Here is a 144,179-nt window from a genome sequence, read left to right on the forward strand (position 1 = left end):
CCATAGGGTAGATCGGTAGATTTATTGTGGTGTAAACTATTTTATTTTTATTTATTGTGACACTTACATCCCACCTTTCCTCCAAGGAGCTCAATGAGGCATTTATGGTTTACCCTCAAAACAACCCTGTCAGGTAGGCTAGACTGAGACAGTGACTGGCTTAAGATCTAAAAAGCTTGTTTCTCTCAAAATATGCATTTTTAAAGAGCTGAAACACTGGGGAAGTGTGGCATCTGGTGAAATGTGCAGATCAGGTTAGTTTGATTGATCAGAATTCACAAAGACTGAGTGTTGTAACGTTAACAAGTGTCGTAGGGTGGTGCTGTACTTGAGCAAAGGTCACACTGAGACTACAACTGTATATCCATTTACCTGAGAACAAGCCCCAATGGACTCAATGGGACTTCATTCTGAGCAGATTTCAGTCACCTTAAAATAAAATTAATTGTATATTGTTATGTATGTAACATTTAGATATGCAACATTTACCTACCTACCTATATTCTCTACAATTATTATGTTAGTGTGCATGTTTTAATTTTTTTTTTAAAAAAGAGCCTCCTGAAAATGGGATTTTTGAATATTAAAAATGGAGTATTCTTTCATGCAGTTAGACTTCCAAAGCCCAGGGAAGAGATATAGCTAACAACTGAGATTACCAAATTATCCTGTGTTTATTTATATTGCCTCAGCAGATAAAAGCTGTAAGAATACTAGATGCTGTGGGGCCTCAGCATTTCTTTTGCCAGGATTTTCAGTTTGAGGCTTCCAAACATATACTTTAATCCAAATTAGTAGGAGCTTCAGAAAAGCACTTTGGCAAGGTCGCAGCTGGAAGGTTTTTTGTCATTGATTTTGCCAAATGTAAGAAAAACAGGCGTTAAAAAGGAGGCAGAAGAAACTCTTGGCACTGGCATTCCTTTTACTTTTTAATATAATTTAAAAATCAGGTTTAATTATGAAACATTCCATAATTTTGCTCACTCCATAATTTTCATGCATTGGTGAAGAGGGTGTTAAGAAAGCTTCTCTCTTTTTAGAATTAGGAATAGCTATCTTTGTATTGTGTAATAGCAATTCATAAATCCAACGTCTTTCACACACCTTTTCATTTTTGAAAGGTTGTTCCCTGTACAAAACTTGTATAGTTAACTTAATTTTCCACCCTTACTGTGTCAAACCTGGAATTCAATTTGATGGGCAGACATGTACTTTCATGTGGAACCACTCACTGGTAAAACTGTAGGGCAATCCAAATGCATTACTTAGCATTACCTGCAAGCAATCTCAGTTAATAGCAGGTACTGATGAAAATTTCTGAGATTCAGCACAATTAACAAAGTAGGCCTTCGCTTCCTATACAGTACTGTGTAAGATTCCCTTCCTCCACCAGCGGTTAGTGTCAGATCCTCTTGAGGTGGTTTTGGGCCCATCTCAAGCTACGTAATGCAGTTCCCAGACTTTACATCAGTGGAATGAGCTTTTTACCATTCTATTCCAGTCACATCAAATGAGCAAAATCACATAAGGAAACAAGCAAAGTTGCCACTACACTTAGGACCACACTCCACAGTTTGACCCAAACTCTTTCTGTCATTATAGACCTGTCATAACCTGGATCAGGAGTCAGCAACCTTTTTCAGCCTTGGGCTGGTCCACGGTCCCTCAGACCATGTGGTGGGCCAGACTATATTTTTTTGGGGGGAGGGGGGAATTCCTGTGCCCTACAAATAACCCAGAGATGCATTTTAAATAAAAGCACACATTCTACTCATGTAAAAACACCAGGCAGGCCCCACAAATAACCCAGAGATGCATTTTAAATAAAAGGACACATACTGATGGAAAAACACGCTGATTCCTGGACCACCCATGGGCTGGATTGAGAAGCAATTGGGCTGCATCTGGCCCACGGACCTTAGGTTGCCTACCCCTGACCTGGATCATTTCCCCAACTCTTCATTTTCATGGGTGGCCCCCTATGTCATGCAATTGTCTCCCCACAGAGGTGTGCCTCACATCTTCCTTATGTACGTTCTATGGTGTGCTGAAGAACCTCTTTACCCTCACTTTTGGCATGTGTGTGTAGGTAAAAAAGGTAAAAGGTAAAGGATCCCTGGATGGTTAGGTCCAGTCAAAGGCAACTATGGGGTTGTGGTGCTTATCTTGCTTTCAGGCCGAGAGAGCCAGCATTTGTCTACAGACAGCTTTCTGGGTCATGTGGCCAGCATGACTAAACTGCTTCTGGTGCAACAGAACCCCATGATGGAAACCAGAGTGCACAGAAATGCCATTTACCTTCCCTCCACAGCGGTACCTATTTATCTACTTGCACTGGCATGCTTTCAAACTACTAGGTTGGCAATAGACCCAGGTGTGTCTCAGAAGAGATGGCAAGCAAAGCATTTGGACTTGCAGCATACCTTCGCTCTCTGTGGCCATGTCAATAGCAGCACACTGCAGCTTTGATTAGATAAACTGCCCCTTTAGCAGTTAGGAAGGACACTCCCTATATTGTCTTACACTCCCTTGTCCATGTCAAAACAGGATTTTCAGTGGGAAACTTAAAGCTCCATTTGCCCTGGTTAGCTATGGCAAAATAGAACTTCTTGAACCAAGGCACCATTAACAGGACACACAAAATGATGGTGGGACTACACAGCACCATGCTTTGTGGACTTTTCAGAACCCCCACACCCACCTAAAGCTCCATCTTGGAAAAGTCAGAGTCCAGTGAACACAACGAGGACTCTTGGAAGAGTGGCCTCGTCAATCTAAAAATGCTAGTTCTTCATCCCTAGTGGCTAGTGATGAGGAAGGGATTGACGTCTCAAAGCAACTACAAAGTAATGGTTTTACCAGATAAGATTTTTTTAAAAGCTTGGCAGAAATTGGACATACCTTGCTCTCTTGATAAGAGGGCAAAAAACCTTACTGATATTTGTCATTCTCTGCAACAAGAGGGCCAAATCTCTTTTCTTTCCTTGCATACCGCAGCAATAAAAGAGCAGTAAGAAAAGAGAAAAAAAAGTGGTCCAAAAACAATATTTTTAAAACTCTGGAAAAATCTTCAAAGCACCCCAAAGAACTGTCAAAGACAATGATTTCAGAGCAGGCTTCTGAACAGAGCGTCTCCGCCAGGGGTAAGAGGCTGGAATTTAACACAGGCTGGAGTCAGTTTGGCTAGGAGGCTGCTGCAAATGACCAGTTTCTGGCAAGGGAAAGCATCTATCCATCTCTCATGGAGGCAAGAGGTCACAGAGAACTTGCAAGGATATGAATAAGAGAGGCCCTGATTCAGGCACTTTATTTTTGAGCAAAATAAATATACCGTTGCCCAAGGCAATGCTTTCTCAGCAGTGGCACTGCTGTTTTGGAAAAGCCTCTCAAGGGAGCCCACCTTATTGCTTTGTTTTAAGAGTGCCACTAAAACCTTATTGCAGTAATTTCAGCAAACAGGTTAAGGTCCTTTTCTCTGTAGTGCTAATGTCTTCTCTCTCTCTCCATCACTGCTGATGGCTGCCTTCATATATGCTTACTGTATGGAGGATCTTATTTTGGTTACACCAACACCATGCCTTTAAAGCACATGGCTTTCCCTGCCCCAAAGACTCCTGGGAAATGTAGTTGCTAAGGGTGATGGGATTGTAACTGTCATGGGGGAAGCTATGATTTTAGAAGTGGGATAAATGTGACTTGTATCTATCATGTCCTGTTTGAGATAAGCAAACAATCAACTAAAAGGAGGCAGAGCCTACCTTCCATTTCTCTCATGCCAACCTGTTCTTCCTTCCCTGAAAAGCCCGCCACACTCCACTAGGAGACAAACATATCGTTCATTCCATTGTCCACCTTACCTCAAAAAATCCCAAGTTAAAATATTAATTTAATTGCCAAAATACTTACTTATTCTTTGATATCAGTGCTATGCCTTGGGGGTTACTCCGCAACAGTGGAAATGAATCTTCTGCCTAGGATCCCTAGTACTGATTATATTATGTTAATTTATCCTTTCCTCAAGTCAGAAATTAAGGTTATAACTGCCCGTGGCCATGAAAACCGCATTACAACTGCCCCTAAACGAACATAGCTGAGGGGATGGTAGCTTTTCCAGTTGCCAGACAAAAGGTGGTGATGATTAAGTTTTGCATAAGCAAGTTACTACTGGAAATGGATTTTCAAACTGTGATGACATAAAAGGTACAGCTAGCACCTAGTGAGACATGGAAAATGGTTAGAAACAAGAGTAAATATTTACAATGCAGGCTGGAGCCAATTCAGCTAGGAGACATAAACTCTTATACAAGTAACTAGTTTCTGGCAGGCAGAGGAGAATCTGTCCATCTGTAATGAATGATACAGAGAACAAATATCCATGTTCTATGTATTGTGCACGATTTCTTGTCTTACAGCCAAAACTGTAAAAAAATAAAAAATAAAAAGGTCCAGAGAGTCATAGGTACCCAGCATTGATATAATACTGTAAAAGCTCGGATGAAGAGTGGTATATAAATTTAAAGTGAAATAATAATGTGTGGCTTAAATTTTCATCATTGCCAGAAATTATTCTTATCTGATCACATCACTGCTGCCTGAAAATCTTATTCCATGTTTGGCAACTAAGGGCAACTAGCTTGCACTAAGGTTAGATTGAGTGTTGAATACAGAAAAAGTCATAAACACAATGTTTAATGCTTTCCAGACACCATAAATTGTGAGTATCAGATAATTTTCACTGAAAAGCAAAATCTTCTTGCCGTTGTGTTGACCATCATGATGCTGAATTAAGCCAGCGAACTCACATGAATGTGCACTGACCTATATAGTAATAAACTTGCATGGGGTCCTGCAATACATAGAACAATACAGAATTGTTATGAGCCACTAAATTTAAATGACAGTGATGTAAAGGAAACTGGAAATAATGTATTTTTCCAATATCCCATGGGGAGATAAGCACAAAAAGCAGAACACAGGTTTCATGGTTTTCAAAAGTTAGATGTTGTTATGGATTCCTTATTCCAGATTTGAGGAACTATTAGTAAGCATCCACTGGCCGCATTTATACTTACTAATTTATCAGCTTCCAATTCCAAATGCAAAAGTAGACAGATGAGCTTCAGATGTATAATGGATTGAAAAGGTTTAATAGCCTTCTGGATCCTAGACCTGAGTGTGGGGAGGGAGCAGGTTTATGGTCCCAGAAATGTTGGTAAGAAATGATAAACTGCTGCTGTATGCAACTCAATTTTTAAAATGCACAATTCTTACTGACTTTATTGCATATCAAATACAAAAAAGAAAACAAATGAAATCAATCGTCCTAATAATAAAAAAATCTTAATCATTGTATTATGTCTATTTAAGACTTCCAGATGTTCACAGTTTAAGAAGCCAAACAATACTATTAGTTTTTTCTAGAGGTAATGGGTTAAAAAAAATTGTGATAAAAAATGTAGTCAATTATCATTTGAACTTTAAGTACAAAAATAAATTAAATAAGGGTCAAAAAACCTTGTGCAATAATCTGGTATAAACAAAGTTAATGAAAAAGAACTGTTCTTAACTTGTGGTTTTTGCTTTGAGTTTTTAAAAAATTCAAAACAGTATTTGTTCTCTGAAGTATCCATATAATGTTGAGGTCCAGATGTGCGTTTTTTGCTTTTAGTCATATATATAATTATTTTTGGCTGTCTTTTTCTTCCTTGGCAATCCTCTTTGTCACTCCACTGAAATATTTCTCACGAAAGCTATTGTGACTTTTGTATGGCAGGTACTGGCTGTCCAATATGTGAGAATCACGGTCTTCATCCTGGTGTTAAAATACATTGTTTAGACATACAGTATATATTGCATCAGTGCGACTCAACAATTTTCTTCAGAATTTATTTACAAGATCTCAAAGGAAATATTAAAAACAAGCTTGTAGCTTGGTCCTAGGAACTGCCGTAATGGCAAATAATAATTTTGGATGGAATGTATGCCATTATATTATCAGGACTGTCACAAATTTTGCAAGTCTCCACCCCATGCTGTAGTCAAATGCACCTGTAGTTGGATCAGGCACAAAATCTGTTGTTGTAAAGGCACAATGACAGCTTTGCCATGTATTTTCTGTGAATCAGTGGGATACTTTTGTCATCAGATATGGGAATCATCAACATCATAAAACGTTTCACATATATTATCTCAGCAATCCTTGCAAAAATCATGTAGGTAGGTCATTATTATATGCCATATATTGCAGGTGATGTAATAATGGTCACCTAAAGCCACCTAATGAGTTCACAGCATAGACTAGATTCAAATCCAGCCCAGCCGGTCAGTTTTTTAAGGTTTGAAACTTATTCCACTCCCATCCTCCTTGATTGGTCTAGCTATATGACTTCTTCCTGCAACATGTCTGGGTCTTCCAACTGAAGTCTGTTCATCATGGCAAATTAAGCCTCAGGTCCCTTTAAGCCCACCAGTTTACTTCCTTGACCAAAAAAGTAGGAAGGTTATTTGTTTATGTGCAGTTTGGAAAGACTGCAGTGATCCACCACTCATCTTGTTCAGTGGCATTACTTTACCTTTAGAAAGCTTAAGTGCCACGTTATGTTCCAGTCTTTCGACTTTATCAGTAGGCAAGGGCTTCCAACATACATAAAAAGGTAAAGGGACCCCTGACCATTAGGTCCAGTTGTGACCGACTCTGGGGTTGCAGCACTCATCTTGCTTTATTGGCTGAGGGAGCCAGCGTCTAAGCATGACTAAGCTGCTTCTGGTGAACCAGAGCAGCGCACGGAAACGCCGTTTACCTTCCCGCCAGAGCGGTACCTATTTATCTACTTGCACTTTGACGTGCTTTCGAACTGCTAGGTTGGCAGGAGCAGGGACTGAGCAACGGGAGCTCACCCCGTCGCGGGGATTCGAACCGCCGACCTTCTGATCGGCAAGCCCTAGGATCTGTGGTTTAACCCACAGCGCCACCCGTGTCCCTTCCAACATACATACTCTTGAATAAATCAGTTGACAGCTCTTGAGCATGGTAGATTTCCAGTCCTTTCGTCAACGTCTGGAGAACACCACACAGACTACCCTGGTTTACTAAAACAAGCCAACTTCAAACCTTGCCTTATTAACCTGGCGTATTTCAATGAACTATAAAGATTAACGACAATTCATTGCTGTTTCCAAATGTAGCCATTAATTGTAGACCTGGTCGAAAAACGTTGCTGGAGTTTGATGAAACATACCCCAGAACAAGTTATAATCTGCATAAACAGAACTGCTTTGTTTACTTATTGCCTTTATATTCCAACTCTTCTCCAAGGAGCTCATGTTTTTAGTGTACATGGTTCTTCCCCAACCTCATTGAATCCCCACAACAACCTTGAGAGGTAGGTTAGGCTGAGAGGCAGGAGCAGGCTCAAGGTCTGCCACTCAGTGGACTGGGGATTTGAACCCTGGTCTCTGAGGTCCTAGTACAACAGTCTCACCAACACTGTAGCTTTATGTCTATGCACTAAAACTTAACATACATGGGTTTTATACTCAAGGGCTACAGCGGACTGGGGAGTTAATAGGGAAAGCCCAGTAGTGTTTGCCACTTCATCCTTTGCTTTTTAGCAAACTCAAAAATTAAAACAAAATGCCTTGAAAAGAGCAGTTTAGAACCTAGCTTTGTTATTTAAAAAAACAACCCTGCTGCTTTAAAAAAAGATGAAGAATTTGGCAATGATTTCTATTTATTTAATTTCACCAGAATTTCGGATACATACATGTACCTCTAAGAGATGTACTGTTGCAGTTACACAGGTTTATTTGCTCAAAGCAATGCAAAGTGGGTTTTTTTAAAAAGAAAGACTGAATAGTGAAATACAAATCTATTAAAAAAAAACAGAAGGAAAAAAACAATACAAAAAGCCAGTTTTCCACCATGTATCTCTGTTTTCATATTTTCCCCAGTATGTATATTCAAATGCAAGTGCTTAGAATAGGTTATTGATGTGAAAAATAAAGGTTCTTATTTAAATAAATATTTACAATGTGCTAGTCAGGTGTGTATGCACATTGCATTCATTCCTGAGTTACAGTGGTAATAAATCAGTTTTATTCCTTTAAATTTTTAAATGTTTCCTTCTTTAATTATTCCTGAGCTTAAACTACAGACAAACCCAAATTTCACTTAAGGGAATAAAATTTGCAAACGCTCACATCTCTCCAGGCACTACATCCCACATGCTTCTGAGTCTGATTTCTGAAACAACTCATATGTTGAGAGAGGTTAGAGTCAGCAGAAAAAAGATTATGTGGGTAAATCCTTGAGAGAATGCAGAGTGTAAAGGAAACTCAACCTGCCAGTCAAACATTCTCAAGGGAAGATTATTATGTGTTTGCTGCCCTAATAGCAGGCTCTCTTGTGCTGAGCTGTGCTGAGATCTCAGAATTTCATCAATCAACACAGATACAATTTTCAAGTGAAATAAGGAGCCAGTCTGCTTTTTAAAACAATCTCTTTCAAAACTATTTACAGCCCAAGATGAAACTAGCTGGTGTAGTGGTGTAATACCTCCTCAGCAACCTTAGCATAGCGTTCACCAAGCACTACACTAGGACAAAGTCACAGGGAGCCAGCTCAGTTCAGAAGTGTATAATCGGGATAGGTATGTGTGCATAAATATATGGAAACTGTTTCCGTGGTATCATAGTTGTCATATAAACAGTAAGTTAAGACAGCAATACTCAAGCTTATGCTCAGAGTGCTAAGAGTTTGTCTGCTGAGTTCAGTGCAATTGCTGACCATGGGAAGGCGAGGAATATTAATCTCTGCACTATGTTCAGCAAGGACTTGGAATGTTCCATAAAACGAAGCAAAGGCAGAAGTTATTCCACTAACAGTATAGGCAAATAGTAAGGTAAAGGGACCCCTGACGGTTAGGTCCAGTCGCGGACGACTTGGGGGTTGCGGCGCTCATCTCGCTTTACTGACTAAGCCGCTTCTGGCGAACCAGAGCAGCGCATGGAAACACCGTTTACCTTCCCGCCAGAGCAGTACCTATTTATCTACTTGCACTTTGATGTGCTTTCGAACTGCTAAGTTGGCAGGAGCAGGGACCAAGCAACGGGAGCTCACCCCGTCGCGGGGATTCAAACCGCCGACCTTCTGATCAGCAAGTCCTAGGCTCTGTGGTTTAACCCACAGCGCCACACACATCCCTTGTATAGGTAAATAGTTTACTGCTAAATATGTCATGTTTTGGACATTATCAAACTGTGCATTTGTTGCAATATTTTCCCTTCCAAATACAGCTTCTCGTGATGTAGCAGACGACCATCTAAAATGAGAAAGTTTTGGAGTGTGACTTTTAGGATTCTGTTCTTGTTGTCCCTAACATGCATTTCCACATATAAAAACCAGGTATTTCCATGTATAAAAGTTGGATAAAGAAAGCAAAAAAAGATAATGCATGGTTTTATCTTTCCATTTTAAAGAAAATATCATCACCACATCTGCAAAGGAACATGCATACATCTGAGAGTGCACAAATCTCTTAATAAAATCCCTTAATAAACTGCATTAGAAATTGATGTGCTGGTATGCCCTTGTAGATGAAGGTAGGAACTGACAGTCAACTATCAAATAAAATCCCAGTCACAAACAGAACACAGCAAGGATGCATTTTTACTTGATATCTGAGCAGTGTGGTACTGTATTTAGAGGGAGGCCACTTATTTCCAGAAAAAGTTGCAAACAGCTGACGCTCATATAATTCATGTTCTGTTAAATGTGCTTAAGGCCGACAACACTGGACATATAGGAAACTTTTCTTGAAGTATTACTATGGGTTTGTGTAATTTAATAGTGGTGTAGAAGTTGGCATATCTCTTCACAGGGTGTGAATCAGATATGAGACTACAAGGCAATTCTATTCTGATCATTATTGTTAAAGTTTAGAAGGAATGCCAGCCGTGAGAAATTAATGCATTTACTGACTAAACGGGTAAGACGTGTTCAGAACTGCAAAATCAATTGCAATAGCTCTGGAAAAAGCATTCAAATTTTAACAGATCTAGAAAAGGATGTGCAAGTGAAATTTCTGGTTAGGGTTTTCCATCTGTATTTTATGAACACAGCCGTAGGAAGTGTCTATTTGTTCATTATGTTCATTTGTATTTTATTTCTCTTTTAGTATGCATGAATTTATTCTTTGGGTTATAATGATCCATATGAAACTAAATGGCTGTAAGATCTTTTTTCCCCCCCTCCTAGGGAAATTGAATAATGGCTTGTTGCTAAAAATGTATTAAATATTGATCTAAATCTAAAGAATCTTTTTGTCAATGGGGCCCAATGTATTTGGGGTGTGGACCAATCACTGGGTGTCTAGCAGCAGAGGGAGGAGATGTGGCGTCTGGGGCATGCAAATACCCCTGGCATGGACCAGGGAGCGGATGCATCCTCTTTTGGGGGCTGCTGTCAGAGGAAGAATCTACCTCTGAGGATTCCTACTGATAAACTTATATTTTTCTCCATTTGTGTTTACTGAGATCTTAATTATTTTTTTATCCTGATAAATTTTTGGTCGCTTTTTAAGTGGTCTATTATTATTTATTTTAAAAGGGAACTTCAAAGCTGATAATCAGACCATTCACCCTATCTTCATGCTGCATTTAGACGACCCCAAAATGTAATAAAAGTTGTTGAGGGCAGAACAGAGGCTCCAAGGAATATAGGGCTAAAACCCAGACAAAATGCAGGAGTATTCTCCTAACTGAACTTTAAAATCCAGCTAGGAATGTACTGGAAGCTGTTGTTCACCTTTGACTACTAAATGCTTGAAAACTGCACTCCTTTTAGAAGACGACAATATTTTTTTCCCTATGCTGCATTGCAAAGTAATGCTCAGATATGTGTTTTTTTCCCTTTTAAACTGGGCTTGCTGTCTTCAAGGTGAGGGGCACAGAAAAATACATAGCATGAGCAGTTATGCATACTGACTAAACAGCAGGTCCTATTTGGGAACTTAGAGCCAAGTAACACACATGGTTTTCTGCATATGATAATGACAATGATTGATTACCTACCCTTACCCTAAGGTTCCAGGGCGGGTTACGACAATGAAAACACAATGTTAAAAACAGCGTCCATAGAATAAGGTGTTTCACTCTCTTCTACACCCCTAGCAGGTATTTACAAAAATATTTCTATACAGAAGTTTTACCGATTTCAGTGGGGCTTGCAACTACATCTTGCAACATAGTGTAATAGAAACAGCAAAATTAACCGTTATCGTTACTTCAGTTCTAACCAGGCAGCATCTCAAAACTGAAATAATGAAAATGGAACAAGAAATTCCCCTGCCTCAGTATTAACAAGTTTACTTAACGCACACATACAAGTAAGACAAGTGTCCTTCAATCACCGCCACCCATGTACATCAGCGCAACAAGTGCTTTGGCTTCCTGTTTTGACATTTATGACTCTTTTACAAACCTTCTAAAACCAACTTATAAAAGCGCTTTACGGCACACTGAGTCTGGTACGGTGAATTCCCTCCGTTTCTACAGTAGAAAAACCTGTTCCGAATCTGACAACTGCTATTTTGCGAGAAAGCCATCAAAACAATTACCTCAAAATCTTTCACTTTTTCCATGGTTATCAGGTGTCTCGACGTGTGGCTGGAAAGCGTCTGTTCACAGTTGCTAATAAGTTTCAGGCATGGGTGTCGGGGTATAATCTCTTCTGTATATCTGGAAGAAATAAACAGTCAAAGGGCTACAAGAGCTTAGGAACTGTAATAAGTGAATCTGAAACAGAACAGCCAGAGGGCTGATTCAAACTGAGTTAAACTGTACACTTCCACATGGTTCACGGCCTTATTAAATTTCCCAGAAACAATGTATGCTAATTGCTTTCAGAATCCACAGCCACATGTGTAGCACAAAGAGAGAACAAAACAAAAGACAGGATGCAGGTGAAAGTTTGGCTGCAAACAGGAAAAGGACGTTTCATGTGGGTTTCTCTTGCGCTTCAGCACCCAAACCATTTAAAGAGATTATGAAAAGATGTCTGCCAGCAAGCATTCCAATAAGAACTGTCCTTTATACAATGCTTAGCTGCTTTTCAGCTCTACATCCAGCAAATATACTACTGCCATCCTGAGCTCTTTGGAGGAAAGGCAGGATACAAATTAGATAAAAGGCAGACTGCTCGGTTGGTAAATTCCTTACCAAACTACCCCCACCCCCAAAAAATGACCACCAGAAATTATTTCAGATGCAATTAAATCTAGCCACACCCAAATTCCTTAGCAGTCACCAATATATCCTCAATTCAAGAGCAATCAGTACACTAATATGCAGTACAAATGTTTGTCACTTGTTCTGATACTAGTTAGTATATGGTGCAGCAGTAAAACCGCTAGCACCTTTGCAAAGCTAAGCAGGGTCCAGAATGGTTTAAAATTGGATGGGGGACCATGTGTTGAGATTTCTGCATTTGCAGGGGGTTGGACTAGATGACCCTTGGGGTCCCTTCCAATGTAACAATTCTATAATTCCATGTAATCAACAGAGTTAATTGAGAACGACCCCATTCTTACTGCTTCCCAACCACTGTCTAGGACACCCTCCAGATGTTGGATCGTAACTCCATGATAACTGGTCATGCTGGCTGGAGCTAATGGGAGATAAATGCTACATGCTAAACTAGCTTATGCATTTACCATATATTATTTTTAGATATGGTACCCTGCAGACACTGTTTATTTGTTTGTTTGTTTGATGTCTTTAAATCCCACCTTTCTCCCACATTGGGACTCAAGGAGGCTCATGACATGTTTAAAACATTCTTATAAAATCCAACGTAATGAAAAAAACTAGTTAAAAACAATAGTCAAAATAAAAACAAAATGTCTCTAAAGCCAGCATTAAGATAGCAATTGCCCTGATATCAATTCAGTGGCCAATATCATCTGCACCTGGTTTTCAAAGGGCTGTCAGAATAGGAAGGTCTTAGCCTGCCAGTGGAAAGATAACAAGGAGCGAGGCAAGCTCACCTCTCTTGGGAAGGAATTCCACAGTATGGGAGCAGCCACAGAAAAGGCCCTAGGCTCTCTCTCATGTCACCGATAACCGGGCCTCTGATGCTGATGAGACCGAGAGAAGGTGCTCACCTAAGGATAAGTCTGCCCCAGGTTTCCCCTAGACCATGCCCATTCTTAAAGTCTGCAGACGTTACCATGTAACATATAAAAGACATTCAGTGTATCTGAATATATACATACTCTGGTTTATACACAGGAAGCCAGTAGACCAATCTTCCTCCAAGTACCAAGTATTCAGCTGCAAATTTTAACAGGTCGAAAAGGATGTCACTCAGATGATAATTGGAAGAAATTGAGATGTGATTTTCTGCGCTGGGTAAAATTTTGGAAAAGTAACTAATTGGTAGCAGCTTCATTGTTGTTTTGTATTATTTAAACACAGCATGCCGATTTCACAATAAGGACAGGACCTAGGGTACAGCATCCATCACAGGTTTGTCAGGTCTCTCTCCCAATTTTGCTAAGGTTAAAAAAAACACATTGAAATATGACCTAGATTTATGCTGGCCACAGAAAGCAGTTCTGGAGGGGAAAACAAAATATAGTGAAAGCAGGGATTATCAGAGTTGAAGCCTGACAAATTCCCACAGGTTCCAAGTATGAGTCAAAAGGCAACATAAATTGTATGTGTGGGTGGTTGCATGGTAGAAAGCGAAGAGGCAGTGCATATTAAAATAAGGCTGTGTTGAGAAATGACAATACAATACCACTTCGTTTCAATTTCAGGAAAACTGCCTTTCTGTCCAAGTTTTAATGCAACGCACCATCACAGTAGGATGCAGATTATAATGTGAAATATAGAACTGGGCCATAGCAAACCCTGATATGGCAGCAGGCAGCAGGCACTGTCCTCATAACTTACTGAATGCTGTATTAGTTTAGTTAATTAATTACATTTATCGCTTCACACAGCCTGAAGGAGTCATAAAGCAACATACAAAAATAATGAAATATAGTTGTACCTTGAGAGTCGAATGGAATCCGTTCCGGAAGTCCGTTCAACTTCCAAAACGTTCGCAAACCAAATCGCAGCTTCTGATTGGCTGCAGCAAGCTCTAGCAGCCAATCAGAAGCTGTGGAAGCCCCATTTGACGTTCAACTTCCAAAAATAGTTCACAAACCGGAACAGTCACTTCTGGGTTTGTGACGTTCGGGAGCCAAAACATTCGGGAACTAAGCCATTTGAAAACCAAGGTACGACTGTACAAGAATATAACGATATATCCATCACAACAATACACAGACTAAAATATTTGGGATTGCAGGCACTAAAAGGGTTGTTAGCTGCTATCCCAAGTCCGAAAAGCTACTACGTCATAGTGGCGAGGCATGGGGTTAGGGTTCAGAAGGAAATCTCCACTGACATTACTGAACAACTTTCCCCACCAGTTTTCTACCTGCTACTGTGTAACTGCATCAAGATGCACACTAGGTGCCAGACTCCAATGTCGAAATCAGAATGAAAGAGGCTCCCCATTTTCCATATGGGAAACATGTAGTAGTCAGATTCCTAATCCCTGTGTTTTAAAAACTCAAGAGACACACTGACAGAGTGGTTGCTACGTACATACAAGCAACGTGATTAAAAACAGCCCTGTCGGATTTGTCGCTGGTTTGGCAGAAGGCTGGGATGTTTAGCAAAATGCAAAAATGCTTCTGAAGCCACAGCTGTTTTTCTATGCAGACACCTGCATTCTCAACCCACCGTTTACCTACCCTCTTTCTGCCATCTTTGCCATTTCCTTCTGCGAACCGGTTCTTCTGGTGGCTTCTCGTATGCCGTATGGAGCTGCACAGATCAAGAATGTACGACACGTATCCATCAGTACAACCTGTTCAGAAACTCCAGCTGGGGCTGAAGGCAACAGTGAGCATTCAAGACAAAGCCTGATCCCTGGAGCCTGAAACTATGCAAACTATAGAGGTTTCAGATTCATTTCAGCCCAATTCAAGACACTTTTTCAAAGCCCTCCATGCCTCCTCCCACACATGAATAGGCGCATCCACTCAGGAATAGGCGCATCTCCACATCTTGAAGCCATCAGAGACACAGCTAATGGTGATGGGAGAGAGGCAGCTTTCTTTATAATAGCATGGAAGTCTGTCGCAGAAAAATCTGCTTGGCTTCTAGATAGACAGGGCACCAACACCACCCTGTAGCCTTTTTATTTCTTTCCAATTTTTTCAGCAGACTATGTTTTTATCTCACTGTTGGTACTTGGTTTCTTCCTTTGTTTTTCAGACTGTTGTATGTGATATGTTGCTTGCCATTCATATTTCATCATTGTGTTTGAGCTTCAGGCAGCTCAAATGATCTGGCAAACTAAGATACAAATAAAATAATTATCATAATTGATTCACCCTTAAAGCACAGGGTCTCATTAGATGTACATAAATTTGATGTTATTTCTTTCTTTTAGTAAATCTTAGTAAGTTGTGCTTATTAAGAAATTATAAAATTTATTACAGTATTAGATTGCTTTTACATCAAATGAATTATAACACTTCAGCAACTGTAGACAATGCCTCTTAAACTTACACTTGATGCAATGATTAAAATGTGTATTTTTAACAGATCACACTTCCTACTGTTGGAAAACCATCCATGCATTTTCTAAGTTATTAGTATGTTTCTCTCCATCCATAGCTAGTGCACTGTTTTATTAAGAAAATAAATGCCTTGTATGTGGAAACTGTAAAATTTAGAAACTTGGTACATATTTTCTTAGTAATAAGCTTCAGATATTATATATTCCATGTTCAGATATAACTGCATGGTGTCAAAGTGCTAGTTGAACATTATTCACAGTCTTAAAAGCTGCTTAAGACTTTTCAAAGACACTTGGGGGAATATTTTCGTAGTCACTAATTAGATAGGGGTGTTTAATTCACACTGACTTGCAATTAACATTATGGAGTTAATTTCCAGTTCTGCATCTGAAGAACATTTCTCTGATTCCCAAATCTTGCCAACACCTACAAGCATTGCCTTGTAAAGGCTGTGTATTCAAAAGGAGATTGAAGAGTGAATTCTCCTGTTTTATAAGAAATGGCATATCTTTTTCACGAACAGCTTCAACAACCAATACATAGTGAGAGATGGTTATGTTTTGTTTTCCTAAGCTTCCAGTTTATGAATAGGCATGAAAGAACATTTCAATTCTTTAACAAATTACTGGCAAGCTAATGTATAGCCAAACTAGAAACCAAGAATTTTCAGTATGGAAACACTCCAGTAAGCAACTGTCTATTAAGATCACTGCCACATTCAAAATGGCTTCAAAGTGCTAATCTCAGAAACAAAAAAGAGAAAAATTGAGTGTTTCCCCAAAAAAGATACAACTCCTAATAATATACACATGTATATTATTGTAAAGAAATGTAAAGAAATTTACTTTTACATACAAATTTATTCAGTGGATACTTGCAGGTGGTCAAACTACAGACCACAATCTTTTTTTACAATGCGAACTTGAAAGCTGCCAGCTTCAATATACAGGGTCCAGATGTCAGCATGAGATTTGCATTTAAGGCTACACAGAAGCATGTTTATATCCATTATGAGGTTAAGATGCAATCAGGTAAAACTGAAATATGCTTACTCTCAGGGAAAAAAGCTATTTTAGCACTACTAGTCCCGAGTTACTGGGAACTGCTCCTGCAAGACTTCTTTCTTCATAAAATAAAAGATGCATGAAGTGAGGGGCAATTGGCTCCCTAACTCCTTGCAAACAAGTCAGCAAATTTCATTCAGTCTGGATGTCATTGCTCTAGCATTCTCTTTGGAAGAGAGTATGACAAGCTTGCAGATGTTTCCATTATCACTACAGACTGCATTTATGAATCATACATATTTTAGTCTGTGCATTAACTTACGGTCTGTAATTACTGCATCAAACTTCACCCCCTTCCTCCATATGGCTTTTGATGCATCAGAAACTAATACGTCAAGGTAGTGCTTCTCCAAACCGTACTGACGGAGGTTCGCTCTGATGTTTTCGTCAGGTCCTCTCCACTTCTGGTTCTTCCTGCTAGCTTTGCCTGGGAGCAGTGGGGAGTAAATAACGCCAACTCAATTTCATGCCATATTGGATTCAAATGATTATCCTGTGGCCTTCGATTCCTGCCGCAATTTATTTCAGTTCCGCTCACATAAGGTATCTCTGGCAAACATTTCCAATTTTAAATCTATAACAAGCACAGCTACTGAACACATCCCGCATCATCCATAATAAGTACAAGAAAAGTTATTCTAATAGTGTAAGAAAATGACGTAAATGTCATGGGCATAGTTTGGATGCCATTTAACCCTTAGAGCTGCAGCTGTATTTATCAGGTGGCTTTGTAACTTCAAAAAAGGTAAAGGTAAAGGACCCCTGGATGGTTAAGTCCAGTCAAAGGCGAATATGGAGGTGCGGCGCTCATCTCACTTTCAGGCTGAGGGAGCTGGCGTTTTTCCACAGACAGCTTTCTGGGTCATGTGGCCAGCATGACTAAACCACTTCTGGTGCAACAGAACACTGTGACAGAAACCTGAGCACATGGAAATGCCGTTTACCTTCCAACCACAGCGGTATCTATTTATCAACTTGCACTGGTGTGCTTTCGAACTGCTAGGTAGGCAGTATTTTAGTGTTTTGTTGGAAGCTGCCTAGAGTGGCTGGGGGGACCCACCCAGATGGGCGGGCTATAAGTAATAAATTATTATTATTATTATTATTATTATTATTATTACTCTTGTGAAAAGTGCTACTCAAAATCAAAGCATTTTAGGAAAAACCTTAGTAGGGTTTTTGACAGTTACCTTTAATTTCGTATTGGGTTTGGGTGTAGGTAGTTACCTGACATAAACGTGAATCAAAAGCAAACCCTAAGAAAACTTGCACTCTCATTTGCATCATCCACTGCAGTTCCATAAAAAAAAATCCTTTCTGCAGTCAACTTGCCTGTTGCCCATGATCCACTATGCCCAGGAGTGCATAGGTATAGAGAGTAGGTTTAAGTGAATGTGCCCGTCTCTGACCAAGCTTGAACAGGAAGATCTCTGATTCTTTTCCAAGATCAAGTAGTTGCTAAACTTGTGTAATAAACCAAATAATTACATTTTCACTGTTAAGAACTGAAAGCAACATACCCAGCCCATGTACGGTGTTATAATCTATATCTGTCCCACATACGTACGCTCCAAAGTGTGCTGAAGCGATAAGAAGTCCACCTGCAAAACAAAGAAAAAACCACTTGGTGCTGACGATGCAACTATTTGAGATCATAACAGCAAAAGGTATTTGATACATGTATATCACATTGCAGAAATACAGCAGAGAAGCAAATAGATGTGTGCCAAAACAAATAACGCCCCTCAATGCCACATGCTGCCTGGCATACACAACTGTTTTACACACATATTATTTAAGAAGGGTGTGAAGCATTGCCAGCAATAAGGACAAAGGCAAGAGCATATTTCTGAATCTAAATTAAATCTCATACTTGATATCAGCCCCAAACTTGATACAACACCATTTGCCTTTAATCCCTTGAACATCTTATGTCTTCTGCCAGAAAGCCTTCTCTTCTCATATTATTGCAACTGCTTTTAAACTCCCTTTATGCCCATTGCTACTTGTGGTTTATCTTGTCTTGAGAATATATATATATGTATGTATGTGTATATATATATATATATATATACACACACACACACACACACATATAATTCACATTAAGGTATTTCACAGAGCAGCCTCTAAACGAACAATATAAATGGGATAAACTCGCCCCCTACTGGTATATCAGAAAAAAGGTCACCAAAGGAAGAAAATATGTTTTCTATCAAGCTTACAGAATGTGAAGGAGTATTTCCTACCTATAAACCTGGAAACATGGTTGCAGTGTTTATTCCTATATGTGCTACCGATTATTAGCCTGAACACTCCCAGTCTCCAGAGAAAGCTCTGTTGAACATTCACTCTCTGTTCCTTGACTTCCAATGCACCACTTCTTAGAACTGAAGTAGATGTATTAAGAGTAGCACTCCCTGAGCAGGCAAGTGAGAATAACAAAGGGCTCTATTGTTCTTTCAACATCAGAGATTGCTCACATGAACTGTTACAGGATAAAGACAGATCACAAATGGCCAAGCAGTAATATGGAACCAGTGTTGTCATGGATGAGGTATACTTAAGAAAAACAAATTCTTCTAACATGTTAAGAGAAAAGATAGAACCCAGGGAGATAACTTAACATATACAAATTTGACAGGCAACTTTACACAAGGTGCGGGCTGTATACACATTACAGTAATTTTTTTTCCATTAGAGGAGAGAAAAAATTACCTGTTCCCACAAATGGATCAAAAACAACATCATTTGGTTTCACTCTCCCATGGTTTGCCATAAGAAAAGCCAAGCAGGCGTCCATGCTTGTGTTCCCAATAAAATGTCTCCTTTTTACACTGTATGACTCAATAAGGTCCCTTTGTCCATCGGCAATCTGTGGCAAGGTGGAGAGAGAAAGGAACCATTAACTTTGGTTACCAATAACTACTCAAAATACTCAGAACTGTACTGGTACCTTGGTTTCCAAAAGCAAACACACATGCTATGCCGGCTCATAACACTGACTGACTAGCACTCTAATACGCTTTCTTGTCCAAAACTAAACTTAAAAAAAAAAACAAATCAAAAAGCCCTAGAATCCTAGAGTTCAGCCAATAGGTCTAAATTTTACAAAGCATGCTAGGCATCACTTAACCTGGGGCAGGTGGGCTGTGACCCTCCAGATGTTGCTGGATTCCACCTCCCATCAACCCCAGCCAGTATGGCCACACTATGTCTTAACTGATGAGATGTAAGTAATCTCAGCTGAAGCAAGTTTAAGAACGTAAGAACTGACTATCTGAATTAGGCCGAAGTCACATAGTTCAACTTTCTTTGCTAGACAGCTGATTAAGGTTGGATGTCTGCCCATCACGGCTATTTAGTGTCGTAAATGAAAAATGTGTGTCAGAAATATTAATATGTCATCAAAGATGCTGATGAGGGACACGGGTGGCGCTGTGGGTTAAAGCCTCAGCGCCTAGGGCTTGCCGATCGAAAGGTCGGCGGTTCGAATCCCCGCGGCGGGGTGCACTCCCGTTGCTCGGTCCCAGCGCCTGCCAACCTAGCAGTTCGAAAGCACTCCCAGGTGCAAGTAGATAAATAGGGACCGCTTACTAGCGGGAAGGTAAACGGCGTTTCCGTGTGCGGCTCTGGCTCGCCAGATGCAGCTTGTCACGCTGGCCACGTGACCCGGAAGTGTCTTCGGACAGCGCTGGCCCCCGGCCTCTTTGAGTGAGATGGGCGCACAACCCTAGAGTCTGTCAAGACTGGCCCGTACGGGCAGGGGTACCTTTACCTTTAAAGATGCTGATAACTGGGATGGCAAGATTTCAGGCAGGATCTCTTCGGATTCCGCCCCCCCCCCCCAAACCCTAAGATCCACCGACAGGAACTGGGTACAAAATAATTATGAAAGCCTAGGAATTTGTTTTGTGTTACCTGAACTGAGCTTGCAGTCCTTCCACACAAAAATATACTCCTAATTAAGCCTGTCCTCTAATCAGCTTTATTTTGGTAGTATAATTTGGAGTGGGGGTTGGGGGGAAGGGAAAGACTCATTTTGTTGCTGCCATGGTTAAAACAATTGGGAGTTAGAAATCCTTGCTGAGCTACTTCAAATCATTCAGATCTTTGAGTAAGTCCCAGTCTGACTTTGCCTACCACCTACTTATGGTATTAAAAAGATCCATGATCAAAATATGAAGAAATCATGCCCCACTATCAACTTATTCTCAGCTATCATTTCTCTTTCATGCTGTAACAATTCTTTAATTATTAATAAAATGACTCTACTCACCCATCTCCCAAAATATAAATCAAGGGGCTGTTCTGGGATATTGTTTGGATCCATTCCATAATCTTCCAGAAGCCAAAATATATGATCTGGTTTCTTTAAATTTACTTTTCCTTCAAATGGTAAAAATTCTAAGGACTGTATTAAGCAGGGGGAGAGGGAGGGGGAGAAACACATAAATATAAGTAACTATTACTGAAACATAAAATGAGTACTGGCTTACTAAACCCAAATAATTACTAAAAGTATTCAGATTATAGTTTTAAATATGTATATGGTGCCTTTCCAACAAGTTACCAAAGAAGGTGTGAAAATCAAAAACACTATCACTCATTATTAAGGAAGAGCACAAATATAAGAAATGATTTCAAGAAATTGCAGTCTACTTACATCTATCTTCTGAATTTTCTCTTCTTGTGTTAGTGTTTTGTTAAAAGTGTGAACCGTTATTTTGTAAGTTAGATTGGACTGTAAAAATGGGGCCTAAAACAAAGCAAAACAAAATGTGATTAGAACAAGCAGCAATAAACTATTGGGTACAACTGTGTAACAGGCTCCAAAAAGACAGAACAAAATCCAAACCAGCTTCTCTTATACAAACCATTTTCTCTGCTGGATAGTTCTTCAGTGAAGAGTAGAGTTCTTCTGCAGATTTCCCATGTCCCCACAGTTCAAATATAGATCTGAAAGTATTGTAACAGGTTACATACAGCAAAGGGAAAAAAATATTCATAAATGCTTTTCCTAGTTCACTTATAAATCTTCTGATTCAACATGCTCATGAACTCCACGATTTTACTTTTCATGATTTACTTTCAAGTTCTACTGAAAACATTCAATGGGACATACGCATAAGTAACTTTGAAATATTGTCAGGTAACAAAATGTTGCCACACACCAAAAAAATCCACGTAGTCCTTATATTTGGTTTATTAACTTGTATAGCAAATGGGCTTTTCAAGAGTTAAAGCTCCAGAAACAATTTCTGCTTCAGCACAGAAGCAGAGCTACATCCCAAATAACGGAAGAATGAGATGGCAAAACTTAGATGGAAACTTAGCACACAGGCTGTTTCTTTTTTCTAAAAGCATAGCCCTTACTTTGCACACACTGTTCGCTTCATCAGTCCTCTTGCCATCTCTTCTGAAGGCATGCTAAGAATCCAAAATGGAGACTGCAAAGAAAGAAAGAGAAAAGATCAATAATGCTAAGGAAAAGGCTCTGTGAAGAATGACAACTGGACTGCTTGTGCCGCAGTAGGGTAAGGATGCACAACCCGTGGCCCTTCAGACGTTGTCAGACTCCCAACTCCCATCAGCACCAGCCAGCATGCCCAATGGTCAGGGGGGATGCGAACTGCTGTCCAGCAAAATCCACTGACATAGGGAGAAGACAAATGGAACTACAAGAGGAAAGCTTAAAACGTGTGTTCTTCAGTTGTCACGGAATTGACAGACAAGCATGCCAACTAATCCAATGTTCCTTTAACCTCTCTTCACCTTCTGCCTTCCTTATTGTTGCCATCACTTCTACCACTTTCTCCTGCAGAAAGGTAACAAAGTGAAATAATCTTTCTATCTCAGATATCTGTGTCCAGCTGAAGCAGGAAGTAGCGTTTGGCGGGGTGGGACGGGGGGTGGGGCAGGGGGGCAAGCTAAGACTGGCAGCTTTGAATACTTGGATTTCATTTCAGTTTGTGAAGAGGGGTGCCGTATTGCGTGAACACGCTATAAGTCTCTATATTTTATGTCCGGCTTCTTACAGAAGGCTCTATCACCACCTAGACCTTGTTTGTGGTTGTGCGCCTTCTGGCTGTTTACTTACTCTGTCACTTCAGGCCTGAATCAATGTTACAAAAAGACAGCAGGACCCTAGGATAGAATTCAAGTCAACCTCTGTATAGAAGGTCCTTTAATGTATGTATCTATGCATCCTTCACGAGATGATTCTGTTCTGACACCATTGCAAGGTATGCTGGCAGCACGCAGAAAAAGCTGAGTTTAGGAAATTTGGTTTCCTCTAACAAACCTTGACTAAGCGTGTTCTCCTTCATGGAGAGCACGTGTTGCGGTGGGAGCCTCCAGGACACTCCAAAGTTGGAGGGCGGGCTAATTGATCGTTGGCCACTGATGCGATTGGGGCTTCCCTTGTTGTTGGGAAGAAGTTAATGTTGCCATTTATTGATTGACAGCCAGAAATACTAAAACTCCTTGCACGAGGCTAGGGCTTCCTCTTTTCGCCCGTGCATCGGATTGCCCGTCCCTCCCTCCCTAGAATAGGGTTGTTCGCTTTGACCTTGCTATGCCTGTCATGGGGTCGTCTGCTTTGGAGTGGGGGCCTGGTAGGAATTTTGTCCATCTGGCTGATTGGCTGGGGCCATCTGGTTTTTGCCTACTGCGTAGCAAATCGTCACAACTTGTAAGGTTCGCAGTTAGGCATTGGTTTATGGTTTGGTTGGTTGAGGGGCATGGATTGGCTGTGCCTGCCCCTCTAATGCTGCTGCTGCAAGGGATTCCGTTAAAGGAACTGGGAGCTAACTATTGCTTGTCCACTCTGTCAAGGCGGCTCGGGCCATAGCAATGAGCTCCTGGTTGCATTTGGGGTGAGGGCAGGTTCCCTGCTCCACGTAACCCCCAAGTGTATTCCCCCATTCTGACTTTCGCATTGTGCGGAATGTCAGTCTGTCCCCCATGGTGGGGGCAGATAGTCACAACCAATGCCTACGCAACCACTCACAAATTTGTATTTTAATAAAGTTGTGGCCAAAATTATGCCAAAAATCTTAAACAAAAATTTCTGTGTGATGTGTGAGTTATTTGGGGTGGACCTGGGGACCTCGACACGCAATACGTGGATCATGGTTAAGGATGGGAGAGTGATCCCATGTCCAGATAACACACTACGTCAAACTTTAGTTTGCCTCCTATGCAACACAGAGCTAAAAATACCAGGGAGGAGCAAAGTGCAAGTTCAGGATATGGAGCCTGCAAGTTCACACTAAACCATGGTTTGGCTAAGTGTTATGTGGAAACACAGCCACTGAAAAATGAATCATCTATACAGCACAACAATAGCAAAGTAACAAAATGTTGTGCAAGGTACTAGATCCTTCAGCAGACTCACGGTGTGTGAACAAGCCCTTTGATGCACATCTGAAAATTATTATTCATATTTGTTAGTTGCCTTCCTCATGCAAGTGACCCATAACAACACAATATAAACAGTAAAACCAACTAAAACAAATGCAACCAATAAAAACCTAAAAACATATCTTTACAAATAAAAACCCCACTAAAAGAGGCCACAAGCACTTTGAAACAAAAATTGGTGTAAATGATGGCCACTATAGATTTACTGTTTGGCTTTGCAAACCTATTCTTGTTTGGCTGCCAAATAAATAGTAAATCTATAGTGGCCTATTATTTACACAGATTGCCAAGTGCTAAAAGAGATGAAATAGCACATTAATTCCTTCATTGGCTCTTATATAAACATAAAGGGATTAAGAATTTTGCAGAGGTCTATGCATAGAGAGGCATAATCTTTGCATCCTAGGGAGCACAGTGGGAATGAACAGGCAGCAGTGATATTCTAGCAAGGGTAACCCCTAGCAAAAACTACAGCGAGGGCACAGAACTACACTCAGTGGAATGATACTCAAGCTCATTCTGTGGGTTGCATGAACTTGGTTGCTGCATGTGCTTTGTTTGATTTCATTGTTGGTCAGGAAGCGAATTTTCCAGCAGATGGCACTACGAATTTTAAAAACTGAATACAACCCACTAAGCAAAGATCATAACCCACACCAGAGAAAGCACTGTCCACCAATCCATCCTCATTCCTGACAGATCTCTCCAGTGTCTGACAGCCAATCACAAACAACCACACCCTAGGCCAACCCCAACCTCTCTCACCACCAAAGGAACACAAGCGGCTAGTAAAGAGAACCTTCACAAGTGATGCTGACACAAATGCCACCCCCCACATTAAGGAGAATAGTAGCATTGCCACCTGACCTCACCCCCACTATGGCCTCTCCACTTCTTTCCCCCTTTTCTTCCTAAATGTAACACTAATGTCTCAACAAATGAAACTGATCTGTAGAAAATGTAACTTGAAAAAAGAGACACTGCACATAATTTTGTAACCAAGAAATCTTTAAAAAATATGTTTTTTAAAAAGAAAGCACTGTCCACAAAGCAGTTCAATTTTCAGCATTTCTAAAAATAATGATAATAATAAATTGGTTTCTGTATTCCGCATTTCAGATAATTTTATGCAAAAGACTACACCCTAATATTAATTATAAAGCCAATGTAGCCACATTCAATTCTAGAACAATATCTCTTCCAGGTCTGTTTCTATCTAAAGAACTTTAATAATAATGCGACTAAGATTCAAGCTTAGCTCTATAATACATATTTCACTAAAGTTTTTGGGGGAAATAATAAACCACACAGGAGCTGAAGATTCACAGACTTATTCACAATCTAATACTTACATTTAATCTCAATTCCTGCTGATCGCTGAATCGTCCGCCACAGAGGGAAACCAGAGACTTTATTTCCTAGGAGAAAATATTACAAAACAAATATTTTTAAAGAACATAGGAAGGTCATCAGGCAACCCATTCTGAGGTGAGCATTCCACATAGGCTATGACCACTGAGAATGCTCTCTCCCTAGTAGCCCACCTACGTAAACTCAGTGGGACTTAGTGAGACTTACTCCAAGGTCTGCAGGTACGAGAGTACAGCTCTGAGAATCACAGAGAACTGCATACAACAGAAAGCATCCAAAAATCAGTGTCCATATACACTTGGTATATATAAACACTCAGCACACAATCTAGATAAAGTGAGAGCATGCAATTTCAATGAGATGGGCAATCCTATGCAACTGTTACTTGGAAGTACCATAAGCTCATTCTGTTCAATAGGCCTTCTCCGAGGTGAATGTAAATAGGATTGCAGTAAGAAAGATGTTCAGCTTTGGCTGGAATAAAAGGCTCACATTTTCAGTATGTACATTAAAGGTACCTCCTAAAAATCAAACCTATGAAAAAAGCAGAGACACCTACTGATGAGGCTATCTTTACACAAAACAGTGAAAGGTAAACCTAGAGAAGGTGATCTTTTTAGTCCAGTGAAGACCACTAGAAAACATTCTTCTGCGCTCTTTCTTACAGGCATCTAGGGAGCTTTCTTCGCTGAATTTATTCACTGCAGCACATCTTGTCAAGAGGATGCAGTTCCAAATCCTGTCATATCATGTTTTAATGTGCAGACGTCAGAGTGGGAGATACCTTCTCCCTTTCTAAGCTATCAGGCATGAGTTCTTCCTTTCCCCCCCAAGCTCAAATGGGCTATCAGATCTGCAGATTATGAACCAATGGGCGCACATACCTCAAGTACCGCCTCTCCTCATCTTAACTGACCCAGATCCTGCAGTCCTCATCCGATGCCCTTCTTCGTGTGCCTCCTCCATGAAAGATCCTGAGGGTGGCAACATGAGAATGGGCCTTTTCTGTGGTGGCTCCCCATTTGTGGAATGCTCTCCTCAGGGAAGCTCGCCAGGCACCTTCCTTACATATCTTTAGGCAAAAACATTTCTCTTCTCCCAGGCCTTTGGCTAATTAAACAATTTATGACTCTGGGGTTGCAGCGCTCATCTTGCTTTATTGGCTAAGGGAGCTGGCGTACAGCTTCTGGGTCATGTGGCCAGCATGACTAAGCCGCTTCTGGCAAACCAGAGCAGCGCACGGAAACGCCATTTACCTTCCCGCCGGAGCGGTACCTATTTATCTACTTGCACTTTGACGTGCTTTCGAACTGCTAGGTTGGCAGGAGCAGGGACCGAGCAACGGGAGCTCACCCCGTCGCGGGGATTCGAACCTCCGACCTGCTGATCGGCAAGCCCTAGGCTCTGTGGTTTAACCCACAGCACCACCTGCATCCCCCATAGCTTGTTTAGCTTATACGTAAATCCGGCACTGCCCATTACTTACATCATAGGAGCCTACACAACACAAAACACTGTTGCTGTATGTAGGTTTCATTTTGTTTTATATTTTGGAAATGTACATCCAGTTTTTTTCCCTTTAAATTTTTTGGGGGGAGGCCCTAAGCTACAGCTTGTTCTGCTTATACAGTATGTAAATCCGGCGCTGCTATAGCACACGTATCTGTGTTTCTATACTGTACATAGAAATCCAATGTATGAATCAACATTTCATTGGCACACCGCTACCACAATAAAACTAACGGGCTCTTCCGCCATGTCAAGGAAACAGCGGTTTGCATCAGCCCCCTCGGGTGTGATTTGTACACGGAAGGAGGGCCTTTGAAAAGCCCGGGGCTCGTTCGTAAACAATGCATTTTGTCAGCAGCCCGGAAAGCAAAGGCTCCTTCCTTCCTTCGCTTGTCCTGTGCTTGGGGTGGGGGAGAAACAGCAGCGGCTCCGCGCGCGCGCTCTGCTTTCCGGGCGTCGCTGCGGCTCTCGCGCTCAGGACTCACCGGCAGCCGGAATTCCAGGTTCTCTTGCGCCAGCAGCAGCAGGTAGCGCGGAAGACCCGCGCTGGGCAGCGCCATCGCACCGCCGCCTCCGCCTCCCGAAACCCGCATGCGCGCGGAGGAAGAAGAGCAGCATCACAGCGGGAAGGCGGCGCTTGAGGGCGAGGGGAGGAGAAGGGAAGCCGGGGAAGGAATGGCGGGCGGGAGGAGGGAGCCCGGGACTGGGGGCAACAGCGCTTAGACCCCCAGGAAGTGTCTCCTTCCTTTCTTCTCCTTAAGGAGATCCCGTCAATTATATATACACGTGCTAGAAAAGCTACCGCAGCCTGCGCCACGGGATTAAGGTGAGGATGTTTGCAATAAACATTCCTTTCTATAACACTCGTTTTTTCCACCGCGGAGGGGAAGAGAATGTGTAGCATTCCGCTACTCGACATGCATCCTTGTCATCAGCTGCATGCAGCGCTTTGAAAATGCGATTCCAAGCAACGTGCATTTAGTTCGTATTTAGGAATCGGCGCCATAGGAATCAGTCCGACTTCTTATGATAAATATGCTGCTTCGGTAGATGGTTTGGAGGCACAAATAGGCGAGCGGCTGCAAAGCCTGAAAACTTAATACAGCGGCTGTCAGTGGCGCATACTCAATACGTGTGGATAAAGCCGAAAGCAAAGAAGCCAGCTTCCAAAATGAGCGCCTGCTGTTTTACACAGGCTTATCATAAACTAGTTACCTGGTGAACATGCATTTAGCTACATGCTAATTTTCTAGAAATCTGAGGACTTGCACCCATCAGAAAATATTTGCTGCTGTTCATGTACAATGAATTTGCATTGCAGGAGTGCTGGAACCTTTTTACTAGGGTTATAGAAACACGAATAGTTAAGGTGATGTTGGTCTGTTTCCATTTTCCACCTATTAAAGTAGGGGTATTGAAGACTGCACTCACAAGCCTTTACGGAAATTGTTTTTATATACCTGGTGCTATCTTATATCAAGTGGAATATATTCTGTAGTTAAAAACCTACAGAAACCTCAAATTGAATCTTGTATGTACTTTCCATCTTAAAAAATGCACAGCTGTAGAAGGAATCACACCCCTTTGTGACAATTAATAAGGTGACTGTACTCTGGTTAACTGTGACTTCTATCAAGGAAGGTGCTACAAAGAGGTCGACAAGGCCATGCATCGTAATTATTGGCATGCTGCAGAGGTAGCAATTCAAATTTCACTCACAGAAAAGAACAACTCTACAAGATAAGCATATATTTAAAATATAATGTTAGCTTTTCCAAGGGCACATTGATCCAGACCAAGCAATCAGTACCTTTGGTGTTACCTTGAGCAAATGCTCATAATTCTTTAACTTGAATATATCTAGCATGTAGGAAAGTTGGTGCAATCCTGGCACATTGGTAACACCATTGACTATAAAGGGACCTGCTTCCAAATGACATGTATTGAGTCTGTAACCTATGTGTATATAAACCTGGGAGTAAGTGAGGAGAAAAGCAGAAGTGGTATGGTTAGCCCAAACTGGGTTATGCCCACCTGAAATGTGAGGTGGTTATAGGTCTGTCTGAAAAGTGGAAAGGCACCCACCACATCCTACCCCACAGGACCCATGCTCTATTTAACTTGGTGAAATTTCAATATAAACATGCATAGAATTATGTCTAAGTAACTAAACTTGTCTAAAGGATAGTACAGGGTTGGCCTACTGTTTTATCTTTCAGATCATGCAACTATACAGTGAAAACAGGTGCAACAGGCTGGGTATGATCTGAATTGCTATTACGAATAGAAGGCAAGTAGAGCACTATTAAGGGATGTGGGTGGCGCTGTGGGTTAAACCATAGAGCCTAGGACTTGCCGATCAGAAGGTTGGTGGTTCGAATCCCTGCGACGGGGTGAGCTCCCGTTTCTCGGTCCAGTTTGACAGCATGTCAAAGTGCAAGTAGATAAATAGGTACCGCTCCGGCAGGAAGGTAAATGGGGTTTCCATGCACAGCTCTGGTTTGCCAGAAGCAGCTTAGTCATGCTGGCCACATGAACCAGAAGCTGTACACTGGCTCCCTTGCCTAATAAAGTGAGATGAGTGCCGCAACCCCAGAGTCGGCCACGACTAGACCTAATGGTCAGAGGTCCATTTATCTTTACCTTTAGAGCACTATTTATGACAAGCAAATGTCTTGTGGTACCTTAGACTTAATGTGTAAAAACTACTCTTTAAGATGCTCTAAGGCTTGTCTTTTGTTGTATCAACTAACATGCCTACTCCTTTGAATATATATGTGCTGTTTTACTACCAATATTAATTGATGCCTTTATATACTACAAAAATATTGATACAGTACGGGGGTACCTTGGTTTACGAACTTAATCCGTTACGGAAGTCCGTTCTTAAACCAAGGCGTTCTTAAACCAAGGTGTGCTTTCCCACAGCAGCAGGGGACTCAATTTACAAATGGAGTCAACAGGAAGTGGAACATGTTCTGCTCCTAAGGCAAAGTTCACAAACCAAAACACCTACTTCCAGGTTTGCAGCATTCTTAATCCAAGTTGTTCATAAACTAAGCTGTTCTTAAACCAAGGTACTACTATATACGAATTGGCTAAAATAAATGTGTTTTTTGGTCTCCACAGCTGCAATTTCAGAGCTCTGCTTTTTGTTATGTCACAGCCTCAATACATGGAAGCAAAATGCAGAGTACCAAAGCTGTAAGAACTGATCTTAGCTCTGTGGGAGAACTGACAAGAGGCTGGCAGAGCTGGTCAGAGGTTCATGCTGATTATCAGAGACGGAACCCCTTCAGCAGCAACAAGCCAGTAACTCGGCGTACTGAGAGAGGAGATCCCACCTATGGGAGGCCCCCCAAAGGCTCCAAAACAGAACAAAGAGGAAAGGATGCTCACACACACATAGGCAAGGAAGTGGAAGAATTATGCTTGGTCATAAGTAATGTTGGAGAGAGAGGGCAAGATGGACAAGTAAGAATAACATTTAAACAGCTCTTTGACAGATATGTAACTATATCCAACAAAGTAGTAGGTGTCCTACTGAGGGCAAGGAAGCACGGCCTCGTTGATTTTGAAGGCGAAATGCTTTGGCAAGGAAAAGATGATGATGTAGTTATCACCTTACTTGAATGAGATGGTTGGATAAGCACGATCGCATGATTGCATTGGGCCACTCCTTTAAAAGCCTTAATCAACAATGTCGGCTGGCCAGAATGTGATGATGAAAATGCTATCTGGTGGCAACAGGTTAAAAACAAAAATGAAGTAGAAGTTATGCATATTTAACTTGTGTCCATTCACTTTTACATGTGTGAAAATTTAAAAAGGAAAAAGGAAATGGAAAGGAGATGGGGTTATGGGAGAAATGTCTTCAGCAATTCCACCCACCATTGAATCCAGTGTTTTGAATATACACGATTTTGGATTTAGGTGCGATCCCTTTGTAAGTTGCGGGTTTACGGTACCTGTCATGTTTTTCCCCTCCATGGTCATTGTCTATACATTGTAAGTGATAAGGGCTTATTATAAGACAACAGAGTGATAACTCTTCTGAGTGTACATGAACTGGAAATCTGTTTGGCTGCAAAGTGGATGTATTTCTCATGAGTCATGGCACTGGAAATGTAGATGCTAAAAAATGGAAGTGATGTGAACACATTAAAAATATTTAGCATTTTCTTGAGGTAAGTGTTGTTATACCACCACTGATACTCTAAAAGTATTTCTTACTTTGCAGTTAGCAACATTTTCCACTCCAAAATGGATGTTTTTAACAGTACAAAGTTTGGAAAAGTAGATTAGTAACTATTTTAAGAGTAACTAGTTTCAAATTCATGCAGAAAAGCTAATTCTTAAAAGTTTGATTTTAGAAATAGTCTATAAACATTCAAATGAGTTTGGCAAAATGTTTTAAGATTATAACTAACGTTATGTTGTTTGACTAGATGGCAGGCTTATCATACATAGAGTTCCTGAGATGTTGAAATACAAAGGTACCAGCTCACAAACAATATTCTCAAATTCAGATACAATAACATTCAAGAGGTTCATCTCTACACGTTGATTTTTATTAGCTTCTTTTTCAAACAGTATTAAGGTTGCTGTTATGTTTCCAATGGTACATAAACTCACAATCACAACTGCTTTTCATACATAACACATTTCAACATGGTATAAATACAACTATTACTCCACTGAAGGAAGACATTTGTTGATTATTTTAACCAACAGTAGTTAGAATCCAGACTCAAGTATCAAAACGAATACATGCCAACAAATACGAGGATTAAAATGCTAAAGCCATAAAGGAACATAAAGGGTTATTGTATTTTGGCATACTTTGAACACTACGATGTAAAACTGTGCTAAATAATTGGATGTTGCTTTAGTAATGCAGTAGGTACCAGAATGCACAATTTCAGCAAGTGCTTGTTCAAGTTAATTTTTCAGTAAGAAATCCAATTAGATTTGAAATGTGCTCTAGAAGCCATTTCATGCCAAGTCTTAAAAGCATCTGCAGTCTTGACATTAAGGCTGTGGAGGTAGACTAAGAACAAGATAATTTTTGTTGGAAGAGACGACTTAGCTAATGCTGTGGCCATGTAAAGTGGACAAGCAGTATGCTATATAAGTCTGATGCCTCTACTGATGAGCACTTGGATGAAGGCTTTAGGTAGTCAAAATGGGACATCTGTGAATAATGTATATCCCTCTAAAATTTGATAAACAGATTTGGATAATCTACCCTTATGAATGGGTTTAGTGTTTTATGTTTGATTTTAAAGAAAACAGAACCAGGCGACATTCATGAATTCACATACTAACAAACTCTTTGTTGTAAGATGTTCTGGGTACTTAACTATTGTATAAATACTAATAAATAACCATTCCACGGTCTGTCTGCATAGTGGTAGTTTCCCACAGTAGGCAATGCCTCCCAACATGCTTAAGATTTCCCAAATAGCCAAAGCTATAGCTATGGTTACAAGTTTAGTTTCAGCATAAGCCTCTTAAACTTCATACATCGGATACCTTTCACTAGTAACAAAGTAAAAAGAAACCATTGCTCTATGTAAACTTGCACTGAAATTCCCCTTCTAGCTATTCTTAATTACATGCATTTAACTGGTTACAATTCTTTACAGTGGTCCACATTCAAACAATCTTATCCTAGACCAACATACTAATGGTGTGATGTCTCACGTTATAAGTACAGATGGAAGACATACTCTGGTCACAATGGCTTGTTAAGAGCTCTTGCTGTGCATACAGTCATGTACATGTGTGCGATGAGTGATTTAGCACCAAGACATCATAGCTATCACTAGCATTGCAATGCCAAAAATGTCACTAATGTGTTGTATAGGCACAAACCTCTTGCATTGTTTAGACAAAGAACAGTCAAACCCAGAGGAATATATTAAACTTTAATTATATCTCTCTTTTTTGCAAGATCAGTATTTTCTTTCAGAGAAGGATAGGTATTTTTACTTTCTGATTGGTAGATATGGATGTTCTCGAAAGTGCTCAGTTTTTTCAGGTATTTGCCTGAGACATGTATTGTACAACGTTCTTTAACGATGAGTTCAACCATTGTATAGCAGCAGATTCAAGTGCCATTTTTCACACACCTGGCATATTAACAATTACATCCAACCCTATAATTAGTGGTCACAGTTCACAGAGATGTGTGATCTGGAACAAGTGCTTTTCACATAGTAGCACTTTCAGCCTTCAGCCGTTCCAAGAGTTGCTCAGCCTGTTAAAGAGATGTTTATGTTGCATGTTAATACTTCCCAGAGATTACTTGCTGCCCCCTTGAAACTGGGGAGATAAGTAACAGAAACCACTGAGCAATAGTACCATTCCCTCACTGCCAGCCTAGATGCAAAAGCATCTGTGATGACAACTTTCAGGAAGGCCATTTTAGAAGGGGGGGCGGGGAGCGAAGCATCATCTACAAAGGGTCCATTCAAGACCATTTTCCTGTGGTGTCTTCTATTACAATGAAGAAAATATGAAAGATGGCTTCTAACACTTTAAATGAAGTTAGTTAAAATCTAGTCATCGTTAACCGTTATTAATACGTTGACAGGACTATTTCAAACTGACTTAATTCAATATCAGACAGTAAACAGTACGGCTGAGAGTTACAAAAAGAGGAGAAACTGCAAGTTTTTCAAAAGGAGTAATCGGGGGCCAGGAACAGTGCCTTGGAAATGGAATAATGGCAGCACCTCAATGCCTTTTGACTGCAAAATGGTAACATTTTAGAATTCACTGGCACAAGAAGTAGAAAAGGGAGCCTCAAAGTTTTGCACTGGTGGTGTCCAGTTCTTTCTTTGCAGCGGAAGGGAAATGGGGATCACCAAACTAACTGGAATACTTACTGTTATAAACCAGTAGGAATTGATTCTGTAAACCATTCGGGACAAGAATCCCAACTGACTAGCTGGAGCCAGGACATGAAGATGTAAATGGGCTATTGAGCAGAACGGAGGCCAGTGAAAACCCATCCTTGAGAAATGGAGGAGAAAAAGAATCAGTTACCAACTACTTAGTGTTCTTTTGAGCGAAGCATGTGAAAGCTCTTAAGGACTTAAAACAGTAAGCAGGTCTGTGCATTGCACTAATGCAAAATTCTAAGACCTCCAGCTATTATTTCATACAACATAACCAAATTACATGCACTTTCTTTATGTATTATGCAACTCTATTATAATGAACATTACCATATACTTCCCTTTCTAGAAACATACCTTATATCATTCAAGTCATTAAATTTATTCCGCTGAAGGACAGTCTTTCCAACTGCCATCATTCTTTCCACTGTCAGATCGGGGAGAAAAGGATAAAATCAGATTTAAAACTCATTAGCTTTCTGATGCATTATAGTCTTGCCAGCTTAGTCCTAAACTGAAACTAATGCAAACTCTGTTGATTTCAGTAGAATTTATTCCAAAGTAAGCCTGGCTAACTTAATAATGGGCCTCTTTTTTTAACTATAAATAAGCATACATATTATTATATACAAATTTTAACATTTATTCTTAGTGATAATGTAACCTACAAAAACATAGGCCAAAGTAGGCTGAACCACAAGGGATCTGTAAAGGGCAGATATGGTGAAAATACCCACAACAGGTTATGCAAATTGAAGCAGCTCCTCTTTCCCTTCTCAACCTTCACCTTTTCTTGCTTTTCTACCCAGGTCTAACCTGACTGACAATGAAGACTGCTCCCCACAAATTTGCCCAATGCAGGTTTAAGGACTGGGCAATTTTCTGTGTTTTGTACACTACTTGGTTCACTACTGGTGCTATGCAACACACAGCAAGTGTGATGGACAGCCAGTCTTCAGGCATCCTTTCTGACTAGTTCCAATATACTATGCCTAGGATTTGCTTATACCAAGAAAACTGTTTTGAAGAACATATTCATGGGGGAAAACAGGAGTCTTCGGCTCCACATAGCCATATGCTGCTGGCATGTAAGGAAGAGTAATGGCTCCAGGATTAAGTTCAATCCAAGCGGAGCTGCAAATATGCTGGATCCCCAATGCCAAACCATGCAAGTTGAGTAAGTATTCAGACAGAACTTAGCATCCAAAAAAGATCTCAGCTTCCATTAAAAACCACACACGGTCATTTTATACCCTGCAAGGCTTAAATGTGGGTTGTCCGTGTCCTGTGAGATCTCCACAGCAATGGGTGTGAGTGGGTGGTACAGGTTATCAGTCAGGAGTTATCAGGGAGTGGGACATCAAATATATAGAGTTGAAATGGCACGTGGGTGGGTCAAGGCTACCCAGAGAATCTATGACAGAAACTCTGATTAAGACCCATATCTGACAGGATCCATTCCAATGCTTTGTCTGTGGCCATCCTAGAAGTAGTTTCATGGAAGAGACACTTTGAAAATGGAACGGAAGATGGCGGACATGTCTCTTTGTCCATCCCCCAAAGTGATTGCTAGCAAGTTGCCACAGCTACTGCCTTCTACTTCTTGGTAAGCAACAAGGTGGGGCGGGTGTATGTGTATGCTGGGAAACCCAGCCAGATAGGCAGGGTATAAATAATAAGTTATTATTATTACTTGCAGTACAGATGGGTTTCAAGGGCTCCAGTTGTTGAGATCCATTCTAACTGCTAATTATATAGACCCTTGTTTTGCAGCTAATTGCATTCAACAATAACACACTGTTGTTGTTATATTTTATTCATTTACTTTCAGTTCCAGTATTCTGAGTGCTCGGTCCGGACTTACCTAATGGTATATGCTCACTCTTTAGAGTCTTGCAATTTCCTATATGGTTTTTTGGCACCACTAAATAATGATGTGGCGCTCCAGGCCTGATATCTCTGAAGCACACCAAGTCTTCATGCTAAAAAATAAAGAGAAAAAAAGCTTGATAGTAGCAGGTCGTGTAAGAAACAGTTTTGCAGGTACCCATCTGAGATAGCCATGCATGTCAGTAAGTAAAGCTAGCAAGCTAGTACCAACTGACAATATTAATTGTGCAAGTGGCTTCAGCCTTTCAGATGATCAATCTGAACTATGAGATAACAGAAGAATTCAGACGTATCATCCCCTTAAGCATACAAAGCAGTCCCCAATTTCCGACACCTATGTAATATTAATGACTGATGGATATAACTTAAGTAACACTGGAGCCCTCATTTGTTAGACCACTTTGTAGGCCAATATTTGTAAACCATGCAGCAACACCTAACAACACTTTGAAGGCTATATGTTTAGTCCCATCAGAGCCATGTTCCAGCTGTATCAGCCAATCCCACTCATTTATTTTTCTTTCCATAAAATGCCACTATCCATTAACCCTGGTTAAGTAGGCAGGGAGAAAAGTTGGGGGGAGGGGAAGCTGACTAGCATATAGCTGCAACAAGAGATGTATGTATGAGGGAAACACAATTAGGATGATGTGTGAAAAGCAAAGGGTGAAAGGATGAGGTAATGGGAGAGAAGCCGAAGTGTGTTAGCACTTAAAGGACTGAGATAAATGAATCATGTTTTCACCCCCAAATTTCTAGCACATTGGGGGTTAGAAAGCTCTTTTTGCTTAAGAAGCGCATATATTCCATTGATGTCATTATATAAACAATAATTCATGTTATCTTAAGGTTACTGATCCTGGTATTTATGATAAGAAGTGGTGTGCAAACAGTAAGAATACATCCACAATTGAATGTGGGCTGGGGCTGAAAACCAGAGGCCAAGCTTCTTTTCACTATCCCAGTTTATTTATTGTGTATTCAATAAGCTTTTGTAGAAAAGGCTTCCTGGGCAGTTTCCCATGAGAAACCATGCAGCCATAAAACCTAGCACAATATAAAATGAGGAACAGCCTAAAACCCATAGAACAAACAGCACCAGCAATGGTGCAACCTTAAAAGCTTCAAATCCATAACTCTTTTATTTTATTTTTAATCAAAGAGTAAGCACACAAGACCTGGTGATGGACACCGGCTTTAAAGGTTTCTCACTTAAGTCTATCAATGACTATTAGCCGTAAAACCTCAATGGAACCTCCAGCTCCAGTGGCAGTTGCCAAGAAAGAGGAGGGCAAGGAGCGAGTGGGGGGCTCCTCGCTTCCATGCCCTGCAAGGGAAAATAGGGGGTTGGTTGCCCACCGTGGGAAACGGGCTGAGCGGGGCTAGAATTTGAAGGGAGGGCGGGCAAGCGGCCTTGCAGTTGTTGCCGGACTACAACTCCCATCGTCCCTGGCTACTGGCCACGCTGGCAGGGGCTGATGGGAGTTGGAGTCCATTCGCCCATCCCTAGCACTGGATGCGCCTCCAGCCCGAGCCTGAGCTCTACTTCGCGGCTCGGCAGCAGCCTTTGGACGTGAGGATGTGCAGCACCCGCCCGGCTCCCTTTCGCTCGCTGCGCCTCACCTCGCAAGGCAGCAGCTCCGTGCCCGTCTCCTCTCCGTGCGTGATCCGGCAGAAAACGCACTTGCCGTCGTAAGCAGCGCCGCTGCCGCCGCCTCCAGCGCCCTCTCCGCCAGCCGCGCCAGCCTCTCCGCCGCCGGGACTGGGCTCCGCCGCCGGAGACGAGCCCGAGCTGCCTCCTTCCTCGCCGGCCATCGGGATCCTTCTCTCAGGCGGCCTTTGGCCGGGGAAATGGGGCGGAGCGGTCCTCGGGAGACGGGCCCGCCCAGCGGCTCCGCCCTTTGCCGACCCCGGGTGCGCACAGGCGGAGCGCAGGCTGCGGCGCCGAGGGCGGTCCGCTCGCCTTGGCCCCGCCCCGGGCTCCGGGACGCCGCCGCCGCCGCGACGCAGAGATGATCACCGGTGAGGGCAAGGTGTTTGCGCCCGATCAAGGAGTGCGCAAGAAACCAGGTGCAGGCAGCAGTGGAAGGAGTGGTGTCGCATGATCAGAGCAACAAGAGAGGGGGATGATTTGGGCATCAGTAGATTGGCTAGACGGGAAGCAACGGAAGATCAGAGAACGGAATATTTCAGTAGTCTAAGCAAGAGGTAGTCAGGGTGTGGTGGACCAGAGTTTTTGCCTAGTGCACAGAGAGGAGGGGCCATAATCCTGCAGTACTGTAAAGGGGAAAGTAACATGTCTAGGGACTGGGCGCAAGAGGCAAAAGAGAAAAGGGCAAAACCTTGTGCCTGCCCAACAGAATGAGCAGGTAACATTGCCATGGATTGGGCAAATGAGCAAAAAGAGAACGAACAAAAGGCAAGATCTCTTTGTTTACTGTTGCATTTCTATCCCGTTCTCACCAAAATTAAACCAAAATTGCTATGAGTGGAAAAGGTGATTACAAGACCCCAGTTCGCCTGCCTACTTGGAAATAAATCCCATTAAACTCAGTTGAATTCGTTTCTGAATAAATGGGTCATAGGACTGCACTGCACAATGTGCAAGGGCTGCTTACCTTGCAAGATGTTGAATGCAAATCCTATGTGTGGAGGGTACACAGGATTCCTTCGTTTTCAATGACTTTTGATTCATTAAGCATCTTCACTAGTGAGTAGGGCAGGCACACAGGGGACAAGGTGAAAATAATCATATATGCAGATAGGTTGGATGTGATATGGAGCACTGCCACTTGGACACACAGCATCCAAGCTACAATGTTTTTCCGAATAGAGTTTCAAAGTGGTTCAGAGTTCAGCGTGAGGAATGTGTAATCCCTTTGTCATTTGTACCAGCTACTCTCTTGCCTACTATTACACATTGCCAAATTCCAGAACTAGTGCCTTCTTGTTCCAGATGTAGCAAATGCCCACTGTGTCACTAGCAGTTTGATAAAGGCAATTTCTGGGGAAATCCAACATTTAGAAGTTTGAGTGGAAACGTCAATAATTATCCCTCTGAAGTATTATAGATCAAATATGGCAAGCTAGCCTTTAGTGCTCCCAGCTCTGTCACCCTTGACTATTAAGTCAGGAGTGGGGAGAGAAATTTCACGTCAAACATATGAATGCATAAATTCCTTTATTGAAAATGTTGCGATAGCACTGCATTACATATATTAAATATCCATAGTTTTCTGAAGGGTCACAGAATCTTGAGAGGACAACACTGTTTCGAATATAGAACACAAACTTTAGATATGCTCTGACAAGTACAATATAATGAAATGAACTGTGTATAACAGTAGTGAAATACGTCCATTATTTTTTTAAAAAACCCTTTTGCTTACAACCTGCAAGTGTCTCGTCCTTGTTAAAACCGTTCCCTGGAATGTCTCCAAAGTATTATGCTAATATGTAATGGTGAAAATCTGTCAGAGTAGAACTGATGGTAAGAAGAGTGAAAAGTGTAGACTGCAGGTGTTAACAAAATGCCCTAAAGCGGTTTTGTATACAAAGGCTATTACTTCTGTGTAGAGAATTATGTGCCTACCACATGTGATGTTTTCTATCTGCAGCAAGCCCAAATTGTTAGTGTGCAGCACTACGTACTCCAAAGCAGACATGTGTGTGTCTGCCCCATGTCACTTGTGTATGGAGTTTCCTACACAGAAGCAATATATATGTGAAGGAAATTACTCTTTGTAATCTGGATCTGGTTGACCAGGCCATATAGCACAAGATGGATGGTCCCAGTTATTTCCAAGTCATTTGGAAGCAATGCCATCATGAGCAGGGGAAGACCTGGTTAATATGTAAGGATGCAGCCTAGGTTGACACAGTTGGCCTTGTGAAGGCATCCTAAAGGGTGACAAGCATAGTGTATTGACTGATACTTTTTCAGGAGCATAGGAAGTACTGTTGTTGTTGTTATTTTTAAAAAATACCCCTTCTCTCAAGTTGACTTTATTTGCTTTTTTAAAAGGCTTATCAAGGGCTCCCAAAAGTTTGGAGAATGTCAGCATTTCAGGAAGGAATAGCACTGTCTTTTCATATCTTCTTCTTCCTAACAAAATATTTTTTAGAAGTGGCAAATAACCAAAAATGGTTTCCAGTTTCAATTAACTGGCAGCACTTAGTCTTTCTTACTGAATTTGGACCCAGTGCTCTCAAGTACTGCTTCATTACGCCATTAAAAATAAAAAAAAAGCAGAAAGAAAAGTGACTGCTTAAAAAGCAGAATGCAACCACAGGGTCCAACTCTTATTCAAGAGAGAGAACATTTTACAAGAAAAAAGAAGAAGGGCAAAGCTAGTCTGGCATGACACAGTTTTCTCTAACAAAGAATTTCGAATAATTTATAGGGCACAGTTTAAGAATCTGTTTTTTGCCCCATAACAATGCCACTGTTTCAAAAGGTATTTCTTTATTGTTAAGCCTCTTAAAAAGAGGATCTGTCTCCAGCACGCAACCAGACAGCTGTGTTTGATAATGGAAACTGACAATGCACCGCTTTACAACAATCCAAAGTAATGTGTTCTGCCCAAAAACAAGATTCCTAAAATAATAAGAACAAAGCAACAACGAAGTCTTTTACAAAAATTAAAAAAACCAGCAAAGTATAAAAAATACCTAAGAAATGAAATGATTCATCACCACTGCTTAAGACATTTACTTCAGTCAATAAATCTTCCTAACAAATTTTGAAATTAAAATATTAAAAGAAAAAAACATGCCTACTACATTTCATAAAAATGTACTATACAAACAATAAATAGGTTCCTTTAAAAATGCTCCCTTTAAGTGCTGTATACTGATTTGAAAGACTAACCCCCTTTCTCATGGAAACCATCACTATACGCAGTAGAATTTGCTAACCCAACTTTTACTTCTTTTTGGTTTTCATGTAAGCAGAATAAAAATACACATGGAATGTACTATACAGGTCTATGTTTTTCCACCAGTATTCTTTCACAGTTACAAAAAATAATGAGACTGCTTTAAACAAACTTGTATATCGCAAATGCCTTCCATAAACATCTTGCATCCATGCTGTAAGATCACCGGCAGGGCAGAAATACGACATAAACGAGGTCATTTTTTAAAATGCAATTAAGTCTTTCCACTTTTTGACCTAAAATCTTCTTGTGCAGCCAGGCTGTGACCAGATTTCACGGGCAGGAGAAGCATGTTCTATTGTGAGGCAGTCTACATTCCAATATTCAACATCCACTGAGTTCACAGTAAACTTAAGGCAGCATGTACATCACTCAAATGTCCATACTTCCACATCTTGTATGACAAAGTCTTCTTTTTTGGATAAGATATCATTATTGAATGTGCTGCAACAATTGCTCCGACCATGATATAAATCAGCATCTAGCCATAAACCAAATCTGCCACTGCAAGGAGAAGAAAATTAACTGAAAACTTTGATTTATTCAGTTTTGATTTATTAAAAACGATGACACAATTTGCCCAATTTAACTTTCTGTTTCTTTCAGCTAGAGGGTTAAACATTTGCTTAGCCTTCTTCCCATGAAGTCAACAAGACTTAAAAACCTTTGGTTGAATCCTGTCTGTTGGTTTTTGCCCCAAAGTAGACAGGAGAGGATTGTTGCTATTTAAAAAAGGAACATGTCAACATGGCCTTTTTCCAGATACAGTCATACCTCAGGTTGCGAACGTGATCCATGCAGGAGGCACGTTCACAACCCTCAGCGTTCACAACCCGCAGCGCCACATCTGTGGCAATTCGGTGCTTCTGCGCATGCGTAACGCGCGATTTAGTGCTTCTGCACATGCGCCAAAACCCGGAAGTAACCCGTTCCGGTACTACCAGGTTCGGTGCGGTCCGTAACCCAAAAACGCAACCAGCAGCGTTTGCAACCCGAACTATGACTATAGATGGAACCTGGATATAGGCTTCTGCACATGTTGTGTGCGTGGTTCTTTTTTTTTTTTTTAATTAATGTTTATTAAATTTTCATGGTATAATATAAACAAGACATAAAAAAGACAAAGAGAAAAAAAGAAAAAATACAATAAAGAAAAAACGCATTAACATATAAAAAAGGATAAACGCACAATATAACAACAGTTAAAAACAACTTCATCTTTCAAAAGAGATCTTGCATTTGCTTTTTTCCTGGACTTCCCCATACCTCCCTCCTTTGTATTCCATTTCCATTGTTCGATCAGCAAATCCTTTCCCTCATTTACTTTCATCTCGATTCTTATCTTAATATTTTGGCTTTACCCTTCCCTCTCTTTTACCACTATTTTTCCATTAACTTCGTCACTTTTTTACTATAAGCCACTTAGTCAAAATCTATGTGTGCGTGGTTCTTATGACCTCAATGGACTGGGGCAAAAACTCATGTGGTTCCTTTATTTACTGTCCTGGATTATTTAACTGAAATAAATAATTAAAGGCTGCAATTCAGCGACAGAGCACCTGCTTTGAATGCAGAAAGTTCTGGGTTCAACCCCTGGCACCTCTAGGTGAAGCTGGGAGAGACCCACCTGAAACCCTGGAGAGCTGCTGCCAATCTGTGCAGACAATACTGAACCAGATGAACAAAGTGTCTTAACTATGCATAAGGCAGCCTCCTATATTCCTTTGCCCACAAGTCAGTGCAGCTATGTGCACAAGAGCCATCCACGCATTCAGAGCTTTTGTTCACGTCAAGTTCTGATGGTTGAAGAGATTAACCCCAAAGGAAGAGGTTGCCCATAGAGGGTTTTCAACAATATGATGAATAAAGAAACTTATTCAACTTACTCTCCACCACCAAGTTCTAAGGAAGTTACATCTCCATTGATAAAGTAGGTGTTTTCTCCACTCCACTTAAAGACCTAAGGGAGAAGAGTATAATATCATAGTTATTCAACACAGTTGGTTGCAGCTGTGGCAGAAGGACAGTAAGCAATGGTTAGGGGGGAGAAGTGCAAGAGAGAGTTACATGGTTTGTGTCAAAAATTCACCATCTTTGCCTTTGATGGAATAAAGGCCTGCTCCTGCTCAGAATAAGAGAACGAGGGAAGTGTTCATGGTGAGTTCTGGCACCTCCTCTTCTAGAAAAACAGCACTGCTCAAGACTTTTTAGCTAGAAACATTTTCATTCCTTAAGAAGCATTCAACTTTCCCTTACAATGGCCCCCCTGAGAGGTGCCAGAACTAAGTTCCGGTGAGCTCTGGCTGGAAAAAAAAGCCCTGGTCTTAAGTAAAAAAAAAAGTTGTCCCAAGCTCGTTTTAACAAGAAGCATTAAACATTCCCTATGGTGATTCTGATATAGTCTTCTTTTTTCTTGAGTTGTTTTTGATCCTCTCTATTTGTGTGTCAATTCATGCTCCTAGGTGTGAATCTTATTAAAAGCAGAAAATTTTGCAATGTTACAATGTGGCTGCTTTCGCCTTCCTCATTTTTCTGTTTTCCTCTTGCAAAAATTAAGTCAGCTATTCACAGTATTGAGAAGTCACTGTAGCTCCTACAGTCTTGTATGTCCTCTTTTACATTCCCCACAACTCACAGAAGATTTGTACAATTTCCACCTGAACAGCCATGTTAAAAAAATGTGGCCTCTGTCAGAAAATGCAACCTTTCCTATTTATTTTATGCAGTTCTTCCTTCAAGAAGCCCAGACTTACATAGGATCCGCTCACATCCAGACACCAACAAAGCAGAAGCTTGTTCAGCTGTGCCAATACAACAGCATCAGTATATTTAAGCCCTTTCATTGTGCTTAATAATGCATTCAGAAATGCACCTTCGAGCTTTTGTACAAGTCTCAGCATCATTTCACAGAAACAAGCATATGGTGTAAGTAAAGTGTTAGGACTTTCCTCAGTGCCCCTTACCTTGAAAAGAGGATCAAATGTGTATAGGAAAGTTTCTCCAGTGCCATAATAGTGATCACTGAAGTGGAAAGGATGAGTTGCATAAGCCCCAAAAACCTGCCAAAACAAAATTACGATTACATTGGAAGATGCTTCCACATTTAAAGGCATAAACATTCAAAAACATTTCAAACAAGGTTACTGTTGTTTTTACTTACTTAACCAACCTATGAAAAGCAAACATAGATGAAAATTTTCATATCCCTTAAGCGTTGGTCATTTATTCTCTATTTTATGATTTTAAAAATTTTATAATATGTTTCAATGATTTCATTGCATGCACAATGGTTTGTAATGAGTTGGTAGTTTATAAATATTCGTAAATAAATATGACTGCAGTTCAGAAATGGATAAGGAAACATAGATGCCTCCATTCTGCTGAATTATCAGGAGCTGAAAGCTCAAACATCTGAAGCATGCACACATAGAAATAGCCCCAATAAAAGGCACAGAGAGGTTCTATCAGTCTTCTCACACCTATCTTAGTGTCAGTTTTGAATACACAGATTGGCTTTTAATACCATCCTTCCGGACATTCTTATCAAAAAGCTGATGGAACTAGACCTTTCTTCTACCATCTGTGACTGGATTAAAGACTTTCTGAGGGATCGGACACAGTGAGGATTGGGCCTGATACATGTACCTCCCTGATGCTCAGCACTGGCACCCCACAGGGAGGTGTGCTAAGTCCCTACCTGTACTCGCTCTATACATATGACTGTATTTCATCTGATCCATCTACTGCAGTTATTAAGTTTGCAGATGATACTACCATAATGGGTCTAATTGCAGGTTGAGATGAATCAGCGTACAGAGGGGAGATTCAAAAAATATCTACATGGTGCCTAGAGAATAACTTGCACCTAAATATTAGCAAGACGAAGGAGATGGTGTTGGACTTTCAGAGGAAGAGAGGGGAACTAGCCCCGTTGTATATCAGGGGGGTTGTGTGGAGAGAGTCTCTTCCTTTAAATTCCTGGGAGTTTACCTTAGTGAAGACCTCACTTGGAAAAATATCTCAGGTGGTTAGGAAGGCCCAACAGAGACTCAATTTCCTTAGGGTTTTGCGAAAGAACAATGTTAAACAACAATTGATGACCTCCTTCTACTGGTCCACAATAGAAAGTGTCATCTCATATTGTATCACAGGGTGGTACGTTGGCTTGACAGCCACGGACAGAAAGTCTTTACAGAGGGGGGGTGAACACAGCACATGATATCATGGGCTGTCCCTGAGCCCACTAGATGACATCACAAGGGATCCATGCCTTAGGAGAGCGAGAAAAATTCTCAGGGACGATTCACACCCCGGCCAGCACCTCTTTAATCTTCTACACTCAGGCAGGAGATATAGAAGTATAATCAGTCATAAGTAAAGGTAAAGGGACCACTGACCATTAGGTCCAGTCGTGACCGACTCTGGGGTTGCGGCGCTCATTTCGCTTTATTGGCCGAGGGAGCCAGCGTACAGCTTCTGGGTCATGTGGCCAGCATGACTAAGCCGCTTCTGGCGAACCAGAGCAGTGCACAGAAACACAGTTTACCTTCCCACAGGAGCGATGCCTATTTATCTACTTGCACTTTGACATGCTTTCGAACTAATAGGTTGGCAGGAGCAGGGACCAAGCAACGGGAGCTCACCCAATCGCAGGGATTCGAACCGCCGACCTTCTGATCAGCAAGTCCTAGGCTCTGTGGTTTAACCCACAGCGCCACCCACGTCCAGTAATCAGTCGTACCAACAGGCTAAAAAACAGATTCTATCTGTGGGCTGTAAGGCTGCTGAACGGAAAATAATATAGTGCAACTGACTTTCAGGGTTGGTCTGTTGTGCGATAAGCACACAAAGTGCAATGAGATTGAGTGTATGGGGGGGAGGCTTGGTTAATTTCATTGTACACAGGTTGTACATTGACAATAAAGGTATTATTATTATTATTATTATTATTATTATTATTATTATTATTTCTCTTCTTGTGCAAAAGTTACAAGTATTCTAAGTTGCTCCTCCATCTAAACCCCTAGCAAAATCCAATGTAGCATGAGCAGATGTCCACTAGGGCAACAGGGTTTCCATTCCAGCCCCTGCATACCCCAAAATTGCTCTTGAGAGCTGGAGAACCTTCCAGAGCAGTTTCTGGGGTGCAGGCTGGAGGATAAGAAACCAGAAGTCCCACTGAAAAGTGGGGCACAAGCAGGCAGACATAATTAGATCTCAACCATTTTAAGACAGAAGAACAATGGCATCCATAAACTTGTGCTTTTTTATGCCAATGTAATCTAAAAACGAACACAAAGCAAAAGTACTTTTCACACTATGACCCACTCAAGTAACTTGAAGCCACAAGACAGAGATCAATTGTCCTTTTTGTTAATACAAGACTTATTTTAAGCTACGCTCCTACTGAAATACTTGGAAACAAGAGGGAAAACAAAACACAATTAAACATTATTTGTTGTGGTGCCTAACCTGATTGTCCATGTCTTTGATGACAAGCAGGACAGGGCTATCAAGAGATGCCGATTTACGATACAGTGTTTTCAAGCTGGTTCCATGTTCTTGTGTGCTGTAGACTAGCCTCCAGGGATATCCCTGAACCCTTGCTGGCAGGCTTTGGGCGAGCTAGAAGATAAAAGACAGCATTGTAGTTAGTGTAAAATGCAACTGATGTGGCACTAGAAATTTCATTCCGTCCTATATGAGAACTGAACAGTTCAACCTATAATCAGAGCTGTACCTCTGTACAATGAGGTGCATGAACAAGCTCCATAGGACAGGGCTCCCTGGTTGCCATTTATAAAGCATCAAAAATTAATATGCATTGCACACAATTAAGAAGAGTTTGGATTTTAAGAAGAGTTTGGATTTGATATCCCGCTTTATCATGATCAGAAGGAGTCTTAAAGTGGCTAACATTCTCCTTTTCCTTCCTCCCCTACAACAAACACTCTGTGAGGTGAGTGGGGCTGAGAGACCTCAAAGAAGTGTGACTAGCCCAAGGTCACCCAGCAGCTGCATGTGGAGGAGCAGAGACACGAACCCGGTTCACCAGATCACGAGACTACGGCTCTTAACCACTACATCACACAAAACATGTTCTGATTTTATATAAACACACACACATATATACATATATACTTACACACACACACACACACACACACACACACACACACATTCTCCCCTTTATAAACTTTACCTGTTCTATATGCATATTTTCTAAGAGCACACTCTGGTTTTTTAAGACAGGCAAAGCATCTTCATCTTCTTCACTGCATCGATCTTCTTCTTCACAATAGCTGCAAATGCTCTTTCGCCGTTTTGCCTCTTCTACAGTAATAATCTAAAAAGGGTTTAAAAAAGAGATACTTTTTTTAAAAAAAAAGTCTGACAATAGTTTTATTCCATAATGCTAGATCAGTGTACTCAAATGTTTTTATAAGAGAGAAAGTGACCCAGCACAGGGAAGGCTAGGGAAGCAAAACCATCTATTGATACCTTTTGGGAGTATGCCATGTGCATCTTGAAATTTACTTATTTGATTGATGCAGTACACAATGTGTGAAAAGAAATGCTCTATAAAAGAGCAAACTAATGCCCAGGTAACAATGGCATAGCTCTATCTCATTCAGAACAGGTTTACCTAGTCACGGGCGAAAATTAGGCAAACTAAATTGTGAGGGAAACACAGTAAAGGGCTGCTTTTAGCATCAGCTATTTCCACCCCCCCTTCTTTGGAGCAACTGAGTTTGTAAACAGTACCACAAACTAAATATCTCTTACTAAAATCTGCAAGAATTAAAATACTTAACTTTGGCTGGGATTGTGCTCTTACTTTTTAAAATGGGAGGATAAAAGGGGAGGCCTAAAATAAGAATGTGTGGCTGGCATTCCACTAACTGCGCTAGGGGAATGTGATTTCTCAAATCTGGGAACCTGCAGAGGGGGAGGAGAGGGGGAGGACATTCTGCTGCGCAAGGAGAAATCCTTGTGCTGATGGAACAAGTGATTTATCCTATGCTCCCAATCCAGGCACCCTGAAGGGCTCACAAACCAAGGAACTCTTGTGTTTGCTGTGATCTGTACAAGGGGACTCCTTTCTTCCAGATTATCTAGCCAACAATGGTCAAATATTGTCAACTGGATGGCAACTGACTGGCCTTATAACTAAGCCTAGAGGACTCTTTTGACCCTAAACTGTAATATTCATTCAGCAAAGGAAGAAGTTGCCTTATTTAACATGTGTGCTAAGGAACTGTTCTGTAACTGGCAGAGAGTTCATAGAGAGGATGATATTATAACGCGGAGGAGTTTGCTCTCTGGCTTTTATCCATGCCACCACATTATTCCAACCACATGGCCTCTCATAGAATCACATCAGATATGACTAATCTAATAGCTAAAGGGGTTGTTTTGTGGTAATGGACATCTATATATATTGATCTAATTTGTTCGCTACATTATATTTGACTGTCAAAGGAAGAGGACAGTGTAAAATAAACATGGACATTTATTGGCTTATGGTCAAATTAGGTCATCGTATTTGAAATGTTTTCCATTACAGCTCCTATGCCGTGACCCTCCAACTTCTACTACCATTGTAAAAAAGAGGGAAATGTTTTTAAAGGATTTACTATTTAGATAGCTTTTTGTTTGATGGAAACCTGTAATATACTTTTATTTATTTTATTTCATTAATTTTTTGTCATGTTTCAGAATAAAGGCCTGCTCGAGGTAGTTCAGTCATAAAAGCATTAAATATTAAAACAACTGCAAAACACATACCCCAATCTGAATTAAAGCTAATAAACAACTTAATGTGATTTAACACCTCATATATGCTACTTGTCCTTCAGAGGAGTGTGTCTGCCTTTTTCAAGTCCAGGAAGGAAGTGCTCAGGGACGGCTTATGGAAATACTTGAACTGATTAATTAAAATCTCAAGGTACAATAATGAAAACAAGATAAAAACAATGAACAGAAAAACAGAAGATAGAAGAGCCAGTGTGTTTCCCAAGTTGGGAACAAAATGTTGACTATGTGCACCTGCAATTGAGATGCAAAATATGCATTTTATTTGCATGTGAAGAGGCAGTTGCATACACACTGAAGGACAGGATTAAAAACAAACAGCAACAGCAGAAACTCCTTTTACAGCTCTTTTAGTGCCGTAATCCTATACACAGAGAATAAGTGCAACTCAATAGTACGTACTTCAGAGTAGGCATATGTACCAAGATGAGAAATCACAATTTCAACAGAAATGCATTCTACAACAAGGGCAACAACATGATCTCACACCATGTGCAGCACTGCATTTGTCATGCATATAAAAAATGATATGCAACGTATCTTAATCGCAACTACATTTCAATATGGTCTATGATGAGAACAGTTTTATTAACCAGGAAACAGCACTCCCATTCTGAACGTTCTATGTTGAGAATTGGCAAACAAAAGAACTAAAAGACAACAACTTTCATTTTAACCTACCTTCACGAAGGGCTCCTGGTCAGGCTTGGCACAGAATATTATTTGAAAATTCACAGCCGTTTCCTTTTGTCTGTCTCTTATGATTTTCATTTTTTTATTACCTTCTGATTTCTCGCCACAAGTGAAGCTCCTGTCTCTACAGCTAACTCTGAAACAAGCTGCTTTCTAAACTGCCTTATATACCAAACTTACTTTCGTTTTCTCTAGAACGAGCCCAAGGGCAGCCTGGCAACAGATTCAACGCAAAAAGACTTTATTGTAAATAGGGTATGAGTCAGATAGCAGCAGCAGCAGTCCATTTTCAGATTAGGTTTTGCAACAACTTTTACTTTTATTGCCATTTCCATGCACTACCTAAACATAAATTTACAGTGGCTCCAAGATTTCACAAGAGCAGGCTCTCTTACCTATTCCCAAAAAATTGCAGGAATCCCAGGATTCTCTTGTACACTCTTTATCACCTGTCAATGCACTTTTCCTCTAAACCCAACTGATCAAACATCCACTGATCAGCATTAGATAAGGGACATCATTCCTAATAGCTGCAGTGTCCTTTCTTGATTTCACTTATCTCCAGCCATCACAAGGAATGCTGCTCTCTTAAGTAAGGCTGTCATAATAACATTTTTAAAAGGTAAAGGGCCCCCAACATTTAAGTCCAGTCGCAGACGACTCTGGGGTTGCGGTGCTCATCTCGCTTTACAGACCAAGGGAGCCATTTGTCCGCAGATAGTTTTTCTGGGTCATGTGGCCAGCATGACTAAGCCGCTTCTGGTGCAATGCAACACCGAAACCAGAGCAGCACATGGAAACACTATTTACCTTCCTGCCGGAGCGGTACCTATTTAGCTACAGTGGTACCTCAGGTTACATATGCTTCAGGTTACATACGTTTCAGGTTACAGACTCCGCTCACCCAGAAATAGTACCTCAGGTTAAGAACTTTACTTCAGGGTAAGAACAGAAATCGTGCTCCGGCAGCACAGCAGCAGTGGGAGGCCCCATTAGCTAAAGTGGTGCTTCAGGTTAAGAACAGTTTCAGGTTAAGTACGGACCTCAGGAACGAATTCCTGGGTTCAGGAAACTATATGTCTATCAATGGACCATGCTAATAATGGCCAGAATATGTAGAAAAGAATATGGGAGCCTTCCCAAAATAAGCTTCAGGCCACTCCAGATCATACACCCACATATCTAGGATCCTGTCTTCTGTGTGATGGCAAATACCGTAATTGCTTCAACTGATTTCTCTGTTTGGTCTCAGTATGCAGTCAAGCCTCCCTCTACCATGCCACCACAGGTCATATGTACCCACAACCTGAGAAAAGTGGGTGGCATTCAACTAAATACAGGTAGGTAGCCGTGTTGGTCTGCCGTAGTCGAAACAAAATTAAAACATTCCTTCCAGTAGCACCTTAAAGACCAACTACCGTACGTTTGTTATTGGTATGAGCTTTTGCTTGTTTTTTTCTGTAAGACCAATTGCAGTTGTTAACAGTCGTCAACCATTCCCACCACCCTTCTGAGTAAATACCCCTCCCCAACCTCTCACTATATATGTGTGTGTGTGTGTGTGTGTGTGTCTGGTGACTTCTGTTTCAGTGTATCTGAAGAAGTGTGCAGGCACACGAAAGCTCATACCAATAATAAATTTAGTTGGTCTCTAAGGTGCTACTGGAAGGAATTCAACTAAATAGTTCCACTATTGCACTGATTACAGCTAGCATGATGGAATTTCTTCCCTCTTTTCCTCCCACATGTTTTCTGCACTATCCCCAATCTGCTCTGAAGGGATGGGAGAATTCTCAGAATAGATTTCATTGGGGGAGAGAAGGGGGCAAATGTTCTATTGTGCAAGGAAGAATCCTTGCCCTGACTGTTCCACTTAGTGCTACGCTGAACACATCCCTATGTCACTTGCAGTTTCTTTAACTAGTTTGTTCTCTTTTTTATCAGAGATTGTTTTTAAAAAATGCAAGTGAAGATTTTTTTTTAAAGAAAAACCTGATTTTAAAGTTCAAAACTGATTTAAGATGAATGAAATCAAATCCAATTAAAACAGGTTAAACCCATCTTTCTTTAAACTTATCACTGTGCAATTGATATTAAATCAGCATATATAATGTAATCATTTAGGCTCCCTGTCCTGGGTCACAATTTGGAGTAGCCCAAATTTTCCATTACCTCATTTATGAGTATTGAGGTGATTTAGAAAATTACTGTGCATCTCAAAAGAGATAGTCTCCTAGTCATAGAGGTGTGATACTTATAAGAATATAAACTGCCAACTCATAAAAATATCAAGGTGGTATACAGTAAAATCATTAAAACATATTGTATGTAGTAGACCAAGCTTACTTTGGAGTTCATGGGTATATAAACTCTTGTTTCTTTTTATGCTTTCTGACTGAGTTGTGAACTTTCAACACAAGGAAGAACTTGAAATTGGTAACCAACGTCAGCACTAAGCTCAGGAAGTGGAAGGGCACATGGTAAACATCTGTGTGCTCTCACTGCTAGTCTCTTATCTTTTGCATGCGGCAACTTGAATGGCCCAACCAATACGTCATGCATTGCTGCCACTCACAGTTTCCAGTGCTTGATTAATTCCCTGTAACAATTAACACTTTTCCAGGTATGCCCAGACAAAGCTATCCCCTCCCATTTTTTGGAAACAGGTAAACTGCTTTCTGGAGTTTAGGCTAAAACAGCACCTCAGAGGAGCACACACACTGGATAAACAGATAGCCTACTGTAGATTTTACTTGTTTTAAACTAATGTTTATGGCAGTGAATTAATTTTATAATGAATAATTTTAGAGTGTTGTTTGTGTTGTACTTTTGTACTGTTTTATTGTTGTTAGCCGCCCTGAGCCCGGCTTCGGCTGGGGAGGGCGGGATATAAATAAAATTTATTATTATTATTAGTTTATTATTAGTTATCTTATAGTTTTATATCATCCAAATCAGTTTGATTTTCTGTTCTAAGTCAGAGGAAAGGAAGGACACCAACACATCTTAGTGGCCCGCTGCCAGGAAATCAACAGCGGGATGGATACCTGCCTACCTGTGGCAACTTGAATGGCCTTGATCCTGCCTTTCGCTTTCCAGCCTTGATTCATATCCTGTAACAATTAACACTTTTCCAGGTATTCCTAGACAAAGCTTGTCCCTCCCATTATTTGGCAACAGCTAAGCTGCTTCTGGCAGTTTATGCTAAAACAGCAAGTCTGAACCTATTGACTTTTTAAAAAAATGTAAAAGTTTACGATTATCACACACCTTTGTATCAATAGCCACCCTCAGCTTCCAGTCAGAGGAATATAAAAACATTTATATAAATGAAATTAAAGGAAATAATAAGGTTCTTTGAAATTTTTTAAGCAGCCCTGTAAAGATTGTGTGTGTGTGTGTGTGTGTGTGTATAATCTATCTATCTATCTATATATATAATCTTACAAAGAAAATAACTAAATGATTGAGATAGCAATTGTGCCAACTTTAGGCTTCTGTGGGGAAAACAGAAACGACTCCTAATGGTACCTTCCTGTTCATCTCATATGTATATTCATATTCTCTCTCTCTCTCTCTCTCTCTCTCTCTCACACACACACACACACACACACACACACACACAGGTTGTCTAGGGACGGGACACATTCTCACTGCCACCACATGCAAACAACGTAGTAGAACCAGTAGTTCTCTTGCCTCAAAGAGCATCTCCCATTCCTTCCTTCCATAGTGTAGTGAGTAGCTGCAGGATCAGTGAAGCTTAGACTACAAACAGGGCAAATTTATCTCTCCAAAGACAATTTTTTAAAAAATCATTTTTTTTTTATTCACAAAATGCCTCAGTCTGGATCAGGATCTCCCTTCATATTGTTTTCCTGCCAAAATTTTTCCCCAACTTCACCACTACCACCACAAAAATCAGGGCACATAGCAGTTTGGGGGAGTGATGTTTTAGGCTGTGATGTTTGCTGTGAGATTGGCCACCTCAGGGATTCCTGCCTGAGCTGAGAGCTGAATAGGAATTTTCTGCCCATAGGTCATACTCCTAATCGGTATAATCCACTAGCTTTCTAACTCTATGCTTTTGGGTACATTTAGTATAGGAGCCTCACGTTTATTGAGAACACAGGAGCTACTGTCCAGAGTTATTTGGGTTAGCAGGGATTATGTTCCTCAAGCTACATGCGATTTCTTTCTGAATGTTTTGATTTGCTTTAATGTAACAATGCTTTAATTGTTTTTATAAATCAAATATAGAAATACTACCGGGAAGAAATAAATGGGAAAAGGGTCATTAGTTTTTATCAACTGTCCAAACCAGTTGTTCCAAAACTACACAGAATGTGGGACAGGGGGTCACTTAAAAGGTCAGGAAAAACGAGGAAATGAACGAGGAAGAAAGGAGCTCTGATAGGGCAGATTCAAGAGGCAGCAGGGGCTGCACAAAATGAGGTTGCAGTTGCCCAATTGTGCATAAAGATACATGTCATTCTTTTATTGGTGTCCACTGCTTCTTGTCCTTCATGAGCTAATGTGTTCTGAAAATTTTTGTTCTGTATCATAATAAAACAGGTGTTGTGGTTTTATGTTGTACACAGATCAGATCTCTGCATATTTACCATACATGTTTCATGGCTGCCAGGGAGCTGGTCATAAAGTCATTTTGAAATTCAGGGATTTGTATGTGGGGTTTTTCAATAAATTCCCACTGCAGAAGAAACTCATTCGATGGCAAGTAAATTAAACAATAATTCTAAAATAAAATAAAACTCTATTTCTTTTTAAGGATCCTATGTTTTAGATCTGAAGGAATATCATATCCCATTGTTTCCTCAATTTTATCCAACAAATCCCTCCAAAATCTTTGCATATAAAATTGCTTCGAGAGAGCTGCATCTCTCTCTCCCCCCCCCCATTTTTTTAAAAAATCCTGAATGTGTGTATGCCTCTGAATCAAAGATTCTAACAATTTATCTTACAGGCAGATCTTGCAAGTTAACATTTGATCCTCAACTACATAACCTGTATTGTTGTTTTTTTATCCTGTTGATGACACAAATCTTTAACTCACCCTACAAATCCTTTGATTTGTGTGAATTTAAAGTATCTGTCTACAAAAATTAATGGCAGTAATAAAGTGTGTATCTGATCTAGACAATTTTGTTAAACACAAGAAACTTTGCTTCAAGATTAAATAATAAATATTTAACCATATAATTATGTAACTGTTGCTCTGGGCTCCTTTGGGAGAAAAGGCAAGATATAAATTTAATACACAAACAAAATGAAGACTTTTGCAGGGATGCCAACAAGAACAAGAAGAAATTATACTAACAACTCATAGAAAGATTGTTTCTGTAGTGGACAAATTATTTGACCATGAATGAACCTCACAAGGTTGCTATGAAGATAAAACTGCATGCCCTGAGCTCCTAGGAATAGGGATAAGATAAGACATGGGACTGATTAAATGTTTGGGATTTATTTTGCACAAGTGAACCTGAATATATTTGACTCAACTATATTTTGCTAGAATTCATAGTCTTTGTGTTGTATCCAGTTGTATCTCTTTCCCTTGTAGCATATTTTATATAAGTATAAAGTTTTAAATCTATCAATGTTTAATTGTATTTTCCAGTTTTTAGCCATTCTGGTTTTTGTCTGTAAACTGCCTTCAGTCCCATTAGGGGAAAAGGTGGGGTATAAATTATTAAAATAACAGGGAATTTATGTCTGGTTTCAGGAGCACTCACTTGCCAGGAAATATGAGAGGAAACAGGCCTCGAAATGGCTACTGAAAAATCAGAGTGGAGTGTATATGTATATAATGAATTTATTAGTACTACAAAAGAAAAATATTCTATAGAAAAATGGAGTATTTTCATATTATACTGGAACCCAAACGTACAAAATACAGTAATTCATTTTATTATATTTGGAGGGATTTAAAAAAATTGTAATAATATGTTTACGTATTTCTTTATGTATTTATTTGTTGATTTTGGAATTATTAAGTTGAATAAATAATAAATGCATTTTTCTTGTCACAAATGCATGTAGTTCTTTATTTGAACTCTACAGTTAGACTGCAATATTCAGTATAAAACTGACATAGGACTGTATTATCCATTTATTCATTGTAGCCGAGTCCGTGAAAAGCAGAATTCGTACTTTGTAACACATGGTCCAACCATGCATGCAACCATAAGGACTATGAACTTACTTTAGAACAGGCCAACGACAGGTTACAATCAGTAGGAATCAGTAGGCAGCCAGATGTGTTGTTATTTATCAATCCTGCCATGGAGTTTTGATTTGATTTGATTTGAAAACAGATGCCACTCACCTCCCAGCTTTTTGTTGAGGGTTCACTGAAGAAGTTGTCTATCATGTCAAGCTCCTCCTTTTCCACCACAACAAAGCCCTGTTCTTTAGCATCTTTGCCATACACATCTGGTGACCACTGTACAAAGAAGGTATACAGGTGATCTACCCTGTGAAGTGAAAGCAAAAGATATGGGCTGAGCATTCCAAAACCCTTCATGGGAGGCAGATTCACTAACAGAAAAACTCTGTGCACATCTTCTCAAAGGTAGAACTTACTCCTAGGCAAGTGTAAAATACTAACACCACTTGCCAACTACCTAAATGAAGCATTTTTTGAACATGTTCTGAGAATGTGGCAGCAGCTTTTGTTTTTGACCAAATATTTGGTGAGAGCTGGACTGAACCTCAGGCTTACACTTTCTCCCTACTCTTACCTCACAGAACACCCAAACTGCAAAATACTGTAGTTATTCAACATTGAATCTCTCTTATCCCTCGATTTTGAAGCAACTTTGCATTCAGTATACGGATTCAAGGGTATTCCTGCATTCAGAGAGCACAGGAAACAAACCATCCTTTGAAGCGGCAATTATCAAGTGATAAACATATATGAAAATAAAAACTCATAAAGAGATAATGGGCCACTCTGGCTGAGACCAAAGGCCCAGCTCATCCAGTATTTTGTTCTTCCAACGGCCAACCAGCTTGTGATCTGCAGCCTGAGTTTTGGTTTTCCATGAGAAACAGAGGGAAGGCAGGTGCAATTTTATCTAATCTTTCTGCAACCACTTCCTACCAATCCACAGTGCACTATCCATGATTGAGTTATTCCACTGGGGCGGGGGAAATCCCTCTAGAAATGCAAGTGACTCACTTAATGTCTTTCCACATGATGCTTTACTGTTTCATTTTGTGTCACTGTAGCCTTTCCCAGCCTGGTGAGCGCCAAACAATTTGGACTACAGTTCCCATCAGTCCCAGCCAACATTGTCAATGGTCAGTAATTCTTGGAACCTGGAGCCCCAAACAACTGGAGGGCAGCAGAATGGAGAAGACTGTTCGCAAAATGTATATATCACTTGATTTTTTGGGGCGGGGGATACCCCCCAAAAAATCTCAAAGCGGTTTACAAAAAGGATAAAACAAGAAAATCAAGCAAAAACTACAAAAGTACTTTAAAACATACAAAAGTTAAAATACCAAAACATATTAAAATTACCTCAACTTCCTAAGTACCTGTTTCCATAACAGATCAACTTGCCTATTTCCAAAGTGAAAAATCAAGTAACTAATTTCTAGAGAACCAGACAGAAACATAAACCTGCTGAGGGAAAGGCAATCACTTAGTTAAAGACTATCAAATCGTAAACATTTTACTGCATGTGAATTCTGGTAGCCAACTATTAATATCGTCACGGTTCTTAGATAAAAAGATAAACCATACAAATCACTCTCATATACACATTTAAGGCAATGCGTCTCAAGCCCTTGGAAGCAAATCCTTCTGGCATATTTTCAAGCAACTGTTTTGGGAATCAAGCATAAGACAATTTCAAGAAACACATATACAGCATTGATATATTTCTGCAAGATACCAACGTGGAGGAAACAGTATATTACCATTATTCTATCCCACCCTTCTTCCCGAAGGAACCCAGGATAGCAAACAACAAAAACAAGAAAAATGATACAGTTATTGTTGTTTCCTCAAATATCCTCACAACTAAATAATTTCAAGGTTCCAGGAACCAACATACTTCTGCAACCACGTGCCTGAGTAAACATAAAGATTTTTCAATTCCTCCTGAATGGTAAGAATGAAGGAGGGAAACACCTACACTGTGTACCAGGGAAGGCATTCCATAAACAGGGAATTACTGCACAGAAGGCCCTATCATGGGTCTGAGGAAGCCCGATAGCACTCAGTTGCAGCACCACCAACAGGACCTTCCCTGCTGATAACCCACGTGAAAACATCCCTTCTGTCTTAATTTCAGGGATTCTCAGCTCACTTTCTTCGAGTCATGCTTGTCAACTGATTAAAGCAGGGATGTCCAACAGGTTGATCATGATCTACTGGTAGATCACCGTGAGGTTTTGGTAGATCGCGGTCGATCTCTGGCTCCCTTCCCTCGCCCCGCCCTCCATTGTAGTTTGATCTATGGAAGGGAAACCGGAGCTTTCTCTTTGCTGCTGTTTTCATCCATAGAGATCTCTTTTTGTGAGTGACTTCACCCCTTTGTCCCTTGCCTTTAACCCCCCCCAAAACAGCTTTTCTGTTCCCTAAAAAAGCTCACTTGAACCCCCCCCCCAAAAAAGGGAGGTTTTAATTCTGAAAGCAGATCACAGTCACTTGAGGGTTGGCTACCCCTGGATGAAAGCAACCATGAATAAGTTCCAGCCTAATAAGTGGGTCTAATTAGTCATTTGGTGCCAGGTGATTGACAGGTGGGTAGACCCAGCCACCTGTCAATGTAGCCTGCAGAAGATTGGCTGATTTTGGATCTGGCCCTGCCCCCGCAAGTAGTTCCCCACCCCCAGCTTAAAGCATTTTGATTTGTGGACAAAGGCTAGTTGCCAAATTTGCAGACAGGGAATACACAAAGAAACTAGGGGAGAACCTGACAGTGCTGGGTTTCTGGAAGAGGGCAGGAAGAAGGTAGGGAACTGGTCAAGAATATATTTTGCACAAATTTTGCACTGGGCGCAGAAAATTCTCTACCTGTGGTGCTTACACCTACAGCTGTGAGTGCTGTAGATGTGCTAAGTGCAAACTTAAATGCCCAGTTCTCCTCATTCCAAATAATCTTACTGAATGGCATCATTCTACAAGTCACACCAGTGGGCGGGCATGAGACGTGGCTCTCACTCTTTATTACCAAAGCTTAAGTTACCATAATCATGGTATCTTGATCAAAGGCTTTAAGGACTGAAATGCTAAACACGTAAAGCCCACGCCAGTCAAAACAAGCAAGTGACCTTGTTTGCCAGCCTTTCACAGTCACTCCAACTCTTCTAAAACAAAGCTTTATTTGTACACAAATAAGTTTGACCAGGTGGTCTTATGGGTAACTTACTAAGGACGCAGTCCCTGCTCAGAAAAACAAAAACTCTGTTTTGGCCACCACTGCACCTAGAAGGTGGTTGTTGGAAATGCAGCATAACAGTTGCACAGAGCAATGTCAGGACCGGGGGACTGACACATAATTAACAAGCAACAATTAGCATGATTTATATAGTTACTGGCTGCAGAAGGGTAGGTGCAGGGCCAGATTTAGGTCTGATGAACCCCTAAGCTACTGAAGGTAATGGGGCCCTTTATATGTCCAGCTGTCGTTTGTCAACAACAAATTGTCGCTGTTTTTGGTGTTTAATATATGCTATATGGTAATTTATGGACCTAAAGCCATTTGCACATAACAAATAGGAGCCTACACAACACAAAACACAGTTACTGTGTGTAGGTTTTATTTTATTTGTTTTTTATCTTATATTTTGGAAGTGTACACCCAGTTTTTTTCCTTTAAATTTTTTGGGGGTCCCCGAGAAAGTGGGGCCCTAAGCTATAGCTTGTTCAGCTTATACATAAATCCAGCACTGGATAGGTGGGAGAAGAGCTAACATACTGCTTTATCTTTCAAGGAAAAAGTTATTTTGTTCTCCTCTACATTATACTACCACTCCCACACTGCCAAAATATCAGAAATAACTTTAAGGTCCCTCCCTTCTTCAAAACCAAGGCTGGTACTATTCAAATGTTGTTGGAGTTGAACTGCCATCATTCACAGCCAGCATTGCCGGTGATCAGGATGATGGAAGTTGCTGCCCAGCTACTTCTGAAAGGCTACAAGTTCCCCACCTTTGCAAACAAAAAAACTCTGTTTTGTGTGTGCACACAAACTTCCTTTTGAAAAAGAAACACCATGCCAGGGTATGACCCGTAGTCCTTGATTCCAATGCATTCCCAACTGTATCAAGCCTTACAGAGCAGTGTTTAAAATTGTTCTTGTTGTTTAGTCGTTTAGTCGTGTCCGACTCTTCGTGACCCCATGGACCAGAGCACGCCAGGCACTCCTGTCTTCCACCGCCTCCCACAGTTTGGTCAAACTCATGCTGGTAACTTCGAGAACACTATCCAACCATCTTGTCCTCTGTCGTCCCCTTCTCCTTGTGCCCTCCATCTTTCCCAACATCAGGGTCTTTTCCAGGGAGTCTTCTCTTCTCATGAGGTGGCCAAAGTATTGGAGCCTCAGCTTCACGATCTGTCCTTCCAGTGAGCACTCAGGGCTAATTTCCTTAAGAATGGAGAGGTTTGATCTTCTTGCAGTCCATGGGACTCTCAAGAGTCTCCTCCAGCACCATAATTCTAAAGCATCAATTCTTCGGCGATCAGCCTTCTTTATGGTCCAGCTCTCACTTCCATACATCACTACTGGGAAAACCATGGCTTTAACTATATGGACCTTTGTTGGCAAGGTGATGTCTGGATTTACCTAATGAACTTCCACTTGCACTATGGACTTCCCTGTGTCTCTCGAAATTGACTCAGAACCTCCAGAACAGCATGAAGCAGGACAAAATGATCCTTCCATCTGGCAAACTGAAATGCCTGAAAGATGGCACGTTTGTAATAGGAACCATGTACTCTTCCCTACATTGTTTCATTCCAATATCGTACCGGGGGGGTGATCTCTGGTGGGAGTGGGCAACTTTAATCGTGGCTGGAGAGAGAAGAATTCAATCTCTCCTTCCTTCATGCTGCAGTCCTGATCCAGATCAGGGCCCATCCTTACTCCTGAGTAAATGAAATACATATGCAGACTTGCATAATTACTGCTGTGTATTCTTCGACTCAAATCACTCACCCACCACGTTATTGGCTCAGTGTTTTGGTGCACAAGCAGAAGCAAGCAAAGGACTCTAGGGAAAGGCTGCTTTGTTTTCACAGCATCTTTTCACATATGTATTAAATGCATAGCACAGGATACAGACGGAGGGGATTAGATGTGCTGCACCATTGATATTTCAAAGGATGTAAAAACGAGTCATTTAAATTGTAAAACAGAAAAGTGTGTGTGTGTAAAGATGCGTTTCACCAAGTCAACTGATCTCTGAAGCAAGTGCTATGCCGTTAAGACCATGTACCATGTACTCATTACCCCCTCTATAATATTACCTGAACCATAAAATTCCGCAGCAGGGGCTGCTTTGAAATTTGCCAGTGCTTTACAAGCACTGCTAACTCTCTCTAGTCATCACTGCTTTTAACTCACTGGCAAATGGAAAGCAGGCACTACTGCAGAGGTTTATAGATACAAACTACTAGCCTATTATTCTTCAAGCATAACAAGCACATACAAAAGTAACACAGCTTATTTATACTTATACACCCTATGTCCTTTTAAAATGTGGGGTTTGGGGGGGGGAGTTATTGGGTTGTTTTTAATCTGATTACGTATTTTGTGGTTTTATATTTTGATTTTATTCTGTGAACCTCCCTGAGACCTGAGGGAGGTATATAAATTCAATAAATAAATAAATAATATACTTACCCTCTAGAACTGTTGAAATTCCCCATTGCAAGATACACAATGAAGGACTTTCAGTAAGCTGGCTAGATGCAGTGGTACAACTGGGTCAACATAAAGATTCACGCAGAGCAAAGAAGGACCCTTATAAAGCATTCCTCCCTAATGATTATTGCTTCTAGAGTTTCGTGCCAAAGATAAGGGCTCCTCCTATTTCACAATCACAAAGGCAACAGTGGTCAAAGTCACTGATTAACCGCATTCATTGTCTATGCTGACAAAGTAAGATATGCTTTGGGAGAGAGCGCTTGCTGCATGTCCAAAGTCACACAGAAGACAGGCGTGTCCAGCAGAAGACGCCAAGAACTGCAGCTGTGGCACATTGTACCTTATTGCAAAGGCAGTCATGCAGATGGGCTGCATGATCCATCAGCAAGCTTATCAGCTACATGACCTCGTTTCCAGGATGGATGGCATTGCTAGTCTGTCGCAGTGAAAACAGCCAAGAGTCTTGAAGTACTTTAAACACATCTATATATAAACTTGTAAGGAACTGAATCCATCATTTCGTCAAATGGTTTCATTTTGTTCTTGGAACTTTTAAGAATGCTGTTATGGGTCATGCTTCAATATCAAGAGATGTGTTGCAACATAAATAAAATGCAACACAGCTCTTAATAATAAAACATCACCTTGGAACAATTCTAAGAACTCAAATGAAATATCACACACACACACAGGAGCTGCAGCTGTGTTTCATTTTAAATACTCTTGCTACTAATGGAGTCACTCCATTAGTTCACTCTTCATCTTTGGAAAAAGTCTAGAGTGCTTCCTTCCTCAGACTTAATCTGCTTTCCGCCAAGTCTTTTCTGGACTATTATTCCCCTTAAACTATTTTAGTCACCCATTTATTTTAGGCTTTCCCCCATTCATTCTTGATGAAGCTGTTTGAAGGTCAAACTAGATGTGAGACGAAACATGCAAAGGCAGGGGAGAAAAAGGGAGTTTTTTATATATATAGTGGCTGCCAGGGAGGGGATTTTTTTTTATCAGGACCACTGTGCAAAGAGACAGGAAATACAATCATTTCCTCTACGGTGACTGTTGTGATAAAAACCACCCTCCTCCCCCACTAGCCCACAAAGCTGTCCTGGAAGGAAACTTCCATTAGGTCTTCTCCATGTGCACCTTGGGGTTTCTTATATATAAATTAAAAAAAGAAGTTCAGTTGACATCATCGCAAGTGACACATGTAGCTTCTAATCTAGTTTGGCCCATTACTTGAAATTCTGTGAACATCAGTTGTTGTTTTTAACTCAATTTTTAAGCGAGAAATCCAAACCCCAGATCTGCTAGGATAGGAGTAATTATGCTGGCAAATCTTTTAAAGGTTTGTTTTCCCTCTGTCAGGCTTACACTGGGTCAGCCAGCAAGAGCTACGCTCCTGAACAGAGTTTGTAATGGGGTTTGTGATACTTATCACTAATCACATCACACAGTTACCAGCCAGGCTGTGTTATCACATTCCACAAAGCAATAAGAATAAGCTGAATGTGCCTTGGACAGAAGGAAACATCACGATCTGCAGGGACAAACCACCCTGTTCGGTTCCATTCGCATGATGTTAGCAACAAAACAATAACAAGGATATCTGGAAAATGAAAGGCTTCTCTAACAGAAGCACTAATCACACAGCTGGTGGGCAAGAAATGTAGTTCTTATAAACTCCAGAATGGTCCTGAAAAGTGACAGCTTACCTTTCTCGTGGAACAGCAAACCAGTACTCCGGTTGCTTTCTTCTTTTATTATATTGCTGAGCCATTGTGGAGCTTTGAGAAGTAAAGGACTTCCTCATAGGCTTGCCCACTTTGATGCACAGAAACATCGGCGGGGACTTGCTTTTCTCTTCCTTTGAAGGAAGCATATCTGAATCCAAAAGACCACAGAGTTATAACATAGCAAATGGAGCACAGTGGCCAGGCCTGTAGCACAATTTAGCCTTTATCATGGAGTGACTTAAGAAATGCAGAATATGGTTTTGAATTTATTATATTTAAATGTATATTCTGTGAGCATTCTGTACTGACTGCCCTTCAGTGTATTTCAACTGCTTTTAATACTGTATTTTAAAATTATTGCAACGCACCCTGCAACATCATGGTGACGGCCTGGTAGGAAATTATTAGGCTTATTATTCTCAGCTTACATAAATATATATATAAATTGCAGCTGGTTTTCCTCCAAGACTAATTTAAGGGAATCAACAAAAATACTTTGCAGAAAGAAAAGAAAAAAATAAGTTATGATATAATTTCAATACTTTGACCTGCAGAAAAAGAAGTTCAAGTGGGTTCTAATGTAGCCCCTACAATTAGGAAAATTCAATTTTTTGACACATTCCCACTTCTCAACTATATTCAAGTCATAAGAAAGAAAGAAAAACCCCAAGAGTATTCCACTTCTCTAGAAACAACTGCAGAAAGAGATTAGAATCAAGGGCAGACTCGTTAATTTTTTGTAGGACATAACTGTGCTGTTAAGCAATCTGTAAAAAAAACAAGGTTGAAGAGAACTATTGGAAACTGAAAGAGAATTTCTGTCCTTCATTAACATGGGGTGCTACAGTAAGACTATGGCAAGCAGGCCTACCTTCTATGGGCACTTGGATTCTCTGCAGCAGCCAGAGTCTGATTTCAGACTTGTTATCTAGCTGAGATGGCAATGAAGAGGCTATTGATCCTTCATGGTCCTTTTTCTCTGCTGTCGCACCAACTTCTGACGATGCCTCTTTCCTTCCATTAGAACACAAATCTGGACCTTCTCTTTTGCCTTTCACAAATTTATTGGCTTGGGAATGTGAAGAACTAAGGGTGAGGTCTATGCCTCCTGGTATACTGTTCCCGTCTTCCTTGACGTTAGCCTTACATAAGTCATCAGTAGTCTGTGGCTCATCCTTATCTTTACTGAGGTAAAATTCAATAAGTTTGTCTTTATTCAGCTCCTTGTTTGCATCCAGAGTTGTTTCCACATTTGTTGGTGAGCTACCCCCCTTGTTTATTTCAGGCACCACATCTAGCTTCTCACAGGACTCTAAATCAAGGACATCTTTAAGAACTTCATGCTTTGTCCCTGATTGGTCACAATTTTCTTTATTTGTTGCTTGCAACCAAACTTCCTTTCTCATTTTAGAGTCACTGGGAACACCAACTGTTCCAACATCTGTGCTCTTTACTTTGCTATCAGTCTGTGATGAAGTCTCTTCCAATTCAATAAAACCATCTTCTTCCAGAAGGGAATTATCTTTGGATAGGTCCAGACTAACACTCTCTACAGAATGTTCCGTGGTACATTCCAAAGCCACCCTTTTTGAAGGCTCGGGAGTGTTGGAGTCCCTTTGTGTTTCCTCCGACTTGGAGGTCACCAAGGAAGAACTTTCAGGAGGTTTAAGTTCAAGATCTGTAGACTTCTCCTTCTCCGTGGGCTTTATTGGTGTGGAATTCAGGGTGACAAAGTTGTCCGCTTTGGGCTTCTTCTTCTCCTTGTTTATGGATTTAAATTTGCTGAAAGGGTTGATATCCTTCTCAGAAGCAAGGTCTTCCCACTCACCAGGCCTGTACAAAGGACAAAGATCCTTTGGAATGTCGCTGTCAGGAAAGATGGTGGATGCATATGGAATGTTAAAATGGAGAACAAAATGATAACAAAATGAAAACTCAATAAATACTAAAATAAATAAACAAAACAAATGGCAAAAAGGAGCTTTCAACTAAAATACACCAAAACAACATTGAAATAATTTGAAACAAACCAATTTTGCTTCTTGCAAAATAAAATGCAAGCCAACTGAAATAAGTAATTATGGAGTTGAAAGAATTGGTATAACAAAATATTTGTATTTTGAAGTTCATGTTGTGAAAGTGGAGAGATGGATATATCATTAGGTACTCTGCAGGTATTTTTAAGGCTGAGGGGACAAAAGACAAGACCCAGCCTGAGTCTTCAAGTTACTACAAAAGGAGCAACAGAATGACTATAAACTGTATAATTTCTTTTCTGTGACGGTTTTCAGGCCACTGATAGCAAACAAATCCCATCTCATCAGCATCCCATCTCATACAAAAGACTAGAAGCAGACTTAAGAAATCCAAGCTCAAAAACATGAGAAGGCCTCAGAAATCATAAGATCTACAATTCTATTATTTTCAAGGGTCTTGAAATTTTCCTTCTCTCAGCTGACAGCCTTTGAATGAGCCAAGATTCATGCTCTCAAGCTTTTCTCAACAATCACAAATACATTTTTTAAAAAAGAGAAATTTTTAAACAGTTCAGCAAACTGCCCAACCTTGCTTCAAATAAATAAACTGAAGCCTGTGCAAACGTATAAGCTCTCATTTTCTCATCCAGTATACAGAGATTAATAACGAATAACTTCAAGCCACTGGAAGAATCCCTGTATTTGCAAAGTGATTTCACAACTCCTGCACTTCTCACTACTGGAGTAAATGTTCAGTTAAGACATGAAGATCCCTCTCATTACCTATGTGGTCATTATATGTGATGATATGAATTATGCAATTGCAGCTGTACCTGTAAAGTAGCTGTAAGCATTATTACCATTAATACAATCATAGGAAGAGATTCAAGGACATTAACTAACAGTCTGTCTTCAGAGGAAGATCCTACATATATCTACTCCTATACAGATCAGTCTACATCATTTAATATGCCAATAATTTGGAGCTCACAGCAGTGAAATATCTAAGTATTATCCTTTAATTAATGTTGTGGGACATTCTGCTGAAAAACCCATTCAAATAAAGAAACTAGCCTTACTAGATCCTTGACACTTAATTTCATTTCCCAGTTTCTTTCCCCACCCCCCTTTTCACTGAATCTGTGCTTCTTAATTCAAAAATTAAGATTTAAGGCCAGTTTACATGTCAAGAACAAGAAGGAGGTCCTGTCATCTGGACAGCCCAGGACCTCCATCCACACTACATGCTTGCTTGCATGTGGTATTTTCTGGGCAGCAATGTATAAACAAGCTGTGGAGGGCTTTCCTCCCTCCACAAAGAGGGTCACTGTATACAGCCTCACCACTTGAAAAAATGTGTGACCTGGGCCTAGTCTGTATCACCATTCCTAATGAATGTAGAACTATTCTGCATCTCCCTTCCCTCCCACCCTCATTAGTTGTTTTGCTCCTCAATTTCTTCAAAGTTCTCCTTTCACTTCCCACTGGTTGTCCTCCACATCCCACTGGTTACATTCAAACATGGTCAACAAAGAATACTTCTTACGATGGCAGGGCATCTTTAATCTTCATGTGAGAGATATCGTTGTAGAGTGCAATTGAAACAACCTCATCCATGGGGCAAATGAGCCCGTACTCTTCACAGCCATTCTCAATTACCAGAGGGTCTGATTTGTGAGGATCAAACATGATGGTGTTGGGAGTGACTATCATGACCCCTCCTACCACACCCTTAAAATAAAAATAAAAGAATTAGCACATCATATTTTCAAGACATGTTGTCCCTTATGTTCCCTCTCCCAAATTCCTTATACACCCCTCATTGTCGTTCCCCCACCCCGCCCTTGCAATCATGTTTTCTACCAAAGTGCTCACTCTGAACAGACAACAGGTCAATACCCTACTGATACCAAGCAGTGATAAGGATTCCAAGTGCTCAAAACACATCTATCTTCAGCAGACAAGGCCAGGGTTATAAAAGGGGATCAAGGTATTTAAATTTTATCCTTAGCTGCAATGAAATGGGAGCGACAGCTTGTTAATTAACTAGAGTCAAAATATTAGAATTCATGGGTCAAGCAAAAACCATTCTTCTCTGATCTTGGCTGCTTCCATGAACCTATCAAAGCTAGCAGGCCTCCTTTCTCATGTTAGCATGACTTCATTTCTTATGCTGATAATTCCCAACAGGAGACTTGGATGGCTATAGCACACTGAAGGCAAAATGGCAAATGGCTCTGCCTTAGAGCTTAGGTACATGTAATATGCATACTCATGAAATAAAAGATTTGGAACACTGAAGGAGGTGAATTTGCAGCAGGCACGCAATTGGTAGAAAGACAGTGTAGTACTCCTTCTCTTCCTATGAGGCTTCTCTGTTCCAAATTACCTCCTCTTGCAGCTGCTGTCACCTAGTAAAAGCTGCTGCTAGACCCAAGCTATGTTTCTATGTGCATAATGTGTAGTTTGCTGTTGAATCTTATGTGCCCAGAACCCCAAGCACACACACGGGAACCATCTACAAAACAGCCCATTTTAGACTGTGGTCAGCCTACTTAGTAAAGCTAATTTTCAAATGCAAATAGATTTGTAGACAATAGAGATTAACAGTTCCAACATCTGCACACCTTATGATACTCTAATTGTTAACTGCCTATCACACACACACCCCCACACCCCCACACCCCTGTTGCAAAATAAATCACCAAAGCCTTCTACCTTGCCATCTGTGAAGTATCGACAGTTCATTTTCAAAAACTTGACCACAACTGGCTCATCTTCCTCTGAGGTGGAAGACAGGACTCTTTGGATTGGTCTGCAAACCCTTCTTGCTAAGTCAGCATCCTTGAATGATAAAGGTTTTTTAAAAAATAAAAAAACCAGCAGACATTTGTGTGCCACAGTTCCTTGTGCAGGTGGGCGAGGCCACCACAGATTTCCCATTGTTTGCTTGTTTCTAGCGGCATGAAGAAAACCAGCCGTTCAAGCAGAGAGCCATGGCAAGCAAACAATGGGATATGTGGCAAATAGCCATGGAAGTACTATCAAGTGACCCTTATGACATGCAAAGTGTTCCCATGTCTATTGAAAATATGATAAGCAATTTTACACTTTTCAAGGAAATCAAGAGCCATCATATCAAAAGATAGTATATACACTTAACTGACTAGACATCACTTTCTAAACAACAGAGTCTGTATAACGTCTTACTGGAAAAAATCTTGTGCAACCTTAAACTCTAACTAATTTATTGTGGCATAAGTTTTTGCGGACCAGAGCCCACTCCCTGAAAGCCTATGCCAGAAAAAAAGGATTAAGATGCTTCTTGGCTAAAACTGACTCTAACATGAAAGTCTTACCGGAAGTTTATCATACTCTGCATCTGATGAGGAAGGTGAAACGGTAGCGCCAGGGCTTGAAGAAGCTAGTTTCGCAGCAGCAGAAAGAGGCTCACTATCTGGCACATACAGAACCTAGGCCAACCCCCCCACAAAAGAAACAAGATTACTACAACAACATACACTGTGAAGACAACCGATTTACAGAGCATTATTTTAAAGCACCAAGATATATAGATAGATAAATAGATAGATAGATGATAGATAGATAGATAGATAGATAGATGATAGATAGATAGATAGATAGATGATAGATAGATATACACACACACACAACTATTAACTTCTTGAATTTTGTCCCTCTCTCATTGCAGGATAGTGACAATCCTGACTTTCATTCCTGACTTAACACAGCCAACTAGTGAAGTGATTATGCACCTATAAATGTGTTTAAAATCACCACGAAAAATGACGAATAAATTTGAATTTTTTTTCCGCTCCAAAACCCCTTATTTTGAATCGCTAAGCTGCTAAAAGCATTTTAGCAGCAAAACCGCTAATCTCCCAAGTGTTAAAAAGCCGTTTTTAGCCCCTTTTTTAGCCAATAGCGCTAATAGCGCTACTCCGTCAATGGGCTTGCTTCGCAAGACGAAAAAACCGCAAGATGAAAAGACCCGCGGAACGGATTCTTTTCGTCTTGCGAGGCACCACTGTATATATATATATAACAATATTTACAGTGCAATCCTATACATACCCTCTCAGAAGTAAACACTGTTAATTCAATGCAGTTTACTCCCAGGTAAAGGGGTATAGGATTGCAGCCTTAAGCACATATAACTGGTACAGGATTTCAGCCCAGTGCAGAAGTTATCACAGGTCTGCCTGCACAGATGCATGCAAAGGGTCCCAGGTTCAGTTTCAGGCATCCCCAGATGTGTCTGGGAAACACTCTTACCTGAAACCACAGACAGCTGCTTCCAAGCAGTATAGGAAATGCTCTGCTAATTGAACATATGATCTGAGCATATAAAGTTGTGTTCTTATAAAACCAGTGTTATTTTGCATGCAGACAGCAGGGAGGGGCTGTGCCACTCACCTGACTTCTCACCGGCTGCATAACGGCTGCATACTAGGAGGCTGCAGCAAAGTTGGTGTGGTTCAAATTCACCAGCAGGTGCAACAGATTGGCTCCACCAGCGTGTCTGCACTGTGTCAACTTTATTGCTGCGTCACTTTATGCAGCAGCAGCACAGCTCCACCATGCTATCCACCACTGTGCCCGGTGCATGTGCCTCTGAAGCCACTGCATGCCTACGATTACTTACGAGGGCATGGTGTCATTTCCATTGTTCTAGTTATTTCAAAATGATACTAGAAGAGCCTTCTTTAACTAGTACAGATCACATCTTTTAGAAAATTGGATTTAATCACAACCCGGTTACCTGGCCCGGAACAATTGTGTGTGTGAAGAGCCTGTTGAGTTCCACAAGTTTATTTGGAGTGATGTTAAACTTCAGAGCTATGCTGTTCAGAGTATCTTGGCTTCCAGCCTGAAGGAGGGAAGATAGAAAGATTAAAATGTTATTGCACTGTCCTCGATCATGCCTGTTTAAAAAAAAAAATGTAAAACCTAGAGAGCCAGTGTGGTGTAGTGGTTAAGAGCGGTAGTCTTGTAATCTGGGGAACCGGGTTCGCGTCCCTGCTCCTCCACATGCAGCTGCTGGGTGACCTTGGGCCAGTCACACTTCTTTGAAGTCTCTCAGCCCCACTCACCTCACAGAGTGTTTGTTGTGGGGGAGGAAGGGAAAGGAGAATGTTAGCCGCTTTGAGACTCCTTAAAGGGAGTGAAAGGTGGAGTATCAAATCCAAACTCTTCTCTTCTCTTCTCCTCATTTTAAAATGACCATTTCCTCTATGCAGGGGGAAATAACCAAACTATGTAGCATTTCAAAAACCACCACACATTTCTAAGTAGGCTCTAGTCACAAAACAAAGTAGATTCTGGTGCACAAAAGCTTCTGCTGTAATAAATTATTAGCCTTTAAAATGCAATGGGACGTGCACTTATTTTTTGCTGCAAGAATTATTGACGGTAGAGGAATGGCAGACAAAGATGCAGAATTAGCAAAGCTGACAGGGAAAATCCAAAAGCAGAGTGAACAAGCATTCCAGAGAGTGGAGTAAATTTATTCAATATATAGACAATCACTGTAAACATATAAAGACACTAGCCGGGCTGCATTAAATCTTGCAATGTTTATTAAGAGGAACTTTTCTACAAATATACTTAATAACTAATACAATATTAAGAAAAATGTAGAATTGTGATGATATAAATGTGTGGAAATATGAGGTAGTTATATAAAAACCAGATGAGGAGATGGAGGGAAGTCGATTAGCTCAGTGGAGCTTAAAATTTGTAAAAGGAAATAAGATGTTATATCAATGTTAAAAATGGAAAATCAATAAAAAATATTAGTTAAAAAACACAGTTATTTTTTGCTGCAACTGATTAACATGGCAATGCCTCTGGAAATGTATTTTGGCAGAATGTGTGCAACACTACAGAATAAAGTGGATTTATTAGCTACAAATTACCCAGTCTCTCTTACATGAGAATGCTCATGGCTTAAAGTAGATTCAAAGTTTTTGTTAATCTAACTCCCATTCAAACCCAGAGCCTTAACTTTTCTTGTATGCATTCTCTGGTGCTTGCATTTGACCTCTGAGAGCAGCCAAGATCAATCAAGCCTGCCAACACATAAAAGTATCTTATCTTTGCAATACACGTGAGGCTTGTGGAAAATACTCCCATCTTTTGAATCTGGACTGGAGGGAGGATTTAATTGAAGGAACCTAAGTGAAAACAAACACTCATATACAACAGATCAATAAGATTGGCCCACTTGGGTCTCTGTTTATAGCTAGTTAAGTCAATCCTTTATTGGCTTTACAAGATAAGAGGAAGTTGTATCCAGAGCAAACTTGTTTTCTAACCATTGTACATAATCCACTGAACCACAGCATGTGTACTAGAGCTTGAGCATGTAACAGCGTCTTGTACTTTTCACCCCATTCCTTCTTCTTGCTAATCTATTAATTTAGAAGCTTCTTTAGAACAGACCCTGGAGCTTTGTGGACAATGAAAACATCGATTCTAGGTGCAGTGATGATTTTTTATAAAAAGACAAATCTGATTGCTAGAGATCAGAAAGGCTCCGACAGCCACCACCTACTCATACAGTCAAGGCTAGACCTACCCAACAAGGAGGCCAGTAGGCACAATTCCCACCTTCCCCACACTCCGTGAGTCTGTAGCCAAGATTATATGTGTAGAAATCCTTGACATGAAGGGAGATTCTCAAAGGCCAAGTACTCATGCAGAAGAACGGTACACACACAGAACCGCTTTGAGCATGTGATGAATGTGCAGGCAGATGGGAGTGCGACCATCATGCACACAGGATGTTGATTAGCCACAACACCTTCACAGGTTCCTTTAAAAGGAACCTCCAGGATTCAGAAATAGCATACCAATTACCAGAGAAGGGAGGGGAGGCTGTTGAGTTCAAGATACACATTATTACTACTACTACTATTTTTATTTTTACTATGTATGTGAATCAGATACAGGATCTATTAAAAGTTATTTATACTGTGCAGCATCTGTGCAGCAGTGTCTGGGCAGAAATCGGTAAAATGTCCAAACTCAACAACTTTTCTGTCCGGATTTTCACCGTTTGAAATATGGCAACCCTACAATAATTTTCTCCTTCTCCCGAAGAAGAGAAATAACTTCACTCTAAGATGCAGCACACAACAGCAGCTTTCAAAGGCCAAAGTATGTAGGGCAGCTGCATTATTATGAGTGGAGAAACTGACGCTAGGCTACAGATTCTGCTTTAAGGATATTTATGAAACTTATTTCCCTTATTTATATACCTATTGTACAGTTTTAGTGAGATTTCCATGAGCCAATCAGGAACGTTGGAGCAGAACAAGCAAATTTATGAAAATTGGGTTTCTGGTTCACATCTAGGAAAAGACATATGCCATGTTATAAGTGACACAGTCCTCTATTTCAGGGCTCACCCAACTTTCTGGACCAGTGAGCACACCTGGAATTCTGAGAATGTGCATGGGGTCCCCAGCTTTGCTCTTATTATTGCAAAACTACTATGGCATATCACTTTGAATTTTAATATATGTGCTGCCGAAGCGAGCACTATTGCATATCACTTTCAAATGAAATAGTGCCTGCCATTGCTTGCATGCTCAGTGAGGTGGGTAGCTGCAGCAGCGAGGACAAACCTGTGTTGGGCAGGTGGCTTCAGGGATTGGCACTGGGACTGGGCCCCCTACTTGGGCATGGGCCTTGGAAGATGCCCAGTGATTCTAACCCCTACTGCTGGGCCTGGATCCACCCCCTGCCCTATTGCTTGATTTGAGAGGCACTCCTCTCACATTTTGTTCTTGAGAATAGTTACTTGAAATGTGGTTATGTTTAAGAGGGGATACTCAGTATAGGTAAGACTGAGCTAGTGCATGCAGGAACCAGGCAGGAAGAGGAAACAACCTCTTGTATATTGTGGGTATTTAGTGAGACCTTTAGTGGATAGATACCATAGGTGGTACTAGTGGAGACACGGGTAGTTCCTGCCTGGTTATACAGTGGTGCCTCGCAAGACGAAAAGAATCCGTTCCGCGAGTCTCTTCGTCTAGCGGTTTTTTCGTCTTGCGAAGCAACCCTATTAGCGGATTAGCAGATTAGCGCTATTAGCGGTTTAGCGGCTATTAGCGGCTATTAAAGGCTTAAGGGATTAGCTGCTAAAAGGCTATTAGCAGCTTAGTGCCTTAGAAAAAGGGGGTGGGGAGCGAAAAAAATTGCAAGAATCGCAAGACATTTTCGTCTTGCGAAGCAAGCCCATAGAGAAATTCGTCCTGCGAAGCGCATTGAAAAACGGAAAACCCTTTCGTCTAGCGGGTTTTCCGTCTTGCGAGGCATTCGTCTTGCGGGGCACCACTGTACTCAGGAAAAGGATCACTTCCTCTTGTGAATAGGATAAAAGCAACAAATTAGGATGTAGAGGAATTGCGTAGCATGGGGAAATAGAATGGGCATACCACATCCAAAAATATTCATGCGATAGATTCTGAGCAGCTACTCTTACCGTGTATTCTATTGTACCATGTGGCTTCTGAGAGACCATTTTCTTTTCTTTCTTCTCATTGGTTTTGGTTTGATTGTCCTCTGAAAGAGAAACCCCGAGACCGATTACCTAAAATGTGAACAACTTTCAAATCACTAATTGGTAAACATAAGCAAAATAATATTAAACCAGGTTTGTCTCGGCCAAACATGAAAACTGGTGATTAACGAATCATAAATAATAATTTTATTATTTATACCACACCCATCTGGATGGCTTACAACATATATAAAAAATTTATAAAACCTCAAATATTAAAAACGTTTCGATACAGGGCTGCCTGTCACAGAAAAGCTATTATTGACAATATTTTTATCAGTGATGCTTGAGTGTTGCATTAAGTTGCATTAATTGATCTTTTATTGGTAGGCTGGTAGCCACAAGTGAGTTAAGCCCTAAGCTAAGGTGGGTCACCAACATTTTCTTATCTGTTTGTGTTTTTAGCAAGGAGAAAGAGGAAGAAAAACAGGCATGCTGTATATGGTAAAGAATTAAAAGTGGGTCAACGGTTGCAAGTTGAGGCTAAATGTGGGTGTTACGTCAGGAAAAGTTGAAATACACTGTGACAAATGTTAACGGCAAAAAACCCCGCCACTATCTACCTGAGGTGTACACAGCGTGCCTAAGGGCTTGGACAAAGTTGAGATCATGACAGGACAAATCACTCAGGCATTTGCAATATCAACAAGAATTGTGCGTTCTGCTGATGTCACAACTGCCTATGTGCGCTCTTTCCAGTCATCCAAGATTTTTATGGTTGGGGCTACTGGGCTCAGCAGGACTCCGCAGAAGATCTTGTATGGGCATTAGTCTTTTGCAAGATCAGAAAACAAAACTTATTTCGAAAGGATATCCTTTTGTGTTCTGCTAGATGCTTTTGTTGAGGACACACATAAGCAGTTAATTGTACAATACTGAAGCTTGAAACTGTCAGGCCATATTCACACATAAGCAGTAAAGGTACCTCTGCTGCTAACGGAACTAAAACATTCTAACATTGCCCGCATTAAACAAAGTTGTACATCAGAATAGCCTTATTATTTTTATTTCTAGAACCACCCTGCAGCTGATGATTGCGGGGCATCACGGCAATACATAAAATCTTCCATTAAAAGAAACACAAATGAAACCGAATGCAGCCTTGAAACATCATAAAATATATTAATATCAAGGGTCAGATAGACCCTTGTTATCTCTGCTTCTTCCAAATGCTAAATGACTGAACCAGTGTATCTTTAGATGGGAGGTAAAAAGAAAATATTGAGTGGGTCAGGAAAACAAAATGGGGAATGATGGGTCCATCTAGCCTACAACTCCTTTGAATGGCAGCAGCTTTTGAGGGTTTTCTTGGGCCTTTTCTGGACATCCAGCATCTCTTTAACTGGAGATGCCAAGGATTGAACACACAAAACTATGGCTACTTCTCCCACTTTGAATATCCCACACAGGATCTGGTATATCTGCTACGAGAACCTACCTAAGGGCCAAACAAATTATTTTTTAAAATGTCTGTCCCGGGGAAAACATTATGAAGGGTAGTATATAAATGTCTTAAGCAAAGAAGCAAGCATTTCTTTGAAGTTTCTTTCTTTCTTTTTAACCAACACCAGCCTCTGAGGTTAGAAATTTCAGTTGAAAAAGAGCAGATAAAGGGGGCCAGGCAGGAAGAAAGCAGCTGTTTAACTCTTTCTTTTCCAATCATTTTGAAGCTCAGATTCTTCCTGCCCAACTTGCTTTTTACTTTGTAGAGGGCTGTATATTTTCTTCCTTGGTGGAAACAAACAAACAAACCAGCATGAGATGGGCGATATGAAGTGAAAAACCTGCTAGAAGGGAAAGGTATGAGGCCAATTTATCTTTCTTTCTCCACGGACACACACCTCCAACTATAATCAACTTCAGAGTCATTTTTTTCATATTTTTTTAATACAGAAAACATCATAGAGAAGATACATGTGCCTGTGTTTAATGTGCAATCCATCAGAATTACTATATGAATTTTTAACAATAAAGCATTGAGGTCCCATTTTATTCTATAAGATTTGCTTCAGCATTATATTTACCATGGGAGTTGAGACTCAAGCTAGCTGCCCAATGATGGTTGCTTAATGTCTTAAAACACTTTAAAAAAATAAACAAACATTAAATGTACATTTCTAGATGATTGTCATTATCACATGTGCACGCACAGTAGCGGATATGTCATGTTTTCAGTAAGAGAGCTGTAGATGTAAAAAGCTGTAATGAAAAATATGGTTAGGTATCCTCAGATAGCTCTGAAAGCCCATTCACCTTGTCTAGTTTCCCAAGATCTATTCTCCCTGAGCCCCACTCCTCCTCCATGTGTGATAACCATCAGCAGACAGGAATCAGTGGTTTGCATACCTAACAACAGGTAAGGCTGCCTGTAATCCACACACCAGGAAAAATGCTTTGGGGCTGAAAAGCTGTGCATAACCTTTAGGAATTTCTTCTTTGCCTTCTCACTGTGATCAATAGCCACAGCTTCTGGCAGAGACTCACAGCTGTCCCCGGTTGCAGAACTGTAGCCTGAAGACGGCAAGCCCTCCTCCCATTCCACGTTGATTATTCTCCCCGGGAGTTTACAGGCGGCAGCGACAGCAGAAGATTGGCAGGCCTTCCCGGGCACTTCCGGCAAACAGCTCTTGCAGAATCCTCCTGGATGGTGGGCACAGCAACACTCGACCGCAAACATCTTCAAGCGCAGGAATGCCAACAAGTAGCCTAAATCATGTGTCCAAAAGTCCTGAGTTTCCCCTTTTACAACTTTCTTTTTTTAAAAAAAGCAAGGGAAAGGTTCTTTGCCACGCCTCTGCTAAATCAGCCTCGCTGGACTTGAAAGCAAGCAAGGCTGACAGAGAACGGAAAATAAGCCACAGCAAAATCACTCAGAATACAAATTGGCCAATTTCCCCCCACTCAGAGAAAATTAGAATCAAATAGTGCCATTACTTGTGTGTGTATGTGCGTGTGCACACACACACACACACACACACAAAATCCCCATCTTTTTCTCTGCTAAGGAAGTGGCTGAGGAAGGGGCTTGTCCAAGTCTGTGGAATCCAGCTCTGAGGAAAGTGAAGCAGATTAGTGTAATTCTGCATACTCCACCCCTCAGCTGAAATATGAGCACAGTCCCCTTGTAGCAAAGGGAACAGGAGGATCCCAAGGAACAGAGAGGGCATGTAGTGTGCTGAGTTTTCACAAGCAGGGCTTACGCTAATTTTGTATCTCTCACAACTCGATCGTAATGGGATTTATCTAGAAATTTCCACAGCTGCTAACTTTACAAGCACTTTTGCATTCCCACCGTATGTAATGCAAATGTAAAACATGTACAGAGGACTAGCTAACACATTGGGGAGATGGGCATGGAATGTTGGGGGGGTTGTTTAACACAGGGGTGGCAAATCTGCCTGATCCAGTGTCCTCCCCCGCCCAGCAAATTTTCCTGGCCTCTCGATAAGATCCCATCAATTTTGACAGTGGTGGTGAAGATGAAATGAAGTGAAGTGAAGCAGGCACAGCACTGGTTGTTGCTCTGTTGAGGATGCAAATCACTCCATCCCCAGAAATCTTAACAATCATCTGATGAGTGTAGAGGTAGAAATATCCTCTCTAACATGATCTGCAAGGCTCAGCTGAGTAAGGTATACAGTGGTGCCTCGCAAGACGAAATTAATTCGTTCTGCGAGTTTTTTCGTCTTGTGAATTTTTTCGTCTTGCGAAGCACCACTGTGTATTGACGGTTTCCCATAGGAATGCATTGGCGGTTTTTAAAAAAAGGCACAAGACGTTTCATCTTGCGAAGCAAGCCCATAGGGAAATCCATCTTGCGAAGCAACTCAGAAAACGAAAAACTCTTTCGTCTTGCGAGTTTTTCGTCTTCCGAGGCATTCGTCTTGCGAGGTACCACTGTATGTGTGGGGTCACATCCACCACTGTCTCTTTGGCCAAAAATGTCTAGCCCCACCCCGGTTTAGTGTTATGAAGATAAGCCACAGTGAGTCTCAGACTCACACACTTTTCCTTTCTCCTCCTCCAGGATGGTCATGAGATTACAGCGGTACCTCGGGATGCGAACAGGATCCGTTCCGGAGCCCTGTTCGCATCCTGAATGGAACGTAAGACGCGACGGCGCATCTGCACGTGCCATGTTTTGATGCTTCCGTGCATGCGCATGATGTCATTTTGAGTGTCTGTGCATGTGCGAGAGGCGAAACCCGGAAGTAACGCGCTCCATTACTTCCAAGTTGCCACGGAACACAACCCAAAAGCGCTCAACCTGAAGCACATTCAACCTGAGGTATGACTGTATCTTTATGTTCACACACAATATATAACAAGGTAGACCAATAATCCATCAAATCCAGAACTCTCCCCATTGCCCTGGTTAGCACTAGCTCTTCAGGATTCTCAGGCAAAAATCGTCACCAGATCTATTAATTGAGATGTTTTGGGACCTCATACCATCAAAACTTTGGGCTCCACCACAGAGCTACAGCCCCTCCTAAGAATCAGTTACCAGCTTTCTGACTCTTACATACAATCTAACATATTTGTTAACAAATATCGAATAGACAAGTGTTATTTATTCTGATAGTCAGGAAGTGTATTTACAACTTGGAAATAGGTTGAAAATTTTGATCTCATGCCAAAAAACAACGCAGCCCCAATCACCACAGGGATGACTAGAGGGGGAAAGATTTGAATGCCACTACAACGCTAGCTTTGAATCTATTTGTTTTTACTTGTTAGAGCAGAAGGTTTGTGGTTACTGATTTACAATGTTACGCCTTTAAACTTTGCCCCTTTGGTGGAAAGAACCGTGTGAGGAAAGAAGGCAATAGCTTGTAAAGATGACATTGAAGGAAGCTACAACATAATTGTTAACTAGAAAAGCTGAATCCAACTCAGGTTTTTGGTTTGCCAGCCCAACCATTTGAGGTTCTAAAATGGACCATCATAAAAAATAATAGCAAAGGAATAAACCCACCAGTGTGCCCTCAGAAGATGGCCACAAATCAGACATTTCAGCCACGTTCAAATCGTGGTGCACTTGTTCTGTACCCAGTGTTTGACACTATTGGTTCCTAACGAGAAGCAATATAACCATTCTGTATCCAGCTACGTCACTGGCAATTGGAGCAGCTTCCGTAAACACAACAGAACTGGCCCTCTGTCTCCTCCCACTGCACATGACCCAAATCTGCTTCAGGGAGCAAATTTCAGGTTGCAGGGCACAATAGGAATATTACATTTTAAAACCTGGCACCATACTACCATTTGATGGAAGCCTTAACTCTTACCAGGTATGTCTGTAACTCTACATAGATGTGTAAACACACTGTTTTTCACATACCTTCCCCCATCCCCAATACAGCCTTCAGTCCTGTATTACCTATTGCCCCAGAGGGCTCCCCAACTCTGAGAAGCATATTTGGGGCAACCATGGAGTGCCGCAGTGCATAATGGAGAATTGAGAAAAATGTGGTGTTGGCACCACCTTGTGAAAACAGAAACACTTTCTGCTTGTATAAAGCCACTACAGGATGCAACTCAGAGACTGGTTAAAACCCGTATCAACCAGCACCAAATCTGGAGCAGGGACAAACAACATTGCGACCATAATCCATAAATGTTATGGACTATAGCTCCCCAGGTTGGGGAGAATGGGAGTTGCAATTCAAAATTTCTGGAGGGCACCACATTAGCTACCCCTGCTCTGGGGTATACCATCAAACAATATTTGGGTTTTTTCCTATTTCAGCAGGTATTTTGTGTTGCTTTAGTTGCAAAAACGAAACAGGTGATTTTGTAAAAACGCACACACAGAGATCTATTATTTCTCTGATGCTCCAATTCAAATTTAAAGTGGCATCAGAACCCTCATTATCAGACTGCTGGAGAAAGGCACAACCATGGGATCTCTAGCAATGGAAGAAGCTAATGGTCCCTTTTCAAGGTTGCTAAGAAGGCTGAAATTGCACTGTTGCCATGTAAATGCTAAACAGATTCATTATGCTAGCAAAATGTTTTATGGCTCTCCTGGATAGCTGTCTTACAAGCTCCACTCTAGTTATTTGGAATCTTTCCCAACTTCACAGGCAGACATTATCCTTGTAGTGTCCTGGCAAATGATGGAGTCATTTTTGCAGATTCTGTTTACTCTTTAGACGGTTAATGGGCCATCATAAAAGTTAATTGGGCTGGGCAACACATGCCGTTCTTCATATTCTTCCCAACAAGGAAAAGCTAGAGCAGTTGGGCATTTTTATCTTTGGGGGGGGGGGGGGAGAGGAATAATAAACTGTATAATGAAGATTGAGACAGATACTTGCTACTCAAGAGTCTTTCACTAAAACAGATTAGCAATAGATTGGGGATAGACAAAAGTAAGTGCTTTTTCACAGAATGCACAGTTAAATCGTGGAATTCAAAGCTGTGGGATTTGGCGATTGCTATCAACTTTAAATGCTTCAGGGAGGAATTAGACAAGATTATGGTCTGTCAATGGTTAATTAGTCATGGTGGCTATAGGAACTTACATGATCAGAGACAATATAGAACTGAATTCAACTGCTGAAGAGGCAACAGCAGAAGAAAGACATTTCTCCATGGCCTGCTTACTTAGTGATCTTCCCAGGGTATCTGGTTGACCATTGTAGGAAGAAGGATAAAATATGATCTTAGTGGGATTATTATTATGTTCTTAAGTCTTAAAAGAAGTGTGTGTGTGTGTGCACATTCAAAAACCTCCACACTGCTAACTAACTCTTTCAATAGTGTTATATTTCACTTGGTTAAAAGATATTTTATACTAAAAATAGAATGTTTTCAACAAAATGAAAAATTGCTAAGAAGCAGAGAGATTAGGTGAATTCCTTGTGGCTAGGAATCCTTTCAAACAGTTACACTCATTCCACTACACTTTACCTTCTAGCTAGATCCAACCTCCACTTACAAGGTGCCAGTTTGGAGACAGGTGCCCATTCTGAAGGTAAAAGCCAATCCATTCATCCACTACATTCAAATACGTAAAAAGCTATTTTATTTTGATGCTACGAAACTTCCGTCATTTCTAATACATAGAATCTGTGCTTGCAGATGGACTTCGCACACTTAACCAGCCTGCCAAGACTCAGCAATGTTACAGAATCCAAATGGGAGCTTATAAAACTAAAACGTGTTTATATATTCCATATTGACTTACAGAAGGTTACTGAAAGTAGAGCAGCAATATAATGAGAAGAAAAAACACAACACCACAGACTGTTACACTTTAAAAGCACTTAAAAGATTTCAAAGAGGTAATACAGTATTTGCCTTAAACTCACCAATACTATAGTATCGCTTAAGATCTGTGCGCCTAATATCCTTTGGCTGACTGCTTTTCTTCTTCTTTTTCTCCAAGTCCTCCTTTTCCCCAGACTTTTTGCCGTTTTCTTGAGAGCCATTGGTCTGCACCAGAACAGCTTTACTTCCATCATCTCTTCCAGCCTGAGTTCTACCTGCGGGGATCCCACAAGCATTTGAGGAGGCTGCCTCTGAATTTTGCTTAGCTAGCCTCTTCTTCTTCAAACTAGAAAAAAAGAAACACAATAAAGCAATATAGACAATAAGCTAATTTGCAGAAATCTCATTGGCTAACCATTAATCATTATAATTTTATGTACCTTGATCCTGCTAAATTGCAATGATCAGAATAACAACTCTTTGTTTATCTAACTTAGCATACCCTCCAACATTTCTCTGATGAAATTCCATAATGATAATTTTACTATTTATACCCCACACTTCTTAGTGGGTTGCCCCAGCCACTCTAGGCAGCTTCCACATATTTAAAAATATAATAAAACATTAAACAGTCAGGTGATTACTTCAAAAGGGATCCCTCTTAGGGCCTATCAGGTAACTGGAGCTGAGAGCAGTCCCACTGGCTGCAGTAGTGCAGCCAATACAAACCAAACCTTCATCTGCTCCATACCTGATGTCACACATGACAACCTGTTTTTTTATTAAAGACCTATAAGCATCCAAACTGACACACAAAAAATGAGACAGATAGAATCTTAAGAAGGCACAAATTTTATTTGTAAAAAAAGCCAACACATTTTTACCTGTGATTATCTTAGGCTTGCACCAGAGCTGTAAAAGGAACAATACATATGACATTTTCAATTTTGTCTACTGCTTCTGCCCCTTGGTGCTAATGTTGCTGTGTGTGTTATTAATGTTATTTCTATTGTCTGATCTTTGACCATTATAGAATGACTGATTGATCGATTGACTGAATACATCACATAAATATTCAGTGAAAGTGACAGTGTGACTTTATTAACCTAGATTTCTGCAAACTACTTCTACATTTTACATTGAGTAAATATATATTAGCATATAAATAACGTAAATATACTTAAACTGGTTTTTAATTGATAAAAATACACGTGGTGCCCTGTTCCTAAAATAACGAAGGCCTAAAATAATCACAGGCCAAAACACATTAGGCTTTTTCTTTTTACAAATAAAATCCCAATTCTGGCTAAACTTGAGGTTTTTCCCCTCTCATTTTTGGAACGTACTTTACATGGCAAAGCAGTCTTCATTTCAGCAGGTTATGTGCTGCTGCAACATGTCATCTTATCATGCTGCTCGGGTAGGAGCTTGCGTGCAAGTGTGAGGATCTGGCATGTCCTTCCCATGCCAAGTTCCTTGACCAAGAAACTGAGAAACTGCTGGGATAGGAGGAGCAGTGGCAAGGTGACTCCTCCCACGTGAGCTTGGATGTCTGACGTTACTGGAGCAACACGGGACCAGTTTCTGATGGAAACAAAGCCGGCTCCAGCCCATATGAGCCTTAGTAAGGTTCTATGTTAATCCCCATCTCAAACAATACTACACTGATTAATATATTTGGCCAGCATCTATTCGTTATGTCATCGTCTAAACTTATAATTTCACAGTCAGCTGCCCAGGCTTTATTATTAGCTTTGTTTTCACATAAACATGTCATTCATTCAAGGTTATCTAAATCAGTGCCCTCTAATACATGTTTGTTCTGAGGCTCTTATAAACATCTACAAAAAAGAGAGAGATCTGAACGACTCCATTGATGTATGAAGAATAACCTTTTCTTTCAAAAGTGAGATCTAATATTTCCCCCTATTTCTGTACTACATCTTCATTAATTATGTTATTGTTTTTAATTATAGTGGTAAGTCACCTTGAGCCAAAGAGAAAATAGGAAATGAAAGGGCTGTAGTGGAATGGCACAGTACATGCTTTGAATGCCCAAAGGACCCACGTTCAACCCCATGTATCTCTGGAAAGGGCTGAAAAAGGGTCCTGTTTTGAGTTTCTGGATAGCTACTCTGCTGGTCAGTGTAGTAACTATATTGCGTAGAGGAAGGGAAGAAGAAATTTGGAGAGTCAAGTCAGGCCAGCAATGAGTAGAGCCAACTAATTCTACTTTCGTAGAATTGTAGAGGTGGAAGGGACCCAAAGGTATATATGCTTCTGTAATGGCCTATCACCAGGGAAAGAGGCTAAGGATGCAGAGTGAAATTGTTCTCTGGGCCAGCCGCAGATGACACTACTATCAGCACAAGAGGAGCCTGGTGTGCTGGGACCTCTACAATCCAAGAATGCTGCCTTGCCCCTCCATCCATGCACAAGACAGAGGTTTCAGTAGGCTTGGTGGAACCCCAAGTTTAGAAGAACACAAAAACTTTGCAAAAAAGGTTGGGGCCCTCAGAGTAACTGAATAAGAGCTGTCCATGGTCCTGCAACTTCTGACCAGACCCCCCTTGCCACTTTCTGTGAGGGATCCAGCATCAGATCCGGACACAACATATGGTACAACTTTGGGAATACAGACACACCTTCAGGAACCCTGCCATTACTAGGCACTGTCAGGAGCTAGCAATCCTTAACAGGATAAAGAATTGAGACAATCTACTCCAACTGCAGCTCAGGAGTACAACATCTGCTATCCATGCAGATGGTCTCAGTCTCAATCCTTGTCATCTCCAAATAGGGCTGGGTGAGAGCCCTGTCTGAAGAGTTGGAGAGCCACTGCCAGTAATTGCTGAGCTAGACGGATATATGTCTGACTCAGTTTAAGGTAGGCTCCTGTGCTCCAAATATGTATAACTCCTTCCTAGGTTATTCAAGCTGGCGACAACAAAACGTTGTAAAGTGGTTTTAACTTTGCAAAAAGTGCAAAAGCTGGCCGCCAAATATGCCAGATGTTCTATAAAATTTATTAGGAAGTAAGCTTGAAGGTTTTCCCAGTATTGATGTATGGAAGTGAAAGCTGGACCATAAAGAAGGCTGATCGCCAAAGAATTGATGCTTTTGAATTATGGTGCTGGAGGAGACTCTTGAGAGTCCCATGGACTGCAAGAAGATCAAACCTATCCATTCTTAAGGAAATCAGCCCTGAGTGCTCACTGGAAGGACAGATCCTGAAGCTGAGGCTCTAATACTTTGGCCACCTCATGAGAAGAGAAGACTCCCTGGAAAAGACCCTGATGCTGGGAAAGATGGAGGGCACAAGGAGAAGGGGACGACAGAGGACGAGATGGTTGGACAGTGCTCTCGAAGCTACCAGCATGCGTTTGACCAAACTGCGGGAGGCGGTGGAAGACAGGAGTGCCTGGCGTGCTCTGGTCCATGGGGTCACGAAGAGTTGGACACAACTAAACGACTAAACAAAAAGCTTGAAGGGGAGAAAAGAGTTTTATAGTATACAACTAAGAGGAACTACCTTTCTATTCTCATCCACAATTGCCCACTGAAGTCCCTTGTCCCAAAATAGGGCACCTTACAGAATGAGAACAGGTAAGTCAAACCCGTTTCATGCACACACAAAAGGAACAAATGTTTTTAAACCATATGCTTAGCATCCTACTTTTGAAGGCCAGAGCCAGGGGATCCTTGCTATGCAACATGTTTTCAAAATGTTTTTTTCTTTCCCTTTCATTTTAACACAACATTTCTACCAAGAAACTGGCTTTATGAAACTGTTTATTTGAAGTACCTAGTAGAGATTATCCTGTTATTTGTTTACTGAACTCAAAAGGAACAATTGGAATAATCAATGTTGTGGTTTAGCTTTTGGGATCTACCCCACTTTTCCTTACAAAACTCAGAGCAGATTTTTTTTAGGGGGGGGGGGTGCTGGGGAGGAGGACGAGAAGTTCCTCTGCAGAAGTTGAAGTCCTTGTACTAATGGGACAACTTCACTGGATAGTCTATAGTTTCCAAGTCAGGAGAAGTAATAGTTCCCCTTTACAGTGGTACCTTGGGTTACATATGCTTCAGGTTACATACGTTTCAGGTTACAGACTCCGCTAACCGAGAAATAGTACCTTGGGTTAAGAACTTTGCTTCAGGATGAGAACAGAAATCGCGCTCTGGCGATGCAGTGGCAGCAGGAGGCTCCATTAGCTAAAGTGGTACCTCAGGTTAAGAACAGTTTCAGGTTAAGAACGGACCTCCGAAACAAATTAAGTACTTAACCCGAGGTACCACTGAATTTCCCTTCATTCATTCGTAGAACAATTTCCAGTTCTAAATGCCACACTTTAAGAAGGAAATACAAACTGAACAAGTTCAAAGGAGGGCAACTAAGATGGTCAGGGGTATGAAAATGAAGACGGAAAGGTTGAAAGAACTGGGCATGCTTAGCCTGGATAAGAGAAGACTGAGGGAGGACTTGACAGCAGTCTTCAAATACCTGAGGGACACAGAAGAGGGCAAATAATTATTGTTATCTACTGCCTCCAAACACAGCTAGATCTAAGTTACAGAAGAGCAGAGATTTTGACTGAGCATTAGAAGAAACTTCTCGGTGCTAAGAGTAACTTGACAATGGAACCAATAATTCAGTAAGGGTGGGAGGCTCTCCCTTGCTGGAGATCTTCAAGCAGAAGCTGGACTGCTATCTCTTGGTTGTGACCTCTATCTCTGAATATCCTGCCGTGAGCTAGAGTCTGGGTTAACGGCCTACAACACACACCCACACCCACATGACAACAGTTCTGAGTATACACATTGCCCTTGCTTGCTCACTAGACTAGGCCACAGCCTCAGAATCCTTGCCACAGGCTCTTTCGAAACAGATCAATTATCCCACAGTTTTAACCGTGATCTGAAATTTCAACAGGAGGGGGAAAACAAGAGTGTCTGGCAGATAAAACTATTTACAGTATGCAGACATTGTGCTTACAAAACCAATTATTATTTCAGTCTACAGCAAAGGCAAAAAAGAAAACAGGGGAAAGGGAGGGGACACCCAATTATGAACAAAACTAAAGCACACAAATACCTTGCGGGGGCAACAATAAAAACATTCCAGAGAGAGAAGGGTTCTGTTTGTCTAGAAAAGATACTCTGTTTTTAAACAAAAAATGATTCCATATTTTTAAATTAAAAATGAGGTGCATATAATGTCAAAAGATATATTCTCAAACACAAGAAACACATAATAATGCATTTTAGACCGAGAGCAGATCTGTGGGTACATTTTTCACATCAAAATATGTGGTGCGCTTGTACCGGTGACTTTTCTGAGCCATGCCTAAGGTTGTTACAGGAAATGGTAGGAATCAAATATTTTGGTTGTGCTTTTGTGTAGGGAAGTGTGCTGTGTTATTGGGCAGCTTTCCATGCACACTTCAATTTTTTTTAAAAAAACCTATTTGCTTTGAAACCAAGGTTTCCAAAATAGGAAACAGCTTCCATGAGCAGGGAGCAAAAAATCTGTCATTGGAGCATAAAAATAAGTCTGAAACTAGCTTAGAGGTCTGAAACTAATACAACTCACCTAAACAAAGCACGGGGGAGGGGGGGTGCAGTGAGCCACAGAGAGAAAGGAAATTGCTGCCGATTTGGCCAAGGGGATTGTTTATTCACAAAATGTACTGCACAGCAACTCTCGACTATAAGGGTCTATTTGGTGGCAGTTCCCAGTTTGTGGAATTTGAAATTATCAGCTGTGATTAGTTTTAGATGTTTTTATTTTACTTTAATTATATTATTTCAACACTATTGTGTTTGCCACCCTGGACTCCCCTGGGAGAAAGGTTAGGATGTAAATTTATTAAATAAAACAAACAAAAACATGGCAAGCCACATTCGGTGCTGGGCATCGCCACTTGAACTGCCTTCACAGGATTACAGGATCGTGACAAGATTAGGCTCACCATGCTGACCGAGCCAATAATAACCAAACCTGCTCAGAGTTGCCCAAGAGCAATATTAAGCACTCAACACACCGAAACTGGCTGCCTGTTTTGTATATAAATAAATAAATAAATAACTTTTATTTATACGCCGCCCATCCAGCTGGGACGGGACGCAGGTGGCACTGTGGGTTAAACCACAGAGCCTAGGACTTGCTGATCAGAAGGTCGGCAGTTCGAATCCCCGCGACGGGGTGAGCTCCCGTTTGCTCAGTCCCAGCTCCTGCCAACCTAGCAGTTCGAAAGCACCTCAAAGTGCAAGTAGATAAATAGGTACCGCTCTGGTGGGAAGGTAAACGGCATTTCCGTGAGCTGCTCTGGTTCGCCAGAAGCAGCTTAGTCATGCTGGCCACATGACCCGGAAGCTGTACGCCGGCTCCCTCGGCCAATAAAGCGAGATGAGCACCACAACCCCAGAGTCGGTCACGACTGGATCTAATGGTCAGGGATCCCTTTACCTTTACCTTTTACATCCAGCTGGGTTTCCCCAGCCACTCTGGGCGGCTTCCAACAGATTATTATTAATAATAACAAAAAAGTGATAAAACATCAAAACATTAAAAACTTCCCTAAACAGGGCTGCCTTCAGATGTCTTCTAAAAGTCAGATAAATTGTTTATTTCCTTGACATCTGACGGGAGGGTGCCACCACCGAGAAGGCCCTATGCCTGGCTCCCGGTAGCTTCACTTCCCGCAGTGAGGGAACCGCCAGAAGGCCCTCGGAGCTGTACCTCAGTGTCCAGGCTGAACGATGGGAGTGGAGACACTAGTTTCACCCTAGTCCCTTGCCTTACTGGAATCAGTAGTATTATGGAGCAAGGTGTTGAGAGGGATGGCCTGGGAGAGGATTGGCCAGAGAGGCCTGTAGGAGTGCTTTGGCCCCTAAGTCTGAGTTTGCTTTTACAGAGTGTCTATCACTGGCAACGTGCTAAATATTTCTCTAGGAATATGGTTTCTTCAGAATGAGTGTTCCCCAATTCACAGCATTTGATCACTTCTGTGGGTATTTCAAAAAATAATAATGGGGGGGGGGGGACAACCCTGGAAATCTTAACAACTTTGCTGCCTTTCAATTCACAAATTATTTCATGACCTTCAAATGCACTTCTTTTTCTTCCAAAAAGGTGTCATAACAGCATGTTTGCACAGTTAAATAATCCTTAAAAGATCTACCGCACTTTAACTACAGTTTACATTCCACTGTGGCGATCTGGTTTTGTTACATCAAGGAGTGTGTTTATAATTCACCTACAATAAACACAGAATGAAGAGCAGAGATGGCACAGAACCACCACAGCAGCTCTTTTTTGCTGATGCTACAGCAGATTTAAAACAAAAACAAAACTGTATGTTTAAAGGAACAAAAACAGATTCCCCCCCCCCTTTCATTTTTCAACCTAGAAAGCTGTATAATTTGACCATAGCAAGTTAAATATAAGTTAAATATATCTATTATTTAAAATGAAGGTCAACTTCCTAACAAAAGACTTCAGGCTTTGATGGGAAGTAAAATTCAAAAGCCATGGCTCAAGTATAACAAACCTGTGTTAAAGTTAATAAAAATATTTATTTTTATATACACTGGTAAAAATAATAATAATGAAATGTTGCCTTCCACACGTGTAGCGCAATCCTAAGCATATTTACTAAGAAAACTACATTGACTGCAATGTAACTTATTCCCAAGTACCGATGCACTGGATAGTAGCCAATAAGCTGCAGGTAACTAAGCCTAATTACTAATTATAATTCCTAGATATTTTATTTTAGTAGTCTGCAGAGGTGCATGAATTACCAGAGTTGTAAGTCATTTCTGTTTCAAGTTATTATTCTTTCTTTTATGAACACTGACGTGTGCTGTACTCAAAAACCTTCCGTACAGCATTAGGAGTTAAGGACCTCCAGGCTTTCAGATGTTGTGGTACTACAAGTCCCATCAGCTCCAGCCAGGGATGATGGGAGTAGTAATCTAGCAACTTCTGGAAGGCCACAGATTCCCCACCCTTGCACTACATTCTTGGTGGAAAAGACTTGTGACTTGCAGCTTGGTTCCACCAGGGTTAAACAGGTTAGACAGGAAGTAGATCCTTAATGTCCAGGTTCAACATACTGTAGCAATAAAATAAAAAGATTCAAAGCGGTTCGAAATTAGTTGCACTCTGGGGGCTCCAACCTGTACGTGTCACAGAAGTGTGGATACTCAGAGACAACAAAGAAAAAGAAAGCAAAGCGTAACTCACATAGCAAGCAGAAAAAGGCCGTCAGAGTATTTGCCCTAGATTAAAACATTACAACCGACAGAGGGGAAAGTCCACAGTTGCATTTTGAAACAACCGAAAGAGCAGCAAGTAGCTTACCGGGCAAAATAGCCTTGTCTTCGTTCTTTTTTCTCTTCCTTGATCTCCATTGTAAACAAATAGTAAAAAGTGTAAGGTGAAGTGGCTGAGCTTCTGAACTTCCAGTTAGTGTCTCATGTTCACACACGATCCATGCAGTTATCACTGAGGAAGGGGAAAAGAGGAAGATCAGAAATTAACATGTCGACAACACCTGATTTGCTGCTGCTGCTTCGTTGTTGTTTTTTTGAAGAGTTACAGTGCATAGTCCCACAGCATGGTAAATTAAACCAGTGAAAGCACTGTCACATGACAAAGCTTGTTGTACCAAAAACAGAAGAAAAGAAAAACAATAGTCATGGCTCAATTCACTGCATGGGGAACACAAGGTTCCTTAAAATAGAAACACAAATAGGGAAACATAAGTTGCACATGGGATTTTATGTGTGTGCATATATGTGTCAAATAAAAACAGAAGTCTGACATCAACTTTAGTGAACTGTCTTTAAAACCACTTCACAAAGAATTCATTCACCATCTAACTGCAATTATTTTAATGCACTGTGCTGCAGTTCTATCAACAGGTTAAACATCTCTGTCCATATATCCACAAAAGACAAGAAACCTGGAAAGGATGAACAACCTGAGTGCTGTTTGTTTGCTTCTGTTGTAGTTGTTTTAATGCTCAGAAAGAAAGAAACAGAGACACACAAAGACAGAACATTCAAGCCATCTGAACTAAAACAAAACATAAATTTGAGGAGGGTTCACTTGTGGTAGCAAATAGATCTGGCATTTTGCATCTTCGTTTCACAGAGTGTGCACCGTTTTCCCACATAGCACTGTTAGTGCAAATTATCTGCAGTCTGTCTAAATCACAGGGGTCCAACACACAACCCCAAGGCTGCATTTGGCCCTTGATGCCATTTGCGTGGTCCTGGAACCAGCCAAACCAATGTTGTCCAATACAATCACTACATTGCTTTTTATAAAAAATAATAATCCAGAAAGCATTTTACAATTGAGCCTTCTATTTTTATTGTGGACCACATAATATATATTTCTTAAATTTCACTTAGAATAGTAGCCAGTATGATTATAACAGTGGATATTACAATACTCTCCTCAATATTCTTACGCTGTGTATAAAAAGGTAGAAGGTAAAGGACCCCTGGATGGTTAACTTCAGTCAAAGGTGACTATGGGATTGCGGCGCTCATCTCACTTCAGGCTGAGGGAGCTGGCATTTGTTCACATTTGTTCACATAAACTGCTTCTGGTGCGATGGAAGCCAGAGCACACGGAAACACCATTTACCTCCCTGCCACGGTGGTACCTATTTATCTACTTGCACTGGTGTGCTTTCAAACTGCTAAGTTGGCAGAAGCTGGGACAGAGCAACAGGAGCTTACACCATCGTACAGATTTGAACTGCAGACCTTCTGGTCAGCAAGCCAAAAAGGCTCAGTGGTTTAGACCACAGCACTACTCACTCCCAATTATACTATGTACTGTGGTTTTAATTATTATACAGTGGTACCTCTGGATGCAGACGGGATCCGTTCCGGAGCCCCGTTCGCATCCTGAAGCGAACACAACCCGCATCTGAGCATGAACGGGTCGCGATTCGCCGCTTCCGCGCATGATGTCATTCTGAGCGTCTACGCATGTGGCGAAACCCAGAAGTATCGCATTCCATTACTTTCAGGTAGCTGTGGAGCGCAACCCAAAAATGCTCAACCCGAAGCTACTTCAACCCGAGATATGACTGTAGTGCCTTTATTTTTAATTGTTTTGAAGATTAATCTGAAAAGTGGGTAAAATAAATAAAAACCAATTTAGAAAAATAATACAGTCCCATTAGAACTCTCTGTAGAATAAAAATAATGTCCTAAAAGTGCTAAGCTCTTCAAAACTGGAGAACTATTCTAATAAACAAAAGCATTAAGTATACCTTCAAAGATTCACTGGAAGGAAGTCAGATCACTCCCATGTGCTCTTAAGAAAAAGAAACAATAATCAAAAGTGGGAGGAGACCGTTTGGAGAAGGCATTAGTAATCTCCCTGCAACCATAAATTAAGTTTACAATATCTAGTGTTCCTCTTTTCTTTCCCCACTTCTATTTTATTACCTAGTCCACTCTCTGTAAATAACAAATAGGAGTCAAAGGGATGACTACCGAACTTTTAAGATAGATATAATAAAATACACATCACTTTCCACAATTGCTGTATTACTACCACTGAAACTAACTGGTCAACATTTACTTCAGAATGAAGAGATAACCAAGAACTGCTTTTGTGCCAAAACAGGCCAGGATTCTCGACCTCTTTGCTGTATTCAACCTAGAGACAGCTTTTCCTCAACAGCATACCACTGCTGCATGATTGACAAGGTTTCCTGCATACTCTTTAGAACTAATGTCGTTCAGGGTGATGACTATACAGTTTTGAGCAGGGGTCGGCAACGTGCGGCCCACGAAGCCCGTTTTACTGCCCCACGAGCTGCCCCCAAACTGAGCCGCCCGCTTGGTGAGTCCCCCGGGCACTGCGCTAAACAGGCGCAACGCGGCGATTCACCAAGCATTCTGGCTCAATAAATTGAAATAGTAAGTTGGGAAGAAAGAAAGATAGCTTTAAAAAGTGGAACCAAGTATGAAAGGTTTCGGAAACACTTTTAAAATCTGCATGTAAATGAGTAAAGAAAAAAATCCCGCTGTTATCTTCACTGATTGACCTCAGACCTACTGTAATGTTGTTTTAAAAACACATTTGCACATTATGTTTATTATACACGCACAAGCTGGAAAAGAAGGGGTGCGCTATTCAAATAGAAACTCATAAGATACTAATATGAAACTAATAAGATGCAGGCAGCAAGTATTTCCAAGACTGGTTTTGTAGCCTTCTAGTCAGTTTAAGAGACTGAGCAGCACCCTCTTGTGGATCCACTGCAAGTACACATGATGGTTTTAACGTTAAAGAAAATAAAAAAACATAAAGGATGTAAATGTTTCTAAAAAGTTCACCCTGATTTTGGTAAAGTTACTGGATCCAGTGGGTGTAAGAGTCCCTTTCAAGTCATGTTTCTCCCACACAAAAAGGATGGCTAAAAACGTGGACATCCCAGATTACGTACTGTCAAAAATAAGTACAGGATTCTGCTGTACCCAAATATATCTAATACCCAAATATATCTAATACCCAAATATATCTAATACCTCATTTTCTTAAAACAAGATTTGATCCCCTGTACTCAGTGGAATTTTTGCCCATGATGCTAGGATTTAAATCTGGGGTAGGCAACCTAAGGCCTGGGTGCCAGATGCGACCCAATCGCCTTCTCAATCTGGCCAGTGGATGGTCCGGGAATCAGCATGTTTTTACATGAGTAGAATGTGTGCTTTTATCTAAAATGCATCTCTGGGTTATTTGTGGGGAATAGGAATTCGTTCATTTTCTTTCTTCAAAATATAATCCGGCCCACCACATGGTCTGAGGGATGGTAGACCGGCCCAAGGCTGAAAAAGGTTGCTGACCCCTGATTTAAATGGTATTTGCTTCAACAAACCCCTAGTGAACTCAGCAAAACTTACTTCTGAGTAAGCACATATATGATGGATGGGGAAGAAAACCTTTTAAGAGGAGGTGCATCACTGCATGACTTGTAAATGCCATTAATGTGGACAGAAAACAGAAGAGAGCTATTTTTCAGGTCAAACATACGTTTTAGCCATCGTAGTCTTCAAAATTACGGATGCTTGAAAACGAATTTAAAAACATTTGAGAGAAAGCCGGGGGGGGGGGAGTCAAAAAAGGTAGCCACCGTATGTTAAAATGTATTATTATGCGTGCCAAAAAAGAGGGGGAAGAGAACCTGGAAACAACTACTATGGTAACTTAGCAATGCAGAGAATGCTATTTTTTGTACAGAGGCAGGCAGCTAAACCCTCCACAGATTATCCACATTATAAAGCCAAAGTTAAGGTTTCTATAGCAACTTTAATTCCAACACACTGCACACAGTGTACTAATGCACAGCATGAAGGGTAAAACATATATATATATATATATGCGCAACTTGAGAAAATTCAAGATCTCTACATCAACATTCAGTTTTCATTTTCTGAGTTCATGCAGAATCACTGTACTAATCGGAGGCTTCCGGCAATTATTTTCCTTCTGTTCCATGAGTGCACCCTCAATATTATTTAATATGCATTGGTTACTTCTGGTAATCACTTAACCATCATGATATATTCACAATCAAAATGATTCCACAATGATAAAAGGGTAGAATTTTTCACTCTTCTAATACATATTACAGTATATGTAAATTTGAGATTCTAATCCCCTTAGAGGTTTTTGAGTATAGAAGTACAGTAGCAGTTATTCTATCTAAAACAATTAATCATTTATTAGAGAACGCATGATTTTATGCATGCTGCATATGCTCCCACATCTAGGAGTTTGTTCCTTATATTAGTTGGAAACACATGAATTAACTTTTTCAGACCACAAGCAATCCCCTTCCCTCTTTCTCTTTCATGCACAAGGAAGGTTACAAGCTTCTGTTTTCACACGAAATCGGGGTGGTGAGCCTGCTGCTGGATTACAGTTCCCTTCAGCCCCATCTAGCTTGGCCAATGGTTAGGGATGATGGGAATTGTAGTCCAGCAATATACGGAAGGCCATAGGTTCCCTATCCCTGCCAATCTCACCAGGATATCAAACCATAGTTTGTTCCAGGTTTTAACTAACCAATTATAACACACCATGGTTCACCAAGTTTGCCCATAACAGGGACCTTTACTTTGTTATAAAGTGAAAGGTGGTATGTTCACTCTCCTCTTTATGTGCATGATGGAAGAGAGAAGGGAGAAGCAGAGCCCCTTGATCAATGCAACTCGTTTCCAAACATCTACGCCGTGGTTAAGTTTACTGTCCGTTAGGTCCCTGTGCACTCCTTTCAGTCCATTGATCCTATGGATCCCATAAATTATTCTGTTATCAGTCCAAAAGACACATTTTTCATGAGCAGAAGGAATACACAGGTAAACTTCCAAAGCAAAATCCAGGGGGCATTTCAACTTATGAGGATTTGTATGCAATTCCATGATTCAAGTAAATATTAGAAATCAAACTGGCAAAGGATCAGTTAATTAAGGAGATTCAACATAAACCAGAAGAGCAGCACTCATTTCTTATTACATAATCGTAAGTGAGGAACTTAATTTTATAATGCATGTAGGAAGAGACCCCCCACGTACTGCCACATTTATTAAAATCTATCAGCTGTCTGGTAGTCACAAATGCCCTCGGCCTGCAGCACCTACTATCTTTCTAGCACATGGGAATTCCATTAATCTGGAATTCATGTAGAATAAAGAGAAGGCCTTGAAAAAAACTTGCCCCTTTGCCACCTGTTATAACAAATGGATATCACAAAATTCTTTGAGTTCCTTGTAGCGACAGCACCTTGCAGACCACGAGTCTCTATCTTCAGCATGTAAACAAGGCCTTGGTTACCTTCCAGATTAATCAAAGTACAATTGAATTCCACAACAGATAGCATTGTAGACTAACCTTGTTTACTACAGCAGGAACAACTTTATTGACCAGTTAAATGAACTCCATTTGACTCATCACCAGTCTTTCTTCATTGAACTCACCAGCAAGCATGTAGTCACTGGCCACCAAGCAGTGTCAGAGTGATGTATTCATTGCCTAGACACATCCCCAAAATTTCCCCCCAGAAACAGACAAAAACTCACATATCACATACAGCAAGCTATTTAATAGTTGAAAAGGAAGGGGCGTTTTTCTTGTTATGCTTTTAAAACCTCAGCTTTTGAAAATAGTAAGAAAAAAATATTTCCAATGTGCTTTTGCCCCTAGCCCATGGGATTTCAAAGAGAAGCTTGCAAGATGCGACTCTAGTAAGTTAATGTCATAGTTCTCAAGAAGCTGTAATGATCACACTCACTTTAATCATCTGCACTTCTGAAATCAGCAGCCAAGGAGAGTAATGGAAAAGGGGGCCCGATTGGCATTTGTACAGTAGCTAGTACTTTAGCTTCCAGGCACTCAAGCCATTAGTATGATTCATTTCAACTACAGAAAGCACTTTAAAAACTGCCCACAGTAATGAAGCATCAAGGAAGCAGCTGCCAACAATAGATGCCAGCATTTCCAACTTAAATCACATTGGCTTTAAGCCAGAGATAGCCGTACCCAATGAAGTGTTATGCGCGACTAGTAATGTGTGAGTAACAGCAACATGCAAGTGGTCTCAGTCTGCAGGCTATATGCATTCCTATCTGCACTGCATCCTATCAGAAGGCATGCCATCTATGCATGGAACTGGTTCGCACGTAACAACAGACGGTGGTTTTTAAGTCTTACTGTGGGAAGACCCACACCATACATTTAAAGCACATGACCCACCTCGCCCCTCCCCAAAAATCATGGTAACTGTAGCTTTCCCCTCACATTACAATTCTCAATACTCTTAACAAACTACAGTTCCCTGCACTCTTTATGAGAAGGCATGCACTTTATATGTGGAAAATGCTAATAATGCACACTCCTGTCTCTGAAACCAGGAGCAACAAACCACAAGCCTGGGCTTCGTGCTGTTGCGCCCCTTCCTGGGTGAGTTGGCCACATTCAATTACTAGATCACAGTCTTCTTGAAGCTACCTTTTAAAAAAGCATCATAAATGTCAGCTGGTGGCTAGATTGACCTCTGGAGCTCCTAAATTCTAGCAACACTTGTTTCCAGGTCATCGTCAGTTGCAAATGCACATTCTAAAGAACTAAGTGGCAAATGGCCAGGGTATCTAAAATCTGGTTTTCTCCCATATGATTCTCCAGCTGCATTCGGCATCTGCAACCCAACACCTTCAGAGATAAGGTTGGTTGGTACACAGTAGCATCCAATCACTTTTGTGTTTGTTAGGGCAGCTTTACCAGCACATGCAGGGAATACACAGGGCCTATTTTGGCATTAATTGGGTCCCAAGAGGGAGAATGCTGTTTTGTTCAGCTTATTCCGTCCATGAAGGCAATTATTGTAAAGGACAGACACAACTTGATCTTGCTGTTCCTTGCACCACACATTGCTGTTGCAATGCAGCTTGTTTGGCAGAAATCCATCTTGGCCCAGTTTTCCATCAGGATAAGCCAGAAACAAGTAAGTACAAACCAAGGACTTGGTGACAGTGTACGCCTCACGCTCACCACGCAGGGACCTTTTGAAAGCACCACCATAGCTCTACACTGCAGCAGAAGCGTCTAGAGCAGCTTATTCTCATGAATGCTGGCATTGCATAGCACAGGCATCCCCAAACTCAGCCCTCCAGCTGTTTGGGGACTAAAATTCGCATCATCCCTGACCACTGGTCCTGTTACCTAGGGATGTTGGGAGTTGTAGTCCCAAAACAGCTGGAGGGCCGAGTTTGGGGATAGCAACTCTACGCTACTTCCACATGTCATCAAAGGACATTGCACAAGCATGGAGGTAGACTCTCGTATGATGACAGCATGGAGGCTCATGCAATGACCCTCTTATGATGGCCATGTGGGAAGTCAGTCCTTCATTACAATCTCAACATGGGCCCCTGGGAATGGCAGTTTACTCCTCACAAAGCTGCAATCCCCAGCACCCTTAACAAACTACGCTTCCCAGGGTGAGGGAATGCGCTTCAAATGTATGAGGTGAATTCATTTCAAGAAAAACAAACCAGGATATTAGTTTGCCCACCATACTACCATTTTTGAAGATTGCAACACAAACATAAAATACAACAGATGATGTGTGGGACAGAAGCAGAATGTCAGTGATTACAAAAATTAAATGGCACTGCTTTAAAAACATCAAAACATTGTTGTCTAATGAGTCAAGGATGGGCAGATCTGAAGTGGTTTTTGGTACAGATAAACCTATCGCAGCTTGCTTCAATTATCACCACAAAAGCTAAAACTGTATGGGGGGGGGGGTAAAACAATACACATATTGGAGTTAATATATAATTATGTAGCCACCAATAGCTTTATCATCCATACATATGTCTAGTCCCCTTTTAAAGCTGTCCAAGTTGGTAAACATGACATCTTGTGGTAGAAAATCCAAATGTTAACTGATTTCAAGAGGCATTAAGCTAAGTACCTAGTAGGAATGGATCCTCTCAACCCCAGCTAGAACCACCAATGGAAGTTATAAGCAAACAATGTCTGGAAGGCCAAAGATTAGCCACCCCAGCAGATTATCCTTATGCTGAACATATGTCTTAGCTTTACGTCAGGTGTAAGGGGCCATGGGTTTGAACAGGATATTCTCTTTATTATTATATACAAGCTATTATTCTTTTTGCTCAGCATATCTAGAAAGTTCCTTGAGCACACAGAAGCCATTACTGTACTTTGTATCTAGACAGCCCTATTTGGCTGCCAAACAGATAAGAATGGGACAAAATTCAACATAAGAAGAAAAGAATGGTATCACTAATGGCAATGCATTCAATCACTGCCTTAAACCACACTGCATTGTCCCTTTTTTTAAAAAAAGGGTTTAATTAGCTTTCAATTATTTGTTAAGTACCTTCTAGGTCGAGCACTTCTACTACATAAAGTATTCAAGCAGCTTTTAGAATAAGAATATATGGCATGATCAAAGCTGCCGCCTAAGACTGTGAGAGCAGCCCTTTTGGATCAATTCACGGAGTCTAGCATTCTTTTCCCAACAGTGGTGTTGAGACACTCACAAGGCAGTAAGCGTTATTGCTCCCCAGTAACTGGTACCGATACTGCCTATGAACCTGGAAATCCCCTATTGCCACCATGACTAAGAGCCACTGACAGACCCACCCTCTACAAATGTGTCCAAGGTCTTTTAAAGCCATCCAAGAACTGCTTCCTTTCGTCTGCCCTGAATTTTCTGCCAATCAGTTTCATCGGTTGAATCTGAGTCCTACTATTGCGTGAGAGAAAACCTTCTCAATGCCCCTTCCCCACACACTACACAAGTTTAAAATAACTATTAGGTTCTTCCCCCAGTCACATTTTTCTCAACTAAAAAAACCCAGCCACTGCAACCTTACCTCATAGTCAAAGTGCCCCTGATCCATCCTGGGTACCCTTTTCTGTTCCTGTTTTTGAGATGGGCAAACCAAAACTAAACACAGCATTTCAAGTGTAGCCAGACCAGAGATTTAAGGGGAGTGCCATACTGACTGGTGGTTTTTCTATTTGATCCCTTTCCTAATTACTCTCACAAACCTGCCACACACTAGGTCAATGATTTCAATGAGCTATCCTCCACAATCCCAAGCTCTCTTTCCTGACAGGTCACCATCGGTTTCAGACCTTTCAATGTATATGTGAAGTTAGGTTTATGCAGCACATACATGCATTACATTATTCTTATTTACACTGCACTCTATACGCCCATTGAGTTAGTTTGCCAAGCTCCTTCTGAAACTGCACAATCTGCTTGGTTTTCACTACCCACACTAATCTGGTGTCACGTACAAACCTGACCACCACACTGCTCACCCCTAAGCATAAATGAACAAGTTTAAAATCACAGATCTTTTGAGATTAGATCTTTTTCCACCCTCCTTCTTACTCTTCTTCTTCCTACTCTGTCCTTCCTAGTCCTTTTATTATTGTTATTTATTAATTTTTTCGGTCAATTTATCTTGCCCTAGGCAACTCAATCCAGTAGTGATGTATGGAAGTGGGAGCTGGACCATAAAGAAGGCTGATCGCCGAAGAATTGACGCTTTTGAATTATGGTGCTGGAGGAGACTCTTGAGAGTCCCATGGACTGCAAGAAGATCAAACCTCTCCATTCTTAAGGAAATCAGCCCTGAGTGCTCACTGGAAGGACAGATTGTGAAGCTGAGACTCCAATACTTTGGCCACCTCATGAGAAGAGAAGACTCCCTGGAAAAGACCCTAATGCTGGGAAAGATGGAGGGCACAAGGAGAAGGGGACGACAGAGGACGAGATGGTTAGACAGTGTTCTTGAAGCTACAAACATGAGTCTGACCAAACTGCGGGTGGCAGTGGAAGACAGGAGTGCCTGGCGTGCTCTGGTCCATGGGGTCACGAAGAGTCGGACACGACTGAACGACTAAACAACAACAAGGCAACTCAATAAGACTTAAAAGCAAGTAAACAAACCCCATACGGTGGTACCCTGGTTTACAAACTTAATCCGTTCCGGAAGTCCGTTCTTAAACCAAGGCATGCTTTCCCATAGCAGCGGGGGACTCAATTTACAAATGGAACACACTCAACAGGAACACACTCAAACATGTTCTGCTTCCAAGGCAAAGTTCACAAACCGAAACAGCTACTTCCGGGTTTGCAGCGTTCTTAATCCAAGTTGTTCATAAACTAAGCTGTTCTTAAACCAAGGTACAACTGTATAGAGACATTAAAACCAGTGAAAGAAATACATTTAAAACATAATATAGTTATTTATTAATCCCTAAGTCATGGTTAAGTATTGACCAGACTGCAGACCAGGGTGTGAAATCAAAGTTTCAATTGAGTTTGCAAAACATGTTTAAACAACCCATATGCACTAAGCAAACCACAGTGAGGGTTATTCTCTGGCCTCTTTAGCCTGTCTGTGAAAGGTGCTTAATTTGTCTCTCTCCCGCCACTTTACAAAGCACCCACTGGTGTTTATATGCCACCCAGCAAATTAAAATGTTGTTTCACTGTATTTTGGACCGTAACTGGGATCATCAAGACAAACTATGGTTAAAACTAACTGGGATTGCTTTTACTTACTTATTTATAAAAGTAATTCCATACTGCTATTTTCATAAAATAACAGGGCGGTGTACAACATTAAAACATAAAGCACCCTGAAAAACAATACAGATAAGCATTAAAATGACATACGAATAAAAAAAATATTAATCTGCTACAGAGGCCTGTTGTCAAAAAAATGTCTTCAAGAGATGCTTCAAAATCAAAAGTGAGGATGCAATCCTGTACAAGTCTATTTAGAAATAAGTGATGGCATTCAATGGGTCTTACTCCCAGGTAAGTGGGTATAGAAGGTATAGAATTTACCATGTCAAACACATACTTAATTCTTTGCTACATCTTTATGGGAGTCTTCCACATTCAAAGCGTTGGGTAAAGTTTCCATTTTGACTTCTATGCTCACATTTGTGTGCTTCCTTAAATGACTTTTGACAGTTCAGTTTGTAACCTGACCTGGTGTCATCCTTTCTACAAATATTGATTTAGAAAGCTGCAAATATTTGTTCATGCATTACACTAGGAAGACCCTCTTCAAAACGGCTGTTAAAGTTTGTTCAAGCATATACACACACTATTTCAAGCACTGTTTCAGAATCAATTAGCTGTCAGATATTTACCATTTTAAATTAAAGTTTGTTGTTCATTACAAAAGCTAGTGTAACAAAGACACAGTAAATGCAGTACAAAAATAATACCCACAACATACATATGTAATTGTGTATGTTTACTCAAAATGTAATGGTTGCCAAAATCAAATGAAGTCCAATTTAAATAACAAAATGCTATGCCAAAGGCTACCAGAGAATCTATTTTCTTTTTTAATTCTAGTAGGCCATCATGACAAACTCTGTAACTGGATATCAAACTTTACTGTCATAACATATTTTTACAACTAATGAAAGCAAATGTATGTTTTATTTTACTATTTTTTTGGGGGGGGGACTTAAGTACAGTGGTATCTTGGGTTAAATACTTAATTCGTTCCGGAGGTCCGTACTTAACCTGAAACTGTTCTTAACCTGAAGCACCACTTTAGCTAATGGAGCCTCCTGCTGCTGCCACGCCGCCGGAGCACGATTTCTGTTCTCATGAAGCAAAGTTCTTAACCTGAAGCACTATTTCTGGGTTAGTGGAGTGTGTAACCTGAAGCATATGTAACCTGAAGTGTATCTAACCCGAGGTACCACTGTACTCTTTACTAGATCAGAACTAAACTGTATGTCAATTAACTTCCATTGTGTTCCTTTTCCCTTGCTTATCTATTAACATATATCATGATAAAGGTTATGTAACAACTCATACCATCCTGTTTTCAAATTCAGGTAACAAGAAGGTATTATCCTAGCCTAAACATTACATGTGTTATCAACAAAGCAGTTCTTATGCACCTTTACAACAGAGTAAGTCCTAACTACCAAGCAAGCAAACATACACACACAGCTGCATAGATCAACCAGCAAACAGGGTTTACCAGTTCTGAAATAGCTGGGATAAAGAAAGAAGGGATAAACATTTTTAACTATTGGGCATTTCTTATTCTCCATTGCTCTATTTTCTTCTTCCACTTAAATAAACGCAAAATAAATGCTACCAGCAGGGGCGTGGCGTAGCTAGCTGCTCTGGCTCCCAGAGTGGTGGAGGTGGGGCAAGCCGGCCACAGGGGTGCTGCGGTGATCCGCGCATGGGGGGCAGGCACTGCACGGGGATGCCAGAGTGAACCGCCCAGGGGGGCAGGGCGGCGAGTTGACCACGGAGTCCGCCTGGCAGACACAAGCCCCAGGCTGCCATTTCAGGCAAAGTGGGGCCTCAAGCCACCATGTCACTCCCAGGAGAGACGCATGGCTCAGGCACACTGCAGGCCAGGCAGTGCTGTCCCCCGCGGTGTGCCATTTTGTCACCCCTTCAGGGATGACACCCGGAGTGAACCGCATCCCCCCCTTCCTACGCCCCTTGCTACCAGTAAAGTTAGAAGAATATTTTAAAAATTCCTTCCTTTCTTGTTCTGAAGTGTGTCTACTCATAGATTTTAAGTGTCTACCCCTAAGGTAGCGACCTGTCATATCTGTTTTGTGTAAAGTGCCATGGGCATAGTTGGTGTTATTTAAATGAATATCTCTTAACACAACACTTCTCAAACCTCAAAGCTGCACCTTGTTTTTGTCCAGTCTATGTCCAAGGCCTATGATGCACTGTATGCTAATATCCTTTCCCATTTTTTAATATAATAAATCTCCAGGAAATCGTAAACAACCTGAAAATGAGAACTCCAAAAATAGTCCATTTGCTTCTTTCAAAGTATGTTTTATCTGTAAGTGGCTAGCTAAGACAAATGTTTCCCCTTGTAAATTACAGATGATTTGAAGTTCTGCTGAACAAGCTTAAATATTAGCTATACACCTCTCTCTGTACCTTCAGGCATGAACGCATCACTGCAGTAGATTCTTACCCACATTGCTAAGCATATTTTTTTAAAGCCCAACAACAACAACAGCAGCAACGTGGGTGGGCGCCTGCAACAAACCTTTTCGACTGCGCGTCAACTTCGCACGTTGCTGTTTGAGGCAGGCACTATTTGGAAAGCAAGGGAATCCATCATCCTAACCATTTCAACGCCCCCGTGGAGACAGGATTCGTCGCTCGACAAGCGATTTCGGGAGGAAAAAAGCGAGGAAGTGAGCGCCGGAGCCACACCCACCTCCTGGACCTGCATCTCGGAGCCGGGCAGCCCTGAAGCTGCCTCTTTGGCAAGCGCCTGCCGGGCAAGGCGGAGAAAAACAAGCTTTTGCAGCGGGAGGCAGCCAAGCGCAGGCGTTTCCTCCCCCCCCCCTCGCCTCATCCGCCCGCCTCCTCAAATGCTGATCAGAGAGCTGGTGGGAGGTTCAAAAACACACACACACAAACACACACACATTTTTTTTTCTTGCAAAGAGGGAGCCTGTTTCTCTCCTCCCCCACCTCCCCATCAACATCCCCATCCCCTTGATGCGCACCAGCATTTGATGTTTTCCAAAAGGCGCACAGCTGGGCGCTGCGGCGGCAGAGGTTGTCGCTTCTCCGATGTCCACCTCCGGAAGGTGTGCGGCAGTCTCCTCGGGCCGCCTAGGCAGGTTCTCCCTCGAGGATGCCCAGCTGAGATCCCCTCATTCTTCTACCTAGGAAGGGGCGCGTAGTAGACCAGAAGCATCAGGAGACTGGCTGGCTGGCGGAGGGAAGGAGCTGCAGCAGCTGCTACTGCAGCGACAGCCGCCGAAAGAAGAAAGCCGCGCTTGCCAAGATCCACCCTCGCGCGCCGCTGCGGCTCAGCCGGCCGTCCGGGGCGCGCAGCTGCCTGAGGCCGCCCGCCGGCCTTGCAAGGGCTGCAGCAGCAGTCGCCGCAACGGCGGTAGCGGCAACAGCAGCATGCTTCCCCCGGCAGAAACAGGCACAAGCCGCCGCCCCTCTGTGCCCAGCGCGCACCCGCACGGCGACGCACTCCCTCCCTCCCTCTCTCGCTCGCTCCTTTCACCACCGCCAGCTGAAGCCCGGCAAATCTCCTCAGAGCCCGCCTCGCCAGAGCGGCTCCCTCGGCCTCTCCCTTCCTCCCTCGCAGCCGGGCCCCGGCTCCGCCCACGTCGGAGCGGGGCGACCCCGCGGGGAAATGCGTAGAAGAATCCCACGAGAAGCGGGGAAAGGGAAGGCGGAGGGTGCAGTCATTTCCTCGTGACGTGCTCCACTCTCCCTTCTCGCCCAGAATCAGTTCCTCTTCCTCCCCAATACTGTATCTGGGAAAAACACGTCCATTCCTAATGATATTTATTAATCTGTCATTCTCTGGACGGTGCCGTGTACACACAATCGAAGCCTGTGAGCATGCGTGGAGCGTCCACATCTTATTAAACTGGGTTTGGGGTCGTTTTCCCTCCATCGCTGCTCTAAGCAAAAAGTTCTACTAGAATCACGACCTGTCCCACAGAGGAGCTCTTGCCCAGTGGCCTCTCAACATGGCCTTGTTTGAAATGTGTGTGCTTTTTCAAGCCCAAGGCCTTTTGCTGCCTGAGGGCAGGCTGGGAGAAAATGCCTTCTCCCAGAGGCAAGGAGATGTTGGCATTTGAGATAGAATATGCCGCAAATTCCTCTCCTTGCGAGTAAAAACACCACAATAATCAAGTAGTTTAACAACTAAAAGCAGCCACTATTAGACAACTTCCTCAGTCTGTCAAATGGTAGAGCCAGCTCATATGCTGCCATTTACCGCCTTCAACAACTTGTGTTTCTGAGCACCAGGAGCAAGGAAGCAGTCCCTCACCCACCCAGAAAATGCTCATGACTATTGTCCATGCTGGCTGGGCTTGATGGCTCTTGGACTTGGGCAACATCTGGAGGACCTTGGTTTCCCCGCCCTTAGTTTAAACAAATAAGAGAGGAAGAGGGCTAACCTTCTGACTCTTTGCTTCAAGGGCTAGGCCCAAGCCCACCAAAGTGTCATATCCCAAAACTAAGAAGCTCTTTGCCCTTCCTTGCGAATATTCCGTAATATGCTTGTGCTTGCTCAGTTGTGAATAAGAAGGGTATTATCTGCGTTTTTCCTGACAAGACTCCATACGTTTCGCTCCAGTGCAAGAGTTCAGTATGTAGCTTTTTGCATAACTGCATCATTAGCTTGCACTTCTACCTGTTCAGCTATTGAAGGCACAAGAGCTTCAGGCAGAAAAAAATGTAAGGGAAATCATTTCAAAGCATTTTTTGGAGAACCGAGATATTGCCCTGAAAACTGGATTTTCCCATCATGGGTTGTGACTTCTCATTTTCTTCTTGACAATGCACTTTGGGTTCTGTTGCAACTGCAGCACACAACTCCCCCTGCTTCACAACTCAGCCAAGATGATGGTTAGTGTTTCAGTAGTCAGAAGGGGCATGGTGTTGGCCTGTTTAGGGGAGATTTTGAGAAGGCAGGCAGGGAAAACAGGAAGATTTCCCAGAACTTGCCTCCTATCTCCCCTCAGCATCTCAGCCATTTAGCACGCTCCTCATGTTAGATCATATCTCAAAAAAAGGACAAACTACAAAGCAGGAACTGGTGGAAGAACAAGGTGATCAGATGCAAACAGTGTCCCTGTACCTTTAACAGTAGAGAACATTTTAAATTTGGGCAGGTGCAGTTTGTCATTCATGGGTAAAAAGGCTGCGAACTGCTGATATTGTGCCTTCTGCATACCTGTGATAAGTCCAGAAGTCTTGTGCACCTCAACGCTGGGCCTCCTTATGGAAACATTGTTAGTACCTTACAAGCCTTAGTTGTGTTGTATGTCAGAGATCCATATTTCTCAGTTGGATGTCAGCTTTTCCTATTCCTCCTGTGCTCACAGTGCCTTACTACTTATCTCCAGCAGCCAGAAGAAACTTTATCTGCTCAATTTCTATTTTCCAGGCTGCCCTTAAAGGCACGAGAACAAGAGACATTAATGATATGGCAAACCAAATCCAGAGGGGTAAGGCCTTGAGTTGTTTTTAAGAAAACCCAGGGAGACACACATATCTGCATTTGCTTTAGAATTAAGTGGGAGTAAACATGCATATGGGATTAGGCCGTGATACTATTTTGCTACATTTTTCTTCCAGTTTGGGGTACCTAAAAGAAGCCTACCTTAACATTGTGGCTGTCAAAGTGTATGAAACTGTTCAGTAGCATCAATAACCCAAAGAGCTACAATTTGGCTTTGGATCATTTTTGCTTCTTTATGAACCCATATATACCCTGCTGACTTGTTACAGAGCTACTGAAATTCTAATCATGTCTACTCTGATATATATTCAAGGGGGCCTACTCCCAAGTAAGTGGATGATACCTTAGACTAACAACCCAATCTTAACCATGTCTATTCAAAAGTAAGTTCTACTGAGTCCAGTCAGGCTTACTCCTAGTTAAGTGAGGTTAGGATTGCATTTTATACAGATTTGCACTGTAACTTTAACGAAGGAATTCTGTGGTTAGGGGTAAAGCAGTGAGCTGGGCAGACTAGTGCAAAGGATGTTCTTTCAGAACTAGAAATGCTAGTAGAGGTGATGCTTGCCTGTTTACATTTAATTAATTCATAGTTTAGTTTTTGTTTGCTAAATGCCATAAAACAATTCTAATCTAAAATGTACTTTGCTATGTTATTGCTTTGATACTGTAAACCAACAACTGATGTAAGTAAAAGCAATCATGTATTTACATTTCATTTCACTTCCTGAAGTATTTATGTCACAGCTTTTATAGTGATCCTTCTATTATTTTGATATAATCATTTGTCTTATTCACAAATAGGTCAGCATGGCTGTTATTAACAGTCCCATTACCTCTCCATTATATAGGATCCTTACATCATCACAATAATTCAGTAAATAAATTGGAAAACTGAATTTGTACAACTTCATAAATGAGATAGGAGTGGACATATTACAGTAGCTGCACTTAGATAAATGTGAAATAAGTTCCAATATGAGGTTTCACTGATATGAAAGAGCCACTCTTGTTTGGTATAAATTGCAATTACCATGCTCATTATTTCTATGGAATGTATAATTTAGCTATTGACTTTGGTCCAAGGTCTAGTGGTTAGGATTTGGTCCTTTCATTCTGCAGCCTGGGTTTGATTCCCAGCCAGGGAACAATTGAATTGGTCTAAATTTAAATTCCTTTTTAAAAAATGTCATGTGGCACCAAAAATAACAAAGTGTCTTACATAAATCAGACGAAGATACAGTTTTTTCAGTTCCCTGGTGGTCTAGTGGTTAGGATTCGGCGCTCTCACCGCCGCGGCCCGGGTTCGATTCCCGGTCAGGGAAGTTGTGTTTTTTCAAAAGTTGTCATTTCGCTTCCCGTATTACTTTGAGGTTTTCTTCTTAATTAGTTCCCACTCTGAGCAGAACTCACACCTGCAATATGGATACTGTGATTTCAGTATTTTAGGGTTTTATGATTTGGTGCTTTACTGCTTTAATTTCAGGCTGCTGTGCTGTCCATGCTTTTTCATAAATTCTATTGATGTCAGTCGAGCATATTCCCAGGTGAACGGGGTTAAGATTGCAGTCTCAATTGGTTCCGTTATGACCCATCATTGCAAACTGTTTTGAGAACATGGTTCTGCTAAAACTCAACGTGCAAATTTTAACGACCACAAAAAAACCCCAGGTTTATAGTATATTGCTTTAGAGTTGTCTGTCAATAGTCTCGCGGTTTAGAAAACTTTTATATAATGTGCGAATGAATCCTCCTCCTTGGGACCTGTTAAATTTAAGAATAGTTAATTCTCGTCCCACCCGGAAATCTAGTTGTGTGCTAACAAGAAAGTAGAAGTGTTTGAAAGTGACCTTTCTTGCACAGGGCTTGATAATCGCCTGCTTTATCAAATGAGTGATACACAGAGGTGTCGGTGAGAAGAAAGCTGGGCTGTGACAAAATGTTGACCTGTCAGGTAGTACAGGTTGATCCGTTGTGGATTTTCTGGGTTCGGATGCCATTGATCGGGTGCTGGAGAAATTATCTTTAGTCGTAACTACTTCTTGCGCGCATTAAACCTCTATAACTTCTTGCGCGCATTAAACCTCTATAATCCTAAAGTTGGGATCCTACGTTCTCGTATAGCTGCACGATAGGCAGAAATCGAGCAGGTTAACTGCACTCCTGACACGTGCCCACTCACCGTAAACAACAACATCCCATTGAGTTCATCAATGACACTTAATCCCAAATAAGTATAGGGGAAATACAGGCTAAATCATCCAAATAGGGTGCTTAGATGAAGGCAAGCTCCATCTGCTGGGTTCGTCGGTTAGAAGTACTGCTAGGCGATGGTGACTTTTTTTTCTAAAGCAGCTGTAACTGTGCAGTGCAAAGGGAGCTCAGAGACCCCTTGGACCCTGCTCTGTTACGCTACAGCAATAACGCATCCAGCTCCTCACCTTCACGATTTATTGTTGGAGATCTCGAAGGTTCAACGACACGGCGATACGAGCATTCGGACAGTGTTGTGCAATTCAATACGTGTCCCAGCCCCAGTCTGCAGCGCCGCAGCTCTTTATAAAAGCAAAAAGAGAGAGGACTTTGTGTAATTATTCTCCCCACCCCCAAAATCAATTGCATCGAAATCCAGCAGATCGGCCTGAATAGAGGAATCGATTCGAACTGGTGGAGAAAGATGCCCTGATGATCCACCGTGATGCAAAGAATGCTAAGCAACTGCAGCAGTGCGCCCGATTCCTAAAATTGGACGTGCAAGTTTTTCAATAGAAGCAAGGAAGAAAGAGCGATGGGCACCCCGGGGACTGGAGAAGGCCGTTTCTCGGGCTCCATCCACCGGGCACGAGGAGGCGCTCAAACAGAAAGAAGTCGAGGCTCTGCGAAGGAAGGCTCTCGTTCTCTTGCACTGAGAAACCGCAGAGGCGAAGAAGGGAACAGCCGCAAAAGCAGCAGAGGGGCTTAGGGTGGTTTCGACGGCATCCCTGCGCAAGCTGCCCTGTGTGCAAGTTCGTGGCGGCGCACAAGTGCCTGCGTACAACTGAGAACTGGGTTTGGGCCAGGAGGGTGTGGGGATTGCCTGCTTCCGAGGGATGTTCTGTGTGTGGGCATTTTACTGGGAATCCAGTCCAGCTTCAGCTTTGATCTGCAGAGATGTCACTTTTTCAGAGCTGTCCTCTCTCTTTCGGCCACGCACATCACCTTATCCCAAATCTAGATTGTGTTTGTGGGTTGGGAGCCTTTATGAGCATCAGGTTTGGCAGATTTTATTATGGCTACATAACTTTATTGATGCCGTACTAAATATTTTTGTTTTTGCGTTGCCACAATCACCTGCTGCTTTTTATTGGTTTTTTTCTTGTGCAGTTCCAAACTCATTCTGGAGTTATGTAGGTCTGACACGTGTTGAGAATGTTTAAAGAGTAAACAAAAATGTTTTTTGGGGGGGGCGAGGGGTGAACAGTCATTGCTCTTTGAAAATTTGAATTTCTCCTTATTTCTATGAGCCGTCGCTCTGCCCCGTAGGATATTTCGAAAAATATATTCCGTGGTGAATCCGGAAGTATACTGCGCAGACAACGAATACGTTACTCTACACTTTAATCTCTGTGTTGAAAACCCGGGCCGGACAAAGAGAACGTATTTACGCCCACTCTCGCGATAGCCGAGAACTTGGCAGACTGGCTAGAAGAGCGACCTATTCTTTGTCAGATGCTGGCAAAAGCAGCCTAGCCTGCTGCGCTGAGGAGGCGGAGCCAGCGTCAACGTTCGGTTGCAAAGCAGGGCACTAAATAGGAACGGTTTTAAGGTGCGGGAGCAGAAAGTCATGCTGATAGGTCATTTAACATCAAGAGGCGGGGTGACATTTATAGGCGGAATTTATGCAGATTAAGGGAAGGTAAACCAATGGAATACTTTCTCATAAAGAAGCAGACAACCGTATTCCACAGCTCCCTGGTGGTCTAGTGGTTAGGATTCGGCGCTCTCACCGCCGCGGCCCGGGTTCGATTCCCGGTCAGGGAAGTTGCTTTTATTGTAGTTTCGATGTCATGTTGTTCAACGAGGATCCGAGATGGAAGCAAATGTTCTTTTTCACTCCGTATATTTGCATTTTATTTGCGTTCAATCTATGGATGAACTTTCCACTTCATAGCTTGCATCCCTATTTCTCCGTGGTAACAGAAATGCAGTACTCCAAAGCCTCAACAACTTCTATGTTTTTACCAGTAGTAGTTGTAATTATTATGTTTTTTATTTTTTAAAATAATTTTTATTAAAGATTTACATAGTTTTACAAAAGTACAAGCATTATCTCTTTTTTCAGGTTGTGATTTCTACAGATGAGTTGCATTTGTTGTGAGACATTGGTGTTACATGCAGGAAAAAGTTGGGAAGAAAAAGAGGGGAAGAGGGGTGGGTACATTCTTTTATGTACAGTACTTAGTGTCAATGTGGGGTTTAGTATCAGAGTCACTTGGGCAGGTTCTCTTTCTATTCGCTTGTTATATTTCCTGACCTGAGCTCTTTAAAGAAAGGTCGGGATGCAAATGTTGTAGTAATGATAATACTAATAATACTACTAATAATAAATACTGTCTACTCTGACTTTTAGTGGTTCCCCAGGCCTTGGGAAGGGAAGCTTCTTTTCCATTCTTCAAAATATTTTGCAGCATTCCAAAAGCCATTTCCTCTACCGTTGCTTAGAATAAATACAGAAGTATCCCACAAGGGGGCATGCTAGTCCCATAACCACACTTTCACTTGGGCCTAAAAGAAATTTCTGTGTTTGTTTTAAATGTAGTGATGCGACCTACAGTAGTACTTAAGACCTGTGTGCACAAATGAAAAAGCAGCTTTCCAAGCTATTTCTTTGTAGGAAATTGTGAGATTCCTACGCGTCAAGTGTGTGCACGCTTTTGGTTAATAATTCTTCCGTACCAGGAATGCTTTTGGTTGAATGAAGTGGTCCTGAGGGGCCTTCCTCCTAGCTGACAAGACTCTATTTTTAAACGAAACCATCCTTTTTATAAATAATAGACGGGAGGACTCATAGCTCCATTGTGTGGTCCATGCATTACATGAAGATTCCCAATTAAAATGTTTATAAGCCTTAGAAGGCTCAGACTCATGCTTGCTTGAACACAGGACAAGCGGAAATTTCACACTTGTTCAAATCTTGAGATGCTGTTCTCTAACCAAAGAAATACATATGTTAGGCAAAAGTATTCATGTTAATTAAAATAATGTGTAAAATCTGCAAAAATATTCAACAACTTTGTACAAAAATGCATGTATTGAGGGTAAATTGCCTGAAAATTTGTACACATCTTAAAGAAAAAGTGGGAAAATTCAACTTAAGACGGTAAAAAATGAGAAACTGAAGGTTCATCCATCCCTTGCAGAAACTCAAGACTTCTGTGTTGTTGCTTTGTTAACAGAATTCTGAATCAAAAAATGTTTTCCTCCAGCTCCCACTGAAACAATTTGGAGTTCTAATAGCTTGTAGCCACCTGCAGGAAAAATATCAAGTAACTCTTTTACACATCTGATAGAATCATAGAGTTGGAAGAGACCACAAGGGCCATCGAGTACAACCCCCTGCCAAGCAGGAAACACCATCAGAGCACTCCTGACATATGGTTGTCAAGCCTCTGCTTAAAGACCTCCAAAGAAGGAGACTCCACCACACCCCTTGGCAGCAAATTCCACTGTCAAACAGCTCTTACTGTCAGGAAGTTCTTCCTAATGTTTAGGTGGAATCTTCTTTCTTGTAGTTTGGATCCATTGCTCCGTGTCCGCTTCTCTGGAGCAGCAGAAAACAACCTTTCTCCCTCCTCTATGTGACATCCTTTTATATATTTGAACATGGCTATCATATCACCCCTTAACCTCCTCTTCTCCAGGCTAAACATGCCCAGCTCCCTTAGCCGTTCCTCATAAGGCATCGTTTCCAGGCTTTTGACCATTTTGGTTGCCCTCCTCATATATTGTAAATCGTTTTGGGATTTTGGGATATTGGTTGCCCTCTCATATATTGTAAATCACTTTGGGATTTTGGGATATTGGTTGCCCTCTCATATATTGTAAATCGCTTTGGGATTTTGGGATATTGGTTGCCCTCTCATATATTGTAAACCACTTTGGGATTTCGGGATATTGGTTGCCCTCTCATATATTGTAAATCGCTTTGGGATGCCTCAGGGAAAGCAATGCATCAATGCAAGAAGAAAACAAAATGTTCTGTATAGCTAATATGTCCACTTAGATCTGTAGGCTGTTTTCAATGAACACTTGTGTTAATTCAGCATCTTAGAGGGCCCTCGCCCACAAGCAAGCACTACTGTGAAAAGGGGCTTCTGTGTTTGCCCCATATAACCTGTCGCCTCTTGGTCTATGAAGGAACGATGACTACATGCATCAGCCTCTTTCTGCACTGGTACTGAATGCACATCTGCTGGGGGCAACTCCAATAGGTGCACTGGCATGACTTGCACATGTAACCGTGCTATTTCCCCATTGTGTGAGGGCACTGTAGTATATAAAACACGTGTCGTACAGGAGAGTGCCTATGCGAAAGGCTAGCTGGCAAGAATTTGCCTCCTGAGCTTCTAGGAAGCCACTATCTCTCATGTTTCCAGAACATCTGGCAAGGAATATGGGTTCTCAGCATGCTAGCTATGCTACAGCCCTGTATCAAGGATAAGGATTGCTTCATGTGCTAAGCTTTTTCTCTGGCTGTGTGTACACATGAAAGGTGGAGCTGAAAATCAATAATACTGTCGTCTGTATATAATGGGCAAACATTGGGCAAGATCCAGCTGGCATTAAGTTTCGTAAGTCCTATTGTGTGTTTTTCGGTTTTCCCCCACTTAGGTTTCAATCTCTCCTCCTAGAATCAATGAGACATAACAGCGCTTAACTTCTGGTTGGATCATACTCAGTATTAGTAAATATTATGTGCACAAATACGGCAACGTTTTCATTCTCTTTACATCTGTGAAGTCTTTGGCACAGAGCAGAATGGTCCACACAGCGAGAAAGACTGCCTGGGAAGCAGGCTTTACATATTTCTGCTAAATTATTTCTATTTGTGTGTGTGTGTGTGCGTGTGGCTTTTGCTTATAATTCTGCTACTGCTTTTGGGCATCCTTGGCTTTTGACGGTCACATCAAAAGAGTTGTTGTGGCGTGAGAACTGGTCAGTATTGAGCCAGATAATGCCTGGATTTATTACTGAGGTCGGTTCCCATGATTGTCAGTGGGCAGCAGGCACTGACTGTCGTAATCCTCATTCTCTTAGAAAAGCACATTGTGGTTGAATAGTGATTTACTAATGTGACTCATTCTTGCAGGTTTACAAGGTCCTGAAGGAAGACAAAGTGGCACTTAAAGGAGTAGCCAAATATGTTTTTCCTTCGTTATTACTGGCCGCAGTATCTGTGCAGATCAGTGTTTGTGGCTTAATCCAATAAATATATTTGCATCCGATTTGCTCGAGAGCCTTGTAATTTCTTTGCCCCTCCTTCTTAAAAGAAGCTAGGTAAAGGGAATATTTTGCATCTACTTTTAAAAGCATCGCGATGCTGAATTGTTTCTCAGTGTCTTAATAAAGCTGTTCTTAAGCTTAGCATTTGAAGTAAATTGTTTGCAAAACATTACATGGTTTAAACAGGATCTAAAAGGTTTAGAACATTTCTGGATTTTATCCCTTTCTCTTTTGTTATGATAGTGCTGTACAGAAAAATATATATAGTTTTGACAATTTTTTTCTACACAGCATATCACTACAGCCAAACCAGTTCTGTAATGACAGAGCACTACACTGGAATAACACTTATGTCCGTTTGAGCTACTAGATTGTCATTCCCATGTGAACCCCATCGCTTTGCTCCCTTGACAGCAACATGGGCACAAGCTGTAGGAAAAGCAGGTTTTATTTGAAAGGGCTCAACTCATTCCTGCTTTGTTAATTCAGCATCTTATTACAGTACAAGTCCTATCCAGCCCTAGCATGCAAGCAAAGCTTTTCACTAGCATTTTCTAGCTGGCATGCAAACACTTCATTCTCAGCTGACATACGCTCACTTTCAGTTCAGGCAATATCCTCTAGATATTGGACCACAGCTCCCATAATTCTTGCCCACTGGCCATGCTGGCTGGGGCTGATGGGAACTGAAATCCAGTGACATCAGCAGCGCCACAGGTTCCCCAACTCTGGTCTACAGTGGTACCTCGGGTTACAGACGTTTCAGGTTACAGACTCCGCTCACCCAGAAATATTACCTCAGGTTAAGAACTTTGCTTCAGGATGAGAACAGAAATCATGTGGCAGGGGTGGCGGCAGCAGCGGGAGCCCCCATTAGCTAAAGTGGTACCTCAGGTTAAGAACAGTTTCAGGTTAAGAACGGACCTCCAGAATGAATTAAGTTCTTAACCCGAGGTACCACTGTACAGGCTTCAGCCTGAGTACCTTTGAATGGGGCAGAACCTGAGCCATAGTTCAGAAGTGCATGTGTGAAGTTATAGCTTAAACTGTACTCCAAGTAAAATGAGAGAGATGGAATCAATGAAATACTGTGTGAGATAAACACAAAATACAGTGCCTAGTTTTACTTTAAAAAACCCTGTTCTGTTATGTGAAGGCCATCTAGGAGAAGTGCAGAGCTGATGTTCTTGGCCCTCCCAGATAATTTATTAACTGAGCTAAGCAGCAGAGTGCCAATCTAGGACAGGAACTGTGTGCTCACTTTGTTGTGGATTGTTCATGCTGGGGCCAATGGGGTAACCATTTTTGTTTTCCGTGTCTTTGCAAACTGCCAAGGAGACAGCAGGGACCCTCTAAGGAGGGTCCTTAGAACTGCAACACAGACAATACCTTTTAATCTGCTTGTTCCCGTGCTAATATAAAATGTGAATTTTTCAAGTAGGGATTGGGAGGCGGGAGGCAGAGAGAAACTGGATTTAAAGTTTGCATTTAAAGACAAGCCTCGCTTTCTGAAATAACTGAACCCAAGACACAGCCGTCGGTCAAAATTCACACTTTGCAACCAAATATTGTGCACAAAAATGCATGCGTTCATGAAAACATCGTACAAAAATGCATACTAGGGGAAACAGCTTTTCAGAAATCCATTCAAAAATGTGTATAGTAGGAGAAATTTGCACTGAGGAACTGATGAAATTTCATGAGGACTTTTTAAAAAAATGCAAACTGATGTGGAAATGTATGTAAAAAACCTAAGACAGGGAAAATGAGAAAGGCCATTCCTAACTGCTAACCATCTATTTTGTTTTATCCTAGGTTCCCCTTTTGGGAACTAAAACCATTGAGGACCGGGGAGAATAGCTGCAGTTATCTCTCTTTCTTATTTATCATGTATCACCAAACACCTTGAACCAATATAAGGCCATCCTAGATGTTACGTGTGTGGTTGTACCTCATGTGCTTGGTTTTCATTAATTAAATAGCAGCCATGGGGACAGAGCATGAAGGGGAGGAGATTTCTCCCTGGAGGAAAACTAACATTGGTAGCTTCTGTCCTGGGGGCAAGTAGAAGTCATTGGGGAAGCATAGGGCACAGTCAGCACTGTAGCAGGATTAACTGGTTCAATGCCCTCTCCATCCTGCAGCCCCCATTCTGGATCAGCTCCCCTGCAACTGCTATTTAACCAACAAATGCTAAGCATACAAAGGACCAGTCATGTGCACAACATTGTGTCTAGCTCGGCCTTCCAAAGTCACTCTTAGGTTTGGACATTCAACTGTAGACGTTTTCAGTAGCATGATGTCCCCAAACAATCAAGATATGCAGAAACTGAGAGACCACATTGCACACTCAAAAGTTGTAGAATAGGTTAGTACTGTGTGTGTGCACAAGCACACACAGACCAGCAAGTGCAGGAAGTTTCTCCATCTGGGCTGATCTGAACTTCTACCTCACATTCAGACCTTGCACTTCCAGCGGGCACACCAAAACAAACCAGAAGTCAGTCAAAAAAAGACTTCATTTAATTAGTGATACTTAAAGACTTTTGCATAGAAAAAAAAGGTTAACAAAATAATGCACAATTTTCCCACCCCACCCCTGACTAGGAACAGTATTTTTAAAACAAATATTTTAAAAGTATATTTTGCATAATGTTTAACATTCTCACTGCTTATTGCTTTCTCCACACAGCAGAGAAATGAAGTGCATAATAATACATGCTGTGCTTTTATTTAACTTGCTTCCCCGACCCACCCCCAACAACAAACTTTCTAGCTCTTGAGTCAATGAATTAAAATACTTGTTATGTCATGTTGCTGCAATAAAATAAAATAAAAAAGCAAAGCATTTTTGTAGCACTGCTTGTCTGGGTAGTAAGAACATAACTTAAACTCCCAACACTTTTGTTTGGGTTGAGAACTGAACCGATACAAAACCAATGGCAACGGAGAAAGACAACCCAAAGGATCCTGTTGTCTACATTACAGCTACTCATTCATGCCAATTCCCAACAGCTGACTGTGAAGAGGACTTGCATCCCATCTGGAGGATGCGGTGTTTTCACTTGCAAAGGGAATCAAATAAGTCAGATTTATCCTGGTGTTCACACATGTACATGTAACACACTTGGCTATAATGTTATGCCACCTAGTGCCAGGATGCTTGAAGTCTTGCAAGACCAAGCACTGGAAAGATCAGTGCTTCTGTCAATATCATGCATGTCACCATCTGACAAGTCTGCACAAAGAAAGTGAATTAGATCAGATTAAATTTAGCGAATACATCCTCAGTTATCTGCTTGGCTATTCCATAGCTAGCTTAGACCCCACTCATGTCAAGGGAATACAGCCTTAGGGTATACATTTTGTTCAAGAATGGTATCCCTGTGCTGGATCTCTGTACTCTTCTCTCCAGCATTATTTTCATACTTGGACTTTTATTATTTGCCTTGTAAAGAAAAACACATACACGTGCACACACCCACCCACCCACACCCCACACACATTTGGAAGAGGTCAGGCACTTGCGCATTTTAAACTTAGCGTTCATCTTTCAGGTAGGCTTCTTTAGCTATAAATCCAGCGCCCCTTTAACAAATAAAAATGCATGGCAAGAGGATTAATTCTACACTCTATACATTTCTCAGGAAACGCCTACAGGGGAGTCATCGTTCTTGAAGATCACTGTGGTCCAGTCTGGTGAACAAGAAACACCTCCTGTTCATTTTGACCAATATTAAGGCAGAATACGTCTTACTATTTCCCACCCGTCTTCTGGGAATCCAAAGGGCTACTTGACCTGTTAACAGTCTTTGTGTGAAAGACTTTCTATTGCAACTGTAAAATGCCCCAGGAAGGCTTGTGTAGATTTTTTTAGAAAGCTCCAACTTCAGTCCCCCAGGGTCGGTAGGGTTTACTGCTTCCGTTCCCACTGGCTTGCTGCGGGCTGGCAGATGCTGATACGGACAGCGGTGGGCTGATTGCTGTTGCAGCTGCCACTGCGGCTGCTGCACTAGGTGGCAGCATTGGGAACGCCCCAGCAAAAGAGAGCGGAAAGCTCTGAGCTGCTGCTGCTGCTGCTGCAGCATGTACGGTGGCCGAGAGCGAGAGGAGAGAGGTAGAAAGCGGCGGGACGCAGGGAGCAACGCTGCCGGCAGAGGGCACTCTAAGCGTAGAATCGGCATGGGCAAAAGTGGCCGTGAGCAGAGCAGATCCATGGGGAGGCACTTCTGATGCTGTCGAGAGTCTGCATGGGGAGATGTCAGAAGTGTGGAGTCCATTCTGCTGCAGTAAAGCTGCAGGGAGATGGTGGAAAGCTGCCGCCCAGTGGTGAGGATGCAAAGGGTGGTGGTGATGTGCCATGGTTGAGGTCATTGCTGCAGCTTCCCTCTGAGAAGCACAGGAACTGAGATGAGAGACTAGTCTAACTCTGAGAGGGTCAGATGTGTCCAGACCTTCCACTGAACTCAGGTATCTCGCAACTTCAGTTAAGCATTCTCGAAACCCAATGCTAATGAAATCCATGGCGAGAGCATGAGCGTCAAAGTAACCTGGAACACAGAAAGCAAGAAATGAATTTAGCGACCCAATGGGATTTCTTTGTTTTTTTTCTTTTCTTTGGTCTTTCTTGAAATGGCAGTTCTATAATATTCTAGCTCAGGGGTCAACAAACCTTTTCAGCTGGGGGCCAGTCCTCTATCCCTCAGACCTTGTGGGGGGCCAGACTATATTGTTTGGGGGGAAATGAACAAATTCCTATGCCCCACAAATAACCCAGAGATGCATTTTAAATAAGAAGACACATTCTACTCATGTAAAAACACGCTGATTCCTGGACCACCCGCAGGCCGGATTTAGAAGGCGATTGGGCCGGATCTGGCCTCTGGGCCTTAGTTTGCCTACCCATGTTCTTGCTCTTTCTCTTTAAGGCTCCCAGAACATTATTTTCAAACGGCTTTTGTATTATGCATATGCTCACTGATGGAACTGAAATGTGCTAAAGTCAACTTGCAACCAGACATTACAGTGAGAAAGAATGAAGACCATCAGTGTCTGAGACTCTTCAAACACACACACACACACATACACATACACACACACACATTTTGAACAATAGGAAAAGGATTAAAAAGACTAAACTTCCAATGCAAGATTTTCCACCATATTGCTGAACAATGCCTGTGTATGTCACATACACAGGCACATAATTATTAGCCTTTGAAATCCTGTTCCTTTTACAGTGATATTTAAATACAATATTTGCAATATTTCAATATTGTGGATTTGCTCCTCCATACAACTGGTGCTTGCCATTATTATTATTACTTTAACAAAAACAACAAGGACTTCTCTGGGTGGGTGAAACAAAGAGCATCTCATTCTATTAACGCTGTCGAGGACCCAGAATGCAGCAGCTTTACAAAGGGGTGAATCCTGCATTAGGAATCATTAGGAAAGGGACAGATAAGAAAACTGTCCATATTATAATGCCTTTATACCAAATTATTTTGCAAGGCCAAATTTGAAATAAAATGTACAACTCTGGTCAGATAGTCTCAAAAAGGAGATTGTAAAGCTTTTGAGGCCCATGACACAATTGCATTGTATTTTAGAGGAGTGCAGCTTGGATTTGTCAATCATGGTGAAGGGCTACTAGTGATGTGAATATTTAAGACCATGTGTGTATTAGTAGGAACAGGAAGACACATTACCAGTAGTTAATCAAAGATAACCATTTATCTTTCCAAAGGAAAAAGTGGCTGTTGTCCACACTGATCAAATTCACAAATATTCCCCCTTCAAACAAACATACCTAGCATCATTTTTGAAAATACCAGTTCTTAAGGTTCAGCAACCTCCCAAATTCTTTTTAAAATCAAGTACAGCACAGAAGGAGTTTGTTTTGCACACATATTAAGTCGTGCAAATTGTTACAAGGATACTAAGAATGTATCTTTTATTTGATGTGCAGTACTTTGGTCTCCAAGGGACGCGGGTGGCGCTGTGGGTTAAACCACAGAGCCTAGGACTTGCCGATCAGAAGGTTGGCGGTTCGAATCCCCGTGATGGGGTGAGCTCCCGTTGCTCAGTCCCTGCTCCTGCCAACCTAGCAGTTCGAAAGCATGTCAAAGTGCAAGTAGATAAATAGGTGGGAAGGTAAACGGTGTTTCCGTGCACTGCTCTGGTTCACTGCTCTGGCCACATGACCCAGAAGCTGTACACTGGCTCCCTCGGCCAATAAAGCGAGATGAGCGCCGCAACCCCAGAGTCGGTCACAACTGGACCTAATGGTCAGGTGTCCCTTTACCTTGGTCTCCAGAGACAATCTGAAATAGTGTAGCAGGGGGAACTGGCAAGAAAGGAGGGGGATAGTTGTTAATGTTCCAACAACCTCCATGTGAAATACAGTTGTATCTTGGTTCTCAAATTTAATCCATTACAGGAGTCCATTCGATTCCCAAAACAGTTTGAGAACCAAGGCGTGGCTTCCTGCAGCCAATTGGAATCTACGCCAGACATTCAGCTTCCGAAAAATGTTCGAAAACCGGAACAATCACTTCCGGTTTTCGATCGTTTGGTAGCTGAAACGTTCAAGTTTAAGGGTGTTTGACTTCTGAGGTCCGACTGTAGGTTGGTGGGTGGGGGCATGCAAATGGCGCCTCAATTGGGAGAACGTGACTTCTGCCTGGCCCATTCCCCTAATAAAGAATTGCGCAGACAGGCAGAGACCCACTCCCAACCCCAGGCGACTCCCTAGTGGAATAATGATTCATGACAACGTGTTATGGGATTAAAATTGGCTGCAACTTTATTATAAAGTTTCAGATGTAGGGAGACCTTGGCTTAGGAATTGGGCATTTATCCCTCCCAGTCCCCAGCCAGGGATCTGGGGAACATCAGGGTTAAGAGAGCCCGCCCCCCATTTTGCCGCAACACAGGGGAGACCACTGACAACCTATCGGCCTATGGTCAATGACTCCCCTCAAAACAACCCCTTTAACGGGGAACCCTGAGATCGCCGCTGCAGTGGGGGCTTGGGTCACCGCTTCGTGCCCCCCCCCCCATTTAGGGAAGATAGACTAAAGGATTCCGCCCAAGGCCCAAAACCGCCAAAGTTGTGATGTTTTGCTACGGGGAAGGCAAAACCTGCCAATGCAGGGAAATTCCTTCCTTCCCAGTCCTTTAACAGCAACCAATGACGTAGCAGTGCCCACATACCTGTGGAGAAGAGATTAACCTGCAAAAGAAGGCATAACTGAGGGAGGGTAGGGTGGGAGGAGCTCTGGAGCCGAATGAGGACTCCCAGGTAAGTTCCACCCTCTATTGTGTGGGCAAGGCAGTCCCACCCTACCTGGCCAACTTCCCTGGCAATGCCCCCCCTCGCCGGGATTGGTTAACTTAGGCAGGAACCTCCAGGTATCCAGTGTGGGAGGGGGCAAAGCCAGGTTGTATTTTAGGGAGCCGCGTAGGATCGGGGGGGGGGGACTATGCGCGACCACATAAAAAACGCCCATTTGATGTGAGGAGGTCATTCTCATTTTAATACTAATGCTCATGTTGATGATGTGTTTATACCAGAGATGGGGAACTGGTGGCCCTCCAAATGTTGGACTCCCAACTCTCATCAGCCCCAGCCAGTATGGCCAATTGTCAGGGATAATGGGGTTCCCTAACCTTGATTTATTACAGAAATGGGGAATAAATAAAACAACAACTGCTACTATGAAGAAGAAGAAGAAGAAGAAGAAGAAGAAGAAGAAGAAGAAGAAGAAGACGACGACGGTGGCCTTCCAGTTGTGGATGTAGTGCAACTCCTATCACCCCGGTCATGAACCACACTGAACAGAGCTGATATCCAACAATATCTAGAGGGCAGCAAGTTATTCATCTCCAATTTATACAGAGCTTGAAGATGCTCAAAACCCTTCATATACATTTGCACAGGAATTCAGACAGTCATACTGTAAGGTATACTTCCGACTGGAGAATGGGACTGAATATTAAACACAGTGGCTTGGGTAAGGCCACCAGTGAATGGGAAATACTGTGGAAACATCTGAGCTACACAATTTTCAGTACTAAAGTCCCAACGATTACATGCTTACCAGTGTTTAAAACTTCCTATTCACTTTATCAATTTCCATTTACAAAACAACAAAAATAAAGTAACCCACAAAAATATTTTAAATTAACTTTCTAGGCTTCCAGATGTTTGGCTTCTGAATTTCTAGTGTGCAGTGCAACTAGATTTTCAAAAATTCTCTAAACCAAAGCAGCTTGCTTTTTTCTTTTCTTTTTTTCAAAAAACGAGATAAGAAAAGAGACAGTATTCTCTTCGAAAGCCACATTCCCAATTCCACATTGCAAACATGCAGGCACACAAAATAAGCACTGATTGTGGATAGCTCTTTTTCTAGTGGTATTGGGTTTCCTCTTAACAATCCAACAGAAGATCCAAGCTTAGATGCTGTCCTGGTGAATGAATGGCACAGCCTAATTTTGCATGGAAAACATTCTTTCTAGAACAAAGGGCAATACATAAACAATAAGGAAAGTTTCCTCTGGATCCACTTCCCGTGGTATAGCAGCTGCATAATGAATTTTAACTTTGGTTTTTCATGCAGCACAATTGTTGCCGCAGCCCTCCTTGTTTATGTTTGGATGTTTGGGGTATTTGTTTTGTCTCCCTTGTGCCGATTTCAGTGCTCTTTGGAAACCCCAAACAAATCTCTGACTGGGCTGCCTGTGAATGAAGCCTTTACTCTCCCACAGTGTTATGAAAGCAAACACAAGCCCAGGGTCAAGTGGTTCTTTTGTCCCCGTAGTTCTTTCCCACGAGTTCAACCCTGCCTTTAGCATTGATTTCCAGTCCTTTAATCTAGAACTGCCTATCCCAGCTTGTCAAAGGGAGCGTTTGCTGAGATTTCCCCCTGCTAATATTAGAAACAGTACAAAAATCAATTCCTTACCTTTCCCGCCTGTCGCCTGGAGCATCTTCAAATGATCCACTGTCATTTGCAGGATTTCTGCTTTTTCTAATTTGGCAGATCCCTTTGAGATAAGAGGCGCAAACAATAAAGGCTTAAAAGTATTGCATGCTTTGATTTGGTATACCCTCTTTTGAGCTCCATCTTATGGTTTCAATTTTCCCAACCATTAGAGCATTCTCAGTTTAATTCTTCTACCCAGCATCTGTATCCCACACTTTATTTTTGCACACAAGTACTATATCACAGTTTCTAGCGTGGCATAAACTGAGCACACATTTCCTATGAAGCACAGAGTAGTGCAAACAAGGAAAACATGTATACTAGATATACACATTCACAACTTTCAAAGTAGCATTTTTAAAAAATCAATATTATTATTCATTTATTTTACACATTGCCTTTCCCCACCAGAACCAGGACTCAAGTCAGCTTACACAAATTAAAAGAAGCCTGAATAAAACACAGAAAGCTAAAAGCTAAAAAAAAAAGTTTAAAAATAATTGAACTTTAATAATCAAATTAAAACAATGTAAAAAAACACCTATTAAAATACAGATACTAAAAACAGCGCAGAACTGTTAAAAACCCTTTCCTTAAAAGCAGCCAGTTCCCAAAAGGCCTACTGGAATAAAATAGCCTTAACCTGCTGACAAAAGGAAAACAAGGAGGGAGCCAGTCTAGCCTCACTAGAGATGGAGTGCCAAGGTCTGGGAGCCACCACCAAGAAGGCCCTCTTCTATGTCCCTATAGATGTGCCTGTGAGGGTCGTAGGACTGAGAGAAGGGCCTCCTCTGAAGATCTTAGAGCCGGGGCAGGTTCGTATGGGAAAATACAGTTCTTCAGGTAGCATGGGAACAAGACACATCGGGCTTATAACCAGCATTTTTAATTGTGTCTGGAACAGACTAGTGGAGCTGTTGGAACAAGGAAGTTGTATGCTTCCTATAAGCAGCTCTGGCCAACAGCTTGGCTGCAGTCAGGGCTGAATCCAGGAACACATCCAAACTGCGAAACGGCATCTTTAGGGGGAGTGTTACTCATCCAGCTCAGGCTGAAACCCAGTTCCCTGTTCTGGCTCCAAATGGCCAAGAGCACCTCTGTGTTGTCTGGATTGCATTTCAGTTTGTTCACCCTCATCCATCTAGTCCATTAGTGATGGCAGACACTGGTTTAGAACCGATACAGCTTCCTTGGATTTAGGTGGAAAGGAGGAGCAGAACTAGGTTTCGTCAGCACACTGGTGCCACAAAACCCCAAAAAACTCTGGATGACCTCTCCCAGAGGTTTCATTGTAAATGTAGACTAGCATGGGGGACAGAACAGAACCCTGAGGCACTCCACAAGCAAACGGGCAAGGCATCAAACAAGAGCCCTCCAGCACCACCTTCTGGGGCTGGATCTAGACATGTCAAAGAAGCAATTCAGTTAAACGCGTTGTAAACTCATATAGGGAAATCTGGTATGGAAAGAAGGGTCTCCACAGCGCCACCTGGTGTCACAGTGTTATATTGCATATACAACGCATATAAAACACTTTTTCTTTACCAAACTACCGGTAGTTGAGTCCTGGGTTTACCCCTACAGGAAGGAATGGAGCCCCTGTAAAACAGTGCCTCCAAGTCCCATCCCAGAAGGATACCATCGTTAAGCTGCTGAAAGGACCAGCAAAACCAACAGGGACACACTCCAATTCCCAGCATAAGCCATCCACCAAGATGACAAAGACGGTATCTGTCCTACAACCAGACCTGAAACCAGATTGAAATGGACCTAGATAATCTGTCTCAGTAAGAAAAGGTGCAAAAATCCACACCAGGATTGAAAGGCCAAGAAAACCTCAAAGTTGCACAATCTTATTTGCAAGCCCCAATAAAATAAACAGGAGTTATAGGACAGCAAGGTATTTCTTTCTGCAATGAGTTTTGTGCAGGACAATGTCCCAGTGAATTGTGCCTAATGAATGGGACAGCAGTAATGCCTAACAAGTTTATGCTTTGTAGCTAAGGAAAAATAAACTTGGTTTTAATACAAATTTTGTTTAGTTAATTATATATTTTTATTTTTTAAAAGCATTTGTTTACAAATCAGGAATTCAGGAGGGGGTGGTGTCTTTATCCCTGTACTTACTAAAAGGCTACCCACATTGACCCATAACTTAGCAAAACTAGACATCCTTGTTCAAACCTATTCCTAGTCTTCACTTGAATAAAGAATAGCTTCTCACTGAAAATCTAAACCCAATTCTGTGGAATGGATTCCCAAAAACAACCTATGAGACTTGGTTCATCTTTAAAATGGAAAAGTGAAACACATATGGTCCACATGAACAGAGGCCTCCCACACCCATGCATCCAACAAAGTGTCCTTCATCATTAAAGCTCATTGGAGCATGTAAGTCTTTAAATGTGCCACAAGAGTCTTTGATAATATTTAAATCAAAGGGGAGGAAGAACATGTTTTAGCAATACATATACTTCAATATTCATCTTGCAAAAAATATCTAAACTTTTTTTTTTTAATGCCAAGCTGCTCTAGGGGTTAAGTTGCAGTAGGCATGTTGATGACATCATGTTATGAATGATGCCAGATAAGATGCCCATCTTCTGGGGTCATAAAATCATTTTTTAATTTTACTCTCACGGAAGAAAAACCCTTTCTCCATTTCAACAGGAACCAAACAAAAAACCTTCAGAACTGCCTTTATCTGCCCTTTCCCGTTCAGAAGCTTAGGGTGGGATTTAAGTAAGTTGTTGCATGTGTGAAACCAGATCCACTCCCATGGTGGAACTTCCTCCCATCTCCTCTTTCCTGTGCCCCTAAATCTTGGGGAAATCCCAGAATCGGTTTAGGGGCACATATGGGGGGAGGGGCAAGTCCCATTGCATGAGCTTGTTCTCATGCTCATTCCCCACTTAGAGCAACATTGAATTCCACCTGTTATTTTCCAGTGCCACCAAGATGAAACACTTGAGTTATATAACGAAGCACCAAGCTACATCCAATGCTGGCAGAGGCCAGTTTGTTTAGACTCCAGTCTGCCTCAATCACATAAAAAGAAAAGGAGTGGGGCAGCCCTATTTATATAGTAAAAGGGGTCAGTGGATCAGTGGAAGGGACTTGAACTATTCCAGGGCCTGCTGTTTATCTCCCCACAGCCTCTCCCCGCCTCCAAGTCACTTTATCCATCTTGAGCTCATTTCTGACATATGAAGCCAGCTGGCAGGAAAGTAATCTTGGAATGGGGGGGGGGGTTAATTGTGGGAGGGATGGGGGTTCAGCACCCCCTACTCATATGTTCCTTTTGCTCTCCCATGTGATTAGGTGTGAAATCATGGGTCTATCCCTACAGTGTGCAGTTATGTTCAGAGCTCCAGCCAAGACTTGCTCTGGCCATCCTGGTTCTATCAAGGCAAAGACAACCTACGATTCATCTTGCATTACCTCAAAGCACATTGCTTTTCAATAGCACCTATTCACACATTCAGCTGCGAGTCAAGCCATCGAGTGCTGTGCTTGAACACGAGAAGTCCAAGTTTGTGCATCTTACTGAGCAACCAACTTCTAAAAGTCACCTCCTCTCTCAGCCTATCTAACTCCCAGGATGGTCCTCAGAATAAATGAGCAAATAACTGTGAAGCAATTTGTGCACTCAAAATTGCTCAGGCTCCGCAACACTCTGATCCCTAAAAGTCCATTATCTTTACTGCTGGAACTCCATACACAATTTAAATATTCTTCAATAAATGTCTAAGACTGCTACATGTCTTCAAATGAAAAGCTTGTGATTTCTACTTAGCGACTCAATGATTGATTGATTTTTGTTGGAAGCACCCTCTGGTTTCTGCCATCAGCCAAGGGACCAAGGACTAATGGAAGGTGGCACTCTTGGCCTCCCAGGAAGGGCATCACGGCAAAGGGAAGAGCAGCATAACCCAATCCATTCTCCATTGAAGGAGAAATTACAAAGAGCTTGCTTCCCTATGAGGAAGAACCCTCTGATCCAACAGGGGAACCAAAGAGAAACAGGCGCTGGCCCAGGGTACAAGCTTGTGTGCGCGCAAGTGCTGTATTGTAAGACAATCAGTCAACTGAAAGACTGGGGTATGTCTTAAAAAAAAGTTTAAGCAGAAATGGTCACCTTTCCCTTTGAAGTGCCAACTGAATGTACCTATATATAGCAGTCATAGAAGTCGGCTGAAGAACATTTAACAGTATCTTCAGTTGCACCAGTAAAGAGAATGGATGTGTAGCTTTTCTCAGAATGACTTGGATCACAACAAACCTGAATACTATTTTCTTTCTTTTTTAAAAAGCCATTTGATCAAGACTAGACAGCAATGATAAGACGTGGCCTGGCAGACTGTATGAAAGTTTATTCCGATGGCCCTTTCCCCATATTATTTATTATTTGTATAAATGTAATAAGCACAGTAAGCCTTGGCATTTTTAGATTTTATATGACCTGGGTTATCTTAGATTGCTTTGCTTTGCTTTTCCTTCCCCCGTCCTTATCTTTCCCCTGTATTACAACTTGTACTTTCCTCCGTGCTAATCTTTTCCATTGACCCAACACAAACATTTTTAGCAAGAGCTGAGTAATAGCTGCCTGATGCTGGGTAATTTCCAGGAGCTTTAGAAGCCTTTATAATGTTTGTGGTTTTCAAGAAGTAAACAATGCAATGGGACAATCAACTGTTGTCCCTTGTCCCACTTTCTCTGACTAGCTCAGGACAACTCCATGTTCCCATGCTGCCAAAGTCTGCTGAGCTTTGCAAGTTGCTAAAGGTTTAATGTGGCTAGCAGGAATGGTGTTTTGCCTGCTCATAGTCACCCCCCCGCCCCATCTGCTTGTATCTGCATTAAAGGCCTAGTCTGCGCATAGTATATACCATCTACTCCACCATATATAAAACACATCAACTTTCCCTACAATGAGATATGAGAAGGAGTTCCAAGAATAGGGAGATCTACATATGGCCTAAAATAAAAGTGCTTGTTTTCTTCCAATGTTGGATAGCTCCCTTAATAGAACATTTCATGACCATTGGGGGGAAAATAGTGTTGGGAATCAAAATTGGAGAGGTAATATTTCCAGAAAATTTGAAGGCACGGGGAAGAGGTCCCCCCCCCCCCCCCCCAGTTTGGGTAGATATATATACGTGTGGAATATTTTAGGAATATATATACATATATATATATATATAGGGGTGCTTTCAACCATTTACAGTTTGAAAGTCACTTTGTTACCTTAGGAACATAAAATGTATCATGGTTTGCCATAAAATTATCATGTCTGGTTTATTATACAGTTTATTCAGACAATAATCCCAAATTGAATTTACCATATAAGACACGCCCTATTTTGGGTGACTCAGATTTAAGAAAATGGGGGGAGAGATGTATCTGTGTATAAGGCGCCCCCTAATTTTTGACATTATTTTTTAGGGGAAAACCTAGTCTTATACACGAAAAAATATGGTATTTTTTAAAAGAAAATGTTTACAAACTGAGCTACAAGCTGCTGAGCTGTAAGGAACCTGACTTGTAAGAAACTTCTTTGACTATGCCAGTTTATGAGGAGCAGGCAGATAAAAACAAAAGATAAACACCCATATTAGTAAAAGAAAGAAAAATATTACATCTCCTCCAGTCCTCCTGTGTCAAGCAGACATAAAGCACTAATTTCTATAAAAAGAAATGAGGGAAAAAGCAAGGGGATAACCAAGACTCAATGAATGTACATGAAATTTAATTAGCTCTGCTTTCTCAGCTATTGCTTTCAGTTTCTACTTCTTCCAATTCTTCATATTTGTCATCACTATAGTTATCATGGCCTTAAGGGTTGCCCAGTTTGAATTGACCTTCTCTATCCTTCTACAAAGAAGGCCTGAAACCTTCTTCTGTCCCTTGTGCCCATGGCAGCGCCCCCTAGAGGCAGAAATACATCTTCCTCTTTCATTTGAGAGCTGCACTAAGGACTCTCTTGTCCTCTTGTGTACAGGAATTGTAATCATCTGACACTGTTACATAGTCTCACATGAAAGTGCTCCTGTTAACAATAGTATTTTTGTTTGTCGTCCATTTTTTGTTTTTGTTTATTCCAAAAACAACCACAGTCAGATCGGTGGGGTGCAAATAATAAAAATATTATTATAATATTATTGTCATGTTATTCCAGACTAAGTGGTATGAACCTGAACCATGTAGTTTCAATTTTTGAAGGATGGAGAATAATTCCTCAAATACATAAACAAACATTCTCTCAAGAGTTGCAAAGTTAACTCGTGTAAGTTGATTTCGTACAGGTTTCATTGTGTTATATAACATGATACTCATTTCACGCTTTCTTCCGTGCAAGCAATCTATTCCAGAGCCTACGTTCAAAATACTTACCGCATAGAAAATGCATTGTATTCCCTTAGATTTCAATGACTCTGCACCACACTGAGGTCGTAATCCTATGAGCACTCATCAGGGAATGAATCCCATTTAACTCAGTGGGACCTACTTCCAAGGAGACATTTCTGTATAGGATTCCACTGTAAATCATAATGATTGCAATTTCGAGGTTGCAATTACATTTCCCAATTTTGGACCTATTGCATTTTCAGCACCAAGAGAAGAACCTTTCTCCAGACTTCTCTCCCAAAGTCAAGGAATCACAACTGGTTACGAGTCAGTAATGAGATGCTAAAAACCCTCCAAACTTTTGTTATTGTTGAAGGGGCTTAATCGAGAGGTTTTGTTTTCATATTTAGAAATGATCCAAATACAAGACTTGTGTTCCTCCAACTCTTATAAGCTGGTGACTGAAGTGATTTAATTTTTCTCCTGTGCATGCAACACAACTTCACATCACCTTGAATAATTCCACAGAAGAGTAAGGTTCCTTTCATCCCATATAGTTCTATGGTTCTACAAAGTCAGTGGAAATCTTTGGAAGTACGTTACGCTTAGCAATATTGACGAAACCTATTTGTGCTGTTCTCAGGAATCACAAATTTACATTTAAGAAAGGGGTTCTGCACAACATGTTTCACTTTTTTTTTTTTGCAAAAGCAAGATAAAAATATCCAAAATAAATAAAACACTATATAGAAAGATCAGTAATTATAACGAGTGTGCCGACACATTACATCAGAACATGTCCAACACAAAGTTTTGGCTGGGACAATTCTGCAAGAAGAATGCTAATTTTATTTTTTAATAGATTAATTGTATAAACCAGCCTGGGATCTTCATAGATGTTAGGCAGCTTAAGAATGGAATAAATAACTTTTTTATATATAGGAAATAATTTTTATTCACCCTTCCTCATGTGATCACCCTGCAAAAACTTACATTTAAAAAACTGTATTCCAACTTGGACCATTTTAAAGAGCTGCAGCACTAGCAACAATTGTTATATCTGAACAGCTTCTTTTTAAGAATTTAAATATTTATTTGAGAGAGTTTATTAAATAGCCAGCTTATTAAGGATCTGAAACAATCAGATTGTTTTACTAATTAAATTTAGAATTAAATAAAAAAAGTATCAGAAAGGAGAGGGATGAGAATGCTGTTAAAAGATTTATGCAGGAGGGTATTTGACATGTGTGGGTTTTTTTAAAAAACTGTAAGGAATAAAGCACTTTTAAAAACAGCAAAACAAAACCACTACTGGAATGCATAGAAAGAACAGAGACAACACGAACACTATTGCCCTTAAGGGAACAGCAAACCAGAGAATGGAAATGTTTTTCAGCCTTGTGGAGAATTTTGCTTTTAATAGTTTTGCCACAACAAAGCATTTTATTGAAGTGCCTGCTCTGTGCCAGATCAGAACACATCCAGCCTTATTTTTAATGAGCTTTATGAAAGACCCAACATGACCAGATGAGTTGAGATACAGAATATTTATGCTTACTTGTTTTTCAAATGCTGTTGGCACAAGCCGCCTCAGTTCGGATAAACTGTTATTTATGCGATCACGGCGCCTTTTTTCTATGATCTATTGCCAAAACAAAGCAATAAATTGATATAAAAGTTAAGGTGCATAGAAGGTAAAAACAGCAAAAACAAATGCAATTGTTACATTAAAAATATAAGGGAAAGCCTTACCCCTCTTCGCTTTTTCCTGGCCATGATCTGAGATGTTGTCGTAGGCGAATTTGATCGGATCACTGAACTGGCACTGTGCCTGAGAAACAGTTGAAAAGGCATGTCAGGTACAGCATCCTATTGTGTTGTTTGTTGCAGAGGTCTAAACAGAGCCAGCTCAAGGCATTTTTCCGCCCGAGGCGAAGGAAAAGGTGGTGTCTTCTGCCAACACACAGAAGCCAATTCGACTGGAAGTTGAATTTTACTCCAATTACTAAATCTTACTTTACAAATGTTGAAAATGAAGGACAATTATTCCTAAGCAAGTATTGTTTTACTCTGTCCTGTTTTGTACAACTTTTTTGTTTTCAGCTGTACCGGCAAAAGGACAGTCTCTTCCACTACACTTGAGGGCAGCAAGCTAGTGTAGGGGTGTCAGGGCAAGCCACATGGAACACACAGCTGTCTCCTCCCCGTACCTCAACATCTGCCACCTGAGGCAGCTGCCTCACTTTGCCTCATCATAGGGCCAGCCCTGGGTCTAATGCCTCCCTCCTCCCACCAACACGAGGGCTATGTAATTTATACCGTAAACCGCCCTGTGATCCTCAGATGAAGGACAGTATAGAAATTTTAAAAATAGGAATTATAATAACTTGAGGTTCTCTATATACGGTTGAACACCCAACTCTCATTGGCCCCAATCAGTTTCAAGTGCTCAGTAAAATATGGAAGCAGGCAGAAAAAAAACTTTCACTACCACTCTTCAGCCCCATCACACCATCCCCTTTAGTTTTGCTCACCAAGAAGTTCATTTAAAAAATAAAAAGAGTCCTCCCAAAATATTCCACGGTCCTGAATTCACCCTGACTGGGTGACCTCAGTACCGGCAAATATGTAAAATCTTCATTATATATGAGTTCAAATGTATTAACCATGTACTCAAAAGAACTACTGATTAAGTGTCTAATATTGAGCACACTCAAGCCTACTGCTTCCAATACAGCAGAAATAGATACTTGAATACAAAAAGGACGTGTCTCTGACTTGCCTATGTTTGGCAGAAATCACTTTACCAAGCAAAAGATATAGAAGCAGCAGTCTGAAAAGGATTAGGCTCACTTCCATGTATTTTGCCGAGCACACACACAAGAAATATTCACAGCTGATGCAAGGCACATGTATTTTGACTAAACTCACATCTGTGTACAAAAAACATTAACCAAAAAATGGTCATCACTTGGAAATACAAATATTCCACCGAGATCAATGAGATTTCCTAACTACGCATGTTGGATTGTAAAATGCTTCATATTCTAACAAACTTGATTAGGATGCTTGGGTTTTTCTAAAAAGCAGAGTGCCCAGCCTTCAACAAAATTATCAGGTACTTCTGTTGTGCAATCTCCATTCATCTCAGAAGGATAAACTCAATTACAGCCCCTTTTAGTTGACAGTCGCTTGAACCACTAGACCAGGCATAGGCAAACTCGGCCCTCCAGATGTTTTGGGACTACAACTCCCATCATCCCTAACCACTGGTCCTGTTAGCTAGGGATGATGGGAGTTGTAGTCCCAAAGCATCTGGAGGGCTGAGTTTGCCTATGCCTGCACTAGACTGCTTTGAATCTAAGGCAGTCCATCAATTATCCTCATCTGTCAATCACATTGCTTTAGATAATTCCAGATTAAATATTTTAAAATTCTTGAGACAATCCAGTCAGAGTTAAATAGTTGTATGTCCCACTGATTACTATGTAAGCCATTTTTTACTTCATTCTGAATAGATTGTTTCCTTTTCTTTTATAACAACCAATTGCAATCGCATATGACATATATATCATCTGGACCTCAACGAAGAGGAAACTTTTTTTTTACTGACAGCCCATATATTTAGGTGATCATTTCTGACATACTACAGGCCCTAGAACCTAAATTTAGCATGCAAACACCTGTTAGTATTTCCTCCTCTGCATTTATCCAGCTACGTTTTTTGGCTTCACTCAGATAACGACATTAATTGGAATTAAATTATCTCTGTTGACTTCTACGATACTACCCCAGAGTAAGTGACTTGTGGCATAACACTACTCTAATTGGATTTAAGGTTTGAAACTTACACAATATTTCCATGAAATTCAGATGTAATTGTCCAGCTAATCTACACTAACCATCTTGATCGGGTTTGAGACCGAACTACTACAGCCAGGGCGTTGTTTTTTTCCAGCTGAAGCTCACAGGAGCTCAGTTCTAGCATCTCTCAGGTGAACACGGTGGAAGTTCATGGTGAGCTGCAGTATCTCTTTTGCTAGAAAAAAATTGCACTGTGTACAGCCTATATAAACCCAACTGGCTAACATTAAATACTACTACTGTGTAGATACCCTGAAACAGGTTAATTTAAAATGGATTATAAAAAGCAATTGGATTTATTGCATCATGTGGATAATGCCTCTTTAAACTCCCAAATTATAACACGTCTGAGCAAACCCAGGAGAGCATCATTTTAAAAGACAAAGGGAATCACTGACTGAAACAGTAATTTTACTGCTATCTTTTTATAGCATCTCTGTTAACAAAATTCTATCAAAAACTATTTTTTTTAGTCCCACTGGGCAATATCCAAGGAAGTCATATTCAGAGGGAACCCATTAAAATCAATGGACATGTTACTGAGTAAGACTAGGGCTGGATACTACCAAGTTTTCAATGAGAGATTTAAGCATGCCACTGATATAATTGGGAGTTAAACATGTCTAACTCTGGCTGAACTTTGTTTTAGCTTTGACTCTGCATTGTTTCATGAAATTAATTATTAAAGGCAGCCTAAAAATTAGGCACAATTTTTGTTTATTAACAGTGCAAGCCAAGCCATGTCTACTTAGAAAGTAAGTTCCCTACTGAGTAGGTGCCACTAACTGGGAGGTAAGTAGAGCTAGAATTGCAGTGTTACTTATTCAGTTGTTTTCTACTTTCTTCAGAATCACAAACTAACCCCAACCACTCTATATTGAGACTTGGTAAAATTCAAATTTCTTTAGCTGATTAATCAACTAATATAATTTAGTTGGTTGACAGCCCTCTTGTGAAAATATCTTGTTTTGCTTTGATAGCAAGCACCCTTTCTTCAAACCCTCTCACCACAAACATCTCAAGGCCTTGAGGATTGTTACACAAGCAGACGTAATGAAGCATACCTTGCTCTACTTATCTCAACAATGCTCCAGCTTCACCTATTATTCTGAAGCAACTGTGCCTCCCCCCCATTTGAGTTCTATAGCATTCTAATCAATCTCTCTTCTTTTCTAGGTTTCATCCATACTGTTGTTTAATGTGAATAGCCTGGTAGCTCCATTAATTACTCCTTGTCCATAAGAAAATCTCTTCTAAATCAATGCCTCCCACACTTTCTCCTCTATTAATCCAGATGTTTGAAGTATCCCTTGTTATGAGAAAATCCAGATTGATGGGGAAGAAAGTGTGGGAAGGCAGTGATCTGCAGAACTGAATAATTTATGGAGGTATAGGAAACTTAGTGTCCATATTAAACAACAGTAGGTACGGCTGAGACCTTAACTCATTTCCACCCCATCCTTCCTAGCAGGCAAACCCAGGTCATTTGCTGGGAGGTGAGTTATACTGGATTTGCCTTCTTTTCTGACAATGACCTACAACAGTACACACCTAGAAAGATTCTAGTAACACAGGATTAGACTGGCTCAAGTATTTCAAGGGATGCCTCCCACCCCAATTCTAGTCTTGCAAGCGGCTGCAGCTCCACTTTACACAGAATCTACTAGTTCAGTACTGCTACTACTCAACACATGCTAATTGTCAACAGCCTACAGGACACAAAATGTGATACTCCATCCCCCACACTCCCCTTTCTGCTTAACTTCTAGCACTAAAGAACAGTTCCAAAAGATGTATATTGACCAAGACTATATGGCTGACTGTGATAAAAGTACAGTACAGTGGTACCTCGGGTTACATACGCTTCAGGTTACAGACTCCGCTAACCCAAAAATAGTGCTGCAGGTTAAGAACTTTGCTTCAGGATGAGAACAGAAATCGTGCTGCGACGGCGCATCTGCGGCAGCAGGAGGCCCCATTAGCTAAAGTGGTGCTTCAGGTTAAGAACAGTTTCAGGTTAAGAATGGACCTCCGGAACGAATTAAGTACTTAACCTGAGGTACCACTGTACTCTGCTACTGTTGCTATGTTTTTTTTTCTGCCCAGACAATCTTATGCTCTTACACATATCCCCAAGAGAAATTTTTACAACTGAGGATGCCAGTTAGTGAAGGGAAAAGTAGATAGCTGGGGGAAAGAAGTGTGACGTCCGAGTAGGGTAGAAAATAGACCCCCTACTTTCTATTAGAACCTAACAAAACGGGGTGCCATTCATCAGGGCAGGACTTCAAAAGCCCGTCAGCAAAATGAGTAAGTAGCAGGGCCACAAAGCTTAATAGGGCTGTCTTGCCACGTTTTTGAAGCAAATTGCCTAATACATATTAACAGTGAAATAGCACTCTTACCCCGCTCCCTTCCACAAAAACATGAAGTCCAGATCTAAAATTGCTTAACTGCCCCTCTGATGCCAGAATATCCAACACTGCACAGAAGTCAAAAAGGGGCGCCAAGAAACAATGGTCCCACACGGGTGGGGGTGCCTTTGATCTGGCTCTCCATCCTCCTCTTCCACCCCCTCCCATAGAAAAAGAGGAGGCACGGTCCAGATTTTTTGTTCTTGTTGCAAATAAAAAAAAACCCCGGATCGAACAAACTTCGTCCTTACCCAGAGTAATTATTTTCACTCCCCACGTCTATAGTCTCGTCCATATCGCTGTCTGAGGTAGTTTCCTCACAAGGCCGCTTCATTGTGGCCCAAGGAAAGAGTCCAGCTTCCAAATCAGGAGATAAACAAGGAGAACTCAGGTCTGCGGTTTCCCTTTTTGGACAGTGACTCCGGATTAAAGCCCGCCTATCCCTCCCCAGCCGGCGCCAGCGAACTGAATGGATTTCTGAAGCTCTTTCCCACGCTGCAGCTCAGCCTCGAGCACAAGAGCCCGCCCACAGGAGGGGCGAAGCCACGCCCCTCCTCCTCCGGCTGAGCCCTCTGGATTGGGGCAGCGGAGGAGTGAGTGACAGGCCTCCTTCCCCGGCGCTTCTGCCCGCTTCTTCATTGGCTGAAGCGCGGCAGCGGTCCCGGCGCCAAACACTCCTGGGCGTCTTGGAAGCGTGGGAAAGCCCGGAGCACCTCGAGCGCGCAAGGGAGACGGGGAGGAAAGAGGGCGGGCGGGTGGCTGGAGCTGGCCGGGAGACACCTTCAGCTCTGCGGAGCTGGGCTGCAGCACGGGGATAGCTCGGGCAGGAACTGATCAAAGCGTGTGTTTCTGCTAGGTGGCTTCGCAGCCAGCGAAGCAAGCCACAGACTGCAAAAGGGATTCATAAAACCCACAGAAACAAGCGCAGATGCATGCGCGAATGTCAGTCCGGGCACGCAGCGTTTACACTTCTCAAATCTGACCCAACACTGGAAAAAGTTCCAGAGAGAAAAAAAGTTTGACGGGTGGAAATAATTTGCACCTTTTTATATACTGCAGGAGAACACAAGAGAGCTTTAGGGAAAGATCCGGCTGGAGGGGGCGAGTTTTGTCCTATTTATAAAACAAAGGCAGAAACTATGAGGAAGGACTGCTTGTAGGGGAGACAACTCTTTGGTCGTCTTTGCGTACCGTCTACGGATGAGGAAGAAGGATTTTCGTCAACAGGCGTAGGATTTCCCCCTTAGGTATCACTCTCTTCCCGCACTTCTGCAAGGAGAACCAAGCGCACGGGCGTCTCTTTCTCCTTTGCAGACAGAAGGCGGAGAGTGGGAAGAGAGGTCACTTTAGGAATAATTAACAGTGACACTTACAGGGTTCTTTAAAAAAATGTTTCAAATATGCTTTAGGATGTCTCTATCGCTTTATCACTTGTTTGCCATCCTGGGCTCTTTTGGAATGGTTCTAGAAGGTAGGAATCAAAAATAGCTGAGCAGATTGAACATCTGGAAATTTTTTTGCAGCTTGAGATATAACACATAACACCATAAAGACACACTTTAGAAGAAAAGTCCTTGCACAGCATCAGAGGCCGCATTCTGCTTACAAAGATGATTGTGGCCTATTAAAAGGAAGGAGCCACAACAAGCTCGGCAGGCAGCGTTTGCTTTAGTTTGACAGAGTATTTAAACTAGGGCCCCCCCTCCTATTTGTTGGCGTATGTGATTTTGAGTGTGTCCTCTGGCCACACAGCCTGCAGGAATTTTTCCTACAGCCTGCAGGAATTTTTCAGGGGAAAGGAAAAGTTGGTTTCTTACCTCCCTCCACAATAATAAATAAATAAATTAGTGACTGTATTCTTCGCTTCCTACCTCAGGTTCTACAAATGCCCAAACCTTCCTTTTAAAAAGAAAAGAAAGCTGGGATCCTTGGGATTAGGGTTCATGGGAGTGGGGGTTTCATTGCCTCTCACTGTATCTCTGTTGGCAGTGTTTCTTATGGGAACCCGTTCTGTCTTCCAGTTCACAAGGCAACTGAGTGAAATGTAGTTGGAGCAAGGCCGGCTCAAGACAAAATGGCACCTCCCTTCTGCCATGGAAGAAGTGGAGGAGTGAAGATTGATACCAGGAACAAAGGCACTGGCAGAATCAAGATCTACATTGGGATCCATTGGCCTTGTGGATTCTGCCGCCTGAGGCAGATTGGGCCGGCCATGGATTGGAGGCAGGATTGGAACCGAAGAGAGTGGGAAATATTGGATTACCACTATATTTACATCTGGTTGCGTTTACAGCTTCAAATAATAGCAACATCAATACAGGTCAACAAACACAGTGTAGTCCAATACCTGATGGAATTCAGTGGGCCTTATTTCAGACTCAAATAAACCTGAAGGGATTTATTCCAGCACATTAAGGGTTCAGTGCACTCTCAACTCTTCACATAGGCATTATAGGAGCATTTCGTGGATTAGAGATTTTTAGACTTCTGGCTCCTTTGTGCCTAACTCATTGACATGGCGTGATAGAATATAATAAGATGACATAAGAGAGGGAAGCGGGGGAAGGCAAACGTTAAAGAAAAAGGCAGTGAAGTGGGGAGTGTGAAAAAGAACCGAGGCAGAAAAGTGCAAGAAGAGGCGGGAATGACGGGAGAAGGGAGAGAGGGGAAAAGGCCGGGCGATGGACACAGAACGGAGGGGGGACGGGCCTTTACAATGAATGTCAAACGCAGGGACTCGAGGAGAAAGGAGGAGGCAGGCGGGCACAGAGGAGAAAGAGGAGCGGGTGGAGGGCAAGGGCTGCCTTTGGTCGCCCGCCCGTGCTGCTGGCGGCGGCGGGGCGGCCTCCCCGTGTGAACAGAAACCCGACCCGTTTCAGCTCGGATGGCTTTTGAAATGCAACCTGCCTCGCGCTATCCCCCGGCCTGTCTGTCATCCGCCAGGCCTCTCCCCGCAAGGGCGGTGCCCTTTCCCCCATGGTCTCCTGCGCGCCCGACCAGGCCCCGTCCACCCCCAGCAGAGGCCGCTTCCTTGCCTCCACCCGCCCCGGGCAAGGGACGCTGGGTGCTCTCGGAGGCGCTGCGCGGCCACATAACAAGAAGCCCGCAGACCTGAGCAACAACAGGGTGTTATAGTTGGGAGCGTGAAGGCAGAGGAGGAACAGCAGCAACTGGATTTTGGCGACCATCCTAAATGGAAATGCGTCCAGCGACGCTTGCAGACCAGCGGACATAAAACCAAGCCGCTGTTCGTGCCCTTCACTCTCTGAACACCTAGTCCTAGGCAGAAGCCACTTGGGAGAGGAAAAGGGTTGGGCCTTATTTTTCTTTTCTCCTTTTCTGTTTCTCTCTCTTCCCTGCCCCTTCAGTGCCAAGATAATTCTTGGCCCCCCTTCAAAATTCCCCAGAATTAAATACAGCTAAAACGTTTAGAAGGAAATTAGGAAACATCCCCGTTTTCTTCGCAGGAATATGAAATACCTAGGTTTGTCATGAACTCTGAAGTTTGTGCTTCTTCCCGACAAAAGTATAGCAATGAGAACTTTTTGCGAAGGCACTTTCAGGCTCCAGGCCCAGCGTTCATGTTTTCTAAGCAAGCATCTGGGGGCAGCTTGCTTATTTATTTCCCTGCATTTAACGTCTCCCCTCCCTTCCAACACGGAACCCAAGGCAGCGTATTTGGGGCTCCCGGGCGGTGACACGTCCGCGAACTAACCGATCTAAGACCTGCTGATCTCCAGCAGGGCGGCCCCCGGAGCCTAGCGTACCTTTAGGCCGCGCCACGAGACGTCGTTCAAATTAGTCTCGCGAAGCTTATTGGGCCCTGCTTTTGCCTTTCAGGCATGTGAGAGAATGCGGGTTAACCGCACACGCGCCTTCCCGGGTCCCATGGAGGATGCGGGGCGGGGGGCGAATACAAAAATTATGCAACCAATAAATAATAGCACGGTATATCATATATGTTCGGCTTTGGAAAAAGGGACGCAAATATTCCGCCTCTCCTGCTCCATATTTGCGTGCTCTTAAAATGCTGGGACTTTAAAGAATCGTAATGGCGGGTTATGGGCGTAGTCTGGCCGAAGTTGCAATGCCTCCAAGCGATCCAAGAACGTAAGAACAGCCTGCTCAGGCCACTGACCCATCTAGTCCAGCATCCTGTTGTCACGGTGGCCAACCTGATGCCAGTGGGAAGCAGGATGTGAGGCGCGCAACAGCACTCTGGCCTCCTGCGGGTCTACTTAGAAGTAAGCCCTACGTTCACTGGCCCTCTCAAGCAAGCGTGCAGGCTTGAGACGCTTCGCCTTGGGCGCCCCGGGGCGTGTATGTGCAGACCTTTAAAACCACGGGGGCGACTTTTCGAAGGGCTTTTCGGATAGGTTAGCGGTGGCCATTTCCTGCCAATCAACAGAGAGCGTCGGGCAGGCAGAGCGCGCTCGCGCCCGGCGCCTGCTCTTTTGGCGCCCGCTGAGGCAAAAGAAGCGCCTCGGTTGGTTCCACGTTCGGCCCCTTTGCAAGGCGGCGCGCGTCTTTGCAGAGCTTTCCTGTCGGGTTCTGGTTTCTCTTACCAGAGGTGCTGGCGTGGAGGCGAGAACTTAACATAATATGCGATAAGTTTAAAAGGAAAGGGTATATGCACACCGTGCTCTATCGTGTATACATAGGTGAAAAATTGTAAAGGGAGAAACGCCCCGCGGCAAATGTGTGTGTTAAACGCCAGGCACTGGTGCATGGTTAGGGAAAGCGGAGGAGGATTGGACGTGCAAATTAGAAAGTGGTGTGTGCGTGCGCGGTTGGTTGCGCGTGCAAGTTGTTACTGCGAAAATACAGTGTGTGAAATGAATTAAAAGTTCCTAAAAATTGAGTGCAATAAATTAAAACCGAGAGACGGTGGGTATGTGCATCAAATAGGTTACAAAACACAGCCTTACCAGTCCCCTTTTTTCACCAGCGCCCGGGGGCTGTGTAATTATATATAGTGACATGTTGCATGTTGCTCTTTCATGTGGCTGTTGTTACTGCGTAAAGGAACTGGGGGATTTCATGCCTCATTGCCTCTACAGGGACATCCTTCTCATGCCCATGTTTGCAGAGTTACTAAAAACTGCACGGCTACTCAGACACAACAAAAGCAACAGCTCTCCTCCCCCCCTCAGCAAAAACAAGCAGGAGTTCTCAGGGATTTGTTTTTTTAAAAACACACATTCCCCACAATGGACTGATTTAAGAACTAGACACCCGCGCGCACACAAAAACCTCTCTCTCTCCTGAAGGGAGTATGTTGTGGGAGCTGTACTTTAGTCAGAAAGCAGTCCAGAATTCTGGATTTTTTTTAAAAAAATCAAAATATAAATGGTCACCATTTCACTTTTGTTTTTCAGTATATATATATAAATGGTTTGGGTTTTTTTTTAGAAAGTAACATTAGGCATGATTCTAATGGTTATTTAAATTAAGTATTAAATCTTAACTATATTAGATTTTATTATTTCCATATTGCTTCTTCTGTTGCTTTTTGGTTAATAAATAAATAGTTTCCAATCACAACTATCCTAACTCCGGCACATGAAGTCTACTGTTAGTTGCCTCTTTTAGATCTAAAGACACCCATGGTATATCGGGGGAGGGGGAGATCGGAATTTACATGACACTTTTTATATAGTTCTAAGAAGACGTGTATAGGATTGTGGTATGTAACAGTAATGTCCCTGAATATTTGATTGCATTTGTTGAGAAGCAAACTGTCTTAACTCCACCAAACATTTCAGCACTAGATTTTATCAATTTGTTTATGATTCAAGGGTTCCACACTTTTCCCTAGCATAGTCTGATGAGTTCAGGAGTTATGCACAGTTAATCTAAGGCTGAAATCCTAAGCATTCTTACTTGGAATAAAATACTTCTTACTTGGAAGTAAAATAAATGGGGATTGCTTCTGAACAAATATTGCTAGGACTGAGTTATGACCCATGTAAGATTGTTGTAGCCTAAACATATCTGCTTGGAAGCTGGGATAAACAACAACTGCTTCCAAATAGCTATATTTGGCTTTAGATTCCAAGAAAATTAATGGAAACTACGTGTGCTTAGGATTAGAGTGGCCGCCAAATTTCATAACTTGTCCAGAAACCAAAATACTTGGATTTAAGCCACGTTACATCCACATTTTAAACACTTACATGGGTAGAATTCAAGGTGGGAGATGATGTGGGGTGGGGTGGGGAGGGGTAATGGCAAGCTTTTGAAGGGGTAAGCCAGTTTGACATGTGTGAGCTTTCTTTAAACAGGGAGTCAAACCATTACATTGTCTTGTTTGGCCACAGTTCATATTCAGTTATAAATGTGACTGAACTATTGTACTGAATTCCAGATAAAGCCAAAAAATGTTCATGGCAGGCCTAATTTCTGAAACTTATTTAATTAATGGGAGATAGTACTGTTACCCTGATTAATTTTCTAAATAATTTCTCCTACAATATTTTATTAAATAATTGAAGGAGTTAACTTCTTTAAAATGTATATTTTTGGATATGTGTTCTACCACTGAGTTATGCCATCTAAAGTTATACTTCAGCTGTTGTTGAAGTAGTAAACTTTGAGGGCAAGTCCAGAATCCTTCTTAGGGATTATCTATTATTAATTTATTCATTTAATCCATTTATATACTGCTTAATCACTAGAGTTTCTGAGCAATTGTAGTTAGCTATGTAGAGAAATTATTATTTTTTTAATGGAAAAGTCATTCTGAAGTGATACATAAAGCCCAAACACAAGTTTAGTACCTCAGTCAGAAGAAAACCTGAGTCTTGTTTAAGTCTTGCTTGACTAAGAAGCTATGCGTTGAGCGCCCGTTGCTTGGTCCCTGCGCCTGCCAACCTAGCAGTTCGAAAGCACGTCAAAGTGCAAGTAGATAAAAGGGTACCGCTCCGGCAGGAAGGTAAACGGCATTTCTGTGCGCTGCTCTGTTTCGCCAGAAGCGACTTAGTCATGCTGTATGCCGGCTCCCTCGGCCAATAAAGTGAGATGAGCACCGCAACCCCAGATCTGGCCACGACTGGACCTAATGGTCAGGGGTCCCTTTATCTTTACCTTTAAGAAGCTATGCACAGAATTAGTAAATAAGAAAAAAGTAGTTCATAACCATGTATTACACATATATGCATATTCTGAGTTGATAAAAGATCTAGCACTAGGGGTTCCAACAAGGGGTAGTAGAGTCTCTTCTTGGGACAGGTGTCGTCTGAATAAGAAGTGTCAGGCTGTGCCTCAGTAGACAGGGAAACTCCAAGGATCCTACTTGTCCTCCTTGAGGATTTAATTGGGTCTGTTTGAGATATGAGTACTGGTAGAGCCTGACATTTTGTCTGTACAGTGAACATTGGCATAGTATCTACAGTTGATCTGCGGCTTCAAGGAGATAGGAACCAGCACAATACTGGGAATAACTGACATTCCATTTTGCAAACAGAATTTTAAAAACCGCCATTGCCTGCTTCCACAACCAAGTCAGTGGCCAGCATGATATCAAAAGGCCCACATTTGTATCCAGTGTTAGTCCTACTCAAAAGCAGGCCCATGGAAATTGATAGGCATTAGGTCTGTAATTTCAATGGGTCAATGAGTATAACTTAGTTTGATACAGCCCTCAGAAAGTAAAACAAACCTCCATGCATATATGTGTGATAGTATCATTATTATTATTATTAGTATTAGTATTATTAGTATTTGTACAAAAACAAAAACTCCACAGAGGAAGAAGTGCCAAGGAGGTGAACTGAAGATGATAGTCATGTGAAGAACCCATAAAGTAGCAGTTTGACCAATATCAAACACTATCAGATGAAGATATGACTACAATGGTGCTTAAAAAATCGACCTGTTGTCTACTTAACACAACTGCCTTTAAAAATTGACTTTTAAAAAAGCTTTTTTCTTCTCCCGTGACAAATAGCAGCTTAGAGATTCTCATTGGAGGGTGCAGTTTGGGTATGCAAAGTGTTGCAAAATCTCTTCCTGCACAGCATATTCCTCTTTCTTATCACACATCTGTGCCTGCTATTTAGTTAAAGAAAAATAAAGCATTCAGCCACACATAATTGCAGTTACCAAGCCTAGTTTGTCCCTGAGTTGGCAGATTTTTAAAAAGTATGTCCCTTTCCATTTATGGCTCTGAAATTAAACATCTGAAGGGAATGGGAAAATATTTAACAGATATGGAGGATTGTGTGCATTGGAACTACAGGATAGGAGGAAATATGGTGAGGATTCAGGTACGAGTTGGCTTTTTAAAAAATTCAGTATGATTATGTCTTAGCTCAGTTTTGAATTAGGCTTTAAATATGTACGGGGGGTGGTGTTTTGAATTGCAGCTGTTGCAATAGTTAATTGTATTTATTTAGTATACAAAGTCCCCCTGGTTAGACAAAAATGGAAATCCCTTTCTTCTTTGATTACTTTGTATAGTCACATTGGATACTTCACTTAAATATGTTGAATGAGGATGGAAAGCTAGTGGGGAGATGACAGCATTGATTTAGAATGTGTCCTTCATACTTAATTATTTCAAATACCAACACAGCAGTGGTTATATTAGTATCTGTACCACTGACTATTCCCAAACAAGCAAATAAACAAAACTACGGTGAAATAATTAGGATGAAAAACAAGCTTTTGTGGAGTTCTGCCAGAAAAATGAACCAATTCCCTCCCCCCAAGCCTTTCCTTCTTTAAATATAATAAAACAAAACAGCATGGAAATGAAGAGTGTCACAGTTCTGAATCAAAATCAGATCCCTAAACTGAAGTTTAAATATTGCTCTCCCAAGTCACTTTAAATACATTTTTCTGTCTATCTCTTCTCCCCACAGCCCAGATTCACTAAAACTATGTTTGTTTGATAGCTAACAGTACTGCCTTTGCTTTTGGGGGTGGGCGGTGGGTGGGATGCATGTGTCTTTTATATCAAAATTATATTGGCAATTCTTATTCTTAAGGAGGGATTCATCACTATGAGCTCAATAATCTGTGTGTAGTTCATATCAATGAATTACATCACCTTTTCTGAAACTACTGTTAGAACATTCACAATAGCTGTAGGTCAGGCCCTATAATGTAAATAGTCATACTGTAGTTCATGACAGATCCTGTATATTTTTATTTACTTTCTCATTCAAAAGAAATGCTGGAATGATTGTGTGACCCTGTGCAGTCACAAGAAGTAAGACTCATGATCTTGTGAATTAACAAAGGAAAAAGCCAGAATAAATTATGGCACACTTTACCCGACAGCTATGGGGATTGGTGATGGTAAAAATAGTTGAGATACAAAATTTGATATTCTGTTACCTAAATACTGTGGTTAAATATACTATGAAAGTGCTAGTTGACATCCACACATTGCTCAACTTATTTATCATTATTTATTTATCAAATATACAGTTTAGGGTAAATAAGACAATGCATCAGTTAATCTTGAATTCTCACTACCCAAACAGTTTTTATATCCTTATCCAAACAGGGATACTAGTAGCTAACAGAACTAGACAAGTCCTGAAACAAAGTGTTTTGGCAAGGCTTACACTTTCCTCCGTTGGAGCAAATCAGTTATATGATAAATGTCAATTGTACATTGAAGTAAATTAGGTGGCCATTTCACTGAAGCAAGGAAGCCTCTCATAACTGGTTAATCACAGCAAAATGAAAGGTTTACTGGAAATCAAATAAGGAGGCTCAAATGGTTGGGGGCCACATTGAAATCACTGATTCTCCTTAACATGAAGTTTTCTGACCCTTG

General features: G+C 41.5%; 4 protein-coding genes and 1 long non-coding RNA gene across 11 annotated transcripts; 1 reads left to right on the forward strand and 4 right to left on the reverse strand.

Annotated features, from left to right (window-relative positions):
• Positions 1-5,248: 5,248 nt before the first annotated feature.
• TRMT11 (tRNA methyltransferase 11 homolog) lies at positions 5,249-27,603 on the reverse strand (the record flags this gene model as incomplete). Its single annotated transcript, XM_083435054.1, has 13 exons — positions 5,249-5,812; positions 11,616-11,736; positions 13,272-13,403; positions 14,808-14,880; positions 16,968-17,132; positions 18,226-18,306; positions 19,424-19,580; positions 20,985-21,119; positions 21,372-21,464; positions 21,583-21,664; positions 22,082-22,155; positions 25,483-25,548; positions 27,496-27,603. The coding sequence occupies 13 exons, from the start codon at positions 27,601-27,603 to the stop codon at positions 5,681-5,683; spliced, it is 1,419 nt and encodes a 472-aa protein (XP_083291180.1). The 3' UTR covers positions 5,249-5,680.
• Positions 27,604-27,675: 72 nt separating this feature from the next.
• Positions 27,676-31,196, forward strand: LOC310675035. The gene is made up of 2 exons (XR_014509863.1): positions 27,676-27,836; positions 30,140-31,196. It is a non-coding gene; the product is annotated as an uncharacterized lncRNA (long non-coding RNA).
• A 363-nt stretch (positions 31,197-31,559) lies between these two features.
• On the reverse strand, positions 31,560-38,265 carry HINT3 (histidine triad nucleotide binding protein 3). Its single transcript, XM_083435164.1, has 5 exons — positions 37,429-38,265; positions 35,780-35,897; positions 34,273-34,342; positions 33,904-34,030; positions 31,560-33,272 (listed from the first exon to the last, which is right to left on the reverse strand). The coding sequence occupies exons 1-5, from the start codon at positions 37,618-37,620 to the stop codon at positions 33,225-33,227; spliced, it is 555 nt and encodes a 184-aa protein (XP_083291290.1). The 5' UTR covers positions 37,621-38,265; the 3' UTR covers positions 31,560-33,224.
• Positions 38,266-38,969: 704 nt separating this feature from the next.
• NCOA7 (nuclear receptor coactivator 7) lies at positions 38,970-103,590 on the reverse strand. 4 transcript variants are annotated; one of them, XM_083434834.1, is made up of 16 exons: positions 102,800-103,590; positions 89,042-89,185; positions 80,775-81,019; positions 73,378-73,457; positions 69,649-69,756; positions 68,225-68,338; positions 67,584-67,709; positions 66,412-66,596; positions 63,761-64,755; positions 62,869-63,037; positions 55,600-55,747; positions 46,945-47,088; positions 46,215-46,367; positions 43,706-43,801; positions 42,629-42,702; positions 38,970-41,246 (listed from the first exon to the last, which is right to left on the reverse strand). In XM_083434834.1, exons 2-16 carry the CDS (start codon positions 89,089-89,091, stop codon positions 41,111-41,113), a joined length of 2,823 nt encoding a protein of 940 aa, XP_083290960.1. In that variant the 5' UTR covers positions 89,092-89,185; positions 102,800-103,590; the 3' UTR covers positions 38,970-41,110. The 4 variants fall into 4 exon arrangements, with proteins under 4 accessions (XP_083290960.1, XP_083290961.1, XP_083290963.1 ...); XM_083434835.1 differs by having other exon boundaries at positions 63,761-64,722; positions 102,800-103,589; XM_083434837.1 differs by lacking the exons at positions 80,775-81,019; positions 89,042-89,185; positions 102,800-103,590.
• Positions 103,591-115,274: 11,684 nt separating this feature from the next.
• Positions 115,275-138,651, reverse strand: HEY2 (hes related family bHLH transcription factor with YRPW motif 2). 4 transcript variants are annotated; one of them, XM_083435107.1, is made up of 5 exons: positions 138,528-138,651; positions 129,864-129,942; positions 129,670-129,753; positions 121,743-121,824; positions 115,275-117,323 (listed from the first exon to the last, which is right to left on the reverse strand). In XM_083435107.1, exons 2-5 carry the CDS (start codon positions 129,885-129,887, stop codon positions 116,647-116,649), a joined length of 867 nt encoding a protein of 288 aa, XP_083291233.1. In that variant the 5' UTR covers positions 129,888-129,942; positions 138,528-138,651; the 3' UTR covers positions 115,275-116,646. The 4 variants fall into 4 exon arrangements, with proteins under 4 accessions (XP_083291233.1, XP_083291234.1, XP_083291232.1 ...); XM_083435108.1 differs by lacking the exon at positions 138,528-138,651 and adding an exon at positions 137,870-137,969; XM_083435106.1 differs by lacking the exon at positions 138,528-138,651 and adding an exon at positions 134,641-135,018.
• Between the last annotated feature and the right edge of the window lie 5,528 nt (positions 138,652-144,179).

The sequence above is a fragment of the Podarcis tiliguerta genome (assembly GCF_965153285.1).
Source record: "Podarcis tiliguerta genome assembly, chromosome: 3".
Classification (NCBI taxonomy): Eukaryota; Metazoa; Chordata; class Lepidosauria; order Squamata; family Lacertidae; genus Podarcis; species Podarcis tiliguerta.

Coding starts and splice junctions, on each gene's coding strand:
- HINT3 (XM_083435164.1), bottom strand. CDS start 37,620: ATGGCCGGCGAGGAAGGAGGCAGCTCGGGCTCGTCTCCGGCGGCGGAG. Junction 34,343..35,779: donor GAGTGAGCATATACCATTAG/GTAAGTCCGGAC, acceptor CCGATCTGACAG/TGGAAAGAATGATGGCAGTT. Junction 34,031..34,272: donor AATGACTTGAATGATATAAG/GTATGTTTCTAG, acceptor CCATTTCTCAAG/GATGGGTTTTCACTGGCCTC.
- NCOA7 (XM_083434834.1), bottom strand. CDS start 89,091: ATGGAGATCAAGGAAGAGAAAAAAGAACGAAGACAAGGCTATTTTGCC. Junction 81,020..89,041: donor AGACAAGGCTATTTTGCCCG/GTAAGCTACTTG, acceptor CTTTTTTTCTAG/TTTGAAGAAGAAGAGGCTAG. Junction 41,247..42,628: donor TTAGAACTTGGTGGTGGAGA/GTAAGTTGAATA, acceptor TTCTCCTTGCAG/TGGCAGATTTGGTTTATGGC.
- HEY2 (XM_083435106.1), bottom strand. CDS start 134,723: ATGAAGCGGCCTTGTGAGGAAACTACCTCAGACAGCGATATGGACGAG. Junction 129,943..134,640: donor AGTGAAAATAATTACTCTGG/GTAAGGACGAAG, acceptor ACTGTTTCTCAG/GCACAGTGCCAGTTCAGTGA. Junction 117,324..121,742: donor CCAGGCGACAGGCGGGAAAG/GTAAGGAATTGA, acceptor TCTGTGTTCCAG/GTTACTTTGACGCTCATGCT.